Source organism: Prionailurus bengalensis, chromosome D3 (assembly GCF_016509475.1).
Source record: "Prionailurus bengalensis isolate Pbe53 chromosome D3, Fcat_Pben_1.1_paternal_pri, whole genome shotgun sequence".
NCBI lineage: Eukaryota > Metazoa > Chordata > Mammalia > Carnivora > Felidae > Prionailurus > Prionailurus bengalensis.
Genome location: NC_057356.1, coordinates 30,929,929 through 31,057,758, shown reverse-complemented (window position 1 = coordinate 31,057,758; position 127,830 = coordinate 30,929,929). Strand labels below are relative to the sequence as shown.

The window sequence follows — 127,830 nt, the reverse complement described above, 5'->3', positions numbered from 1 at the left end:
ACTCAGGTATCACCTCACGCCAGAGTGGCCAAAATGAACAAATCAGGAGACTATAGATGCTGGAGAGGATGCGGAGAAACGGGAACCCTCTTGCACTGTTGGTGGGAATGCAAATTGGTGCAGCCGCTCTGGAAAGCAGTGTGGAGGTTCCTCAGAAAATTAAAAATAGACCTACCCTATGACCCAGCAATAGCACTGCTAGGAATTTATCCAAGGGATACAGGAGTACTGAAGCATAGGGGCACTTGTACCCCAATGTTCATAGCAGCACTCTCAACAATAGCCAAATTATGGAAAGAGCCTAAATGTCCATCAACTGATGAATGGATAAAGAAATTGTGGTTTATATACACAATGGAATACTACATAGCAATGAGAAAAAATGAAATATGGCCTTTTGTAGCAACGTGGATGGAAGTGGAGAGTGTGATGCTGTGTAAAATAAGCCATACAGAGAAAGACAGATACCATATGGTTTCACTCTTATGTGGATTCTGAGAAACTTAACAGAAACCCATAGGGGAGAGGGAGGAAAAAAGAAAAGAAAAAAAAAAAAAGAGGTTAGAGTGGGAGAGAGCCAAAGCATAAGAGACTATTAAAAACTGAGAACACACTGAGGGTTGATGGGGGGTGGGAGGGAGGAGAGGGTGGGTGATGGGTATTGAGGAGGGCACCTTTTGGGATGAGCACTGGGTGTTGTATGGAAACCAATTTGACAATAAATTTCATATATTTAAAAAAATAATAAATAAATAAATAAATAAATAAACGAAACTTAAATAAATAAATAAATAAATAAATAAATAAACCAAGAGTCAGATGCTTAACCAACTGAGCCACCCAGATGCCCCTAACGATGAACTTTCTGCTACCAATAATGAACTTTCTGAAAAAACAATGAAGAAACTGATACCATTTATAATAGCATCAAAAACAATAAAATACTTAGGAATAAATTTAACCAAGTAGGTAAAAGATCTCTACTCTGAAAACTACAAGACACTGGTAAATTTAAGAAGACACAAATAAATAGAATAGCATCCCATGTTCACAGACTGGAAGAATTATTATTAGTAAAGTGTCAATACTACCAAAAGCCATCTATAGATTTAATGCAACCTTTATAAAATTTCCAATGGCATTTTTTATAGAAATAGAAAAAAAACCCTCCTAAAATCTAGATGGAACCACAAAAACAAAAACAAAAACAAAAACAAAAACCCAAATACCCAAAAGAAATCCTGGGAAAGAAAGAACAAAGCAGGAGGCACCACATCTGATTTCAAGCCACACCATAAAGTTATAGCCATTAAAACAGTATGGTGCTGACATAAAAACAGACCAATACACCAATGAACAGAATCAAGAGCCCAGAAATAAACCCAAGCATATATGGTCAACTAATATTTGACAAGGGAGTCAAAGACACACAATGGAGAAAAGATAGACACCATGGTAAATGGTGCTGGGAAAACTGGATATTCACACGTGAAAGGATAAAACTTGACCTCTATCTTATGCCACTCACAAAAATTAATTCTAAATAGATTAAAGGCTTACAATCTAAAACCATGAAATTCTTAGAAGACACAAGATAAAAGCTCATTGGCAGAGGACTTTGTAATGATTTTTTGGAAGTCACACCTAAAATGTAAGCAACAACATAAGATACAAACAAGTGAAACTAAAACTAAAAAGCTTCTGCACAGCAAAAGAAAACCATCAACAAAATGAAAAGCCAACCTACTGAATTGGAGAAAATATTTACAAACCATATAGCCGGTAAGAGGTTAATATGCAAAATATATAAAGAACTCCTACAACTCCATAACAAAACAACCCAATTAGAAAATGGGCAAAGAACTCCAACATTTCTCCAAAGAAGATATATGAAAGCTCAACAGGTACATGAAAAAATGCTCAATATCACTAGTCATTAGGGAAATGCAAATTAACATCACAATGAGATATCATGTCACACCTGTTAGAATGGCCATCATCAAAAGGACAAGAGACAATTAGTACTGGCAAGGATGTGGAGAAAAGGGAACCCTCATGCACTGCTGGTGGAACTGTGAATTGGAGCAAGCCACTATGGAAAACTGTATGGAGGATCCTCAAAAAATTTTTATTTAAAAAAATTTTTTTAACATTTATTCATTATTGAGAGATAGAGACTGAGCATGAGCAGGGGAGGGGCACAGAGAGGGGGAGACACAGAATCCGAAGCAGGCTCCAGGCTCCAGGCTCCGAGCCGTTAGCACAGAGCCCGATGCGGGGCTCAAACTCAAACCGTGAGATCATGACCTGAGCTGAAGTCGGACGCCCAACCGACTGAGCCACCCAGGCGCCCCTGGATCCTCAAAAAATTAAAAATAGAACTAGCATATGATCTAGTAATCCCACTTCTGGGAATATATCCAAAGGAATATATGAAAACATTAACTCAAAGATATATGCACCCCTATGATCCTAGCAGAATTATTTACAATAGGCAAGACATGGAAACGACCTAAGTGTCCATCAATGGATGAATGAATAAAAATGGTGGGGGGGTGGCGGTGGTGCTAATGTATGCATGCACACACAGTGAATATTATTCAGCCATTTAAAAAAAAAAAAGGAAATCCTATCACATGCAACAACATGGATGGATCTTGAAGGTATTTTGCTAATTGAAATAGGTCATAGAAAAACAAACTATATGACCTTACTTATATGTGGAATGTTAAAAAGCAACCAACCAACAAAACCCTACCAAAGTGATAGAAAAAGAGATCAGGTTTATAGGTTATTGGGGGGGAAGGTAGAGTATAGGGAGGGGAATTAGAGGAAGCTCGTTCAAAAGGTACAAACTTTCAGTTATTAGATAAATTAGGCACTAGGATGTACTACACAACCTGATGACTGCAGCTAACTCCGCCCTATGATAAGTTTTTAAGAGTGTTGTCTCTCATCACTTTGTTTTTTCTTTTTATTCTGTCCATATGAGATGATGAATGTTAACTAAACCTATTGTGGGGAGCATTTCACAATATATACAAATCAAACCATCATGCAGTACACCTTATAGAGTGATGCATATCAATTATTTCTCAATAAAACTGGAGAAAAATAGTCACTGATTTTAATGCTCTGGCAACTAGCACAATGTAGGTTTGAAGTATCCAATGTCAAGATAAAAACTAAATCACCAGCCCTAAAATTTCCTTCCCATAGGTTTTATGTAAAACACATGTTTCTCCCTACATTATTATAGACATATACAGATTTTCTGGTTAATGAACCACATTGCAGGGCAGGGAACAGGGTGTGTGTGTCTCTTATAGTCTTAGAAACAAAATGTGGAAGCCCCAGGAAAGAATAGTTTGGTGCTCTCCATTTCTCACTCTGATGTTTCTTTCTCCATGGGCTAGTCTCTGCCTGCCAGTGTTTCAGCCAAACACAGCAACAGAGGCAGTGAGGCCAGATGTGGCAACCTGCCCAGTGCTCTGCATTCTGACAGAGGGGCTGCTGCCCATGAACAAGAGCATATCTGGTTCTCAACACCTTTGCTGTTCAGCTGTGAAGGACGCATGTGTGCTATGTGAGTGATGGAAGGACACAAGGCAAATGCAGCACAGCAAGTTTTAGACTATCAGGTCCACTAATGTCTGAACACGTCTCTCTGCACAGAAAGTATATAACCAGACAACACTGTGAAGAATACAGCTTTTCTCTGCAACACCATACTGCATAACCGCTCACTGGTGTATGATGTGCCAGGGTTTAAATTTGGTCATTTTCCTGGGACTCAGTAAAGCCAACCTCTGTCCTTTGGTGAAATCTGTTCTTCATGAGGGATATACTGAACTTATCAGTGCTAAAAATTTCCACAAATGCCAGCTTATGATCGCTTCAGATATTCCAGTGATAGGCACCCAAGTAAATGGAAAATTCCAATCTGAGCTGGCTCTAAGTATGCAACAGATACAGGCTCAGACATCATGACCACTAACGCAACCCTCCACACAAGAACAAAAGGAAAAAGCAAACTCCCTTTTACCGAGGGGATAATGTGGGATTTCCTAAGGTCAAATCCTCTTTGGATATATGAAATATTAAATGTGCAGATGTATAAAGACTAGATCTAATTACCGAAGTTTTGATTACTTGCTCTCCAGTATGGATTTAGGTGTTTGAAATTAGCTACTAACTGCTTTGCCAAAGTCAACCTGGATAGCAATAAGATGCCAGCATTGCCTGGCCCTGGGCAAATCTTCCTGTGTCACATGCTGAGGGAAATGAAGCTGGAGCACAAGAAAAGAAGCAATGTTTCTTTTCTGTAACCAAATATGAAATAATGGAATAGCTACTCTTTCCCCTTCCTGCCACTTTAAAGAGAGAAGGATGAAAATCGTAGACTGAAAGAATTAAAGAAAAATTATAAAGTTAAAAGCCAAAAGAAGATGGAAGGCATCAGCAGAAGAGAGGGTAAAGAATGTTAATAAATGAGCTTTAGCTTCAAAAATACAAAAAATTTCAGAAGACCCAAAGCATGGACTTGCTTTATTTTCATGCCTGGCACAAAACTAAATAAACTGAAAGTTGGGATCTGAATTCCAGACCCAGCTCTCCTGTGCCTTTCTTCAATTAAAAAATACTGGTTTCAGGGTGCCTGGGTGGCTCAGTTCGTTGGGCGGCTAACTGGCTCAGGTCATGATCTGACAGTCCATGAGTCCGTGGGTTTGAGCCCTGCATCGGGCTCTGTGCTGACAGCTGAAAGCCTGGAGCCTGCTTTGAGTCCTGTGTCTCCGTCTCTCTCTGCACCTCCCCCACTCTCTCTCTCTCTCTCTCTCAAAAATAAACATTAAAAAACTAAAAAAATACTGTTTTCAGTTCTAAAATGACCCACTAAAAGCAAAATTCTAATAAACTTCGCTGCAAGCCTTGGTTACATGACTCGAAAAACTCCTATTAATCTAAAATGCTTCCAAAAGAGTTAATGATCTAGATTTCTCAATGAAAGCTGCATTAGGTTTTGTGGACAAAAGTGTTTGGTGATATTTCAACTTTTTTGGGACACTATTAAACTTGTCCCTTATTTCTGAACCAAAAGAAGTAACTTTAATTATGACACACCATATCCTGCATCCTCTTTAACGGCGGAATAAAAAAGTGCGTGTTGATGGAACACCATGGCAACCAAGCCCTGTAATTCTATCTCCAGAGGTAACTGAAGGGCAGTCAGAGCCATGGGTATTTGAAGACTTCACAGACCTCGCTTTTAGCACCCTTTGCATAAGGGAGAACAAAAGCAGCCACTATTCTTAGGAAAGTAAAAGCAATGATGACAATTAAGTCACCACATTAAGCATCCAAAGAAAATACTGACTCATATTCAATAAAACGCAAATTAATTAAAACATGCTTCAATCATTATAGAATTTCAAATCTACTTAGAGGTTCATAAAAAGTAATAGCTAAAATATTTGTGTACATTGAGAAAATGCTATATGATTCTTTAAAAAATGTAATTTAAGGAGCTAAAACATCTAATTGGCAAAAGGGAAGATAGAGATTTGCCATAATTTCCTATGTCACATGCTTAGAGTAACATTTAAGGAATTATCAAAATAGAGTAAAAGGCTTTCACCATGTATTTGATTAAAAAGTCAGGGAACTGGAAGTTTACTGTCCCACTCTTCCTGAAGCCTGGGCCATGTGGACCTGCCCACTAGAGACACACAGGGAAAACTGGCCTTCACCGCATGGAAAATCAGGCAAGATCATGTGCACACTTGCTGTTTCCTTTTTCACTTCAAAGAGAGTGTTCTAACATTTAAACTGATCAAAACTCAAAACATAAAAAGCTGGACAGAGGGAGAGGGAAGGAAAGAAGAAAGCAAGCTCTACGCAATCCACACTTTCAGGAAGAATGAAGATACATTCTGGCAGCATGTGGAACATCTTTTAACAGTCCTGTAACTTCTGCCCTCATAGACCACGCTGTTCCAGAGAAAACACAATGTGAAAAGCGCTCTTTTGTCTTATTCTCCGTGAGTACTCCCATCTGTGAAGAGAAACTACATGCTCTGAGAATGACTCTTTGGCTGCCTGTACACTTCCCCATCATGGCTGTCCAATCAAGCCATCAGAATAAAGATCAGGCTCAACATTATATTCTGCCCTGAAGGTTTCTGAAATCAAGATGCATTCTTTCTACTAAGAAGATCATACTTATCAAAATAGCCAGATAATTGCCACGAGATAATTATGATCTGTAATTATTATTGTTGGTGATTGTCAATGATGCATAGGGAAGAATACAGCTTGATTTTCAAAGCCTAACCCTGAAGAAGCATGACAATCAAAAACTTGTTTTGACTAGTTAAAATGAACCAACGTGACACAGAAGTCACAAAAGAAAAATCTCACAGAGGGAAAAATATATCCAATTGGCCTGACTCAGCTTTTCTCAAATATAAGTTACAAGTTCAAACTGTAGGAGGATCTTTCAAGAATCAAAAGGCTAGGCCAAAACTCATGGCTGAAGATAGGTTCTGGAAAGGAGTGGGACCCCTAGGCCATTCAAGTCTCTAAGGGAGAAGGATGAAGTCTGGACTCTGCTGTACCTTTAGGTACGTGTGGCAGAATCTTGTGGAATTTCATTGAATGCTATCTTAATACTACATGACATACAGATGGACAATAGAGACTGGACAAAGGTCATATTTGCAGTGAATAATTAAAAGTATCCACCTCTAGTTCTATAGATTTCTGGTTCAAGTTGTTCAATTCCAAGGCAGCAGAGAGGCTCATACTCTATTTGAAAGCTCCTGTGCTACTTCAGCGCTAGGCCAATATGATTTGATGCATTTTGACTGTGGCATGGATAAAGTCAATGTAGTAAGCTTTTAATACAGCAAAATATTTCAAACTAACTTTGGTAACATTTAATCTGTTTTACCTTAGGCCCTATAGAGACCCAATTTTGAAAATCTCAAATAAATGAAGATTCCCATTTCAAAAGATGAACTGTAGCCAACAGAAGAAATGTGTCTACATTACCATGAAAAAAAGTATTTTTCAGAAATGTGTATCTCACAAATACATTTTACAAAAATGAGATTTCAAAAATATCAGGCAAGATGCACTCGCTTTTTCTGCCTCATTTGTTAAAATCACTTCCTGTCCATTTCATCATCATCCCCATATTCTACCATACAGTGGCCTTGTTTATAATGCCTGAATGGATTAAGAAATCCTGAGGCTTGGCCTGAACCCAGTGGAAAGAAGACAGGATAAAGCTAGATGTGTCTAATACTTGCTTCTTTCCTCCCAAGACACCTTCAGCCCAAACTATTAAGATCTTTCAAATTCCTGCAATTACCTTCTAAGATCACTGAAGTAGGACAGCCTATAGCTCCATTTCATCCTGCAGCATAAAGACTACAGTGGGGTCTTTTATTTGTAAATAAATGGGGGTATATTCTGTAACAAAAAAATAAATCAAAGATTACATTTGAAGGCATAATTTTATTACGTTCACTACTGGGAGAAAGGTAATCTCAATATATGCATTCTTTCTCTACTTCATTGAAATCTAAACAGTACACTGTTGTATGCAAAAGGTTGTTTCAGTAAAAGATATTTTTGGTACTTTAAAAGGCTGGTTTTGCTATTATTCTTGAAAAAACTAAGTCTCTTGCCTGACCTATTTTTCATGTCCTTTGTTAATTTGCTGAGCAAACCCTTTTCATCCACTTTATATATAAAGTATGTAAGTTAAATCTCAGTCATAGCTCCCTCTTTATCCTGTCAACATATCTTAAAGACAGATATGCATATCAGACTTGGGGTGCTGCTCTGCCTCACTGCTCACAGAAAGTAGGGGCAAATTAATCCAAAGTACAAAGTTGACTGTAAATGAAATGGAGTTTACTATGTATAACAAACTGTATACATTTATTGTGTATGCACACACACACACACACACACACATATATGTGTGTGTGTGTGTATATATATATATATATATATATATATATATAGGTAATTTATTTAACTTGATGCACATTACTATATTCTGTTACCGTGCTATTAATATTCCAAACATTTACAAGTATCCCCTTTTAAGCTATTTGTAGCTTCCCTTAAAGACTAGGTTAGCAATATGGTAGCAACAGCATTTGATACGATACAAATATTCCTGATGATAAATAATGACAAAAAAACTCATATTTCATATAATGTTTTACGAAACAATTTCAAAGTACTCATCAGTATCTCACTTTCTATAACTGGATAAACACAATAATGAAACTGGAGGGCAACAAAATTCAAATGGATTGAACAAAAAGTGGATAGTCAGGAAAAGCCAATCTTAGTCTCAGGATTATTGACTTCTAAGAACCCCAAATTTACCCCTATTGGAAAATATGCCCTGTGCAATGTGAAAAATAAAAGTAATTTGTTTTAGAAAAGTTTCATATAAGATTTTAAAACACAGGCATAGTCTCAAGTGGTTAAAAAAAATAAGAAATTTGTTAATAGCATTTAATATCTTCAAAATATGATTAATTAGCAAGCTAAAACATGTAAACTGTGTTTAGATTTGAATATGTGCTGTCAATCTGAAATCATGGGTTCCATTGTGTATCAGGAGACCAAACTGTTCTGCGAATAAGTGTGTGTGGTAGAGCAACAGTGGCCCCCTCGCTGCTCCACCCTGCCTCCCCCGCAAAAAAGGAAAGATTCTAAACACAGCATATTAACTTACAAAATGTTCCAATACAATGATTAGATGTATCATATGTAAGCCTTTTTTCCTTTAACTTATTCTCCAAATTTGGCCAAACTAAATATTTAATACATAAATCCTGCCCCATAGCAGTGATCCCCACAGGATTGTTTCTTGTAATCCCTTTGACATTCTCTTGCCTTAGCTTATCACTCAAAACAATGATGGTCTAGAAAGAGGTTCTGAATATCAACTCAAGGGTTAGAGTTTAAGTAAAAGCAGTTAGAGCAAAAGGAAACAGACACACACATCCTCAAATGCACTCAATCAGGGCAACTCTCCTGACAATGGCTGAATTTCATTCCAAACAGATTAATTTAATGATAGCTTTGCTATTAAAACAATTTTCAAGTAAAACATTCAAGCATATTTCAATATAAGGAAAAAAGGATATTTCACTAAAAGGGAAAAAGCAGCTACAATTTAAAAATTTACTCCACAATGAAATGAACAAGAACTCTGAAACAAAGACACGGAGAGAGTGTTGGCCTGTGGAGACAAAGGCCTGCCACATGGCAGGGGGAGTGACTCAGCTCTGGGACAACCTAATGGCACTTTCCTTCCTCCCACACCTGTATCTGCTTGAGAACCACAAACTTGAGTCATGGCTTAAGAATATTTGATTTCAACAATAAACTTAAGGTAGTATTATTTTCACTTTTCCTCTGAAAGGTAAGTTGAGAGAGAACACAAATGACTCACAGTCGAGATTTATGCTCTAGGTGTGTATATGGCCATATATATTTGTTTTAAAAAATTTGATTATGACAAGCTTCAGGTAAAAATCATTTTCAAAGGTTCAATTTTTCATTTACATATAACCAATACATCTTATTTACACATGTATGACTCCATTTTTATTCAACTTCCTTCATATTAAGTGTATATTTTAACTGGTGTGTAACTGTTATATACTGTGTTTACAGAAACACTAAACATCCTCTTATTCACTAGCAGTTTTGATAATAGTTTTGTCTCCACATTGAGAAATGAATATAGTTAAAAGCTCAATGTATAACATAAAGATGAAAACCCAGTGTTAACATCCTGTCTAGGGCCACATCAGGTATTCAAGGAGTCAACTGCCCCAATTGCATATATTATAGTTGCAACAAAACACAAAGCAAATATGATTCTGAAGACCCTGAAAAAGAGATCTAACTTATTAGACATTAACCACTGCTTAATGGTATTGATGTTCATTCTAACCTGGGTTCATTTTTTTTTTCCCAAAAGAACACTGATTTTTTTTTTGTAATATTTAACCTTAAAAAGGTATCTTAGGTCTTTAACCCTCAGAGAACTGGTATATTTTGGCAGCTAATCAAAAAAATAATCAGGAACATGTATCTTTGCGCAGTCTCCAAAGGGTTAAAGTGCAGAAATTGTCTGTCACTTGTTATATAAGGCACCCTATTCCACTTTTTTCTTAAAAGAAACTTTTTCTTTGGTTTCCTGTAATTTTTCAGTGAGTCTATCCTTTGTTTCTTCCATTTTCTCTGTGAGAAGCTCCTTGGTCTCTTCCATCCTGTCCTGCAGATACTCCTTAACAGGAGGTGGTGTTGACATGTAGCCCCGACTACGCAAATACTTCACAGTAAAGGAGGTTCCTCCCAAAGTCACGGTATATCGGGCAGGTGTTGCGATCTGAGGAGAAAATACAGGCAGACCAATAGCCAATCATGATTATCGTCTTAAGCAAAAACAATTTGAAATTAAAATTCTTAGTAATAGCCAAACAGCATAAATTACTTTATTGCTTGATCAGGCCAACATAGTTACAGCCCACATGGTTTACCCTCCTAACAAGGGATGCTTCTTCTGTAAATGCATTTCACAAATATCTGTCACTTAGGCACTGACCCAAAGATTAAGAATATTTTTTTTAATGTTTATTTTTTTAATTTTTGATAGACAGAGTATGAGCAGGTAAGGGGCAGAGAAAGAGAGGGAAACACAGAATCTGAAGCAGGCTCCAGGCTCTGAGCTGTCAGCAGAGCCTGACACAAGGTTCAAGCCCACGAACCACAAGATCATGACCTGAGCCAAAGTCAGACACTTAACCAACTGAGCCACCCAGGCGCCCCAAGGATTACAGAGTATTTGCAATAGAAGCACTGGGGCCTATAACCATGTGCTAGTGAACGTGGGGACATGCTCATTGGGAAATGAGAAAGATGGCTCAGGACCACTACGAACAACAAACATGCAAATGCTTCTGTTCCTTAAAAACCCTGCCAATCTATAGACTGTGCATCTAGAACTAAACCAGAACCAAACTACTTCAAATGGGCGAGAGGCAAACATGACCAAATGTTTATTCTTTACTGAATTTAGTTTAGTTTCACTTCCAAATCCCTTTGACTTTTCCAGGCCTTATGCTACTTTCTCATTACAACCCACCCTGGGTCTGGAATCCCAATTGGGAACTTCCAGGAAGCCAAAAAAAGTAGTTGGTACATATGTTGCAGACACACACAGGTTTAACTCTGACCAGAGATTTAAGGACTAAAGCTAAAAAGCAGACAAACTGGTCAAAGAGCAACACAAAAGTGGAGAGAGTCTATATCACATTCTGAGGCTTCCGTGTCAAAATTCAGTACCAAAACTCTTTGAAGGAGCCACGTCTGTTCTCTACCTCCAACTTCCCTCTTCATTCTCTCTTGAACTTACTCTAACCGAGCATTCACCCTCCACCTCTCATCATAGTCACTGTAGAGGCCTGTGAACCATTAGAGCCAATGGAGATAGCCCCCTGCCCCCATCTACTCCTTGGAGCATGCCCTCAACTGGCTGCCATGCCCTCACTTCCCTGGTTTCCTTCAGCTTCAGAGGCTGCCACTTTCCAGTCCTACCTGTCCATTCCTCCTCCTGTTGCCTACCTCTGAGCACTATGGGGCAGCATTCAGTCCCTGCACTCCTTTTCTCTGCCTGGCTCACTCCCTTGGCAGTCTTTTCCAGTTTCATGTCTGTAGTGCCATCTATACATTAATGATTCTTAGATTTCCAGACCAAGCCTTTTCCCTAAATTCCAGTATATACAACCTCCTACTCATTTCTGCCTGCACGTCTAATAGGATCTCAAAATATCATTTATTCAAAACTGATCTCATGGTGTTCAATGGTCCCACCCCAAACCTGCTCCTCTTAAAGCTGTCTGCATCTCAGGAAATGGCAACTCTATTCTTACGTTGCTCAGGCCAAACATCTGTAAGACAGCTTCGACTCCTTTCTCTTGCATAATTTACATTCAACCATTAAAAAATTCCATCAGCTCCACCTTCAAAACATATCTAGAATCCACCTACTACTTAGTGCCTCTTCTGCTACCACCTGGGTCCTAGCCTCTATCAGCTCTTGCAGACACCACTGCAATAAACCCTCCTTTGCTAGGTCTCTGGGCTTCTGCACTTGCCCTGCTATATATACAGACAATACAGCAGCCAAAATGATTTTGTTAAAACACAAGTCAGATGCTCAAAATTGCCCAGTGACTTCCCATCTCCTCTGAGTAAAAGCCAGAGTGGCCTGTAAGGCCTCTGTTGCCTCTCTACTGTTCACTCATCCCAGACACACTGGCTTCCTCCCTGTTCCCTCAAATACGCCAGGTATCCTGCAGCCTCAGGACTTTGCACTTGGCTTTCTCCTCCTTGAATGCTCTTCTCCCATACAGCTGCCTGATTAACTCCCTCACCTTCTGGCAACCATCCCTCTGAAAAAAACAAAAACAAAACCAAAAACCAGAAACAAACCCCGAACACAAACACATCCTCTCTTGCTGGTTTGCTCTCTCTTCTGAACATTTACCATCATCTAAACACCGTGTGTGCGTGTGTGTGTGTGTGTGTGTGAACTTTACTTTCTTTGCTTAACCGCCACCCACTATTAGAATGTAAGTTCCATGAGGGCATGTACTTTGTGCCATTTTATCGAATTAGTTATTCCCAGTACCTAGAATGGCACTTGACACACAGTAGGGGCTCAACAAATTTTTGTCAATTCAAACAAAGGTGCACTTTCAGGACAGTGCTAGCGGGCTGAGGAGTGTGTCACAGTCAGTACCAGAAGGTCACACACAGGTTGTTTTTCTCCTCTTTGCCACACCTCTTTTTGAAAGGGGCTTTGCCTTATTGAAGCAATAAATCTCAGTCTTTGTTACTCCACCTGAGAAACTGTGGGTTACAGAAAATACCCAGGAGAATCCCCTGCACGTTTCCCACCTCAGAGGGACAGTGAGAGGGAAGAAACACTGCTGATACTAACCTAACTACATGTACAAGTTCATGTTTCAAATCCCAACCTACAAACACGTACTGAGCACTAATGTGCCAACAAAGCACAATACCAGGCATAGCGAAAACAAAGAGAAAGAAGAAATGACTCTGAATTCCCATTCTAGGCTCTTAAAATCAAATAGAGAAACCAAACAATAAAAAAACAAAAACAAAAAAACCCTAACACCAGACCACGATATGAACACACATAATATGGGAGCACAGGATAAGGAGCTATTATAATTAAGGAAATAATAATCATACCCATTATAACTAGAAACTTGATAATTTATGAATTTAATAAGTTTCAATGTTGAAAAACTCAGCAACTAAATGTTAGACCTCTGGTCAAAATTACAATAAAAAAGGAAATCTCCCAAGATTTCAGAGGATTTTAATGAAGATGACAGAACAAAACAATGATACTTATACTACTATAAAACCATAATTCTAAGCATTTTTATACAACAGAATTAAAGTAACATCTAGTTTCCAAATGTTTTCTACTTGTTTTCTTTCTTAGAATGAAGACATATAGAACTTCTTAACTGTCAACTGAGAAAAATTAGATTAATATGGCTAATTTCCACAATTCACAATGAATCTCCTTTTCTAAAATAAAGACCAATAGATATAGAAACTCTATTTATAAAGATGTCATTGTCTCAAATCCAGAGAACAGGTATTAAAAACTATAAACTTCTAAAATGAAATATATGTAATGCTACTAAGTCTAGGTTTATCCCATAAAACAATTTGAACTAAACTTTATTATTTTACTTATTAAGAAGAACTATTATAAACTGTAAAAATAAATGCTAAATATCACTAAAAATCAGGTGGCATGTGGATCTCTGAATAAGGAAAATTAATATACTGTAAGTGGGAGAAATGTCAAAAAGATGACTTCTGGAAATTTGTTTCACATTTTGTGATCACAACAGGTTAGGAATGATCTACCTATTTTCAAGGCACTTCTTCCTAAACCATCATTTTATATATACTTAAATTTTTTATTTTTAATTAAAAAAAATTTTTTTAATCTTTATTTATTTTTGAGAGAGACAGATAGCATGTGAGCAGAAGAGCAGAGAAAGAGGTAGACACAGAATCTGAAGCAGGCTCCAGACTCTGAGCTGTCAGCACAGAGCCTGCCGCAGCGCTTGAACTCACAAACTGTGAGATCATGACCTGAGCTGGTCAGACACTCAACTGACTGAGCCACCCAGGCGCCCCATACTTAAAATTTTGAAACTTAAAAAACATTTTAAACTGTAGCCATTAGACATACATGAAATTTGGTATTTTAAGTTACAAAAGAACTAATATGGAGTTTTATGAGGAACTGAGCAGGTCATTGGTTAAGTGTGAAGAGCAACTGATTTACAACTGTACTTACCTTAAACAAGGCATATGCTGTTAGGGCATTTCCACTCTGGGAATTTTTCAGAATGTTTACTACACTGTCAGGTAACCCAATGAGTTCTAGAAAAGGAACGACATTCACTCCTCTAAGAAAGAAACAAAGTAATTTAGATATATGTACACACAAACTTAAAGGGATAAATATTTTCAAAAAATTTTCTGAAAACACCAAAACCAAATTTTGTTTAAAAGTCACTTCTGCATTATCAAGCACTGTGATTTCACTCTATAAGAACATGTACAGAACATCGGTGTTGTACTGTATCTGTTTGCGGCTTCTGCTTTGCTTCTGCACATGGTCATCCCTAATTACCACATTAAAAAAAAAAATAGAAGGATCTAGCTGAGTTAAATTAATTGCTTTATGTGATCTAAAAGGAAATAAAGGACCAGAATTATTTACCTGGTCTTAGTTTCCTCAATCAAATACCACTTTCTCAGAAAGCTCCAATTCAAACTTCAAGACCTAAGCTTTTCACCTCTAAAATTTTATGTCAGGTTATACTATTATTGTAAAAGCAATACTACAGTATCACTTGTGTTATTATGCAAAGAAGAAATAATTCTATGGGTATTCTAAAAGGATGCCTCTATTCTATTAGCAGGCTTAAAAGGCAGGTGAAGAAGCAATTACCATAAATTGCAACACATTTTTGGAGGGAGGGACAGAAGGCAAAGTCTCTAATATGAACTGTTAAGCTCTAATTTATTTTTAGTTTCCCTGATTATCAACATTTCGCATACTGGTGTGTGCTCTTTCACACTCTTGCTCTATCACTGTGTGTTGTTTTGCAGACATTGTGACCCTTGACTCCTAAATCAGAACAAGGTTCTTGTTCTGTGCTTTCCTACATGCACATAGTTATCACATTCAGGAAATGTAACATATAACATGAGTATATAATGATACACAATATATTATTTAATATTAAAATTTCCTGAATTGTCCCAGCATGTCCTTTAAATCACTATCTTGTCATTTCTCTCTGGTCTCCTTTTCTCTAGAAGTACTCCCCAGAACTTTTTGTTGAAGACAGCAGGATAGTTTTTGACACTGAGATTTTTGAAGCATCCAGGCCTGTTGTATGGGAGAATATCCCTCAATTTGGATTTGTCTGATTTTTTCCTCTTGATCAGGTTCAGGTTAAACATTTTTCAACAGGAAAACTGCACAGTTAATTCTGTCTGTCTCAGTGCATCATAACAGAAGCCACATGATGTCACTTTGTCCCATCGCTGGTATTGTGACTCTTGGTTAAGGTAGGCTCCACAGTGTGTTCCACTGTATAGATATCCTTTCTTTTTGTAATTAAGAAAGGGAATTGCCTAGATCCATTATTATCATGGATAGCTGTATCCTGTATAATATATAATAGCTAGCAAAATCCTAATTTATTCTTAATATTAAAAAAATAATTTGGGGGCACCTGGATGGCTCAGTCGGTTAAGTGTCCAACTTCAGCTCAGGTCATGATCTCATGGTTTGTGGGTTTGAGCCCCGCATTGGGCTCTGTGCTGACAGCTCAGAGCCTGGAGCCTGCTTTGGATTCTGTGCTTCCTCTCTCTCTCTCTGCTCCTCCCCTGCTCGCATTCTGTCTCTCTGGCTCTCAAAAATGAATAAATGTTAAAAAAAATTTTTTTTAAATAATAATAATTTGGGGCATCTGGGGGTTCAGTTGGTTAAGCATCCAACTTTGGCTCAGGTCATGATCTCGAAGTTCCTGAATTTGAGGCCCACATCAGGCTGTCTGCTGTCCGCACAGAGCCCGCTTCAGATCTTCTGTCTCCCACTTTCTCTGCCCCTTTGTTTGCACTCTCTCTCAAAAATAAATATTTAAAAAGATTAATTAATTGGGGGAAAGTTGTTATCCCTCTATGACTTCACTATAATACTACAAAATCAGGGACTACTCTCAAGAACATATGGCTGACCATCAAGGAAAATTACCTATCATCTATAAGAGGAAAGCAGATAACTGAAGGAATCTTTAAAAAGTTTTATGAAGTCGACTCTAAGTCCAATCTGGTTTCTTCTTTCTCCACCATCAGTTCCTTTTCAAATCTCTTTCTTAGATAATGACAGAATCCCATTTAAAGCAAGACTTAGTACTACAAGGACTTAGCTAGTCTGTGGATCGAATCAGGACACAATGCACCAGAATATGCTAATTATATATTCTAGAACCAATACAATTATAAAATTATTTAATTAATCATTTCCTAGCCCAGTATGTACAATCTCCCTATTTAATAGCAACCATGAAGGGGGAAAAAAGACAAAGATTTGGCCAAAAATCAGACAAAATTGAGTGATGAAAAAAAAAAAAAACCTATCATAAAGATCAAACAATAATTACCTCAGACACCTTGCACAAGTATCTTTTATAAAATTAAGAAGTAAATACTTGGTTCTATTTAATTCTAAAATATTGATTTGATGATTTCATTATTTTAAGAAAAATAACTCTCATTTTCTTTGGAACTGCTGTATACGAAATACTAATGAGGGACTGATTTAAATAGTAATATCTACTTGTCACTTTTTACTTGAAAGTTTCCATGGTCTGACAGAAATCTGTGCTTCACAAACTGCCAGCTTTATGGATGTTTCAATTGATGAAGAAATACGCAAGGGCATAAACGCATTCACAGTACATATAAAATGCAGTAAAAATTAGGCAGGATTTTGCCTCAGAATGGATCTGTAACTTTAGAGACTTAAGGCCTAAAACACGAGGCACCTCACTATGATGCCCTACGGACAAAACCATCCTCACAAAGCTACATTTGATCAGAGAGCATTTCTGGTTGGAAGATGTAAGATCTCTGCAAGGTTTGCCAGATAGAACACACAACAAAGCTTAAAGTAAAATCTATTAACATATACAATTTAGATCTCCCTGAAATAAAATGTTTCAGAAGTCTAAGATCTTTATCACTGAGTTAACTAAATACAGAATGGCATTTCGTTCTCTGATGTCTAGAAAAGCGGTAATAATTCTAGTTGTCAGAGTGACTAAAACAAACACTGGTCAGTAACACAGTGTGATGTCAAATGCCCATCTTCCAAGTTACAAACTATTTTTTCCCTTTCTTTTACTAGTTAAGTAGGTAATAAGCAAATAACAGAGAATTTGCCCAGCTACAACAAAAAAAATAAAGCCAATCTCGTCAGTTGAATTGAAAACCTATATTTAATACAATCAACTTCAATCTAGTAATAAAACCACATCGCAGTGAAAGATACACTGCCATTAGAACATATCCTCAATCCTTATTTTGTAAGTATTACCTGTGATAAGATCGTTACTTAGAAGAAATCAACTTTCTGAAGGCATAGGATTTAATAAAAACATTAGGAACTGTTCTGGGAAGCAACACATCCTACAAAATTGAAATTAACTGTGTGATGGTAGAACAGAACTGGACCAGTGCAGTGGTGGTGGGTCTGGCAACCACAGTCCCATGCTGACAAACAGCCAAAAGGCAAATTGTGATGGATAAAGGGACATGACTTTAAAGTGGATATTCTTACCACCACGTTTATATACAAACCATTCTGCAGAAAAAGAGGGAGAAGATAATGCACACACAGGGAATAACAGAATGTCACCACAACCACCTGAGTGCCAGACAACATTGAAAAAGTCTTAAGCATAATTATTCACATCACTAGGTTACTTGGGGTCTGCTTTTTCAGTTATAGAACTCTTTTACTTAAGAAGGTAAGGAAAAGGAAAAGGAACAAAAGTGCTCCTTTTAACAGTCCAAATGAGACCTCATATTCAATTAATTAAAAACATAAATTGCTCCCTCCAAGGCCTCCTGGCCAAATGCTTACAAAGGGCAACCTACGGTGGACAGAACTATCACTCATATCATTTTCCAGAGCACTGCATCAGGAAACCCTCAATAGTTCAAAAAAGAACATTTGATATGTACACATTAATTAAATACAGCTAAATCCTATAATAATTTTTATTCAAAATGGTACATGATTTAAACCAAGGGCAGTTTTGAAGACTTCCATAAATATTACACACGTTCATAAAAATGTCATTAATGAGAAAGATAATTCCATTAAGTATACATATAAGTATCTTCTATAAAGGATAATAATACATGATGAAGAAGGATATAATTGAATATTAGGAAGATAATGGAGAGAAAGATGTAAAGAGAATCAGAACAGCATCAACTACACAAGGTAAAAAACCCTTTTAGAACTTTTGTAAAGAAACACCTCTAATCCTGTGTTTTCCAAAAGTAGTCTTCATTATCTTTTAGTTTGTAAAAAATAACTTTGTCCCCAAAATGACATATTTTATTAATACCTTAATATCAAACCATTAAATAAAACCAAATATTGAATATTAGTGGACTTTTAGAAAGAATAAAATAATTCTAGAGCCATAGGAGATTTTACTAAAATGTCAAAGTAGTGTACAACATCGGGCCATTTCATTGCCTTCAGGATGGTGAGCTCCTTCAGCTCTTATAGCCCAGGCCACTACAAGAAAAGCCCACACAGTACGTTCAAAGAACAGGCACACACGCATCAAAATGCTTTGGTTACTAGTGGCAAAAACAAACTGGAAATCATTGAGATCTGTTTCAATGTGTGCTCCTGCTCCTAAAACACCATAAATAACTTACCTTAAAAGAAAGGAAGAATATTTAACAAGAAAAGCACATTTAGAAATTTTGTGTTTTACAATACCTACAGGCTAGGCCCACCAAATTAACTATTTTTAAAAGTTTATTTTAGTGGTGGTAAGAACACCTAACACAAGATCTACACTCTTAGGTTTAAGTATACAACAAATTAACTTCTGATTAAAACAAAAGACTTACCTTGACATTTATCAGATGTGGGTAACACTAAAACATAAGTCTGCAATTTGTTTATTTTTGTATCTGCAACAGGTATTAGCCAGGTTTTGGCAAAAATATCATATTAACTTCCCACCAAAATCATACATAAGGCAAAATAATAGGTAATTTTTTACATTCATGAAAACTTCAAGAAATACAGAAGTATAGAACTCATGGTGCTGCCAAATTTCTGAACTCTCTTACATTGACAGATGAGCATAAGAGCACGGGCTCTGAAATAAGCCACCAAAATATTTTGGGAAAAGCTAAGTTATTTTGACTTATTTTGCTTAATTTCATTAATAAAATGGGAATAATTACACTACCTGCTTCATATAGTTATGAGAATTAAATGAGATGATACCGTTTAAAATGTTAGTATAATGCCTGTTATACACACAAAGCAAATTTAGCTAAGAAAATATCAAAAACAGCTATGACAAACAGTCATCAGTTAAAGACATTAAAGCATTAAAACTATTTGAGGCTTTCATTAGTACAATTAAGAAGATTAACATTCTGATAAAACAGGGAAAGGTGCTCAACCAAGCAAAAACTTACTTTATGGCTGCATAATAAAATGTTCCAAACCAAACACCAGAAGTTATTAGATGTACTGGAATCAAAACTTTTCCATATTGCCTAAATGTTTTCTTAAATCGCTGATAAAGACTAATAGATTTGTCTTGTAAAGGATCAGGCTCTTCCTTTCTTTCCGAAGGAGTTCCTGGGGATGTGGCATTGGATGATATAACCCTCTTGGATAAAATATCTTGCTTCCACTGTTGATGGTGAAGGACCCCCGGTTGGGGTGGATGAGCAGTAAATGGCTTCTTTTCCTTTGCAACACATTGGACAGCTGATAAGTGCAGCCATTGTTTTTGAGGGCCCTGTACCAAAACTACTCTGGATTCAGCTTTATACAAAAGTAATTGTCCCTTTATGTTTGGACAGTGTGGTTCCATGCATGTCCTATGTGCCAGTCGGAATATAGACCTTGATACATTCCATTGCATTTTGAAGAACGGTGATTAGTGGATTTCGGCTTCTACAGAGACCAGATAAAAAAAATTAAGACTATACATAGATTTCCATTTTAAACCAATCCACTTAAAAATAAATTAACTATTAGGAAATAAAGGACAGACACTGCTACCAAATCCACAGAAATTAATGTTAAGGTATGTAGTTCTAACATATCACAATTTTAAAACATTACTAAAATACATCATTTAAATAGGATATAGTAAACTAGTCCAGCAGACATCACAGAGGATAATGTTTTGAGGTTATCTTATTGCTACAAAAGGGATGTTTGTAGGACTTCTGTTTTTCTACAAAGAAGCTGTGTAGTATAATGGAAAAATCATAAGATCTAGAAACAAAAATCTGGGCCCTCATGTTGTGGGGACATAATTCTATACAATCGCGTTTGACATTTTAAGTCTAAATTCACTAGTAAAATGAGGATTACTTCACAGGGTTGTTATAGAAATTACATGAAATTTCTGATGTAAAAGTGCTTTTGTAAGTGAACAAGCATCATGTAAGTTATTACAACTGTTAAGGTCTGATAAATAGTTGATACAAGTACCATTTATTCTATAATCCCTTTGGACTAAATTAATTGCTTTCGCCGATGAGGAGATAGTTTCCAGATGTCTAAAACTTTTTGTCAGAAAGACAGTATAATGTAATTTTAAAAGAATATAGACTTTGGAATATGATAGACACAACTGAGTTAACAGTATTATTATTTTGAGCAAATTACTTAGCTTCTCTAGACATAGGTTCTCCCACTGGTTAAACAAAATTACAATATGCATTACTATATAGCAAATTAGTTCCCTTCCCTTAATATCAGGGAGTGTCACCTGACCACTAATCTCCACCCTGACCCCACACCAGCAATCTTACTACTTCTAACTACATTGTGAATAACTGATCTTATTTTTTAAACTGTACACTAAATAAGTCAACAGTATTTGAGTTAGCATTCCAATAAATACAGATACTCCATTTCACATGAATATCTGTTATCTGGGGTACAAAGCTGTCTATCATTATATAAAAATATCCACTAATGAATTGTCCCCATATAATCTCCTGACTCATCCCTAATTAAAAATTAACATCAGCTTCTATTAGGATCTCGCTGATAATCCAACAACATAATGTAAATAAATTATGAAATGAAACTGCATATCTGAAAATAGGTGCCCAGGAAACCTTTAAAGGGGATACTGAAGATTACTGCAATGAAAAGCAAAGTCAATGACAAGTAACAATCTGAAGAATCAGACCAGTTAACAACAAAAAACTACAGATGATAATAGGTGCTTCAAATAATGACTTAAATATTAAATGACTAAGAAAGACCACAGAGAAAAATGATTAAGTCCTTAATTACTTTTATGAAATTGACTTATTATTTGTTGTGAAAGTCAAGCATTAAGGATGTCTTATTGTGCTTTCTTATAGTCTATGTCCTAAGTTGTTTTGTTTTCTATAAATCTATGCTATGCCTATTCCAAAGGTGAAAAGCATCAACTGATCATTTAGTCTAAGAATTAGCTCAGGTGGAATTATAACCTAAAATTTGTCAAATATATGTATGGCTTCATTTTTCACACACAAAAAAATTCCTTTTGAATATTTTACTATGTTTTTTTGGTCTTTATTTTTGTTGGATTTGAGGATTTTCTCCAGCACCATTATCTTTGAATCATTCCTGTCTGTGGCTTTAGTGGTGTTTTCTGAACTCAAAGACTTTGTTTTGCTTTTAAATCTACTTCCTTTACAAGGCTGTTTTCCAGGAGTTCAAGTTCCCAGACTAACTTTCAGATAATCAGATTATTGTGTGTTTGTGAATAAAAGAAAAAAAGATTAAAACAATTTTTTTATAAAGTAGTTTTATTTTTTAAGTTTTATTTTATTTTATTTGAGAGAGACAGAGACAGAGTGGAGGAAGGGCAGAGAATCTCAAGCAGGCTCCATGCTGCCAGCACAGAGCCCAGTGCAGGGCTGAAACTCACGAAACCATGAGATCATGACCTGAGCTGAAACCAAGAGCCAGATGCTTAACCGACTGAGCCACCCAGGCACCCCTAAATTTTTTTTAGTGTTTATTTATTTTTGAAAGAGAGAGAGAGAGAGAGACAGAGAGAGAGAGAGAGAAGCACGAGTGGGGGAGGAGCAGAGAGAGAGGGAGACACAGAATCCGACAGGCTCCAGGCTCTGGGCTGATGGCATGGGCTGTCAGCACAGAGCCCAACGCAGGACTGGACCTACAAACTGCAAGATCATGACCTGAGACAAACTCAAAGCTTAACCGACTGAGCCACCCAGGAGCCCCAAAGAAAAAAATATTTTTAAAAAGCCTCTTTCCAAGCTTCCAGTTTGTACCTTTTTCCCTGGTTTCCCTAACTACTCCCTCCTAAAGAATATTTTTTTCCTATCCCACTTCTTATTGCCCATTAAAAAAAAATCTTTATTGAGATACAATTCTCATGCTCATTTAAGGTGTAGAATTCAAGAAATTTTAGTATATTCACAATTGTGAAACCATCCTCACAATCCCAGTTTAGAACATTTTCATCACCCCAAAAAGAAACCCCATACCCACGAACAGTCACTCACCATTTCCTCCCCATCCCAGCCCCTGCAACTATTAATCTATTTTCTGTCTCTCTATATTTGTGTATTCTGGAAATTTCATATAAATGGAATTATATTATGTGGTCTCTTGTGACTGGCTTCTTTCACTTAGCATCACATTTTTAAGAGTCACCCCTGTATTGTTCCCTTAGAAGCCAACCTTTTGGCTAGTGGTTTCTAAAACTGGCTACATATTAGAATCATGGCAGGGTGGGGATAGTGAAGGAAAGGAGAGGTAATCTGAAAAACCAGATTCCTGGTCTCCATCTAGACCTAACAAATCAGAATCTCCTACTGCCAGTTCACACCTGACAGTATGAATTTGGGGATCATTTCTCTAGGCCCAGCAAATGGCTTCAGTGACAGAGGCAACATGGTGGCAAAGGTATCATCCATTATTGTTGCCGTCATCATCATCATCATCATCAAGATATTTTTGAGCCCCTAATATGTGGTAGGAGTTTTATAAACACTTCACATGTATTAACTCAGATTATCCTCATAATAATCCTATGAAGGAGGGACTATTGTCATCTTTTCATATTTGAGGACACTAAAGCACAGAGGAAATATCATTCAACTGGTGAGTGGAGGAGCTGGGATTCAAACTTAGTCACTAAGCTATATGGCCACTTCCAGAAGAAAGAAACAGTGCCAATTTTCAGTAAACTAAGACATGTAAGACACATGATAAAAGTGCCCTAAGGAAATATATGGCCCAAGAAATTGACCTTTTTAAAAAAGTTTATTTATTTTTGAAAGAGAGCAGGGGAGGGGCAGAGAGACAAGGGAAGAGGGAGAGAATCCCAAGTAGGGTCCGCACTGTCAGTGCAGAGCCCAAAGTGGGGCTCAAAACCACAAACTGCAAGACTAGGATCTGAACCTAAATCAAGAGTCAGACACCTAACTGAGCCACCCAGGTGCCCCCCAAGAAGTTAACTTTTACCTTAAAATTAACTTTTAAATTAAAAACAAAAATTAAAATTAATTTAAATTAAATGGCAACATATGGGTAATAGCTACCATATTTGACAGTACAGCTCTAGACTTCCAAAGTGATCACAATACTGACGACATACACAGTAAGACTCATTAGATTTCAAGGAACAAACCTACTTCAGATGAATGCAAGTAAAAGTAGAGGGCAAGTACAGACTGAGTAGTATCATACATATCCTGGAATGAACAGGCTTCAGGAACAATAAAACCAAAGCAAGGTAGGAGTTATCTTGTCTCACAGCAAGCACCTGTGTATAATGGCCTCAGCCCACTGGCAGTTTCCATTTCTGGATTTTATTAGTCTGTTCATCTTTTCAATTAAAGATAAAAGTTTTCGGTTATCGGTCAATGATGGAAGTGCTACTCCTCATAAACACTACTCAGTTCAAATCAGTTATATCTGGACAAGTGGATCAGTGGCCTGAAGAAGCTGTGAACTAACAAGACTCTATTTCAGATATAAATGCAGAACCTGCAGTGATGAACAACTTAAATTTGAATTTCTTCCAATGAAATACAGTAATTTCAGTAATACATTTTTTTAAATGAGACTTAGCATATAACAAAAGCTGCCTGTTATTTCCTACCCCTAGATATGAAATTCTCACATCTATAGATGAGGAAGTGTTCTAAACTGCTTATGCTTCAGTTATAGAAATAAATGATGAAATGCATTATAGGACCCAAGAAAAGTGACACGATTACACTGCTTGTTATGACTATCCTTTTCCACCTTAGAATTATGTCATTAAGCTGTTAACACTACAAGTGAATGGCATATGATTACTGGTGCCTAATTCTCAGTATACAATCCTACCCTGTATGGTAGCGATACTGATTCTGTCATGACTTAATTTTTGTGAGCAGGCAGTAGAGTTTAACAACTGAGAGTATCCAAGAGGTCAGACTGCCCAAGTTCACATCCTGAAAACACTATAACTATAAACTATCTACTAATAAACAAGTTAATTAGCCCCCTTGTGCCCTGGTTTCCAATTTGTAACATGGGGTTAATAATAGCACCTTCTTCATAAGGTTATGAGATGAAAATAAATGTAAAAATGTTCAGAAAATGACTAGCATGTAGCAAGTGCTCATAAAATGTTACAAGTTATTATTATAAGTAAACAAGATAGTCTGTTGTCCTTATTCACAGTGAAAACAGCCTAAGGATCAGTGCCTGAGCTGAACAGGGATTATACAGGATAAATGAAAACAGTTGCCTAGGATGGCTCTGGCACAAAACTTGAAAAACTATATGAAACTGTACTAATCAAACCAATAATATCCAGTCTCTTAGGGATAGGCTCAAGACCAGGCATGAAGCAGCAGTAATATACATGTCTGAAAGTCCGGTCTCTCATGTAGCAATTCTGAGGCAAAGAGAAGATGAAGACATAGTGGTAAAGAGTAAAGCTTCCAGTTTCAGGATGAATAAGTCATGGGAATAAAAGACACAGCATAAGGAATACAGTCAATGATACATTAATAGTGTTGTACGGTGACAGATGGTAGCTACACTTACGGGAGCCCAGCATAATGTATAGAATTGTCAAATCACTACTTTGTACACCTGAAACTAATGTAACATTGTATGTCAACCATGCTCAAGAAAGAAAGAACAAAAGAAAGAAAGAAAAAGAGAGAGAAAGAGAGAAAAAGAGAAAGAAAGAAAGAAAGAAAGAAAGAAAGAAAGAAAGAAAGAAAAAGAAAGGAGTAAAAGTATAAGGAAGCAGTGGGAACCAAAAAAAGAGAAGCCAAGTTAAAGGAATGACAGAGAAGAAAGAATGGATTGGAACAAATGCCATTGAGAAAGCACAAATGTTAGAATGCTGTTGAAATTCTAGAGAAGCTATATCCTCAAATTCCAGTTCCATGAGGCAAATGAATTAGTTCATGAGATTCCTTTACTCCCTCTGTATCCTAACCAAACCCACACTGCTTAAGATTATATGAACATGTTTCTGTTCCTCACAACCTGGAACACTAAAACATTCAAACAGCACTAGAAATACAACTGAGTGCAAAAGGAATTAAGTAATTTATATTCCATTTTTATATACCAAATAACACGCTAACTAAAAAGACAGTTGAAAAAAATTCCAATAGCAAGATTTAGTTTTCTACTGTGTGAATTCAAAAAACTCTTGTCAAACAAAATCTTACTTGGAAGTTCAATAAAAATAAATAAATCAAAGCAAAGTTGCTCAGGTTAAAGCAGGAGTGGGAGGAATAGTCTTCTGGCTTGTTTCAAGTCCTCCAGCCCACAGGGCACTGTCACAGATGCCTTATGAAAACAAAATCACAAAGTAGACAAATCCTCTATAAAGAATGGTTCTACTTTGGGGCACGTGGGTGGCTCAGTTAGGCATCCAACTTCAGCTCAGGTCATGATCTCATGGTTCACTGGTTCGAGCCCCGTATCGGGCTCTGTGCTGACAGCTGAGCCTGGATCCTGCTTTGGATTCTGTTTCTCTCTCTGCCCCTCCCCTGCTCACACTCTGTCTCTCTCAAAAATAAATAAACATTAAAAAAAATGGTTTACTTCTTCTAACTACCATTTTCCTGCAAGTCACAGCACAGCACTAATTCCTTCTGAAGTCCCTGAACCCCACAAACTACACAGAAAATTGCACTGAAAATGTAGATATTGGAATCTTCTTTTTCTCTGTGGACTTTAAGTTCCTGGAGGGTGAGGAGTTTGTCTTGATTCCCAGTAGTGAGAGGGACTAGTGCAAAACCTGGCATCCAGTGGGTGTTCAACTAATTCAATTCCATGAATGTCAACAATCTGTCAGTTTTTAAAAGACTCAATTTATCTCTAATAAATGACTTCTAAAATCAATGTAGCATCTTCAATTTGGACAGTTTTGAGCAGTTAATAACTATAATATGTTAAGAGCTTGAATGGGAAAAGTAAACAACATACAATGTAAGCGAAGTGGAAATTCAAAGCATCAAAAGGAAATGTTACAAAACAAATACACTGTAACAGAAATGAAGAATGCCTTTAATGAATTCCTGGTGGATTTATAATCCACATACCCAAGGAAAGAATCAGTGAACCTGAAGGGATGTCAATAGAAACTTGCTAAACTGAAATGCAAAGAGGAAAAAAAAAAAATGCACCCTTTTCCCCATACCAAGACACATACAAAAATACCAGAACAAAACATCCAAGCATATGGGACAACTTCAGAAGTTGTAACATACACATGGTAGGAATGCCAGAAGAACAAAGAAAGAAGTAAAAGAAATATCTGAAGTAATAATACATAAGAATTGTCCAAAATTACTAACAAACACCAAACCACAGGTCCAGGAAGCTCTGAGAATCAAGTAGGATAAATATCTAAAATCCCTATCTGGGCATATCATATTCCAGTTGCAGAAAATTAAAGACAAAGAGAAAATCTTGAAAGAATTGGGGGTGGGGGGTGGACCTTACCTAGAGGGGAGCAGGAATAAAGTTAGAGCCAACATCTCATCAGAAACCAGGCACAAAAGAGAGTAAAGTGAATATTTAAAGTGCATTCAGAAAAATTATCAAAGTAGAATTCTGTATGCAGCAAAATTATCCATCAAAATGGAAAAGAAATCAATTATTTTATCAAATAAAAAAAACGGAGGGAATTCATCGCCAATACACTTGACCTTCAAGAAGGAAACAACATGGAAATTTGGATCTACATAAAAAAAAGATTGACTGAGAAGGAATCAACAAAGCCAAAATCTTTTTTATTATTAATTGATGTAGAAGATAACTGTTTAAAGTCATACTACTAATATGTTAGGTGATTAATAGCACATAAGTGAAATGAAAGATAGTGTTGTCACAAGGAATTGAGAATACCCTATGATAACACTCCACAGTAAGGCACATGTAACTACACATGAAGTATTATAGTATCATTTGAATATGGACTTAGATGAGATAAAAGTGTATTATGAACTCTAGAGGAAGAAAAATACTAGGTGATCTCACTTATGTGTAGAATCTTAAAAGAAAAAAGAAGAAATCTGAACTCATATAGAGAACAAATTAGTGGTTGCCAGAGCCTGGGAAGGAAGACATATATGGCAATGGATGTTAAACAGACTTAGTGTGGTACTCATTTTGCAATATATACAAATATTGAGTCATTATGTTGTACAACTAAAATTAATATCTTATATGCCAATTGTATGCCAATTAAAAAATAGATGTTCAACATCATTTGTCACTAGGAAGTTGCAAATTAAAACAGTAATGAGATACTACTACACACCTATTAGAATAACTAGTATTCAAAACACTAACAAACACCAAATGTTTGTGAGAATGTGGAGGGAATGTGCTGGTGGGAATGCAAAATGGCATAGGCATTTTGGAAAACAGTTTGGCAGCTTCAAAGAAAGCTAAACATAGGCTTACCGTATGATCCAGCAATAGCACTCCTAGGTACTTACCCAAATAAGTTGAGAAGTTATGTCTACAGTAAAACCTCCCACACAAACATTAATAGCAGCTTTATCAATAATTGCCCCAAACTGGAAACAACCAAGAAGTCTTTGATTAGGTGAATGGATAAGCATGCTGAGTACCTCCAAACAACAGACTATTATTTACTGATAAAAAGAAATGAGCTATGAAGCTGTGAAGCCATTAAACGACATGGAGGAATCATGTTGCCTAGTGAAAGAAGTCAATCTGAAAGGCTATATACTATATGATTCCAACTCTAACACATTCTGGAAAAGACAAAACTACAGAGACAGTAAGAACAGCAGTGGTTTCAGGGGCACCTGGGTGGCTCAGTTGGTTAAGAGTCCGACTCTTGGTTTTGGCTCAGGTTGAAACCCGTGTTTTGTTGCTGACAGCACAGAGCTTGCTTGGGATTCTCTCTCTCCCTCTCTCTGCCCCTCCCCCAACCACTCTGTCTCTCTCAAAAATAAATAAAACTTAAAAAAAAATTAAACAAAAAAAGAACAGCAGTGGTTTCAGAGGCTGCACAGTGCGAGAGGGAAAAGATAATTAGGTGGAGCATAGGGCCCTTTTAGGTAGCAAAATATTCTATATGACCCCGTAGTGGTGGATAAATGTCATTATACATTTGTCAAAACTTACATAAATAATTGTACAACAAAGAGTGAACCCTAATGCAAACTGTGGACTTCAGTTAGTACTTCAATTCTAACAAATGTGCCACACTACTACAAGATATAGGGGAAACTGTGGGGGTAGGGTTAGATAATATGGGAATTCTCTGTTATTATCTGTGTTCCATGTTTCTATAAACCTAAACTTCTCTAAAAAATAAAACCCATTAACTTTTTTTTTTTTTTAAGTACACTATGTGGCCTTGTCAGATACAACTCATATTTAGTACAGCTTTAACCTGAAGAATAGGTATGAGGAAGGGATCAATTGTAGAACTCATCAAGCTGAAACATAACAAAAGGGATAGGAAAAGAATTGTCTCTAGTTATACAAACCCTCTCAATTACTATCAAACAGGAGGACACTCAAATTTGCTTCTTTCAATAGATTAATATTCTAATTTGTTCATTTCAATCTCTTGTCTTAATCACACCTTGACTGATGCTTAGAAAAAGTAAAAGCATGCAAGTTTATTTGTAGTATTTTCTGGGCTGTTACTCTCCTCCTCCTTAATGCATTTAATGCCTTCAATTTAATTTATATTATAAAATCCACCTCCTTCAACCTATTCTGCTTTTGAGCTTTCTAATACAAGAACTGAGTGACATATACAAGCTGTGGTAATGATGGAGCCATTGTTAAATTCTTAACCTTCAAGAAAAGTTAAATCATGCCGCCTAGTGAATTCGTAACGAATTTCATTAATAATTGATTTCCAGAGCAGTCTTAAATGTGAAATGTATCATTTGTATAGAAAATCAGTGATTTTTTCCAAAATTACCATGTAAATATATTCATTTACATAAAATGTTTATATCTTTATGTCTTTACAGAGGATCTAAATTTCACAAGGCAAACCATGGTGATCTGTAATCCTAACACTGGTCCAGAATCCACATGGTTCCACTTCTACTCCCTTCTTTTCTGGGCTGGCAGGTGTTATCCCATTGCAATGGGAAAAAAGTAGGCTTTGCAATCAGAAAGATCTGAGTTCCAGCTTTTCTGGCATTACTTTACTTAGTTTTTTTTCCTTATCCCTAAAATGGGGTTAATTACACTTTTATCATATGATATTTATGACAATGAAATGAGATACAATATGTTAAGCATCTAGCATTTAGCATGCTGTAACAATAATTAATTCTAGTTTTCCTTCTTTACCTTCTCATCTGTCAACCCAGCCAAATCAAGTTTGTATTCTTCCTTCATCTAAACTTTTACCATTACTCCATTTGGACGACCCATGCAAAATCCCAGCTTCTTTAGCAATGCATTCCACCTTGAAATTATCTGATATTGCCCCACAACTGAAATCCTGAAACTACACTATCCCACCCTCTGCAGCCTCTACTTTGAGCGTTCACTCCCTTACCTTCTGGATTCTAGTTCCAAGGCCTTACCCCACCCTACCTCCTTTTTTCTTTCAAATGTAACAGCTCCTCCAGGTTTCACTCAGAAGTCTTTATCCAGCTTCAATTCTATAGTGCATTACTTGAATTACTACTCTGTCAATCTGTAATACCAGCCCACAAAATCTAATCTGGAACTAGTCCAACTATCTGTTCTTCCTACAACTACATCTCAATAGCTGAGCACTAACATAAATCACGCAACTGAGTAGATTAGTACCAGCATACACTGAGGGTAAATTACCTGATCTCAGAGAAAGCCTCTGAATGTTGTGTGACAATCCACAATAGTTCCTGATCCAATCAGCTTCCCTTTCCCTTTCCTCTCAGTGACCATTCCACACCTTTCCCAATCTCTTCAAGCCTCTTATACTTTATTTTCAGCCTCATAACATAGAAAAGATACAATCATCTCTCCTATTAAATTAAATTAAAATTCTACAATTTCTCTTACAATAAGGGCATAAGTACTTTTGCCTCACATAATCTCCTTCCCTTCCCTCTCTGAATGCATCACCCACTCTGTCTTCTCACTCTGCTCCAGCCACGGTGGCCACCCTTACAGCTCTTCCAACACGTTAAAAAGAGTATTGTAAGAATTTTGCATTAGCTGTTCCTTCTGCTTGGAATAGTCTTTCTCCAGATGTCTGCATGGCTAATTCCTTCACTTCTACAAGTCATTCTTTCTTTTTTTAATGTTTACTTATTTTTGAGAGACAAAACCTGCTTGCACACGAGAGAGAGAGAGAGAGAGAGAGAGAGAGAGAGAGAGAGAGAGAAAATCCCAAGCAGGATCCACACTGTCAGTGCAGAGCCAGGTGCTTAAATTCACAAACTGTGAGATGATGACCTGAGTCAGATGCTTAACCAACTGGGCCACCCAGGTGCGCCAGTACAAGACTCTCTTCAAATGGTATCCACTTAATGAAGTCTAACCATCCTATTTAAAATTGCAACACCACTTCCAATCTTCCCCTCCTTCCCAACGTCCCAATCTTCCTTATCTTGCTCTATTTGTTTCTTTTCTCACAGCACTTACCTTCTAACATCCTATATAATTTACTTATTTATTGTGTTTACTACCTAATGGTCCCACAAGAAAGACAAAACTATCCCACCTTCCCTTTAAAAACAAGCCAAAGTTATTAGGAATGAATTTTCTCAACTTCAGCCTTCCCCCTTTTAAAGTTAACTACATCAACACCCAACTCAGAATCCATTAACTTCCTCAGAAAAGGAACTATCTCAGCTCTCTACCATGTTCCAAATCTAACTTCTTCCTGTCTTTTCCAGGACTCCACTCAACCACATTTTCTTTATATTTTTTTACTGCTATTCTCCTTCCTATGTACTTCAACTGCCCTCTCCTCTGGCTTCTTTCCTTCAACATATAGATATGCCATTAAGAAAATAGGTCTCTCAGGGCACCTGGGTGGCTCAGTCAGTTGAGCGTCCGACTTCAGCTCAGGTCATGATCTCACGGTGAGTTCGAGCCCCACATCAGGCTCTGTGCTGACAGCTTGGAGCCTGGAGCCTGCTTTGGATTCTGGTCTCCCTCTCTCTCTGCCCCTCCCTGTTCGCGCGTGCGCTCGCTCTCTCTCTCTCTCTCTCTCTCTCAAAAATAAACATTAAAAAAAATTTTTAAAGAAAGAAAATAGGTCTCTCTGTAATATCTGCCCAATTTCCAATTATCCTCACTGTATTTAAGGATCCCTAGTTCATTGGCAGCAGTTTCTGCTAGAATTCTTGACCCACAGAGAGGAGCAATCCCACAGTTCTTCATGAATGCTGGGGTTCTCCTCACCAATTTATTTCTCACTTTCATGGTGAAAGGTATCTCCTCTAGACCCTCCCAGAGCGGGTGAGTTGTTCTTACATGATTAAGACACCTTACTATTCCAATCTCCCTAGGCCTCTGGATCCATTTCTCTGTAATATAGCAAGGCAGGTCTGGTATTTTAACTTCATTGCGGGGGGGGGGGGGGAGTCACCTTTTGTCCATGCTTCAGCCAACCAACCAAACCCCTAAGGCTACAACAGTGAATCCAGAATCTTTGCTTAGTGGTCCCTATTATCAATAAATTTGGCCTTGTCCAACTTTATGTTCCTTCCACCATTATCCCCCACCTTTAATATCCATTCCCACAAAAATCCCCCAGATTTCTACATGTATAAGTCAAAATAAATCATGTGGGTTTTAGAGTGCAGCACACCTCGTTCTGGGACACACTTTGTAGCTTCCCCTTGAGGGCCTGCGGGGACTTGGGAGTCTACTTATAGGTCTAGAAACAAAGAAGGGTGGTAGGGGTAGTTCCTGAGGAGAATCAGTTGTCTTGCAGGGCAATTACCTCAGGGAAGGTACCATTACAGGGACTTCCCACAAAGCAAGGTTAAATTCTTCAAAGAGGAGTGGAAGGACTGCTTCTCCGGGCAAAGACAATGGATTAAAATCAGGCGTTCAGTACCCTATTCCAAATTTAAGGATTACATTCCTTCTCAATCAATGCCCTCATTTTAATAGCAGATACTCTGCTATACATTGTAATTCAGCCACTTTGCAGGATGAGACTTTGGGTTTGGTTTTCAGCAATCTCAGCTCTGCAATTACAGGAGATAAGTTTCTTTAAGGCAGATATAAAAAATTTCAGGTTATTTATGTAGAGTTTGAGCTGGGAATCTGAAGACCTGAGTTCATCCTTTTCTTTTCCCTTTCCCCAGCACAGTTAGTAGCCAGCAGTCAGCAACCAGTCTCATTGTACTTGTTAATTTGACAAAAATGTTTTAAGTCATGAAATATGTGATCATCCCATCCTTATCTTGTATAAATACTTGCAAAGGATGGTGATGTTCTGGGTTTTGCATATTTCTGTTGTCACATCACACTATGGGCTATCAGTGCCCTTTTCACTTATTAGTGCCTTTAAATCTAATTAGATTAGAAATGTCATTCCAGGAACATCATAACCAACTCAGAAAACTCATCTTCAAGAATCTGCTTCTCTAGAACCACTCTCAGCACCAAAATTTGAATCAGGCAAGTTTCTCCAGAGATACAGAACCAAGAGAAAAAATTTATACAGACATCTCTATCTATTTTTAGATTTATCTGTATTTAGATAGACATTTCTATTAGAAATCTATTATTATTTATCTAAATACATATTTATTTTAAGATTGGCTCACAAAATTGTGGGGGCTAACAACTCTAAAATGTGTTGGGTAGATTGGCAGGTTGGAAATTGGCAGAAATCAATACTGTAGTCTTGAGGAAGAATTTTTTCTTCTTGAGACACTTCAGTTTAAAATTCAGGTCTTTGGGGCGCCTCGGTGGCTCAGTCGGTTAAGTGTCCGACTTCAGCTCAGGTCATGATCTCATGGTTTGTGGGTTCAGACACTGTGTCAGGCTCTGTGCTGATAGCTTAGAGCCTGCAGCCTGCTTCAGATTCTGTGTCTCCCTCTCTCTCTGACCCTCCCCCACTCATTTTCCCTCTCTCTCTCTCTCTCTTTCTTCTCTCAAAAATAAATAAACATTAAAAAAAAAGTCAGGTCTTCAACTGATTGGATGAGGCCCATCCACATTATTGAGGGTAATCTCCTTTATTTAAAGTAAATTGATTGCAGATGTTAACCAGATCTTTAAAATACCATCATAATAACACACAGATTAGTGCTTGATTAAATAACTAGGTGGTATAGCCTAGTCAAGTTGACATATAAAATTAACATCACACATAATAAACTTACATTTTTCAACCAAATCTTACTTTCAACTATACCAAAAATCTTTTGAACAAGAATATCTTATGTGCTCCAAAAATGCAGTAAAATTTCAGCAGGAACGCTTTGGCAAGTGTACTGGAGGAACAGTCCTTCCCCCAAGACTGGAGAAACAAAACTTCCATAAACCAATTCTCTCCCACCTCAAAGAATACCATCATCTTTAGGAAGCTATAAGATTGTATCAACATTTACAATTTTTTTATGTTTCAAAAATGTGATCTTCAACTACACAACAGAAATCACACTTTAAAATTATACTTCTGAGAGCTGTCATTTTGGAAACTAATGACTTAAAAAGAGGGATGGTATCTACTGAATCTGTTGCTTACCTTTACTTTGACCAGAAAACTTGCAAGTTACTAGTCCATTTCCTTTCACTGACAAAAGTATAATCCAAACCAGGAGAAATCCAAAGCAGGCTGGATGACTAATGAGCCAAATAATCAAAACAGTGCATAAAGAAGTCTTATAAATGAATTGAAATAAATCTTGTATGTCCTTTAAAAAAAAAAGGATTTTTACAAAACTTTTCTTGGTAATTCACTCATTCAATCATCACCCAAGTATGCCAGGCACTGTTCAAGGCACTTAGGTTAAATCACTGAACAAAATGATGATCCTTGCCTTGTTGGGAGCTCACATTTTAGCAAGTAATGTCTTTATCGAGTTATTTTCTCTCTGAATATAATAACCCAAGCATTGGGAAGAATCAAGAAATTTTCTGAAAATCCATTATGTGCCAGCCAACTTCTAGTTCTGAGCCTGGCCTTCTAGCAGGCAGGGTTTCATTGTTAGCACAGCTTCTGGTCTCTGGAACCAGCTTGCCTGGGTCCAAATCCTAGTTTATTACTTCCTAGCTTCATGACCTTGGCCAAGTTACTTAACCCTCATCTATAAAAAAAATAAATAAATAAAATAAATCATAGCAACTACCCCACTGGATTATGTAAGAATTAAATGAGTTCAAATATGTAAAGCACTTACTCTGGCACACAGAAAATACCAAAATATTTGCTATTATTAATTCAAATTTCAGAAAATCAGACATTACTCAGGCAATAATGGGGGAAAATAACAACAATAGTAACTTTTAAAACATTTTTGTCTGGGCCATTCGCTCCTTCCACTACAATTACATTCAAGCGTTCTTCCTCTATTCTCAATTTACTGACTTTCAGTTAAGTTTTATAAAATTTACAAAATGTGATCTCTATATATCTCACGCATGACATCAATTCATGGTGGAGTTTGCATGCACACATATTTAAGAGGTTTTTAATCTAATGAAAAAATTTCTTAAAAAGTCAAAATTAGATTCATTTTCCCTAAAATTACAACAGCAATTATCTCAAGAAATTTTAGCACCAGAACCAGTAAATATGGCCATATGATCGCCTAGTTTTAATGCATGGATATGTACATAGTACATTCAATCCCTAGGACCTATACCTTTGCAGTTCTCAACACTCAGGAACTGAAGTTAATTCTCAAAACAGCTCACTCCATACAATTAAAAATACAAGCACAGTCATCTGAAATTGAAGGCTCATTCTCATTTGTTAAAAATAGGCCTCATTCTTGGTCCAAAGTTTATACAGGGTCAACAACCTCAAAAAAGGTTAATGCTCACAATTTAGAAGTGACTGGATTGGAAAGTACATGCTGCAAATGTTGCCACCCTCAATGTAACTACCTACTGACAAGGCAGGCCAGTAAAATACGTTTTCAAAGTTGCTTTTAAAGGGATCAATTTTGGCAAAGAATTCAAGATGAACTGTAAATCTAATCACGTTTTTATACCCCTAAGATGAGAGTTCTGAGGCACAACAACGTTAAAATGTGCACGCCATCAGTAACTTTAGTTCAAAGATACAGTTTTGTCCCTAAGTCCCTGGTTGAAAGACCTGAACTATGGAAATCCCAAGTTTCAGTACACTGACTGGGTGCCTTGGGCTCTCCAGTGGAAGCGTGAGGGGATGGCCAAAGTGAGTTTTCTCCCCCAACTATCCCATACCAAAGTCCAACCAACACAGCATAATACCACAATGTTTCTCAAGAATAGGGATGGGCTGCCCCCGCTCCAGAATCTGACAGATGAGAATGGCCTCCTCAGCGGGAGGTATGGCAGGTCTTCCCAAATACAGCGGTAGGGAACGACCTGCCAGTCCCTAAGACGTTGCTCATTTTTAAATTAACTCCAAGAGCGGCGGCTCCCAGGCCCCTCCCTCAGCCGTCTTCTGACGAAGGGAAGAACAGAGGGCAAAGGGTTAACAAAGCACAAAGCTGAAAAACTATCCCCAAACCGGATTTGCCGAGCCAGGGGCCTAACAGAGAAGGGCGGGGGTGATCTCTTTCGGCCGCCAGGGCTTGTGGGCAGGAGAGTGTGCAGGACCCTGGCCCTGCAGGCGGTTTCCCGGCACGGCCCGAGGAGCGGTGGGCGCCGGGCTGGTGTTGGAGTCACGCCCAGGTCTTTTCCCTAACATGCACCGAATTGAAGGTGCCCTCTCGACCCCTCCCGCAGTTCCTTTCAGGTCTTGGGCCCGGGCTACCTCTTAGGACGTTGCGGCCACCGCGTTTCCCGCCGCACAGGCCGAAAGACAGCTCCTCTGACGCCACGGCGGTGTCACTCAGGAGAGTGACCTGACCAAACGTGGGTCAAGATGCTGGAACCCACCCGGGTCAGGCAGACTCTCGCCGCTCCCGCCCCGCCGCACCCCCCCGGGGCCCGCCAGCCGCGCCCACTAACAACGTGCTCGCCACTACCCGAGCCGCTCCGCGCGTCCCACAGCTGACCCCCACGCGCTGCACGACGGGACTCGTAGTTCCGGCGCAAAGGTCGTACGACGCTCCACTCTCCGCGGAGAGCGACGTCACGTGATCCGTCCACTCCCCGGAAATGGCGTAACAACAACGCGTGGCGCCGACGGTCGCTTCCGCAAACAGAATCGTGGATGGATGTGTAGGTGAGTGTGGCGGCTGGGACGCTGGCTCTTCTTTGAGTTTAGGCCCTCTGCTGCCTTCGTTCTTGAAGGAGGACTCCAACTCTTGACACGCGCTCGCTTCGCGTTAGCCCTGTTCCTTCAGTACTAGTAGCGAGGGATTTATCGTGCACTCAGCCAGGAGCTAAGTGGGCAGTACTTGTAGGAGTTGGCGGGCTCTGTTGCTTCTCCAGACCGAGCGAGCCGGGATCTGGAGAAGCCAGAATTGGAGCCTCAGGCCGCACCTCAGTGGTGCCGAGAAGGCGGGTTGGGGAGGGGTTGTCAGATCCTAAGAAGCGTCTGTAATGAGCGGCGGTTTGGAAATACGGACCCGAGGTTTAGTAAGAGCTAGGCCGCGCCAATGACGGAAGAGGGTGAACTTGTCTGAAGATTTCCCTTCTCGCCTCTGTTGCGTCCTCCTAGGCCCCCGAGTTGACCCGCATCTAGCTGGCGGGTCGGGGCGGAACACTTACCTGCTTGAGGTTAAGCCAGGTGGCCCTGGCGCCCTACTCGGTCGTTCTTTGGGAAACTGAAATGACGAAGACATGGCCTGCCTCAGAGGTGTGACTGGAAAGCCAGGTCGAAATGCCTATTTGGATATTTAATAAACTTCCATCTCTATGTCAGTTTACTCAGTACCCTAAGCTCCTTCCTTGAGGATTCTGAGGGGCAGCTTTCTTTAGTTTGGAGTTTATTCATGATTGCACTTTGATGCTCAGTTTCTACTCTTACCTTACCCACCTCTGTGGGTAATTTTATGTTGTTTGAAATTTTGAAATTTTATGTTGTTTATTCTGACCTATTCGATTTTTTTTTTTTTACATCCCTTTCGTAGATATAGAGTTGCCTATAAAATACAATCCACTCTTACTCCTAATACTAATTTTAGGCGCTGATTGCAGCCAGCGATGTTAAATCACATTGGTTTATTGGAATTTAAACCAATTTTTGTTTCCTTAATAGGAAATAAGTGGCAGGGTGGAAAAGATAGGCGTTTGATAATTTTGTGGCCAGTATTGCTACATAATGATTTTAAGTGGTTATTCTGAAAATTACATTTCTGGGTGATTTTTTTTTTCTTTTATTCAGTTCTTCCTAGTTTGGCACGTCTTGGTATTTTGTTACCTACCCCTTGGTTATTGAAAGCTAATATCCCTTGAAACTTTTCCTGGTTTATAGTGACTTGTTTTTACCTATTCCCTTAAGCAACCTCATTTCTTACTCTATTTCTTTACTCAAAAGACCTTTTCCCCCTTCTTCATAATTTTCAGGTTCTGAATTTGCTGAATTTCATGGATTTTTTGACTGTTGCTCTCCCTTATCCATTTGGTTTGAATAATACAGCCTGGCATTTTAAAAGTGGTATTTAGGCTGTAAGCTTCTTGAAGACTAACCAAATAGTGCCTTATTGAGATCCTTGTAGTAGGAGTATAGTGAAATTGTCAGATGACTCAATAAATTTCTGTCCCAGGGGCGCCTGGGTGGCTCAGTCGGTTAAGTGTCTGACTTTGGCTCAGGTCATGATCTCACTGCTCATGGGTTTCAGCCCCGAGTGTGGCTCTGTGCTAACAACTCAGAGCCTGGAGCCTGCTTTAGATTCTGTGTCTCTGTCTCTCTCTGCCCCTCCCCTGCTCACACTCTGTCTCTCTCTCTCTCTCTCTCTCTCTCTCTCTCAAAAATAAATAAACATTAAAAAAACCCTCAAAAAAAAATAAATTTCTGTCCTATAGTTCACTTATTTCTGTCCCCCTTCCATTTTACACATCGGTCTGTGAACATTTGAAACGGACTTAATAGTCATTAAGTTGCAGGCTGGGTCATGAAACTTCTTGTCCAAAGCTATTTATACTGTCTTTCCTTTCCAATTCTGACACCCATTATGAAATAAGGATTTCAGAAGTTAACTGTAGGTTCCCAGACTTTTCCTGTTCTTGGTGCCCTTAATATCTCTGATTATTTTTCTTAGTTAACCATGAAGGATTACTAATGGGATGTATACACCTGTTAGGTACTCTCAAGCTTTGAAGTCAGATTTGACATTGCCAACTTCATTTCCTGATTCACATTGATTTCCTGTGGTACCACCACAACCTCAGCTTCACAAAGTTCTGATGTCATTGAAAGGAATGTAGTGCAATCTATTCATTTGAAACCTCTATTTGAAGCTGTATTTGTGATATCTTCCAGATGTCAGATATCATGGTTTCTCTTAAAATTTTAAAATACCCTGCTGTACCTGTACAAGTTTGCTATAGTGTCCAGCTCACAATTTGGGAACCAAGGCTATAAAGTAAAGATCAGAGTAGAAATGAAACTAGTGCTTGTATAATACCCCCACTTCATCTGTCAGTTTCAATGGCAGTAATGACTTTTATGGATAAGATTGTATAAAGTGTTTGGGGATTATAGTTAGTAATTGCATATTAGCATATTCAGAGATTCATTTGTAATGTAGACTAGTTAATATTTTCAATATTCTGTCTATAATGAGATTTTTTAACTCGTAGTTGATAACAGATTAAATGGCTAGCTTCTGGTTAAAATTGTTTTAAAGTTTCAGCCTTGATGTTTACAAGTAATATCAAACTTTTGCCATTCCAGTGTTAGTTCATGAAGTTTTACCATCTAAGTAATCAAAAATGGAAAATTCTGTAAAAGCAGAGTGTGAAAAGATCTCTCTTGAAGAGGCAAAAGCATCAACAGATTCGGAAACAGAGTCTTCATTCAGTATTAATGAAAACACAACCACTCCTGGGACTGGGCCCTCTGAAAAGGCTCCTATCTGTGGACACGTAGACACACCAAAAAAGAGAAAAATGGAATTTGAAGATGATATTGTAAAGGAAAGTTCTAGTTGTGGGGAAGACACTCCAACCAAGAAAAGAAAACTTGATGCTGAAATTGTTCCAGAGGAAAAAGGTTCTGGTGATGATGAAGGCATTTCAAGGAAAAGAAGAATGGAAACTGATGATTTTCCAAAAGATGAACCTTCTACTGGAGATGGCACACAGAAAAAGAGAAAAATAGAACTTGAGGATGTTCCTGAAAAGCAAAAAAGTATGTTGAATGTGTTTTCTTTTACTCATAATGGAATATGTCACATTGGAATGTGGAGAAGCTGTGAGATAATACTGTTTTTTACATAATCTTAAACCTTAAGAATATAAGTTTGTAATTATTTTTTATCTATTTGTAATAGATAATGTCTCAAAAGATAGAGTAGGTTTTTAACTCTGTAATTTAGTTGCTTTTATTTAGATGAAACTTCTAATTGAGATAATTTTTGTTATTTAAGAACTCTTATTTGACTAGAAACTTGAAAACCAGTTTTTATAGTTTGCTTTTTCTCAGTGTTTTAAAAAACCAGTTGATACATTTTTTTCCTTTTTTGTTAGGTATTCATCACTTTCTTGTGTCCTAAACAGTAGAGATTATGACTTAAGATGATAAATTTCAGTATTACACCCAGCTTTACATTCCTTTCTTTAAAAACATTTCTTTTTAATGTGTTTATTTATTTTTGAGATAGAGAGAGACAGAGCATGAACAGGGGAGGGGGCAGAGAGAGAGGGAGACACAGAATCTGAAGCAGGCTCCAGGCTCTGAGCTGTCAGCACAGAGCCCAACGCGGGGCTTGAACCCACGGATTGTGAGATCATGACCTGAGCTGAAGTTGGACGCTCAACCGACTGAGCCACCCAGGCACCCCTACATTCCTTTCTTAATGTGATTCTTTAAATGATATTGTTTCTAACTTCTCATTGGTGTAGTACATGCAATTTTAAGGCTGATATTTAGCATGGATATTCTAGAACAAGGAACAGCAAGTTATTTTCATCTGGGAATACCATATTATGAAGGAATCTGAGGCAGAATCTGGATTTGAATAGAAAGAGTACTTCAGTGAATGAGTAAAAATTCTGCCATCAGTCTTGAAAAGTAAGGTGTCAGATAGGCCAGGCATTTGTCGTTGGTGGAGTGTGAATTCTTGTTAACAGAGGGGAGCTTGTATTATAACCACAGTTTTCAAACTTTATTAGCAGCAGAACCTTTTTTTCAAGTGGAAATCTTAAACCTGATATGTAAGATAGGTAAAAGATGAAGCACTTTGGTTGAATGGGGAAATGTGGGAATTTGAAGCCCTTTACCTACCATAGCATTTTTGCAAAATGCTTAGTATCAGGTAAGGAGCACAAACTGAAACTTTGGAGTTAGATGAAGAGAAAAAAAAACAAAAAACAAAAAACCCACAAAAACAAAACCATTGACATGAATACAGCTTATTGAGTTCTAATTCCTTTGTATTATTTAATGCTTATGTGAGTTTTAGGATAATATAACTTATTCCTATTTTATTCTCTTATAGGAACCCCATCCACTGATGGACATTTATTGAATTGAATAAATCAGAACTCTGGAAGAGTACTGGTTTTATTAAGACATTGACACCAAAATTATACAGATGAAAGATCAAGATGAAAATTTTAAACCAAGAGATGTTTTTAAATACAGGAAACAGGGGAGAACAAATCTTACGTATGATTATAATTAGTAGGATTATGTGGTCAATGTCATTGCTTTTTGAAGTTTACCAATTTTATTAGTATTTTATCCTTATATAGGTCAGATGCTCTTTTAAGGCTTATTTTTGCCATGTTCTGATCCTTAATTTTATTCCATTCTCTTATTTTCAGAACTTAGAAGAGGGACACAGTTCAGCAGTGGCTGCCCACTACAATGAACTTCAGGAAGTTGGTTTGGAGAAGCGTAGCCAAAGTCGTATTTTTTACCTCAGAAACTTTAATAATTGGATGAAAAGCGTCCTCATTGGTATATATGATTGATTTTTTATTTATATTTTGGAATTTTTTATTTTAGCTTATGTCTCGGTTTTGTTTTTTTTTTTTTCTTTCCAAATGGTTATACATTAAACTACTTGGTCTTTCATTCCTATTCATTTAATTATCCAACCTTGACTTGGTAAAATTGGAGCAAAAATGAAAACTAGGCCTTTAAGATACATTTTTTCATATTTACTTTTGGAGTAAATAAGATATTGCTGAGTGTTTAATTGATATTAAGTTCATAAGTTAACCAGGCTTTCAAAAGGCAGTATGCTCCTTTTATACTAAGAATTAAGGTTACCTAGTGCTATTAAGTAATTATTCTATGTTACTCTAATAGTTTTGGGGCAGTGACTCATTGTTGGATTAAGCATTCAGCTTCTATTAAGTCAAGAAAATGGGCATTGTCATGATTTTTCATCTCTAGGCCTTTAATGAGTTGGTAAAGATGGTGGTATCACCACATATGTGGTAATTTTTTATTGAACTTACACAGTGTCTGGGGAAAAGTAAAGTTTACTTTGAGGCTTGATAAAGACATCCAACTTTTTGGAGCCAGCCAGCATTTTATTTATGGAAACTCATCTTTAAAATTAAAATGTGGGGTGCCTGGGTGGCTCAGTCGGTTAAGTGTCCGACTCTTGATTTTGGCTGAGGTCGTAATCTCGAAGTTCATGGGATCCAGCTCTACACCTGCTTGGGATTCTCTCTCTCTGTCTTTCTGCCCCTCCCCTGCTCATGTGCATGCTCTCTCAAAATAAAAAAAAAATTAAAAAAAATTAAAATGCAAATCATTGGAGAAATATGATTCAGAACATATTTATTGCTCTATATATTTAACATATTAAGTAGATTCTTAGGTGAGTTTAGAGAATTTTTAAAAGCCAGTGTGTTTTGAAGTTTTTCACAGTAAGATTTTGGTGGTTTTTTTTATTTATTTAAAAGCCAGCCTCAGGAAAAGTGAGAATGCTTTTGTGATGACACTGGAAAGAATGAAGTGCTAATTATGGAGACTTTTTAGTAGTTTTGATGATAATTTACTAATTTTTATTTTACTTATTTTAAAGATTTTATTGTTTTAGTAATCTCTAAATCCAGTGTGGGGCTTGAACTCACAACCCTTAGGTCAAAAGTCACATGCTTTACTGACCGAGTCAGCAAGGCATCCTAGTAATTTACTAATTTTTAAAGATACCTTATTCATTCTGAATAGTTATTAGGAGTGGGAACTAGGCTCATTATTTCGAACACATATTAATATTTTCTATCTCACTTTTGTTTTTCATACTCATATTATTACAGAAATATGACTTATTTGTCTCTGCTAGTTTTCAGCTAGGGTAATTAAATGTTGCCTCCCAATTCCTCCCTGCCCCACCCCCCTTTTTAAGGTTAGTATTATGGCATTTTTAGTCTATACTTTTAAGGTAATCTTTGAACCCTAATTCTCATTTCTTTTCAGTTTTTCTTTTCCATTCCTCATCATCATCAGTAACATAGATAGCTTCTTGGGTATTTTTTCTGATGTGTCATTTGTTCTTGTATTATTCATTGAATAAATATTTTTAAGTTCATCTGTATTTTTTACATTGTTGTATTATTTTTATAATCAGGGAAGTAGGTCATTTTCAAAAAGTCATAAGTCAGATTTAACAAATTTTTTCTCCCTGCATATTCATGCTATTCTTTCTTCCTTCAGCAACTCTCTCATTGGGTGCTTGGCTATCTGCACCTGTCTTTCTGATTCTTTTGCAACAGTGTGGTCTGTGCCAAGTTCTGTCTGGCTTTTTCTTTCTCTTTTCAAACACCCATTCTTTGTCATTCATTTATTATGCTATTTAAGTTTTCTAGGAGAAAATTAAATATAGAACACTGTGCTTCTGTCAAAGTTACTTTAACATCCTATGGACAGTGAAAGGCAGAAATATTTACACAGAGTATTTTAGCAGTCACAGTAGTACACACATGAAATAGGAACTGTTAAACTCAGAATAATAAGGACAAGAAGAGTAGATCTAGGATTCAGCATTGTATCAGGTTGTTGAATTGCTGAATACTTCAGTTTTTTAAGAATATTAATAGGCCTTTAACTGATATTTGAACCATTTGGCTATTGATACATTGGACCATACTGATACTATTTGTTGGTTATTAATGTGATTTGGTGGATTGGGATGAAAGATTTTTTAGAGTGGTTTAAGAATTCTGATGATACTGGGGCACTGGGGTGGCTCAATTGGTTAAGTGTCCGACTTCAGCTCAGGTCATCACCTCACAGTTCGTGAGTTCGAGTCCTGTGTTGGGCTCTGCTGACAGCTTGAAGCCTGGAGCCTGCTTCAGATTCTGTGTCTCCCTCTGTCTCTCCTCCGCTTGCACCCTGTCTCTCTCTTTCTCTCTCAAAAGTAAATTAAAACGTTTAAAAAAAATTAAAAAAAAAGAACTCTGATAGTAAAGTTAAGAGGTATGTATAGTTTTTGGACTTATATTTGTTATATTTGTTTTGGTGGTAAGCCTGACACCTTTTTTGAAAATCAAGCATTCTATGACCCCATAATTACTTTGATTTACATAGGTATATTATAAGCTAAACATTTAGCTTTTGGAAAGAGAAAACTATAAAAATTACGAGTAGGTTTTTTCCTTATCATGAGCAAGTGTTGGATTTTCTTGTATTAATTAGAATTTAAAATGTCTGCTATTCAGTGTTGAATCAAGTTCTAAGAGTAACCTTCAAAAACCTGTCTTAACTTTCTAAAATACCAGACACATACTCTTTTATCTTTAATGCTAGAAGATGAACTTAACTAACTCTTAGTCATATTTTGAAACGTTTACCAAAAGTTACGAATTATATAAATGAATGTTTAATAGTTTATAGTAAATGTCAGGCAGAAGTTAGTAGGTTTTTAGGGGTTGCAGTTGATGCTGTAGTAAAAATGGAGGAAAGATCATTTCTTATGACTTATTTCTTTTAGGGGAATTTTTAGAAAAGGTACGACAGAAAAAAAAACCGTGATATCACTGTTTTGGACCTGGGATGTGGCAAAGGTGGAGATTTGCTCAAGTGGAAAAAGGGAAGAATTAATAAGCTAGTTTGTACAGGTAAGGTAAATAATGATGTGGGGAAGAATAATTCGTGATCAGTCAGGTAAATGGAAAATGAGCAGGATCTCATTATCACATGATACTAAAAGATCTTATAAGAAGATATCTGAGGCTGTGTGTGAGATGGGTGTTTTTTAAAAATGAATTATGAGACTTTACTGATGGTATTATGCAGTATAGTTAATGAGCCTGGTATAACTTGTCCTCCCTAAAAGGAAGGAAGTAATCAAAGAGTCATGTCTAAAACACAAACATGAAAAGACTTCCACTGGCCAAAGATAGGACAATTTCATCATCAAAAAGAATAGTGATTACAGTAGATTGAAACACCAAATAAAGAGGGAAACCCCCCCCCCCCCAAACCCTCAGTATTCACCCTTCGAGGTTGCTATAGGAAACTTACTCATCATTCTGAAATTCATAAATTAAGGGGTGGGGGCTGAGTATGTATCTTCCTTACCTTATGTGAACTGTATTTCAAAGTAACCAAATGGTTGACAAAGAAGATTCCTCTTAACTAAAAACTCCTAATGAATAAATGCAGGAGGAATGATGAAAATCACTATTTTCCACCCTCAATGAAATAATAGATCTAAGCAACAATCATTGAAGTTGCTAAATCTATTAGGTGAAAAGTTGATAGGAATTTAATAACTGAATGAATAAAGCTCCTGAACCCACTGGTCAGTCTTAACACTGAAGTAGGACAAGCAGATGTTATGTTCTTCCAGTGCAATGAAATGTACAGCACCATCTATATAAAGTTACCTATTTTGACACTTCCCAAATTTTTGGTTTTATGAGTGCCATACACCTTTATTTTTAAGATTGAGGATGAGAAAACTTTTGTGTATGTGCCTATATCTATTGATTATAGAAATTAAAACTGAGAATTTAAAGAATATTTTTCATCAATAAAAAATAAAGTTTAGTGACAAGACTAAAAATATTTTAGTCTTTAAAAATATTTTTCCAAATCCCTTTAGAGTATGGAAAAATAGGAGACAACTAGATTTTCATACCTGTTTCTGCATTCATTGTGTTTTGATGTGTTATTTTATTTGATGAATAGTTGTAGTGAAGGAGTATTTTAACACTTTTCAGATAATTGAGCATATTCATCTTTGATATTATATCAAAACTCAACAGATAGGGGCTCCTGGGTGGCTCAGCCGGTTAAGCGTCCGACTTCAGCTCAGGTCACGATCTTGCAGTCCGTGAGTTTGAGCCCTGCGTTGGGCTCTGTGCTGACAGCTCAGAGCCTGGAGCCTGTTTCAGATTCTGTGTCTCCCTCTCTCTGACCCTCCTCTGTTCATGCTCCGTCTCTCTCTGTCTCAAAAATAAACAAAAACGTTAAAAAACAAAAACAAAAAAAAACCTCAAGAGATAGTAGTTCCTTACAGATAGTTATAATGTGGCATCTGAATCTGTATCAATGAACTTTTTATGTTCTGTTACATTTAAATCCATTGGTCTGTCTTGCGCTTTGAATGGATCTTTTCCCTGTAAGATTTTGTAATATTTGGAAAATAATGTTCACTAAAGTTATGCAGATCTTCTAAATGTTGACATCAAGAAATCACATTTTTTTTAATGTTACCATCAATCAGAAAAGTTTAAGTATTGGGAAGATGCCCAGCCTGTGGTGGTAGATAGAAGTGTTTCAGATTGTAATTTTCACTTGAAATCTCAAGTTTTATCATGGTAACAAATACTGTCCTTTGTTTTCCTTGCAGTGGAGGTTCACTTTGTTCATTTTCAAAAAATGTCTGCCAAATCACCAAGTCTAAATAACCGGTTTATCTGTCACTGGTTCTTTCAAGTGAAAACAATTTTCTATGAAAAAAGTGTCCAGTACAGCTCACAACACAGTCACACTGGTCCTGTTCAAACTTTGTTAGGTAGCACAGATATTCTGTTACTTTCCATTTCATCACACAGAATATTGAAAAAGAGCTGAGCTTTATCAAGAGCATTCTTAAATGAAATTAGGTTTTGGGGTTTTTTTGTCCATGCTAGTTTGTAGTGGTGAAGAAGATATTAAGTATTACGTGTACCATTTGGTGCTGCTACCTTGTGTTCATGATAAGGTGCCAGCATTTTACTTTTCATTGCTTTTGCACCATCAGTGCAAATCTCAACATGGAAAAAGCAAATAACATTCTATTAAAAAAAGCAAACTTGATATTTTCTGAGCTGGGCACGTAGTTTAGGTTTTATAATTCAAATTGGAGTCTAAATTTTCTACTTTTAACTTGGAATAAGCATTTAAAAATAATGACGGGACGTTTCTGTTGTCAGTATCTATTGAGAAAGCTTTTAATCCTTTTAAAAAGTAATAGGATATTTGCATTTGAACAGAGACTTTCTTTTGTTTTGAAGAAAATAGAACCTCCTTGCTTTTACTAAGGTTCAGTTTGGATTAATGTGTAGATTTGTTCCATCTTTGCATTTACATTTTATTTCTTTAGGTCTTTGCCAGTTACTAATGTCTGTCCCTTTCTGCCTTGCAGATATCGCTGATGTTTCTGTCAAACAGTGTCAGCAGCGTTATGAGGACATGAAAAATCGTTGTCGTGACAATGAATATATTTTCAACGCAGAATTTATAACTGCTGATTGTTCAAAGGTACAGAATTTTTTTAATTTGTCTATTTTATTTATTTATTTTTAGAGGTGGGGGTAGTGGCAGAGGTGGAGATTCTGTGTCTCCCTTCTCTCTCTGCCCCTCCCCTGCTCATGCTCTGTTTCTGTCTCAAAAATAAAAAATAAACATTAAAAAAATTAAAAAAAAAAAAGGACCCCAATTCTACAAATTATGTTACTAAAAATTTTTTATGTTGCAGTTAACTTCAAAATCTTGACCCATTGTATTTTATTTATTTTTTAATATATTTTTTTTAATGTTTATTCACTTTTTGAGAGACAGAAACAGAGTGTGAGCAGGGTAGGGGCAGGGAGAGAGAGGGAGACATAGAATCCGAAGCAGGCCCTAGGCTCTGAGCTGTCAGCACAGAGCTCAACACGGGGCTTGAACTCACGAACTGTAAGATCATGACCTGAGACGAAGTCAGATGCTTAGCCAATTGAGCCACCCAGGTGCCCTGTTGACCTGTTTTAATTTTTAATTTGTTTCAGGAACTTCTAATTGACAAATTTCGTGACCCAGAAATGTGCTTTGATATCTGCAGTTGTCAGTTTGTCTGTCACTACTCATTTGAGTCCTATGAGCAGGCTGACATGATGCTCAGAAATGCTTGTGAGAGACTGAACCCTGGAGGCTATTTTATTGGTACCACTCCCAATAGCTTTGAACTGATGTAAGTACTTTTGATACATGGCTTATAAGCTACTCAGAGTTAAGGTTTTTTTTTCCCTTAAGTTTATTTATTTTGAGAGAGGGGGGGAGAGAGAGAGAGAGAATGTGTGCACAAATGGGGAGGGGCAGAGAGAGAGAAGGAGAGCCCTACCAGGGGTCAATCTCATGAACTGTGATAAGGGCTGAGCACTTTGATAATGTATTTGAGTAGATACTCAACATTTAAGGTCAAAAGATAGATATACAGATGGATCTTTAAAACATTTTTATGTATAAATTGGAGACCAATGCTATATCCAGCCAGAGGTTATAGTGCTAGACAAACTCCGGATCAGATAAACAAAGACTTACCCAGGAGTCATGAGTGGTGAAACCAATTTCTAGCCTAATTTTATGAGTGAAATTGTTCATTATCTTTTACTTTATTGCTTCTTAAGAGTAGCTGAAATCCAATTAAAAATCCGGTAGTTTTTTCATATGCATAATCTGATCAAAATAAGTCTAAGCTAATAACTTTAATCTTTTTATTTTGTTTTGGGGATAACCTTTAACAGAAGACGCCTTGAAGTTTCAGAAACAGAATCATTTGGAAATGAGATATATACTGTGAAATTTCAGAAGAAAGGAGATTATCCTTTATTTGGCTGCAAATATGACTTCAACTTGGAAGGTGTTGTGGATGTCCCTGAATTCTTGGTCTATTTTCCATTGCTAAATGAGTAAGAATGTCATTAATCTGTTATTCTTCTCTTTTTGCCTTAAGAGTGAAAAAAAGGGGGAAAAAATCAGTCTTTCCATTCATTCCTTATTTTACATAGAACCCAAAGAAAAAGTATAGCCTTGTAAAGAAAAAGAAAAAAAAAAATAACGTCATATCCAGTTTTGTGCCATAGGTCTCTAATAGCCTTGCTTATTTAGTTTTCTTTCATCCTTAGAATTACTTTATCCTGTAGGTAAGAAAGGAACCTGTTGCCTTCAACTTGTGGCAGAAAATACCTTACATTGCAAATAGAGAAAGATTTTTTAAAAAAAACTATTAGTAACTTTGGTAATATAAAATGATCCTCTTTTGACAAGGATAGGTATTAAAAGTTGTTTTACATTTCACTATAGCTTTGAAATTGCCTGTGTTTCACAGGCAGTGTTGATAATAATATCCTGATTCAGGAATGTATTCACTCGTGCACCTGGACCTAAGAGTCTTGGCAAACTACAGACATAGGGAAACTTGGGCTATCCAGGCTTCAAGGCCTTATGAGACCCCTGGGTCTTGGAGGTTTCCCTGAGACGGAAAGTGGAAAAGTCAACTTAAATCTAAGGCCGTGTCACAGTTGACCAAACCTAAGTTGATTTTGTACTTTTAAAGACAAAAGTCTTTTATTGATGAAAAAGCTTTATTTGCTACTTATTTTGAGTTGGTGATTACTTGAGTTGTGCCTCAGTCAGCTTATAAAATTATAGATACAAGATTTTTAGGATTCTACAATATATAAAAATTTTATACAATAGTATGAGAAAATCAAATAGCATGGGACTGAACATGAGAAAAATGTTATGTACAATTTATATAAGCTGTAAAATTTAAAACTTTAAATCACTTTTTCCCCCCTTAACATTAGTAAACTCTTGTGAAATCTTTCTGCTCTTTCTAAAAGAAGAAATTAAATTTTTTTAGTATGTCATTTCATATGTTTAGTATGTTAGCTTGGTGTTTTTGGTTAACAAAGTTGGTGATTTGAGTAGAACCAAAAAGATAAAGGCTATAATGAAACTTTTTTTAAATGCTAAGGAAGCACTAGCAGTCTTTTGTACTTAAATTGCTTAATGGTGATGCATGTGTAAAGTGTCAAGTCATCTCTATAATATCTAAAGTTTTAAAAAATTAATTACTAAAACAGCTATACATTCAGTGGGACAATCTGAAAATGCACAGGATTTTGAGATGCCCTTCTGCCATTTTGTTAAGAAACTGATCAAAAATATAATTAGCTTTTTATATGGCAAACCCATTCAGATTGGTCAAACTGAGTCTCAGTTCTTTGTAATTATGGTATTTCTCAGGCATTAAGCTTGGTTTTATTTCTAAAGCCTTATTTTGTAGATTTATGCGTTTCATGAACTGCCAAAAATAGAAGAGACTCTTTTCTTTGCTCATGTTGTCTTTCCAAGGAAGGCTAATTCAAATTATGGGGAGGCCTTACAGATGCCTCTTACATACAAATCCAGTGGCTCTCAAATGTTTCCATTCTCACTGTTCCCTCAACTGTCATCTCGCAAATCTTCTCATGGACTCTTTCAGAATTATTTTCCCTTCATCTCCTCCTTTACCTGCTGCCTGAGATCGTATATGAATTTTGATATATATATAAATTACATGTATGTATATATATGTATATATGTACATATATATACATATATATACATATATATACACACACACACACATATATAAGTTTTAACAAGTGCAGTGAGGAAAAAAACGAGTATAACAGGGAGACCTAATGTAATTGAGGATTTTAGAGTCCACCTAGGAAGAAGTGATGTTTAAGTCAACATCTAAAGGATGAATAGAAGTTGGCCAGTTGAAGACTGGAAGGGAGAATGTACCAGGTATAAGTGACAATATGTATGAAGGCCCTGAAATGGGAAAGGGCTTGGCTCTTTCAAGGAGCTAAAGGAAGGCCATTGTGTGGTCATAAGGAATGAGGGCCCAAGTGGCTCAAGATAAGGAGCATTTTCCTTTTTTTTTTTTTTTTTAAAGTAAGCTCTACACTCAGTATGGGGCTCGAGCTCACAACCCCAAGATCAAGAGTTGTATGCTGTACCAACTGGGCCAGCCAGATGCCCTAAAGCAGCATTCCTTTATAGATGAGTGACTTAAAGGCCATGCTGAAGCCTTTTGAATTGTGTGGTGGAGATCCAGTGAAGGGCGTAAAGGGGGAAAGTGACATGTGTGTATTTTTGAAAACTCAATCTGGTTGCAGTTGAAATATTCATTGAGGGAGAGTAAGAATAGAAGCATGGAACCTAGCGAAGTAGTACGGCTGAGTGGTGGTGGTGGTGGTTAAAGCAAGATGGTAGCCAATGAAGGGGTAAGAAGACCTATTTGAAGTATATTTTATAGGTAAACAGAGGATGTAGTGGTGTGTTGAACACAGCAGGCATTGGAGAGAAGAGGCATGGAGAACTCTGAAGTTTCTGGCACGAATCATTAGATGGATTTACTGAAATAAAGATTGGCAGAATGGGCTAGTGGGATTCAGCCTTGGATTTGTAAAGTTAGAGAATTCCTGTGACACATCCTGGTGGAGATTTCTAGGAAGCAGTGGAATAAATGAGTGACGAGAGAGCTGAACTACAGATAGCTGTTGGCATGCTGTGTAAAGTCAGGAAGGAGAAAATGAGTAAGGCTGTGGGCCAAACTCTTCAGAACATTAAAATTTACAAGTTGGGTAAAAGGCATTTGTAAAACAAACTGTGAAGAAGCAGCTACAGGTGTATTATAAAAATTAATAGTGTCTTTTGCTAGAGAATCCAAGAGATGAAAGAATATTTTAAAAAGGAATGGCAGCTGTTTTCAATGCCACTGTAAGGGATTAAGTTAAATAAATGAAATTGATAGAAAAATGTTCCTTACAGCTTTCATCCCTGTCTCACAGCCTTTCCTTTTACTTTCATGACCCATTTATTACAGTAATAGAGTTACCTGTGGCCTATTGAGATTGAGAATGCATGTTTTCTTATAGATGTAATTATTGGTATGTTGCTCTTCACTCATTTTGTATCATCCTATTGTGAATTTATAATGATAGTTTTTTTAGTGATGCCCAGAAGTTGTCACTGTTGTGTGAAAGTAAACTATTGAGGAATTATAAATAATGTGGAAGTGTTTTAATTAAGTAACCTATTTTGGACAGAATGGCAAAGAAGTACAATATGAAACTAGTCTACAAAAAAACATTTCTGGAATTCTATGAAGAAAAGGTTAAGAACAGTGAAAATAAAATGCTGTTAAAACGAATGCAGGCCCTGGAGGTAAGTATTTAGAAATTCTAGGTCATGATAAACTTGTTTGACTGTTTCTGAGATTCCTTTCAAGACCATATAGATGCTCAATATTTATATAAATCACACAGATTATTCTTAACTGCTCTAGACCCTTCAGCACCCAGGACAGAGCTCATTACAGAAACTTTCCTTCATGGCTGCTCAGGAAATACTGGAATGAATAAATGAATGTCACTGTCATCAAATTCTGTTTTCTAGATAGACTGTTTTAAGATAGGATTTCTTAACCTCAGGATTGTTGGCATTTTGGACTGGGTAATTTCTTTGTTGTGAAGGGCTGTTCTAGTCACAGGAAATTGAACATCATCTCTGGCATCTATGCACTAGATGTCAGTAGTACTCCTGCCCCCAGTTGTGAGCCAAAAATGACTCCAGATGTTACCAAATATCCCCTGGGGTGCAAAATTACATTACTTCTTCACAATAATTCCCTTTGGTTACATTAGTAATTTAAAATCTTCCTGGCCAGGATCTAAGATGAGCTCATACCATGCCTAGTTTTGTTCTTTGGTGACTATCTAGCAAGATTCTGGTCTTTTAGACTATATTGCTGCTGAGACCTGTTTTAATTCCTGGATTCCTCTCTGCTTTCCCAAATTGCAGCAATGGCAGCTTCTATACAAGCATTTCAGTATTTAATGAGATCTGAAATAGTGAACATTTTTGTTATTATCAACAGGATCATATTAATCAAATGGTTATTAAACTTCTTTAGAGAGTTCATTCAATTGAGAATATTTTTTAAAGTACTGCAAGCATACTCACTTATTTTGCTAATTACCCCCATGAAGTAGGCAAAACAGTCCCCTTCCACAGTTTAAAATGGGCCATCTTAGGTTCAGAGAGGATACATGAGTTTTTCAAGGCCACAAAGTTGTAAACCTAAGATATTCTTTAGTTTTTATAGGTGGTTTTCAAACAAATCTCCTGCTGCAATTGCATCCATACAGCTTTCCCAATTTTGAGTGGAAAGATCCTCTTTAAATCCTAAGTTATCTTTTGAAACTACTAACCACTAAAATGTTACATTCTTCATTGGTTATATTTTCTGTATTTTAGAATTAAGAATATTTGTATTTGCTTTATGTTAGCAGGAGAGGTTTGTTTTTGTTTTGAGAGAGAAAAGAAAACTAGAAAAAGTGTGTGTACACAAATCACCACACACACATGCCTGTAGTTTATCATCCTTAACTTGGTGGTGCTTTGCATGTACGATGATCAGTTATTTATATTTTTCTCTTAGCATATATGTAATGACTTGATATGTGTAATTTTTTCAAAATTGTATGTGGAGAGTGGGATATGGGATAGCAGGGTCCCCTTTCTTCAAGGATCTTATGGTATGTTGAGGAGATAAACATTCAAGCCAGTTATTCAGTACAATATGAGAATTGCAGTAATGAAATACTCAACGTGCAGTGCTTATCTGAAAGGGTCTTTTGTGAAAATAGTAAACTAAGAGTGAAGGCAGAGAAGCATGGAAGAGTAGGGGATGTTTGAAGAAGTAGGAAAAACTTTCTTTAGCAAAGTGGTTCTCCAGTCTTCCTTTTCCCCCAGTGTTGCCTTTGAGGATATGACTTATCCCTCTGGGAACATACATGAATGTAATAGCATGTAATTAAAAAAGTCCTTTGGTTTTTCCTGCTTCTTCACCAAGTTACTTCTGCAAGTCTATAAAGGACTTTGAGCAGGAGACAACATGTCCCACGAGTGGGAACATGACTCAGATGGTAGTATAGAGGATGGTTTGGAGGGGTGTGAAGACCAGAGACACAGTCAGAATGCTAATTGTTTTAGTCTGTGTTAGAGTTTTAAATGGATCTGTTTTCTGATGTTTGCTATTAAAAAAAAAATCTTTTCCTAAAGCCATCAGCCTTGAGCTGACCCAGAGATTCAGCAATAGAACCAATAACTTTGCTCTCCTAGAGCACTGTAGCAGAGGGAAGGAAGAATGAAAAGACTCAAGGCACTATGGTTATAAAATCCTGACACCTGTTTTCTTTTCTTTCACCTGTTTTCAAAAGAATAATCAGTTTTGCAGCTTGATAGTCATATGTTGTTTGGTCTTTTAAAGTGATTGAGAGGGGAGAGAGATAGATGTCTAGTGAGAGGCAGATAATCACATGGAGGAATCTTATACTTACTGATACTTTGAAGAGCATATTTACAACAGAATAGTTTGCAGTCATTCACATTGAAGTTTTGAAGCTTTATAATAGGATGAAACCATAAGATGTGGGATTAAAGTTTCAAAAACACTTAAAAGTGGTGTTTCTTATATCCCTTGTTAAGATACCATAAAAGGTAAAGTTGCTGATTATAGCAATATGGGACTCCAAAAAGCTAAGTACTTTTTAAATAGTAAACAACCAAATTTCTAATGTCTGAGCTTACTGTGGGATACGTTTAAAGAAGGGAAAAAGGAAGATAGCAAAGTAGACATTCCTAGATCATTTTCTTTCTTTCTTTCTTTCTTTCTTTCTTTCTTTCTTTCTTTCTTTCTCTCTCTCTCTCTCTCTTTCCTTCCTTCCTTCCTTCCTTCTTTCCTTCCTTCCTTCCTTCCTTCCTTCTTCCTTCCTTCCTCTTTCTTTCTTTCTTTCTTTCTTTCTTTCTTTCTTTCTTTCTTTCTTTCTTTCTTTCTTTCTTTCTTTTTTAATGTTTATTTAGTTTTGAGAGGGAGAGAGAGCTCATGTTTGCCAGAACTGGGGAGGGGCAGAGAGAGAGAGACAGAGGATCTGAAGCAGGCTCTGTGCTGACGGCAGAGAGCCAGATGTGGCATTTGAATTCATGAACCTTGAGATCATGACCTGAGCCGAAGTCAGATGCTTAACTGACTGAGCCATCCAGGTGCCCCTGAAACATTTTCTTAAAAATTTACTAGGAAGATCTAGGTCTGAAGTGATTCTTTGCTGGCTGGTTTGTTGTAAAAAGACAAAGGAATTAGAATATATAACCTTTGTAGAGTAGATGGTTGTTAAATATTAAGTATTCTATGTAGTTCATTATGGTTTCATTTACATATATTACAAAGCAATACACTTCATAGTATAAAGGGATGTTACTTGAGATGGATTAAAAATAGCACTTGAAGTAATTTGAATAAACATTTGGCCAGCATAGCCTTAAAACAGCATTTTTGTGTATGTGTAGCGCTTCTTCAAATTCTTAAAGAAATATGGAGACTGCCTCTATTTTGGAAGCTGGATTATTTTCCTTACCTTCTTGAACTCACAGGGTTCTCTGTTGATTCATTTTTCATATGTATTTTTAATTTTTTATTTTAATTACCTGGTGCTCATCAGGACAAGTGGACTCCTTAATCCCCATACCCTATTTCACCCATCTCACCCCCCCTCCCCCACCACCAACTGCCCTCTGGTAACCATCAGTTTGTTCCCTGTATTCAGTCTTTTTCTTGTTTTACTTCTTCCTTACCAATTTGGATGCCTTTTATTTCTTTCTGTTGTCTGATTGCTGTGGGTAGGACTTCTAGTACTATGCTGAATAAAAATGATGAGAGTGGACATCCTATCTTGTTCCTTGGTTTTTAGGGGAAAGGCTTTCAGTTTTCCCCATTAAGAATGATGTTAACTGGGTTTTTCATATATGGCCTTTACTATGTTGAGGTATGTTCCCTCTAAACCTACTTTGTTGAGGGTTTTTATCATGCATGGATGTTATACTTTGTCAAATACTTTTCTGTGTCTGTTGAAATGATCATATGTTTTTTATCCTTTCTCTTATTGATGTGATATATCACAATTGATTCATGAATATTGAACCACCCTTGCAACCCATTAATAAATCCTACTTGATTCTGGTGAATGATTTTTTTATATGTACTGTTGGACTTGGTTTACTAGTTATTTTGTTGAGGATTTTTGCATCTATGTTCATCAAAGATATTGGCCTATAGTTCTCTTCTTTTGTGATGTCTTTATCTGATGTTGGTATCAGGGCAGTGTTGGCCTCACAGAATGAATTTTGAAGTTTTCTTTTCCATTTTTTTTTTTTTTTGGAATAGTTTGAAAAGAATAGATTTTAACTCTTCTTTAAATGTCCTGCACTTTTGTTTTTTGGGAGTTTTTTGATTACTGATTCAATTTCTTTGCAGATTATCAGTCTGTTCACATATTCTATTTCTTCCTGTTTCAGTTTTTGTAATTTATATGTTTCTGGAAATTTATCCATTTCTTCTAGGTTGTCACAATTTGTTTGCCTATAGTTTTCCATAAGATTCTCTTATATTTTATGTTTGTATTTCTGTGGTGTTGGTTGTTATTTCTCCTCTCTCATTTGTGTTTCTATTATTTGGGCCCTTTCCCTTTTTTTCTTGTTGAGTCTGGCTAGAGGTTTATCAATTTCAATTATCATTTTTTTTCAAAGAACCAGCTCCTGGTTTAATTGATCTATTGTTTTTTTGTTTGTTTTTTGTTTTTTGGGTTTTTTTAGTTTCTATATCATTTATTTCTGCTCTAATTTTTATTACTTCCTTCCTTCTGCTGATTTTAGGTTTTATTTGTTGTTCTTTTCCTAGGTCCTTTAGATGTAAGGTTAGGTTGTGTATTTGAGATTTTTCTTCCTTCTTGAGGTAGGCCTGTATTGCTATAAACTTCCCTGTTAGAACTGCCTTATTGCATCCCAGAAGTTTTGGATTGTTGTGTGTTAATTTTCATTTGTTTCCATGTACTGTTTAAATTTATTCTTTTATTTACTGGTTGACCCATTTATTGTTTAGTAGCGTATTGTTTAACCTCCATGTATTTGTGGTCTTTCCAGATTTTTTCTTGTGCTTGACTTCTGGTTTCATAGTGTTGTGTTCAGAAAAGGTACATGGTGTGATTTCTATCTTTTTGAATTTGTTAAGCTTTGTTTTGTGGCCTAATTGTGATCTATTTTAAAAGAATATTCCATGTGTACCTGAAAAGAATGTGCATTCTGCTGTTTTAGGATGGAATGTCCTGAATATATCTGTTAAATCCATCTGGTCCAGTGTGTCATTCAAAGCCATTGTTTTCTTGTTGATTTTCTGTTTAGATGATCTGTCCATTGATATAGGTGGGATGTTAAAGTCCCCGACTATTATTGTATTATCATCAGTTCCTTTATATTTCTTATTGTTTTATATTTCTTATTGTTTATATTTCTTACTGCTTATATTATATTTCTTATTAATATTCTTAATATTCTTATTGTTTCTTATTGTTCATATATTCTTATTGTTTTACCCAAGTACTTGGGTGCTTTCATATTGGGGCCATAAATATTTACAATCATTCTATCTTCTTGATGGATTGTCCCTTTTATTATCTAGTGTCCTTCTTGGCCTTTTGTCACAGTTTTTGTTTTAAAGTATATTTTATGTGTTGTAAGTATTGCTACCCAGCAGTCTTTTGACATCTATTTGCATGATGAATGTTTCTCCATCCCCTCGCTCTCAATCTTAGTTCTAAAATGAGTCTCTTGTTGTTGTTGTTTATTTTAGAGAGCGCAAGCAGGGTAGGGACAAAGGGTGAGAGAGAGAATCTCAAGCAGGCTCTCCACTCAGCATGGAGCCTGATGGTGAGGCTCAATCCCGTGACTTTGGGATCATGACTTGAAACAAAATCAGGAGTTGGACACTCAACTGACTGAGCCACCCAGGCGCTCTGGGTCTTGTTTTTTATCCATTCTCTCACCCTGTGTCTTTTGATTGGAGTGTTTAGTCCATTTACAAATGGAGTGTTTAGTCCACTTACATTCAAAGTAATTATTGATAGGTATATATTTATTGCCATTTTATTATTTGTTTTGTGGTTGTTTCTGGAGATTTTCCCTGATCTTTTCTTGTCTTTCTCTCTTTCATGGTTTACTGGTTTCCTTTAGTGATATATTTGGATTTATTTGTCTTTATTCTTTGCTTATTTATTAGTGGTTTTGGATTTGTGGTTACCATTAGGTTTTTATAGAACATCTTCTGTATGCAGCAGTCTGTATTAACTTGATGGTCATTTGAGTTTGAACCCATTCTTTATTTTTCTCCTCTCCACGTTTTAGGTATATATCTGTACATCTTTTTATTTTGTGAATTCTTTGAGTTTTTATAGAAATACTCATTTTTACTGCTTTTGTGTTTCCTACCTTCATACTGTCATTTTTGGTCTTTCCACTTAGGACAGTCCTCTTCAATATCTCTTGCAGAGCCGGTTTAGTGGTCATAGAGTCCTTTAGTTTTTGTTTGTCTGGGACACTTTTTATCTCTCCTTCTATTCTGAATGATAGCTTTGCTGGATAGAGTATTCTTGGCTGTGTATTTTTCCCATTCAGCACTTTCAGTATGTCATCCTACTCCCTTCTGGCTTGCACAGTTTCTTTTGAAAAATCTCTTGCTAGCCTCATGGGTTTTCCCTTGTAAGTTAATGACTTCTTTTGCCTTGCTGCCTTTAATGTTTTTTCTTTATCACTATATTTTGCCATTTTAATAACAGCATGTTTTGATGTGGATCTGCTTTTGTTGATTTTCATGGGGGTTCTCTGCTTCCTGGATCTGGATATTCACTTTCTTCCTCAGAGTAGGGAAGTTTTCAGCTAATATTTCTTCAAATAAATTATCTGCCCCTTTTTCTCTTTCTTCTTCTGGGACTCCTGTAATACGAATGTTACTGCATTTGATGGAGTCACTGAGTTCCCTAAGTTTACTCTCGTTTTGCATAATTCTTTTTTCTCTCTTTTGTTCAGCTTGATTACTTTCCATTACTCTGTTTTCCAGGTCATTAATTTGTTCCTCTGCTTCTTCCACCCTGCCGCTGCTCATTCCATTGGGTGTGTTTCTCATTTCATTTATTGAGCCCTTTATCTCTGCTGTGTTATTCCTTATCTGCATTAATGGCCTCACTGATGATGTCCTTCATTTTTTCCTCAAGTCCAGTGGGTATCTGTATGATCATTGCTCTAAATTCTCCATCAGGCATATACTTCTATGTATTTCACTTAGGTCTCTGATCGTGGCCTTGTAGTGTTCTTCATTTGGGACAAATTCCTCTGTCTTCTCATTTTGTCTAAGTCTCTGTGTATTAGGAAAGTCAACTATATTTCCTGTTCTTGAGCATAATGACTTTATGAAGAACAAGTCCCATAGTACTGCGCTGTGCAGTGTTCCTTGGCCCCCAGGGCCTGGCACTTCTAGGAGTATCTCCGTTGTGTGCTGTGTATGCTCTACTAATGTGTCCTGGTCTTTTTATCCTTCACGCCAGTCGTTTGCAGAGGTTTTTTGTTTTTGTTTTTTTTTTGCCTGTTGTGAGCAGGATTTGTTCCCTGACCTGAATGTGGGACATTTTACCTAGGTGTGCTGTGGTCTGCTTGTGAAATGGGACCTCTTGCCACTGCCCCTGGAACCAAGGCCCTGTAAAACACCGGCTAGGGAGATGAATTGTGGGCAGGGGGTTGGGCTGGTCTTCTGCTAAAGGGGGCCCATCTCGCTGGGACTGAGGCAAGCATGACTGGGAAGGGCGGTTCCACTAGAGTATAGGCAGGGCAAGGCTTGGTGTAAGAAGTTAGGTAGTGAGTGTTGGAGTGCATTGGTTCCTGCACATGGCTCTATGTTTATGCTGAGGGGTGGGGGAAGGAAATGGTGCCAGCCAGTTCCCTTGTTCCCTTAGGGGTCTCTTTGTGAACATAGTCTCTCTGGGACACATTTAACCTCCCCGCTGTGTGGTCCAGGCAATTTTCAGATGACTGTTTCCACACTGTATGTCTGCAGGCTGTTTGCCCTGCCTTTTCTCCAATAGCAGGTTCAATGCCCTCTGAGCTCTCCCAGAGCCAAGCATGCTGACCTTTAAAACTCCAGGCTTTAAGCCCCACTGGTTGCAGGAACTCATAAAATTCAGGCCTTCTCTATTTCCAAGCCAATGGCTATGGGAATTTGTTCTCCCTGTGCATTCCCCTATGTGTTGGTCTGTCTCTTGCCCTTTTCTGCGACTGCAGCTTTCTCCCCACCAGAGTGGCCACTATTGGTTTCTGTCCCGAACCATGTCTCTGCCTTTCTTACCTTCACTGTGACCTTTTCTCTACTTTTAAGTTGTGGAGTTTGTTTTGCCAGTCTTCAGATCAATTTCTGGGGTATTTAGGATGATTTGATAGTTACTTAGTTGTATTCATGGGACAAGGCAAGCCTAGGGGCCTATCTCCCCACCAGCATCGTTCCTCTCGGCATTTCAAGTTTTTCATCTGTATTCTAATTTCTGTTCATGCTTCTGATGGCTATTATATCACCATAATGTTTAAATTAATATTTAGCTCTTTTTTAAAAATTTTTTTAATGTTTTTATTTATCTGAGAGACAGAGCATGGAGCAGGGGAGGGGCAGAGAGAGAGGGAGACACAGAATCCGAAGCAGGCTCCAGGCTCTGAGCTGGCAGCACAGAGCCCAACGCGGGGCTCGAACTCATGGACCGTGAGATCATCACCCGAGCTGAAGTTGGACTATTAACCGACTGAGCCACCCAGGCGCCCCAATATTTAGCTCTTTTGATAACAACTTCCTTCAGTTTTGTGTTATAACAGAAAAACTTTCACTGGGAGTCAGGGAGATGCAAATGTTTGCTGCTAAGTGGACCAGTTTTGTCCAACTGTAAATATCCTATGATTATCGTCAAAGTTGACGATAACAACTGCTTTGTTAGGAGAGGATTCTCTTCACCCATTTTTTTCACGTTTCAAAAGTATGTGTAGTTTGTATTCCTGAAATAATACTTAAGGATTTTCTTAAGTATTTTATTTTTGTGATTTAGTATTTTTAATTCTGAACTGTAAGTTTCATTTAATTGCCTAACTAGGAATTTCCCTTGTTTCCCTAGCCATATCCTGCAAACGAGAATTCCAAACTTGCTTCTGAGAAGGTGGATGACTATGAACATGCAGCAGATTACATGAAAAACAGTCAAGTAAGGTTACCTTTGGTAAGTTTTCATTTGTAGCATGTTTTATAGAAAATGAAAAAAAAAAAGCATATAGTATATGGAGACTTACGAAATTATTTCACTGGTTTACAAATCAGATACATGTTAGTCTGTTTCCCCTTTTTATAGGCATAGAATATAAAATAAAATGTATTTCAGTACTGAGAACTGAGTCCTATTTCTGAGGCAGTAAGGATGGGGAGAAAGTTGTAAGCTTGGTTGGAGAGTTCCTTACTATATCATTATATCTTAACCTGGGCACTGCTGACTCACTGTGTTCCCGAGGTAAAATTCAGGGGCTCATGAACATTGATGGAGAAAAATTACATCTCCATTTTCAATGACTTCTGCATGCAAGCTCACATTTCTTTAATTAAGAATGTAACAGTACCACAGTGGTATTAGATATAGCTGTGATTGTCATCAATAGAAATTACAGATATTTTCATAACACGTTTCTGCTGAAATCTTAGACTGTTGTTTACATTTATCACTTCTTCAAAATCACATTAATTACTGGAATGGCTACTCTATCTTGTTAGTCTAAGGACATGGACAAAGTAGCACATATATTACTATATCAATGTGTTTTTTAGTATTTTAGTAACTAAAATGTAATTTATTTCTTTTGTATGATATGTATGTTGTGATTCCTTTGTAAAAACACAAAAATCTTATTTCTTCCTACAATGCTATTGGATGTTCAAGAGAAGCTTTTTAATGTTTTCATTTTCCACGTTAAAAATATAAAATTGATGCTTTTTCCAATTATACACACACACGAATACCCTCTTTACACAGATTCACCCTTTGGTTGAGAATCAGTAGTTTAGAGAATTAGGCAGGAGAGCACAATTGAGAGGATAACATTAAAGTCTCATTGACTTTTTTGATATATTTAGATCACAGTAATATTAACAGTAAATTATGTATACAGTTGACCCTTGAACAATGTGAAGGTTGGGTTGCTGACTCCCCATGCAGTCAGAAGTAAGCCTATAACTTTTGATTCCCCAAAATGTAACTAACAATAGCCCAACTGTTGACCAGAAGCCTTACCAGTAACATGATCAGTTAATACGTATTTTGTATATGTATTGTATACTATATTCTTATAGTAATGTAAGCTAGAGAAAAAATGTTATTTAAAAATCATAAGGAAAACATGTTTACAGTATGGCATTTATTGAAAAAATCCACATATAAGTATATCTGCACAGTTCAAGCTTGTGTCGTTCAAGGGTCAACTTATATTTATAGCGAACTAGGGTTGTTTGGGCACTTCTGTCCATTGTTGAAAAATATGTGTTTATGTACTTCCATATTCAATCTAAAATGTTCTTTCTTTTTATTTTTTTTTATTTTTTTTTATTTTAGGGAACCTTAAGTAAGTCAGAGTGGGAAGCCACAAGTGAGTATATCGTCAGTGTAGATTTACAAAGATTGTTTCAGAGTGATTGTTAAAATTTGAAAACTTTGGAATTTTTTTTTTTTTAATTTTTTTTTTCAACGTTTATTTATTTTTGGGACAGAGAGAGACAGAGCATGAACGGGGGAGGGGCAGAGAGAGAGGGAGACACAGAATCGGAAACAGGCTCCAGGCTCTGAGCCATCAACCCAGAGCCCGACGCGGGGCTCGAACTCACGGACCGCGAGATCGTGACCTGGCTGAAGTCGGACGCCTAACCGACTGCGCCACCCAGGCGCCCCAAAAAAACTTTGGAATTTTTTGATATATGTTAGTATGTGTGTGTGTTTTATGTTTACACAGAATCCCTATATGTGTCTAACTCACTTTTTCTTGCACAGCTATTTAGTGCCAAGAGAAAATATATGCAGGGCGTTCCTTAACATAAACTTTCATGAGCATTATTTTTTTTTTTTAAGTTTATTTTATTTATTATGAGAGAGACAGCATGAGTGAGGAAGGGGCAGAGAAAGAGGAGAGAGAGAATCGCAATGAGGCTGTGTGCTGAAAGCCTGGTGCAGCGCTCCAACCTGCAAAGCCATGAGATCATGACCTGAACTAAAACCAAGAGTCAGTCGCTTAACCGACTGACCACCCAGGCACCCTTAACATTCTTAAACATTTTCATTACCTAATTGTTACTACATAGGCATCTGTATTTGCTGTTTTTACCTCAGATTTCTTTGGAAATTTTGGCTTATGGAACACTTCCATGTATTTTGTTTCTAGCCACTCTGATGTTGACTACAAAGGCATAATTAATAAGTACTAGAACATTTAGTGAAGCAGCAATGAGCAGGATATTTTAGAGGGATGTGTGATTGGGAAGGGCCTGGTACAAAGACATTCTGAAGTGAGATACCTGTCTTTGGAAGAGAAGTCAGAGGCCTGGCAAATCTGTGAAGTCCGTGGTTCTTCAGCAAATGGATGCTGAGAAAGCATCACCCAGGGCCTCTGTGTTAAGATGATAATACCCTAATGTGGCTGCCCTGAGGACATAAAAGGTAGTTCCCACTGTTCATTTAAGTATTTGTTGATTATGTTGAAGGCATAAGTGGTAATCGGAGACAATCTATTTGATAAATGTTGAGTATTAACTTACATAAAGTTCTGTGAAAGGGCTTTGGGGGATAAACAAAGTAAACAGTTGCAGTCTCTACTTCCCAGATGTTTACAATCTAATGGAAGAAACAGACACAAATAAATGCAGTGCTAGGCAAACTGTTTTAAGTGCTGAAGTTTCTATAATAGGGAAAATAGCTGTAGGAGAGCCTAAGGAAAAGTAGTAAAATCTGGGAAGTAATAATAGTTGGTATAATTGAATATTTAACATGTGCTCAAGCATGACTGGAGCCTTTTCATATGTTGTAACTTTTTTAATCCTCATAACTTTAAGGGTAAACTAGTCTCACTAATATCTCCTTTTCACAGATAAGAAAGCACTTAAATAACTTACCTGAGGTCACAGAGCTAACCCAACTGATTCATACTTGTACCCATGGCCTCATGGAAGCCTGTGTGAAGGGATTTTTCTTAGGACTTGCTGAATTGGAGAGAGAGGAAAAGGAAAAAATACAAATAGAGCCAACATGTTGAGCCTGTTTGTCCCAGAATATTGGTGCCCTTAGTGGAAATGGGATTAGAGGACCATCAGACTGAGAAATGTGTGCCTAAACCTGTACATTTCATTACTTTTCCCAAAGTGGAGACTTAGGTATCTTAGACATCCTGCCAGTCCTAAAGTATGATGTAAGGAAAACTTTGGTCAAATGTCGTGATGGTGGTACTAGGTATAGTTTAGAACTGTGTTTCTGTACCTCAATGTGGACTTTAGTGATAGCATGCAGATGAAGAATTAGATGCCCCAGACAGTGGAGGGAGAGATAGGTTAGAGATGTGAAGAGCAGTAGGAAAGGAGCAGTGGCCACATTGCAGCCAAACTCTAGCATGTCAGGATCAGTGTGGTCTTTCATGAATTACACTATTCTAAACTGGAGGATTTGTGGGCTGGAGTCACAGTCTGATAAGTAGAAGCTGTACTTCAAACTCCTACTCATCTAATTAAACTCCTATTACCAGAACCTGTTGCTTCTCTAGAAGATTCTTTAAATGTGAAAATAAAGAAGAGAATTGTTGCTTAATTGCTTTTATAAGTGGTTCAGGATTTATTTCTTTAAATTCCAAGTGAAATGCCTACACAGAAGGCGTTTTAGAGAGGAAAGAAAGTTATTAATTGTCGATCTGAAGTCAGACACTGCATCTGAGTGATTTTAAATGACCTTAGATTTAGGGAAGGTCAGGATTGCTGGGTTGTCTCCCGTAGGTACCAGTGTGTTTGGGGTGGGTAGGACTGGAGACAGATCACTTGGAGTGTGGGACAAGCTAAATAACACTGCCTGCTCCTAAGTCCTGTGATGTACTTACAGATATCTTAGACTGCTTTGCTTCCTTGTCTTCTGGAGGAATCTGATGTGTTGCTATGACCCTGACTATTCTCTGTCTGTCTATATACTGTGTTGCCAGCAGTATTTAATTTCTTTCTAAGTTTGTTTATTTTGAAAGAGAGAATGAGCAGAGGAGGGGCAGGGAGCGGGGGACAGAGGATCCAAAGTGGGCTCTGTGTTGATAGCCGATGTGGAGCTTGAATTCACAAGCCGTGAGATGATGACCTGGGCTGAAGTCAGATGCTTAACTGACTGAGCCACCCAGGTGCCCCAATATTTCATTTCTCCTAAAAGAAATTAGGAACTAGTAGGTAAGAAACAGAGAATAGTATTGCCAAAGTAGCACTTGGAAGGACTGGTGTGGTACTCCTGGACAGCTTGAGTAAAAAGCTAGAGGATCAGGAGGTTTTTACATGGTCTGTAGTCATTCATCTGTACCCTGTTCAGAAGTTAACTCATGAAGGGAAGACACCAAGGTACATGGCCTACTATCTTGACTTGCTGGCTGAGTGTCCCAGTGTATGCCCTGAGCATCCTTGTGATGTTTTGAGGATTTTTATTCTTTTAGATGTTTGCTCACCATAAAATCTACTGGTATCTTAGAAGATATAACAGATTTGAACTTCACTGTGATCCAGAATGAGGAACCGTAGATGCACTTAGGTGTCTTTGAGTAAACACGTGCCAAAGCAGGAAACCATATTTAGAGGAGAGTATTCTTGGGGCTGGAATATCACTGTTGGGCCAGATAAATATCTCTAAGCATCAGTTATCAATATCTTAATTATCAGTTATGTAGCAAAAGCTACATAGCTTTTGGCTCACTTTCCTTATCAGGCCCTACAACACAATAATTGGGTAGGTGGATGAATTTTAACATGCACGTCATGCATGTTCCTTATAGTATGTTCCTTATAATTCTTACTAGTGTTTTTTTTTGAATAGAAAACCTAGAGAGTCACTGCCAGAAGTCCTCGAGGTAGTGCAGCTATCCTACCCATCTCGTTCCAGATAGAAAGAATTAAGTTATAAGATTTTTTAATTTTAATTTTCTTGGTTTTATACTTTTAATTTTTCTTATCTCAAACTGTTTTTAGAGGTGTTTAGAACTGTTGAATTGGTTTTCTCAAGAGATATAATGTCACTATTATAGTAAGTGGATATATGTTTTCAGGTAAACAGATGTAATCCCATAGCTACTTACATATGACTCAAAATAATTGAGGACCCTTAGAAATAATGGGATTTTTCCCTTCAGAAGCTTGAGAATTTTCCCCAAATTATGAACAGGACTAAAATTGTACTGTTTAGCATGACGATATGAGAAACCAAACTCTAATTTCTATTACTTTCTTTTTAGGTATTTACTTGGTCTTTGCATTTGAGAAGCAACAGTGAGCACATATACAGTAGCCCCAGGACAGCTGTGGCCTGTCTTGTACAGATTTGCGTGATCCATCCTAGATTTGACAACTTCCTGTTTGTTTGTTTTAATTAGTCTAAATGTGCAGGACGCTGCCGGAAACTCCAGTGTATAAATTCAACATTTGCTGTCTGTGACAGATGAACTTTTGTGTGTGTATATAAGAATGAGTCGGGACCTTTGTCTTTAAAAGTCTATTTTTAAGTAATGTTCTAAGAATTCCATTTGCCTCTCTACTCTCTTAGCGCATAAAAATTATAATATGACTTGTTAAAGCTGCTGGACCCTTTCCACAGTGCTCTGATTTGTTTAATGTTTGTTTATAGTATTAAATTTATTGTAGTTGTAGAATTGATGAGGGAGCATACTGGTTTGCCGGGAGTGTGTGCTCATTTCTGTTTTGATGTATAGTGTTTTTCAAGATTAAATGGATTGTGTTCTGTACAACTGAATATGTTCAGTATACATCGCTAAAGTTACAAGTTTAAAACAAAATTGTAGATGCTCATAAAGTTATTTACCTAGAATTGTACCCAGTTATTACATTTCACTGTAAATACTAACTGTTTGCTAATACGATCTAATTTTGGAACTGGTTGGAACGTTTTAGATGCCAGCATAAAATTGTTTTGGACTTTAGGGGCTTTATCTTAAGAATTTCCTTCCATAACAATTAATGCTTCTTGTTATCAAGAATGTATTTAGACACATTTCCCTTTCTTCATTTAACAAAAATGCCATAGCTGTTTTTCTCAAAATTTAATGAACCTGTCCCATGTGAACCTGTTGCACATTTTCCTCAGACTTACGTATGAAACTGCAATAGGAGGATGTGACTAAAGGGAACTGACAAGCAGACTTCAGATTAATTCTCCCTGATGTCAGAGAGGATACTGGCACTGTGTGCTGTATAGATTTGTTACTCCCCTTCAGCCCAGAGAGAAGCAGTACCGGTTCTTCTATTACAACGTTGTACTTTGAACAGTAGGGTCCAGCATCTCATCACCATTCAGAATTTGCATTTGCCATTTCAGAACTGTTACTATTTTCAGCCCTGGCTTCTTGCTTGACTCCTCTTCCAACAGACACCTAGGTGAACTGTTGTCTTTACTTTACATCACTGTTTAAAAAACTTGCCAGTGTTTAGATGTAGTGAAAAACTTAAAGAGAACAAAGCAGAGCAATTGTGTATTCTTTTAAAAATCATTTATTTAATGCATAGGTCTAAAGACATTACTTTCTATAACTATCCAGAGTACTTGTTTAAAAGGTAAAGTTTCTTAATTTGTTTATATATGTAGATTATTCATGGTGTTGGAGTAACAGACCTTTTAACAAGAGAACATGGGTTACCTAATTTCTGTTCTTGTGCAATCTGTCAACCTCCAAACTGTTACCGGTTTACAAAAATGAAGTCTTTTTGCCTTATGTGGTGGTTTGCCATAAGTCATTTGGAGAAATAAATAATAGTACTTCTGACTGTGGTGGCTGCCATTAACTAACAAAGTTTTGGTAATGGTGCTGGGGAGGTAGGGATGGTGAGCTCTTAGTGTACATATCCAGGTTCATTTTAATTCTGGGGCAGGTACCAGAAAATGTTTTGATAGTTTGATAGAGGATGTAAAGCTTTTTTATCATTTCCTATCATCATTTTCATTTAATGGTCTTAGTTAATTCTAAGCAAGTAATAAGACATTTTTAGCCTCCTGCTCTTTAGGATCCCACTGAAGGATGGAGTGTTTGATGGTGATACAAAGCAGAAAAGGAAGGTGGAGTCCCTGGAGCCTTCACTGAAGGGGTAGAAAGGAGCAAAGAAAACACGAGCGTATTGAGCAGATCTCTTCAGTCTGAGCAAGTAAGCTGTTGTGTGTGCAGGAGGCTTGCAGAGCCATACCAGGAGGATGCAGAGTTCTAGTGTTTCCCTTGCCCCTGAGCTCTGTTGGTCTCATGGCTACGTCTGCTCTTCCCCCCATTCCCTGATGCGTTCCTGCTGCAGCTAAGTGTCTGGGCAGTGACTCAGGGATAACTGTTAAGAAAAGGTGGATCCTGCCCATCATCTCCCATCACCACGGTAAAAGCTGGGAGGACTTAGCACCCCTCCCCCCCACCCCCACATACCCACAGTCTGAAAGTTTGGGGATTTTCCATTCAAGACTTGTAACTTATGAAGAGGACATGGCTCTTCACTGTCAGGTCAGTGATGTGTGAGTAGTTGTGGGAGTGACTACAGGCACTCCAATTTGTCCTCCAAGGATGAAAGTGAAATGATCAAACCAGCCATTTGTGAGAGGACACAACCTAAGGATTGGGAGGATTGGTCAGGGAACATGGCTGGATTTTGGCATAACAAGAATACTCAGGTTGAAGTCTTTGGGCCTAGAATACACTAAAGGAGAGGTACTGTGTAGCCACAGTATTCAGGGAGACAAACCGACCATTTCCAGCTGCATCCAACGTGAAGGGGTCCTAACCTGTACACTATAGCCATCTGCGGGTAATGATTGCTCTTCCAGTTCCCACCAAGCCTCTGGTTCCAGTGTTACTCCCCAAAGAAATTTGACTTCTGTTAAGTAGTATGCATGATGACTCTGAAAGGTAGATTACCAGTACAGAGTTTCCTAGCCTCCCTGGTCCCCAAACTTGGAAATTGAGGAAATGTGATTGCTATTTAAATTATGATAGCATTGATAGGCATCAGAGCAGAGGTGTACCAAGTGACGGGCTATGAGACGGTGCAATGTTGGTCAGCAGTGGAGATGCAGAAAAAGCATTGTCCACTATCGGAGGTCCAGATTTCCAGTCTCATTAGTTCTTCTGGGGATGTGTTCTTTGGCCTGTTTATTGCAACTAAGTTATTTTTTGGTAGATCTTCAAGTATCTTTCTACTGAAGATTTGGCTTCTTCTGTAGGTCTGCCTAAGAGGAAATGCCAGTGTGAATATTCTACCGACTGATTATTATTTTGCATTGTGATAAACTGACTTTTTGTTGTCTACCTCAGGCTTTGTATGCATTGTGAGCCAGTCACTGCCAACACTTCTGCATCTTCAAAGTAAAGGCCAGATCCAGAACCCAGGGCCCTAAATAAAAGTTGTACTAAAATGCCTGTGGTGTTTACTGGCCCTTTAGTCAAATAGGAAGTATAGGTATATGGAATCACCACCTCCCTAGATGCTGTTAGGTCAGAACTACACACCTCATTTCTCACCCTCTGACAGAGCAACATTCCTGATTCCTTGAAGGCAGTCAGTGCAGAAGCTCCTACACTTATTTATTTATAGATATACGTGACTAGGCTGGGGGGACAGCCAGCTCTTCACCTTCTCAATTTCTCCTCTGCTCCCATGTGGCCCTGAAGCATGGGTACCTGCTCCTCACTGCAGTACTAAGCAAGTGTGGGATGCCCAAGGAATGCCCTCCTCAGTTTGGGGAGATTTTTGGGTTAACCCCAAAGCCCTCATCTCTAGATTCATCCCAAGCCATGCTTGGGGACAGCATACCTTGGATAAAGCCAGGTTGACAACCAACATTTATTGGGTCAGTTATTTTTCTAAATCTTTTATATGTGTTAATTCATTTTGATTCTAATAATGATTTGAAGTAAGCACTAATCCCTATTTTAATAATGAAACTGAGGCACAGAGAAGGTACAAATTTGCCCAAGGGAGAGCCAAGATTTGAGCACCCATATTCCTCAAGTCCAGCCTGCACCCCAATCTCCAGGGGTGTTAACAAAGACCCAGATGACTTCTCACCTGTGCACTACCCACAACTTGAAATGTTAACTGGTTGGTGCTCCAACCTTTTGGTTCAAACCTTTGATATTTAAGTGTTCCCTGAGAGGAGCATTTATCTGAGTAAGAGGATTTGGGGCAGAGAGAGCAGAAGAGCATTTGAGTGTCCTAGGGGAGGAGGGTAAAAAGTGAATAATCAACAGGCAGGAGGGCAAAGATCAACTTGGACTTCATATTTTGGTAGACTTGCTCCTTTAGCAACCAGCTCTGTAGCAAATCTAGTTTAGTCTGCATGTTAGGGAATGGGGGATGGTTCTTTTCCCACCCTCATCATTTGGAAGTGGCAGGAGGTGGTAGCATAAGTGTGAGAGAGTGTAGCCAAAGGGAGAGGTCAAGAGAAAGAATCACTTCAGTCTGAGTTGATTAAGCAGAGGCAAATCATTTTGTTTTAAAATTTTTAAGTGAAATGTAACATATACCAGTCGATTTTTCACAAATGGAACACAAATACAGTCATCACTTAAATCAACAAACTGTTACCACCAACCCAGATGGCCCCTCATGTTCCCTTCCAGGTACTACCTCCCCAAGCATAACCACTATCTGACTTCTAAGAACATAGAGTAGATTCGTCTGTTTTTGGACATCATATAAATGGAATCAAATAGTATGTATTCTCTTATATCTGGCTTATTTGCTCTACATTATGTTTGTAAGATTTTTGTTGCATGTATTTATATGTGGTTCCTTCTGTCTGTATAGTACTCCATTGTGTAAATAAACCACATATTTATCCAATGGATGTTTGGTTCATTCCCAGGTTCGGAACTATTATAGATAGTACTGCCTCAAATATTCTAGTACATGAATTTTGGTACACATAGGTACTCATTTCTGCCTAGCATTGTAATTACAGGGTCCCATTATGTACATTATATTCAGTTTACTGGATACTGCCAAACAGATTTCAAAAGTTCCAATTGCCCCACACTTGGTAGTGTCAATCTTTGTCATTTTATTCTGGCAGGCATGTGGTGGTATCTCACTGTGGCTTTAGTTTTCACTGATTATTAATCAGATTTCATTTCACTTTTCATATAATTCTTGCCTTTTGATTATCCTCTTGTTAAATATCTGTTCAGGTTCTTGCCCACTTTTCTGTTCGATGGACTATCTTTTGTATTGTCTTGTGTTTTTCAAAAATATATCAATTTTGGATACATGTCATTTGTTGAATGTATTATGTTGTGAGACTATATGAAATATACATATAATACATATGAAAATAAGTTGTTAATTTTAATACAGTATACCAGTGTTCTCTTTCATAGTTGGCATATTTTGCTTAAGAAATATTTGTCTATTCTGAGATCATGAATGTGTCCTATGTTTTCTTCAAAATCTTTTTTGTTTTACCTTTTAAATCTGAATCATACTGATTTTTTTTGTTAATAATGTGAGGTAGGGTTTAAGGTAGAAGTTTTCCTTTATGGATTTTTAGCTCTCCCAGCACCACTTCTTGATAAAAACCATCTTGTTTCCCCTATACCACTGTTTTTTTTACCTTTTCGATGTATAAGGTGATCATACATATGTGGGTTTGTTTCTGAACTCTGTTCTGTTCCATAGGTCAGCTTATTTATCCATGCACCAATATCACACTATCTTAATTATGTCTTTGTAATAGGTCTTGATATCAATAAAAGGATACAAAGGTAGTTTTAGCTTGTTAATTAAGTTGAGCAAAGTGAAGAGTGTTACATGATGAATACATAGAGATAGGCAAGGGTGGAAAGAAACCTAGATACTCTAAAATCAGTGGAAAGCCACAAGAGGATTATATCAGTGTGACAATCTTTTAAAAGATAGCCCTGATCAATAAAGATAGAAAAAGATTTAAACAACCTTATCAATGTCATATATATTATATTATTATATATTATATTAATATAAATTAATATATTAATATAAATGTCATATTATATAAATGTCATCTATAGAACACTTAAACAATAACAAAATAGACATTGTTTTTAGGCATAAATGAAATATTATTCAGGGTAGACCATAGAACAAATGTCCATAAAATTAAAAGGATTAAAATCATACAAAACATTTTTCCTACCACAATAGAATTAGAAATCAAAGGCAGAAGGAAATTTGAGAAATCTACAAATACTTGGAATTAAACCAAAGGACTTTCTAAATAGCCCATGGGTCAAAAAAGAAATGACAAGGAAAATCAAAATATTTTGAGCTAAATGAAAATAAAAACACATCAGGATGTGTGGGATGAAGCAAAAGCAGTACTTAGAGGGAAATGTATAGCTATAAAAACCTATATTGGGAAAGAAAAAATAAAAAGGAGATCTCTAGTCAATAACCTAAGATTCCACTTAAGAAGCTAGAGGGGCATAGGCACTGGGGAAGAATAAGCATATTAAACCCAAAGCAAAAAGAAAGAAGAAAATAAGAATGAAAAAGAAATAGAAGACAGAAACAATAGAGAAAATCAAAATAAAAAATTGATTATTTGAAAAGATCAACAAAATTGACAAACTGTTAGCTAGATGATGAAAAAAAGATAACTTAGCAAAATGAATGAAAGATGAACTCACTATCCAAAAAAAAAAAAAAAAGGATTGTAAAGGAATAATACGAACAATTTTCTGTTAAGGAACAATTTGTATTCAGACAAAAAGGACCCAAAATACTGAAACTGACTTAAAAAAAATAGGGAATCTGAATAGTAAAAAAAAATCGAATAAGTACTTAAAAATCTGTCCACAAAGAGAAACTCAGGCCCAGATGGCTTTACTGGTGATTTCTGTGAAAAATATTTAAGGAAGAAACAATACCAATCCTTCATAAACTCTTCTACAAAGTAGAGAAGGAGGGAGTATTTCCCATCTCCTTCTATGAGACTGATACCAAAGCCAGGAAAAGACATCACAAGTAAAGAAAACCAGTATCTCATGAATATAATTCCAAAAATCTACAACAAAACACTAGCCAACAGAATCCAGCAGCATATAAAAAAGATTATATACCACAATTAGGTAGGATTTATTCCAGTAATGCAAAGGTGGTTTAACATCTGAAAATAAAATTAATACCACTCACCATATTAATAAAAGGAAAAAACACATGATCACTGCAATAGACAAAGTGTTTTATAAAAATCTGACATCTCTCATGATAAAACTCAACAAACCTGGAATAGAAGGGAACCTCTTCAGCCTGATCAAAGGCATCTGCAAAAACCAACAGCTAACATCATACTTAATAAAGACAGATAAAATCAGGAATAAGACAAAGATATTCACTCTCACCACTTCTATTTAATGTTATAATGGAGGTTGTAACCAGTGTAATCAAGCAAGGAAAAGAAGAGAAAGACACCCACATTGAAAAAGAATGAGTGAAACAGTCTTTTATTTGCACACAACTATATATAGAAAATTCTAAAATATTCACACCCATAAAAATTGTAGGTTCAGCAGTTACATGATACAAGATCAATATACAAAAAGTTGGTTGTCTTCCTATGTACTATCAATGAACAATTCAAAAATGGGATTAAGAAAAAATTCAGGGGGCGCCTGGGTGGCGCAGTCGGTTAAGCGTCCGACTTCAGCCAGGTCACTATCTCGTCGTCCGTGAGTTCGAGCCCCGCGTCAGGCTCTGGGCTGATGGCTCAGAGCCTGGAGCCTGTTTCAGATTCTGTGTCTCCCTCTCTCTCTCTGCCCCTCCCCCGTTCATGCTCTGTCTCTCTCTGTCCCAAAAATAAAAAACGTTGAGAAAAAAAAAAAAGAAAAAAAATTCAGTTCACAAAATACTTAGGAATAAGTTTAGCAAACAAAAACCCTAAGGTTTGTACATTGAAAATTTCAAGATATTGCTGAGAAAAAGACCTAAGGAAAGAGGCATTTCAAGTTCATATATTGAGATACTCAATATTGTTAGGATCACAACTTACCCCCAAATGGTCTATAGATTCAATGCAATCCCCATAGAAATTTCAGTAAGCTTTCTTCGCAGAAATTGACAAACTGATCCTAAAATTTATATATTACTGCAAAGGACCCAGCAGCAAATTTTTAAAAGAACAAAGTGAGAGGACTTAACACTTCTTGATTTCAAAATTTGCTATAAATATATAGTAATTAACACAGTGTGGCATGAGCATAGACATACAGATCAATGGGAGAGAATGTAGAGTACAAAAATAAACTCATATTTAAGTCCATTGATTTTCAAGAGAGATGCCACAATATATAGGGAAAGGGTAGTCTTCTTGACAAATGGTGATGGTGCAATTTTGACCCTTATCTTACACCATATGCAAAAATTAACTCAAAATGGATTCAAGACCTAATTTAAGAACTGAAACTATAACACTTTTAGAAGAAAACATAGGGAAAAGTCCTCATGACCCTGGATTAGTCAAAGATTTCTTAGATATGATACCAAACTCATTCATCCAGTAAAACATGATTGATAAATTGGACTTTATCAAAATTTAAAATTTTGTGCATTAAAAGACACTGGTTAAAGAAATTAATAGTCTACAAAATGGGAAAAATATTTGCAAATCATATTTGTGGCAAATGACGTGTATCCAGAATATACAAAGAACTCTTAAAACTCAATGAGGCAAACAATCCAGTTTACAAATCGGCAAAGTATTTGAACAGAGGTTTACAAAAGAAGACATACAAATGGCTAAAAAGCACAGGAAAAAAATCATCATTAGTCATTCGGAAATCCAGTTTAAAACCATAACACAGTACCACTTTTCATCCTCTAGAATGGCATAACCAAAATGAACAGACAAGTGTTGGGGAGGACATGGTGAAGAGAGAGCCCTCATATGTTGCTCCTGAGAATGCAAAGCAGCATAGCCACTTTGGAAAGCAGCTTGACATTTTCGTAAAATGTTAGACATAAATTTACCATATGACCCATAAAATCTACTCCTAAGGGTCTACCCAAGAAAAATGAAAACATATGTCCACACATAAGACTTGTATGTGAGTGTTCACAGCATTATTCATAGCAGCTCAAATGTGGAAGCAATCCACATATCTATCAACTGTGAACAGATAAACAAAATGTGGTGTATCCTTACAATGGAATATTCAGCAATAAAAAGGAATGAACTTCTTATACATGATACAATATGAATGAACCTCAAAAACTGTATGCTGAATGAAAGAGGTCAGATTCAGAAGAGTATATATTGTGTGATTCTATGCATATGAAATGGCCTTTGAAAAGGCAAGTGCATGGACAGAGGTCAGCAAAAATTTTCTGTAAAGGGCAATGCAGTAAATATTTTAGGCTTTGTCGGCCATACAGTCTCTCTTTTAACGAAGCTCTGCAGTTGTTGGGAGAAAGCTGTGGTATACTGTAATGTAAATGAATGGGCACGGTTTGTGTTTCCAAGAAACTATTTACAAAAACAGGCCACAGGCTAGATCTGGCCCATGATAGTAGTTTGTAGACCCCTACTATGGAGGCAGGAAGTAGATTAATGTTTGTTTGGGGCTGGGAGATGAAATCTGTGAGTAACTGAAAAGGGGCAAGAGGGGTATTTGGGATAAGATAGGGATCTGCAAACTACTGTTAAAAATTTTTAAAGGAATATGCAGCACAGACCGTATGGGCCCATAAAGCCTAAAATATTTACAACAGCCTGGACAATGTGGAGTGATTGGTTGTATGACTAGATTACTCTGGAAGTAAAAGACTTGGTTCGTGTTAATAAGAAGTTTATAATGTGTACTAGAAAATGTAAAAAAAAAATATGAAGGTAAAATTTCCGGAAATCTAGAAGTATACCTCTAACCACAGAGATTTGAGTGGATAAGGTTGTATATTGTTCTGACATCAAACCTAGAAGATGACCAACAAAGTCATTTTTGTGAGAGTTCTTTGCAAACACTGCTAGAACAGAAAGCACTCCTATTCTTCTCTGCCTCACCTTTACTCCAACTGCTCTATGAAAACAACCAATCCACACAAAACTGAAGTTGCTCTTCCTGCTTGTGAGATTGAGGAAGATAAAAGTACATTTTAATGACTTTTAACAGTGATTTCCTACCACAGATTGTTGCAATTTCTTTAATTATCCAGGGCTAAACTGGCATGCTAACAGGAGATATTTCCTATAACATTTACCTTTGTGTTATTAATGCAACAAATAGTCTTCGTTAGCAATTGTCTGAAGCTTTAAATTTCCTTATATTTCATCCATAAACGTTGGCAGTGAATCCCCACACTTAAAATGAACAGAAGCATTAGCAAGAGACCGAAACCCCTTCTCTTTGGGTTTCTAGTGGCTGAGGTTCCTTAGCTGGGAATTCCTTCCACTTCTCCAGCAGGGTATAATCCAGACTTCTCTACACCCTATGGGTGCCCAATAAGTAATGTAGACATGTAAACTTATTGTATCCTGTGGCAGCCTTTTCCTGCATCTTCCTCCTCATCCTGCACTCCATTTACTTGTCTTCCTTCCAACAAAAAACTACTTTTGGGACATCCCTTTCAAGGAGATACAGAGAAAAATTTTGTGGTTTAGCGGATAACTATGCATTGTCTATATTAGCACACTCTTCTAGGTTATTAGATCCTAACTCCATTCATTGTAACTCTATAAATGATGGTAACTGAAGGATATGCACATTATGCCTTGTTTGGTGAAGACCACCTTTCTGCTCCCTTTCCCCCCACCTCACACATACAGTGTAAAAACCATTTTTGGTCCCTACCTGCAGATTGGATTGGATCATGTCACCTTGTCCAAATTGTTAATCATTATCCAGTTTTTAATTCTTCCAGTTTCTGTAAGTATCTGGCTACAACCCTCCAAACAAATCATTGGTTCCAACTTTCCTCCTTCCCTCCTGACTCTGACTGCCCAGCTCCTAGGCCACCTCATAATCCTTATGCCAGGATCTGGGGGCCCCTGTGAGCTTAAGGAATGCAAAATTCTGTGACAATAGGCAGCTGAGATGAGAGGCAACAGTGAGAAGTAAACCCTGAGAGGCTGAACATACAATGGACAGCAGACCATAGATGACCACAGAACTCTAACCCACTCCCTCTGCAGTAGCCAGCCCTTTAAGCCATGACCTCTACAGCCATGGCTCAGAACATCCAGGACTTGGTCAGTGACTCTCAGCTTCCCCTATCTTTGTTCCTACCTCCATTTATGACCAACCGGAGAAAGCCAAATATGCTCCCCCAACCAATCATGATTGGCCTGCTTCCAACAGGCTGCTCCAGCTTCCTAACACCACCAACTTCCAAACTGGATTATCCTTTTTTTTTTTTTTAACTTTCTCCCTCCTCTGGCTGCTCATGAGTGTGTCAGAGGCCCGTAGTAGTGCTGACTCCCTTGCTCCAGCAAGTTCTGAGTAGATAGCTTCTACTTATTCTTGTGACGGGGGCTTTCATTTATTTCCATAGATCCCAGAGAACAACTATGAACTGGAAGGGAAGTTACTAACTTCACACATTATTTGAGATGTCTCTTGAACCATACTTGTTCAAAGGCTGAAGAAAAGGTTTCAGCTCCAACGTGTGAAGAACTTGGACCCTCCTGCTTTCCTCTTTAAGAACTTTTGTGATTATATAGAGCCCACTGGATAATAAGGATAATCTTCCCACTTCCAGATCCTTAATCACATCTGCCAAGCACCTTGCCACAGGTTCTGGAGATGAGGATGTAGACATCTTTGGGGGCAGGTGGCATTAGTTATTCTGTCCACCACAGACATGTGACCCAATGCTGGTTGATGAAATACAGGGGAGTCTATTTAGGGGTTTCTGAGAAAGGTTTTAGTCCCTAATAAAAAGTCATAAGACTGTCCCTTGTCTCTGACATTTTGGAACAAACTGATGTGATACCCATCTTGCAACCATGAGGGAACAAGCCTAAGCACAAAAACAGAAGACAAAAGGAGCCTGGATCCATGAAAACAATTTTGAGTAGCTCAGTTAACCTTGACTGGAACCAGCTACCACAGGACATCTTGTTTTATGAGTTCTCTTATGGGATGGGGACAAGATTGAAATTTTATATAGGAGTAGACACTATTAATATATATTGAGTCTTAATATACATGGAGTCAAGATATATCCCTCTTTAAATATAAAAAAGGGCAGTGAGAAAGTTTTTAAATTTGGTGTGAGGTATGGGTCAGTGAAAGAGCCTAAAATTAAGAGAGATTAAGACCCAGGGCAAGATAGAGACCTATTGAGAGGTCTATTTGCCAGACTGGATTTACAGAGGAGTTGTTCAAGAAGACCAGTATGTCTCCTAATTTAACTCGTGATCTGGGACCTATTAGGAACATGAAAGTTCTAGTGAAGGCCTTTTCAAAGAGCACAGCATTGTTTTTGAGAAGTGAAATGTGTGTCTTGGTTACTATTAGTAATGTCTGTAACTCTGAAAGGAATAAGGAGTATCCTGGCAAAGCTTAGTATTGTGGCCTTAGTACATGTAAAGACATATGCCATTTTGATTTATAATTTTGTGTATCTGTGAGGTAAGAGATTCCCAGGTTCTTTACCCTGAAGGGGACAAATTTTAGGTAATGACCCAGCAGTTTATAATAAATGTGAAGATGGGGACACTTGTTGGCTGGGGCATCTGGTACTAAGATGACTGCCTGAAGTTTGGTCTAGTGTGTTGTTTTGGAGTCCTGTCCTTATTATGGACATCCTGGCTGAGGGGAACGTAGCACATTCTGCTGGTGGTTAGCACTGTCACTTGTATGGTTCATGAACTCCCATTGCTGTTCACTCAGTTAATCCCAAGGGATGCCCTAGGTAGCTGAGGAGTCTGGGGAATGGGTGACTCCTCTAGAAAGACACTGAGGACAAGGAAGACCACCCCCTCCTGCACATGGAATATGCCATAGGGGCCATGTTTAGCTCCATCCTATCTCAAGGAGACCTCAGTTGCTGTGCTGTTTCCATGACCCAAAGCACAATGGGCAACAAAATGGAGAGTCACAGGCTCAGGGTCTATGAGAGTCCCTATTTTCAGGAAAGTCCAGTATGTAGATATTTGTAGTTTTAAGGGTAGAACATGAGGTCAAGAGGGGCAGTTTCTTGAATTAAATGCCCTTGGACAATTTTGGCCATTTAAGTGAACTTGAGACTCCAGGAGACTGGAAAAGAAGTTGCCAGAGCCTCAAGAGTGAAGGGTTTTGAGGGCACTAATAGGAGTGTCTTTTGATTTTAATTTGAAGTAAAATTTGTAAATGAGGAAGTGTTGCCACCAGAACCCCAAAGAATGAATGAATATTAGAGTTGTGCAACTGTAATGAGTGTGTCAAATGGTCTTGGAGGAGGAAGTCCTCAATGTAATGTCATAACTGTGGTCTTGGAGAAAGGCGCATGCAATGAATACCTTGTCTGCGAAGGTTGTGTGCAGTGGTGGAGACACCATGGGTAGAGAAAGGTGTATTGTATCCCTTCAGAGACAAAGACAAATTGCAGCTAAGAGGCTGTTGAAACAGGTATTGAACACAATATATTAACCAAATCCATAAGAGCAAAATATTGATAGGTTGTTGATTGGACAAAATCAGTAATTTTAATAATATTGGCTATTGGGAATCGGGCTTTAAGAACTGGGAACCACAGCATTCAGGTTGTAGTTGTCCCATGAGCCACAATTTATTTTTTTCTAGGTTTAACAATAGGCACAGGGTGCCTGGGTGGCTCAGTCAGTTAAGCCTTCAACTTTTGATTTCCACACAGGTCACGATCTCACAAGATTGTGAGAGAGAGCCCTCATTGGGCTTTGCGCTGACAGCTCAGAGACTGCTTGGGTTCTCTCCCTGTCTCTATGCCCCTCCCCTTCTCATGCTTTCTCTCTCAAAATGAATAAATAAACATTTAAAACAAACCAAAAGAAAAAAAAAACAACAGGCACAATTGGGCTGTCACACAGAGAAGTGGTGGAGATGATCACCCCTTTATTAATGATTAAGGATCAAGGATTAAATGTTAGTATTTGAAGGCTTTGTTTTCTCAAACAATTCCTTTACGTTGGGTCATATTAACTATTTTAACTTAAGGGGAGCAGTAATCCATTCTATAAATGTGGGAAATTTAGGCAAGGCTGTTAAGTGAGGTATACCTATTTTTTCTCTATTTTGCATTGGCTACTTTCCTAAGATTATATGTGATACAAAATTTAAATTTTGTGGGATTCACAGGTGTAATTTGAGCCCCAGGATTGATTGAGTTTGTGAGGTTATGTCAACTGGTGCACTGTAGCAAATGCTAAATTTAATTTAGAACCTATGTTGTAGAGGCACAATCAGTGCCTTTTAATCTTTTGTGTAAATTATTTTAGTATACAAATTCTAGATTTCAGTTGAGTCAAATTATGCATCTTTGTTTTAATCATTTTATTGTATTTGTATTTATATATAATTTATTTAATTCGCTCTTCCCTGCCATATTTAGGATTTGTGTGTGTGTGTGTTTTAGGATGTTAGCCACCTGAAGCCTCAGGTTCTGTCTGTCTCTGGCTGTCTCTAGCTGATAGGAAGAAAAGGGGTTGTCTCTAGGCAGCAGGCTCTCCCCAGGAGAGAGAGGTCCCTGTCTTAGAATAATTATTTCATTCTCTTTAGCCCTTCTCCTTCCTTCTAATCAAATCTTTTAGAATGGTTTATTCTAAGTGGTAAAAATTTTCCTTTTCTTCCCTTTATTTTTTGCCTCCTGTCTGTCCCTAAACATTTCATCTCCTTTTCTTCCTTTTTGGTGTTTATAGGATGAGCTCCTGGTGGTCCCGAGTGACCTCTTTTGTGAGCAGCAACTTCCATTTTTAGGGCGTCTCACTCAACCTGGGCTTTATCCAAGATAGCAGTGGTGGTGTAAGCTTTAGCATTCAAATATTTTGTTTTGAACATGAGACCATTTGCTATTGATAAGCAGCAGCTCTCAAGAGAGCCCATTACACTGATTTAGGTGTTTTGCAATCTTTTATTAATTGGACTACCTCTCCGGGGGCTTTTTGAAGAGCTGGATCCTGATACTCTTTTCCCTTTCCCTTTCTCATTAAACATTGAGCCACTGGTCTTCACGGGTGAGACCTCTTGTATCCCACTGGATCAGGGAAGAAATCTCCATGGCAGCAGGCAAACAATAGCAGAGAAGTTTGTGACCTGAACGAACATTTGTAGGGCGTCATGAGGAGGCCTCACACTGACCCCATGGGTGTCTAAGACACATGAATGAGCATTCAGGTGAGCACTCTCCCACTATTCTGCAAATAGGTCAAATTTATGGCTCAGCAAACTCAGAGGGAAAGATGGAAGTGGTTTATTGAGTGCCCCTAGATATGTCAACATAAAATGTCTTGGATACTAGAGAGTCTCATCTGAATGACTCAGATGCCTCACTGCTCATCAGTGCTCTGTCAGCAGATCAGACTTGTCCCGTGGCACTAGGGGAGTAGTTACTCTTCATCCCCTTTAGACAAACTATTTCAGAAATGGATGTTGCCAATTACCTTATACACACCAGATGGACCCTGAGTGCTCTACCAACACGGAGAAAAATGGAGAAATGTGTTGAGTGACCCCTGAGTACTCAGTCCCAGATACCTGACACTCCAGCTTGTGTGACAGCTAGAGGAGGATTCAACTTTTGGAACTCCTCAATTTAGGATCAGGAATTTATGGCAAATCTGAAAATAAACCCCAGTACAATGCAGTGGGTGTTTTTTCAGGTACATGGATGTTTATGAGTGTTTGTGCATGTTTTTTAACACTGGTTTTAACAAATTTGCAACGTTTTCTTGTTTCTTATTCTTGGAGTTCATTGAGCCTCTTGTGTGTGTAAGTTTATTATCTTACCAAATTTAGAAAGCTTTCATCTATTATTTCTTCGAAAGGTTTTTCAGTCTCCCCAGTCTCATCCCCTTTGGAGGCTCAAAATATACATATGACCTGATATTGTCCTATAGTTCACTGAAGTTCTGTTCATTGATTTTCACTCTTTTCTTTTTCTTCATTCCATTTTGGATAGTTTATATAGCTATATCTTCAAGTTTACTAATTTCTATTCTGTAATGCCTAATTTGCCATTAATTTCATCTAGTACATACTTCAGCGATTCTGTGGGTTCAGATCCAGACTACTGCAATAAATAAATAAATAAATAAATAGTGAATATCACAATGAAGTGAGTCAAATGAATTATTTGGTTTCCCTGTATTTAAAAAATTATACATACATTGTACACTACAGTATAGTATAGTAAGTGTACGGTAGCATTATGTCTAGAAAAACAATATACATACCCCAATTAAAAAATACTTTATCGATAAAAGTGCTAACCATCATGTGAGCTTTCAGCAAGCCTAACCCTTTTGCTGCTGGAGGGTCTTGCCTCAATGTTGATGGTGGCTGACTTATCAGGGTGGTGGTTGCTGAAGGTCAGGGTGGCTGTGGCAATTTCTTAAGACAACCAAGAAGATTGCCTCATTGAGCAACTCCTTTCACAGCTGATTTCTCTGTAGCATGTAATGCTGTATGATAGCATTTTACCCACAGTAGAACTTTTTTCCAAATTGAAGTCAGTTTTCTCAAATCCCATCAATACCTTATCAACTAAGCTTATGGAATATTCTAAATCCTTTGCTGTTGTTCCAACAATCTTCACCAGGAATAGACTCCATCTCAAGAAACCACTTTCTTTGCTCATCCATAAGAAGCAACTCCTCATCTGTTCAAGTTTGATCATGGGATCACAGCAATTCAGTCATATCTTAGTCTACTTTCCTTTCCATATAAATTTGGGACCTCTTTTTCATATACTGCTATGCCACATCTCTGAGGCCTGGCCAGAATACTGATAGATAAAATATTGTGACTGGGTTTTTCCCTTCCACCTGTCTCATGATGGGGTCCTGACCCACTTACCTAAGGAGCTGCACATGGTTCAGAGATTTTTCGAGAACCAAGCTGCTAGCTATTTCAGACTCATGTCTTACAAACTGATGAAATACCATTAATACACATTTTCAAAACATGTCTTCTATTTGCTTTTCCTACAATCTAGTCTTTGGTCTTCTAGCAAAGAGCTCATGGCTCCCTCCCTCCCTCCCTCACTGGATACTCTAGCCTGAACCTGAAATGTCTTTCTTTCTTTTTTCTTTTTTTTTTTTAAAGTTTGATGCTATTATATTTTAAGTTTATTTATTTATTTAGAGAGAGAGATGCAGAGAGAGGGAAAAAAGAGAGAATCTCAAGAAGGCTCTGCACCATCAGTGCAGAGCCCAATGTGGGGCTTGAACTCAACTGAGTCGTGAGATCAATACCTAAGCTGAAACCAAGAGTCGGACACTTAATGGACTGAGCAACCCAGGAGCCCCTGAAAGGTATTTCTTAAGTGGGAAGACTTGAAAAAGCCAAAATTACTCCTTGATCCATGAGCTGCAGAATGGATGTGTGTTTGCAGGCATAGAAATGACATTAATCTTGTTCATCTCCATCAGAGCTCTTGAATGACCAGGTGCATCGTCAATGAGCAGTAATATTTTGAAATAAATCTTTTTTTTTCGTGAACAGTAGGTCGCAGTAGTGGGCTCAAAATATTCAGTCAACCATGTTGTAAACAGATGTGCTATCATTTCAGCTCTGTTTTTCCATTTATAGAGCACAGGCAGAGTAGATTTAGCATAATTCTTAAGGGCCCTAGGATTTTCAGAATGGCAAATGAGCACTGGCTTCAATTTAAAATCACCAACTGCATCAGTTCTAACATGGAAAGTCAGCCTAAACTTTGAAGCTTTGAAGTCAGGCATTGACTTCTCTCTAGCTCTGAAAGTCCAAAATAGCATCTTCATCCAATAAAAGGCTCTCCTTTCATCTATACTGAAAATCTGTTGTTTTGTATAGCCATCTTCATGAATTATCTTAACTAGATTTTCTGGATAAATTGCTGCAGCATCCATATCAGCACTTGCTCCTTCACCTTTTACTTTTACGTTATGAAGATGGCTTCTTTCCTTAAACCTCACAAACCAGCCTCCGCTTGTTTCAAACTTGTTTTCTGCAGCTTCTTCACCTCTCTCAGCTTCATAAAATTGAAGCGAGTAAGGGCTTTGCTCTGGATTAGATTCAGTTTGCTAATATTTTGTTTAGGATTTTTGCATCTTTGTTCATGCATGAGATTGATTTGTAATTTTCCTTTCTTATGACACCTATCAGGTTTGGTATCAAGGTTATACTGGCCTTAAAAAGCTCACAGAGAAGTTTTCTTTCTCTTTATATTTGGTAGAAGGTTTTGTGAGAGATTGGCATTATATATTCTTTAAATGTGTGACAGAATTTGCTGGAAGCCATCTAGGCTTGGGATGTGTGTGTGTGTGTGTGTGTGTGTGTGTGTGCATGCATCTGTGTGTGTGCACGTGTGCCTGCATGTGTAAGTACATGCACATTTTGAATTGTTATATATTTTCCATGAATTGAAAGTTTATAAAATAAATAACTCTAATAATAATTTTTGCCTTAAATTATTCTTTGTTTGAAATGAAATATAGTTACTGTAGACAAGCTCTTTTAGTTTGTGTTTACATGGTATAATTTGTTTCTTTCTTTTACTTTCAACCTTCCTGTGTCCTTACATTTAGGATATGTCTCTTCTAAGCAGTATATCATATTTTTAAAATCTTGTCTGACAATCTTAGCTTTTAACTGGAGCATTTGCTCTATTTACATTTAACATATTTCCTGTGTAAGTCTATGTCTGATAACTCCACTACTGGATCCAATCTGACTGTGTCTATTATGTGCTGATTATTTGTGATTGAGTGCTGGACATTTTGTATGAAAATTATAGAGATATTTCAAGGCACCTGCCGATGTTACCTTCCTCCAAGGGGGATTTATTTTTACTTCTGGTAGTCTGTTTCACTAGAGGCAGTAAGTATTCAAAATCATCCTTATTTGATTAGGATTTGAGATAATTCAGGTCTGAGTTTAAGATCCTGTTGGTGGCACAAAAACAGACACATAGACCAATGGAATAGAATAGAAACCCCAGAACTAGACCCACAAACGTATGGCCAACTCATCTTTGACAAAGCAGGAAAGAACATCCAATGGAAAAAAGACAGTCTCTTTAACAAATGGTGCTGGGAGAACTGGACAGCAACATGCAGAATGTTGAAACTAGACCACTTTCTCACACCATTCACAAAAATAAACTCAAAATGGATAAAGGACCTAAATGTGAGACAGGAAACCATCAAAACCTTAGAGGAGAAAGCAGGAAAAGACCTCTCTGACCTCAGCTGTAGCAATCTCTTACTCGACACATCCCCAAAGGCAAGGGAATTAAAAGCAAAAGTGAATTACTGGGACCTTATGAAGATAAAAAGCTTCTGCACAGCAAAGGAAACAACCAACAAAACGAAAAGGCAACCAACGGAATGGGAAAAGATATTCACAAATGACATATCGGACAAAGGGCTAGTATCCAAAATCTATAAAGAGCTCACCAAACTCCACACCTGAAAAACAAATAACCCAGTGAAGAAATGGGCAGAAAAGATGAATAGACACTTCTCTAAAGAAGACATCCGGATGGCCAACAGGCACATGAAAAGATGTTCAGCGTCGCTCCTTATCAGGGAAATACAAATCAAAACCACACTCAGGTATCACCTCACGCCAGTCAGAGTGGCCAAAATGAACAAATCAGGAGACTATAGATGCTGGAGAGGATGTGGAGAATGGGAACCCTCTTGCACTGTTGGTGGGAATGCAAATTGGTGCAGCCGCTCTGGAAAGCAGTGTGGAAGTTCCTCAGAAAATTAAAAATAGACCTACCATATGACCCAGCAATAGCACTGCTAGGAATTTATCCAAGGGATACAGGAGTACTGATGCATAGGGGCACTTGTACCCCAATGTTCATAGCAGCACTCTCAACAGTAGCCAAATTATGGAAAGAGCCTAAATGTCCATCAACTGATGAATGGATAAAGAAATTGTGGTTTATATACACAATGGAATACTACGTGGCAATGAGAAAAAATGAAATATGGCCTTTTGTAGCAACGTGGATGGAACTGGAGAGTGTGATGCTAAGTGAAATAAGCCATACAGAGAAAGACAGATACCATATGGTTTCACTCTTAGGTGGATCCTGAGAAACTTAACAGGAACCCATGGGGGAGGGGAAGGGAAAAAAAAAAAAAGAGGTTAGAGTGGGAGAGAGCCAAAGCATAAGAGACTGTTAAAGACTGAGAACACACTGAGGGCTGATGGGGGGTGGGAGGGAGGAGAGGGTGGGTGATGGGTATTGAGGAGGGCACCTTTTGGGATGAGCACTGGGTGTTGTATGGAAACCAATTTGACAATAAATTTCATATATATAAAAAAAATAAAATAAATGATAACCTTAAAAAAAAACTTAAATGTCAAAAGCAAACCTTAGCCTTTAGAAAAAAATATTAAGTGAAAATCTTTCTGATCTTAAGATTGGGAAGAGTTTTCTAAACAAGATACAAAAATACACTAATATAAAATGTGTTATTTACAAATTCAGAGACATTAAAATGCATCATCAAAACATGTCATCAACATACTGTAAAGAAACTAAAACTTACAAGTGGGAGAAGTTATGACAACACAAAGAATTAGCATGCGGAATGTATAAAGATTCCTACCAACAAATAAACAGAAAAGTAACCTAATAGAAAACTGTGCCAAAGATTCAAACAGGTCTTTTACAGAAGAGGAAATAGATACAGCTAATTAATATAAAACACAGCTCAACCTCATTATTGGAAAAATGTAAATCAAAACCACACAGAGATATTGTACAACTATTAATAAAAGTGACAAAGTCTGGCAACATCAAGTTTGAAGGGAGTGTGAATCAATGTGATCACATTGCTGGTAGAGGTGTAAATTAATATAACAACTTTGAAAAAAAAAAAATAAGATCCTGTTGGTCTATTTCTTTCTAGTTTACCCTTATTCCTAGGATATACCTCTTCAGGATCCTAATACAAGTGGAGAGTAATTGGTTACCTAACCCTCATTTTTGGCTAGCCCTAAACTCCAGTTTCCTCCAAGCCCTGTGACACTTTGAAAGTTCTACTCACATTTACAGCCTCTCAGTAGCCTATTCCAGAATCACCAAGTGCTCTGGGGTAAAAGCTATTCCAAATGCAGGGTTTACTTCTCAGAGTTTTTTTCTTCTCTCAGGTTTTGGACCCATAACTTTCCTATGACTTCATAAAAAATATTTTGTCTAGCTTTTCTAGTTCTCTGTAGGTAAATTGTTCTGAATCTCTTAGTCTAGCATGGTATACATAGTGAGATAACAAATCCCTTATTGTTTATATTTCTTTGGCTTGTCTGTTATTTGCTACCAAACACATCCCAGTAAGTACCAATGCCCTGTGAAGAAAGTATTTTCAGTCTAGTAAGTCTGAAAAACACCATGTAGTAAATTCTCCACTTAGAAATTCATAGTATACATCACATTAAATATCAATGAAATATTACATAAAGAAAATTTGTTTAATCTTCTGCCTAAAGACATTACATGAAGAAACAATCCTTTTAAATAAAATCACCTATTAAACCCTATGGAATTAGGATTGTCTTCTGTTGGCTTCTCAACTACCTTTTTTTTTTTTTTCTGAGCATAAAAGTTAACTCTTCTTGGGGAATTAATCTGACTTCCCATTCAGAGACTAAACTCCATCTTAGTACTCCTGAAACTACATATAATTTTTTGTGTTTGTGTTTGTGTTTTGTGTTTGTTTGTTTACTTGTTTGTCTTTCTCATTAGACTGTGTACCCTTGAGGTAGATGGTGGGGTGCACCTTTATTTAGTGTGACTCCAGTGCCTGGCATTTTAATTTGACATTTAATAATTCTTTTTTTTTAAGTTTATTTATTTATTTTTAATGTTTATTTATTTTTGAGAGAGAGACAGAGTGTGAGTGGATGAGGGAAAGAGAGAGAGAGGGGGACAGAGGAACCAAAGCAGGGCTTTGGGGCTCAAACTCATGAACCATGAGATCATGATCTGAGCTGAAGTTGAACGCTCAACCAACTGAGCCACCCAGGCACTCCTAAGTCTCTTTCTTTCTTTATTTTGAGAGAGAGAGAGAGAGAGAGAGAGAGAGGAAGAGAGAGCACTAGAAAGGGAGGGGTAGAGAGAGAGGAAGAGACAGAATTCAAAGCAAGCTCCATGCTTAGCATGAAGCCCCAGACAGGGCTCAATCCCACAAACTGTGGGATCATGACCTGAGCCAAAATCAAGAGTCAGGCGCTTCACTGACTGAGCCACCCATAACTATTCTTATTCAATCATTTGTCAAGAATTATTAAATGTTAGAGTGCCTGGGTGGCTTAGTCAGTTAAGCACTAACTCTTGATTTTGGCTTAAGTCATGATCCCACAATTCATGGAATCGAGTCCTGCCTCAGGCTCTGCACTGACAGTTTGGGATTCTTTCTCTCTCTCTGTCTCAAAATAAATAAATAAACATTAAAAAAAAGAACAGTTATGGGACACAATAGCTCTTTGGACAGATGAACTACAAGGAAATGTTTGGGGTCAATACAAAAGAGAGGTTCTTTTTTTTTAAACCAGAAACAAATTTTTATTACCCAAGTGTTATCATGTAATTGAATATTTCTCTACTTTGTACACAATTATTGTTATTTTCCACAGAAAGGCTGTTTCTTAGCTTCTCATCTGATGATGGCAAGTATTAAAATCCTGATTTTAACAGGATAGTTAAATGTGGTAAAAATGCCTCAGTGATTTAAGCTGAAAGCAGTACATTGGAACACAGCTCTTGTACTCAGTTATCAGGAATGTACAAATGTCTTTTTATTAGTGATTTTCTTAAACATCAGCCATCTTTTTCTTTGGTCATTTCCTTCAATTGACTTCTCTGAAGTTATCGTTGAGGAGCACTATCTTGAGCTTCACTACTTCATTACTAATGGTAAAGCACTATTCTAGGAATTAGAACATTCCACCTGCCATTCCACCCATTCTGCCTATTACAGAATCCTTCTCTTCCAAAGAGAGTTTCTTAACCTGTGAATCCATGGAGAAGCTTCCCCATAGTCTGTGAGCCTCGTCAAATTGCAAGCAGAATTTCTTGTGAATAGGCTAATTGGTCTGCAGGACTCTTAGTCTTCCACATGGCTTTTCCTTACTTTTTTCATTCAGACTTCTATAAAGTGGAACCTACCTCCACTCTCCAGCCCCATTATCCTGCTCCTGCTTCAGCTTTTTTCCTGAGATTTATCACCATATGGCATTGATAATGGTCTTCTCACCAGCATGAGAGTTTCACAGGGATGGAAACTCTTATTTATTTTACTGCTATGCCTATAACAATGTCCTGAATGTTCTAGTGCTTAGAACAATACCTATGCGGTCAACACATTTGATGTGTATAATCATACACTATTTTCTCCCCAAAGGAGAGGCCTGCCTGGATCTGACCTTATGCTGAATTTACTATGCAGACCTGAACAGATAGTAGAAATGAATTAGTCTGTAAAATGACAGGTGGGTGTGGGGAGAGAAGTGTGCTTTTCTATGTCAAATTTTTAACCAATTCTATGGAGACTTCTAAGCTGTATAAGTCTATTTATTTCCATTTTGAACGTAAAAAGATGTTTAGAATGTTTGAACAGAGAAGACTTGCTACACACATGTTTTAAAAAAATTTTTTTTTCAACGTTTATTTTTGGGACAGAGAGAGACAGAGCATGAACGGGGGAGGGTCAGAAAGAGGGAGACACAGAATCGGAAACAGGCTCCAGGCCATCAGCCCAGAGCCTGACGCAGGGCTTGAACTCACGGAGTGCGAGATCATGACCTGGCTGAAGTCGGACGCTTAACTGACTGCGCCACCCAGGCGCCCCAATACACACATGTTTTTAAAGGACTTTTGGAAATTTCTGCCTACAACAGAAGAGGTAAGTATTTTATATGTAGTCAAATGAAAAATAAATATGAACTATCCAGGTGTCTCTTTCCTGCCCAAGTTTTCTCTGACCTTCACTGAATACTCTAGTCAGCATGCAGCTTATTGAGTCTTTGGAGGGCAGGAAATACTCTACATATTTAAGCCATTACACATGTCCAAAAGGAGGGGAATGGGGGAATATTTACATCAGTTACTTGGATACAGTCCAATTAACTAGCAGAAACTGCATTTTGAAGCATTATTCCCTTGAAGCTGCATAAATGTGTTTTTAATAATATAGAGAGGCAAGCAGACAGTATCAGAGTTGCAGATAGGAGAATTTTAGTCTTTTTGCAGTGATTTATTTTGAAAGAGTCAGGGGACCACAAAGGACAGGGAAGATATTTCCCCACACAGGAAAGGGGGTTCTATCAGCACATCAGACAATGGCCAGAGATGAGGAACCTGTCCTTTTCCAATCACAAAACACACATACTCTTATGGAAGCAGAGCTATAATCTGGGGCCAATGAAGCAGGGGGAAAAGTGTGAGTGATACAAACCCAGGATTCTTGAGTCCACAGGGGATTCACCAAGGAGCTCTGGAAATAGACAGGCACAGCAAGGGGTCACAAAAGTATTTAGCTAAAAATGCTCTGAGAGCATTGCACCCATAAGGGGGCTCTTTGGTGGCAAAAGGTGTTTTATTCATTGGTAGCATGATTCATCTTATTTTCAGGAAAAAGAAAGTCATTTACACCAGGCTGGTAGAATACCCACCTAGCATTTGTTATTTTCCCAAATAGGTTTTAGTAGGTAAGGGTGTCAACCTTAATTCCTCAAGTCTCCTCCACCCCAAAACAATGAGCCCAAACATACAATCTCTTGTCACTGTGCCCTCACTGCAGCAATTCATCTAGGCCACACATATCTACCTTGCTCCCACTCAGTTGCTTTCCTTTATCACCAAGGTTGTTGGATAGACCTATGCTGCATGAATAAAATAAGGGTTCTGATAATAAAGAAGAAACAAAAAGCAAGTGTGGAATTTGGCGACTTTCAGGGTCTGCCATACTTCTGTCCACTTCTCAGCCACAGCAATATGGCTTCCACCACACATGACACAGAGACTTCTCTGTCAAACCTACCAGTGCTTTCTTTGTTGCATCTCGCTTAACTTTTTTTGGGCACTGGTCTATTGGAGCCTTTCCTCCTCCATTACACCTCCTTTTCCCTTGGCTATTGTGGGGCCACTTTCTCCTAATTTCTCTTTTCTGTTTCCTCCACACACACAGTAAGTTTCAGCATTCCTTAGGTGCTGGCCTAAGGTTTCTGCTCTTCCTCAGGATACCTCTTCCATGTTACTTCATCCAAGCCTTTGGCTTTAAGGGCCTCCTGCTGATACTCTCCCTCCATCCTTCATCTCTTTGTTCAGACCTCTATGCCCAGTGCCCTTCTGGACATCCCCACAGTAATGGCTCACAAGCACCTCAGACTTAACACATACAAAACAAGTTCCTCACTTTTTATGGTAAGCTTGCAATTCCATCTATGGTTCTTCTTTGAGAAATGGATCCATCATCTCACACATTTCCCAGGTAGGAAACCAGGGCACCATTCCTTTCACTTAACCTCACATCCACTGTAAGAGATGCTATTATGCCCGCACTATGGGGCTGGCACACCTGTTAATCAGCTGCTTGCTGCAGCGATTGATTGCTGGTGATCCCCACACTTTCACTCTTTTCTGGAGGACAACTCTTGGCTGAGCTGTCAACTGTAAGGTTCCTAGGGGATTACATTTCCTCACCCCTGCATGGCCTGAAGCCAATACTGACTGAGGTAGAAGGTATGGCAGCCCAGCCCTCTCACCCCTGGACAGGACAACCTCTGGTGGAACTTAACTCCACATCTACTCTGAGAGCAGGCTGAAACCAGACTTACCATGAAACCACATTTGTGCCCAGGTTCTTCTGCCCTCACTTGCTTTCCTCACTTCTGCATGGATTGTTCTGAGACTCCCCCATAAATTGATTGTGTAAGGATCCCCATCTCAGGTTCTGCCTGAGGTACCCTGGCCAAAGGTCTCAGATTCCATTTCCAGGTTCCGTACATCTGTGCACCTGTCATCTGCCACTATCTTAGTCATACTGCACTGGTTTCCACCTAGCCCAATGCCACCAATAGAAACAGAAAGCGAGCCAATGCAGCATTTAACTTTTTCTAGCAACCACATTAAAAAAGAAGAGTGGGGTGAATTTAATTTTGGAAATATATTTTATTGAAACCAGTATACCCAAATTAGTATCATTTTAACATGTAATCAATGTAAACATTAAATAAAAATTATTAATGAAGTAGTTCAAACTCTTTTATTTATCGAAGTTTTCAAAATCTAGCATATGTTTTACTCTTACAAGCACAATTCATATGCTAAATTTTCAAAGAAAATACTTAATCTTTAGATTTAATAAAATTCAGCTGGAAAAAGATTCACATACCCAAATTGTTTTCAAGCATATATCAGTCTTCCAATCACTGAGTTGTGTATCAATTTTAAAAACTTAAGTTAATTAAGATGAGACGATATTAAGAATTCAAGTGCTAAGTAGCCAGTGGCTACTGTATGGGGCAGCACAGGCCTGGACCTTCAAACTTGCATTCCTTAACTTCCTTGCTCCGGATACCAATCTGTCTTCTACAGTCACTGTGCTATTTTAACTATGCAACTTACAAAGGAAAGATCAGTAGCACTTATCCTGCCTTTATTCAAATATTGATAATTTATTCATAGTGTACTTTTGGCATTAATTTTGATTTTTTAAAATAGTGCATTACCATATTAAGTTATCTTGATTACAAGGGTTTGGCACTCAAATTTTGTGTCTGAGTGAATGCCTCATTTGCCGCTCTCTAGACCTGGCCTTGCATAATGTGATTCCTGCTTATGTCCTTTCAAAGTCTCCCCATGGAGACTTTCTGGATCAAGTCCATGATGGACAAAATATCTCCTGTGGGGCCTTCCTTCCTGCTCCCTTACAGACACTTTTCACTAATGGTGGGTGAAAACTGATCTGGAGCATGTCACCTTCCTACCATCATTCACCCTGTTTACTTTTCTCAGAGACTCACTTTTCTGTTTTCTTTATCTAATTCCTACTCAGTCTTCAAACCTCCTCCCTGGGAGCAGGTTGGGGACTATGCTGCAGTAAATTCCCCCACAGTCTCCACCTTCTAGGCTGCACTGGGTAGTCTACACATGCCTGCCCTCACAGATCCCTCTTCCTGGAGGAACTCCTGGGAAGGAGCTGGCAGGAGTTGAGATGGGAAGAGAGAGTGGCTGCCTGGATCCCAGCTCTCTCCCTGGGTTCTGACAGAGACCACACCCAGCCCCATCTCCTGCTGGCCTGGGTGCTTGCCTCTCCATGGGCTCAGATCACCCTCCCCTGCCCCACAGACCCTCATGGCCTCCCCCCTGTAAGTGGTCCCTCCTGACTGTCACCCACCCTAGTCTAACCATCTTCACAGACTCCAGATTCTGCTGGGATTTTGCTAAGACCTTAGACACATGCCTGTTTCCCCCCACCCCTCAACTCCTATAATTGTTAGTTCTTCTGATTTTCCCTGTCCTCCTCCTTTTTTTCCCCCTCTTCCTCCTTTTCCTCTCCTTCTCCTTCTTTCCTCCTTTCTTTCTTCTTCTCCTTTCTCCTTCTCGTTCTCCTCCTCCTTTTTCTTCATTCTTCCTCCTTCTGCCTTCCCCCTTTTTCCTTCTTCCCTCTCCTTTTTTCTTCCTTCTTACATCCTGGGTTATATAATCATCACTCCAGACTTATCTCTTTCTGCTTCACTTGAGTATAACCTCCCTGAGCATGAAACGGGACTTCCTGATCCTGATGTCGCTCATGAAATCCAGCACTGAGCCATTTGGCAGAGGCTCTGGCCTTCGTAAAGAAAGGGCAAACATTGAGTTGTTTAATTCATAGATGTTTGTATTTTTAAATAGATCGTCCATGAGACCAATACTCAAATTATTCTCAAAAGGGTTTTAATATGAGACAATGCTTTCTGAATATTACTTCTTTTTTATTTTGTCTGGAAATAGCCTCTTCTTGATATATATTTTCTGAAAATAGAAATTCATGTCAAGATACTATATTACTCAACTGATCTATCATTTCATTCCATAAAAGCCTTGTAACTTCAATTGGAGATAGGCATGCCATTTGAACTCCTGTCCACATGGATTAGAACCTGTTTATACATGGATATGGCTGCTGTTGCTTCTTAGAGTCATACAGTGTTTCATTTAAAAACAGATCGTTCCAGGCAACATAAAATGAAAAAAATGAATGGTGAAAAGGAAAGTGTTTTTAGAGTTCCAACTCATCCCTTTTAATTTTTCTTTATTAGAAATTTGTTTTTACATAAGCCACATTGGAGTTAGACTTGTAAAATCCTAGTGCTACAATTTTCTAACAGTGTGGCCTTGAGCATATTAATCATATTGAACTTCAGCTTCAGTATCTGTAAAATGAAGATAGCCCCTTCTTTGTATATGTACAAATGTATGTATATGATGCATATGCCATATACCATATACACAATATAGTTATTCTCAAATTTTACTGTGTCTAAGATAAGGAGCTACTTAAAGCCACAGAATCTTAGGCAAGTCTCCCAGAGTTTCTGATTCAGAGGCCTGAAAGATCCTCTGAAATCTGTATTTGTAATAAGCTTCTCAGGTAAATCTAATGCAGATGGTTCATGGTCTGCACTTTAAGAAATGCTGCCATAGATCCTAAGTTCCTTGGATGATAAACATATTTCTAGGAGTTTTGTACTTCCCATGACCTGCTCATGACATGCGTGCTGTAATACAGCCTTGTGACATCAAAGGTCATGCTCATCCTTTCCATGCTGCTTTGTGATCTAGCTACCTTGACATTCATGCCTCTCTGGGCTGTACAAGCATGGTTGGCAGCTGAACACTAGGACTCCAGGTCCGTCTAGACTCCAGTCAGATTCAAAGCCCTAGAGAGAGAATCCATTGGCCATCTTATGTCATGACCTGACCTCCATGAAGAGAAGGAAGGTCTGGATTGCAGGTGGGAATTTCTTCTCTTTTCACTCATATAAATTTGCTTATTCTTCACATTCTCCATTATGAAAATAAAACCTTGGGCAGTAGAGCACCAATTCAGGGAATTGGAAGGAAGGGTAGAGCCCGTGTCTCACAGGTAATGGAAACCTTAGAAAATACATTCTCAACACCTTATGTTTGGCATATTGTTACTCTCCAAATCTCCAACCCCTTTTCTTCCTTAGTTGGCCAACTTTTCTGCCCACTTCCTTCACCACATCGTATTTCTAAGGATTATTTCTTTATATATAATGTTTTTTTTTCCATTTCCCTCCCTATACCCTAAACTAGATTCTATGAGTTTAGAAAGGGGTAAAGAAGAAATGTCAGGGTGGTGTCTCCAGTATTTAGATTATAAAGAGGAGGAAGATTTGACTTCTTGCAGTTGGCAGTTGAAATTGGATACAGTTATGCCTGATTTTCTCAAACTCTTGAGTTTTCTGAGAAAGGATTTACAGTATGGCTAAAATTTCTATGAATCATTTAAAAAATTCATTTTTTTTAATGTGTGACTGAGCTGGAATATGGAGTACCCATGGCCTAGAGGGTCTTAATTGCCCAGGTACTTTCATCTAACTGCTCATCTCATACCCAAACACACATATAGAAGGAGAGAGAAAATCTTGATTATTTCTCTTCTCCCTACCAAGTGACCAGTAGGTAAGTCAATTTTGGAAAGAATGTTTTGATAGTTGTCTCTGAGGTATTGGCAACCAGGAAAGATAGTCAATTGTTAATAGACTCTCAACAAGACTTTTCTTTCTCCTCCCCCCCCCCCCCAAGATTACACAGAATGGAATATTGAAAGAACTGACTTTGGTTTCCAGTTCAACATGCAAAACTTTAGAAGTTGTCACTCTCATCCTTACAACAAGAAAAAAGCTGAATAACACCAATTCATGATAAAAACTATCAGAAAACTAGGAATAGATCATGTTATGCTATATGTTAGCTAATTAAAATTTAAATAAAAATTGAAAAAAGAGAAAACTAGGAATGGAGGGCAACTTCTTCAGTTTGATAAAGAACATCTACAAAAAACTTACTGCTTACATTATATATAATGGTGAGAGACTGGATACTTTTCTGTTAAGATTGGGAGAAAGACAAGGATATTCCTTCTCATCACTCTTATTAAACAACATACTGAAAGTCGTAGCTGATGAAATAAGACAGAAAAGGAAATATAAGGTATAGAGATTGGGAAGGAAGAAATAAAACTATCCTTTTCCTCAAGTGACATGATTGTCTGTGTAGAAAATCCCAAAGATTTGACAAAAATACTCCTGGAACTGATAAACAATTGTAGTAAAATAATGTGAGGTTAATATACAAAAATAAATCACTTTCCTATATACTAGCAATGAACAACTGGAATTTGAAATGAGAAACACAATGCCATTTACATTAGCACCAGGGAAAAGCACAAATCTAACAAAATATGTATACTATGAATTGAGTTATATCTTCCCAAAATTCATGTTGAAGCCCTACCCCCTCAATGTGACTGTATTTGGAGATAGGTCTTCAGGAGCTAATTAAGGTTAAAAAAGATCATAAAGATGGGGCTCTAATGCACAAAGGATAGGACTGTGGCCTTAAAGAAGAGGAAGAGAGAAATATCTGTGTCTCACCACTGTGTAAGGACACAGCAAGAAGGTAACTGTCTACAAGGCACGAAGAGGATTCTCACCAGAAACCAAATCAGCCAGAACCTTGACCTTGGACTTCTAGCCTTCAGAACTTTAAGAAATAAATTTTGTGTTGTCTAAGCCACTCAGAGTGTCATATTTTGTTATTGCAACCTGAGCAGACTAGGACAATGTACAAGATGAATATGAGGAAAACTACAGAACTTTGATGATGGAAGTCAAAGATGATTTAGATAAGTTGGAGAGATGTTCTATTTTCATTAATATTGTTTAGATGCCAGGTCTTCCCAATTTGATCTATAGATTTAACACAATTCCAATCAACATCTTAACAACTTATTTTGTAGATCTCACCAAATTGATTCTAAAGTCTTTACAGAAAGGTAATATGCCCAGAATAGCCAACACACTACTGAAGAAGAACAAAGTCAGAAGACTGATTTTACCTGACCTCAAAGCTTAACTTTATAGTTAAGTGATCACATTGTGGTGTTGGTGAAAGAATAGATGTATTTGTCAGGGTTCTCCAAAGAAACAGAACCAAGAAATAAACCTACAGAAAATATACTCAACTGATCTTTGACAACAGAGGAAAGGCAGGTCAATGGAGAAAGGATCATCTTTTCTTTAAAAAAAATTTTTTAATGTTTTATTTATTTTTGAGACAGAGACAGAGCATGAGCAGGGGACGGTCAGAGAGAGAGGGAGACACAGAGTCCGAAGCAGGCTCCAGGCTCTGAGCTGTCAGCACAGAGCCCAATGTGGGGCTTAACTCACGAACTGTGAGATCATGACCTGAGCTGAAGTCGGACGCTTAACTGACTGAGCCACCCAGGCACCCCAGGATCATCTTTGCAACTTTTCAAAGGATAGTGCTGGAACAACTGGATATCCATATGCAAAAAAATGAATCAATATATATATATTCATATAAAATGAATATATATATAAAACTATATATAACTATATATATAGTTAATTTATCATATATATAGATGGTTATAAGTATATATATACAGTTATGTATATATAATACATATATTATATATATATGGTTTTGTTTATACAGATATAGATATTATGGAGGATGAGAAATCCCATGATCTACCATTTTCAAAGAGGTGGCTCAGGGAAGCCAGGGTGCAGTTGCACTCCAAACCCAAGAACCTGAGAACCAGGGGAGCCAAGGTGTAAATCCTAATCTGAGTCTGAAGGCCCAAGAACTAAGAGTGTTGATGTTCAAGGGTAGGAGGAAATTGATGTTCCAATTCATAGAAAGCAAACACACCCTTCCTCTGCATTTTTTGTTTTGTTCAGGGCCTCAGTGAATGGATGATGCCCACCAGCATTGGTGAGAGTGGATTTTCTTTACTTAGTCTAGGATTCAATGCTAATCTCTTACACATCCAGAAATAATGTTATACCAGCTATCTTGGCATCACTTAAATTGACACATAAAATTAATCATCACAGTAGACAAATAGATCAATGTATTCAATGTATTCAATCACAGAGAAAAGGGCCAGAAATAAACCCACACAATATATACTCAACTGATCTTTGACAACAGAGGAAGGACAAGTCAATGTAGAAAGGATTATCTTTTCAACTTTCAAAGGACATCCATATGCAAAAAAAAAAAAAAATCAAGATATTGAGTCTACACCTTTAAAAATCAACTCTAAAAGTATAGGTTCAAAGGTAAAATGATACAACTTATAGGAGATAATATAGGAGATGATCTAGATGACTTGGGGTTAGCAATAAGTTTATAGATATATACCAAAAGCATGACCCATGAAGGAAAAAAATTGATAAGCTGATCTTCATTAAAATTAAAAACTTCTGCTCTGCAAATGACACTGTTAAAGAATAAAAAGACAAGCCACAGGCTGGTAGGAAACATTTGCAAAACTTGTATCTGATAAAGGACTTGTATCCGAAGTATCTGAAATATACAAAGAACTTTGCATAAAAAATATACAAAGAACTCTCAAATTTCAACAGTAAAACAAACATCCCAACTACACAATGGGCAAAATGTCTGAACAGACATTTTACCAAAGAAGATATACAGATATCAAAGTATATAAAAAAGATGCTCAACATTATATTTTATGACATATGCAATTAGGGAATTACAAATTAAGACAACAATAAGATGCTACTACATACCTATTAGAGTGACTAAAATCCAAAATACCAACAACAAATGCTGATGAGGATGCGAAGCAACAGGAGCTCTCATTTATTTCTGGTGGTAATGCAAAATAGTGCACCCACTTTAGAAGACAGTTTGATGGTTTCTTACAAAATTAAGCATACTCTTACAATAGAATCCATCGATAACACTCCTAGGTGTTTACCCAAATGAATGGAAAACTTATTTCCACACAAAAACCTGCACAAACCACACAAAAACAAATGTTTTTTTTAAAGTTTTTATTTAAATTCTAGTTAACATACCATGTAATATTAGTTTCAGGTGTACAATATAGTGATTCAACACTTCCATACAACACCAGATGCTCATCACAACAACGCACATAAATGTTTATAACAGCTTTATTCAGAGTTGACAAAATCTGGAAGCAACCAAGATGTCCTGCAATAGGTGAATGGATAAACAATTGTGGCATATCTATACAATGAAATATTATTTAGTGATAAAAAAGAAATGAGCTATTAAGCCATGAAGAGACATGGAGGAAACAAATGCATATTCCTAAGTGAAAGGAGCCAATCTGAAAAGGCTCTGTACTGTATGATTACAACTCTATGACATTCTGGAAAAAGCAAAAGTATAGAGATAATAAAAAGATCGGTAGTTACTAGAGGTGTAGGAGTGGGGAATGAGGAATACGTGGAACACAGGACATTTATAAGGCAGTAAAACTATTCTGTATGGTACTGTAATGGAGGGTAAATGGCATCTTACATTTGTCAAAACTCACAGAATGTACAACATCAAGAGTTAGGCAGTGGTGGGAGCCCAATAAGTTCTCTGTTCCTCTAGAGGGCCCCTTTTAAGGCATTGACAACAAATAAGTAAATGAATTTCTGCTAGTTTTAGAGGGTGCACATCCATAGTTCTGTGCTTCAAAGACACGCTTGGATGAGCAAGTCATTGACACATGAGCTATCTGCCACCTGGGATTTGGATCACATAGGCCTTGGGACTTCAATTGCAATAGCAGGAACCTATGTGGGTTCAGTTCCATAATACTTAATAATGACATTTTTTTTTTGTCACGAACGATTAAGCAGCAGGTGCTATTAGACCAGTGTCTAGAATTTGTTAATGTGTGTTGGACATTCAATCAAAAAATGTCTGATGAGTAATATGTAGAAACAATATCTATTTGTACTTGGCACATCAAACTTGGTTCTGTCCCAACCTGAGCTCTTCTAAAAGAAATAAACTTTTGGGGCGCCTGGGTGGCGCAGTCGGTTAAGCGTCCGACTTCAGCCAGGTCACGATCTCGCGGTCCGTGAGTTCGAGCCCCGCGTCGGGCTCTGGGCTGATGGCTCAGAGCCTGGAGCCTGTTTCTGATTCTGTGACTCCCTCTCTCTGCCCCTCCCTCGTTCATGCTCTGTCTCTCTCTGTCCCAAAAATAAATAAACGTTGAAAAAAAAAAAAAAAATTTAAAAAAAAAAAAAAAAAAAAAAAAAGAAATAAACTTTTTCCAATTCCTCCAATAAAAAGAACCCAAAGAAGCTCTATCTGGTACCATGTTCCTGCATTTGCCAAATTGCCACTCCCTTTATCAATTTGGCATCCCACCCATTTTCTAGCCAGGAGGACCTAAGGTCAATTGTTGGACTTTTCCTGGATTCCTGGTTTTTGAATGCTTGTGCTAAATATTCAATTACTTGACATACTTTAGACAATTTCTTGTAACAAAAAACAGCTTATCAGAGAGCATCTATGACAAACATTACATCGCACAAGGACCCAGTCAAGAAAGTAGATGGGAGTTGAAGTCAGTCTGCTTCTCAAGCTGTCCATCAGTGTTGGTAGGGGTGAGGGGCTATCTTCCTGGAAGGAGGGATGGCTTTTTCTGATTTCCACAAAGCCATTGTTCAATAACCAGCTATGTGTCAGTGTGGCTGTCTTCCCAGAGGAGACCCCTTTTCCTAATTTGTATCACACCATCATATAAACTAGCTATGATTTGGTGACATATTTAAGGATGGGAAATTTGATATGGTACCCTGTTCAATATATTACAAAATTCTGACTCAGTATGTATCTTTATTAGATTGCACTATCTTTTCAGCTTTTGTTTGAAAATATCAGGCTATGAAGGTGCTAGCTCAGGGAAATAAGTCTTCCCCCAAGTTCTTCAATGGGATGAAAGAGAAAGAAAACCATTATTAGAAGCTGCAATGGTTAATCTCTGAACTGAAAATGACTGACATAGATGTAGTTCGAGTAGGATTGGACCCAGGAGTGTTGTTGAGCCATATACTCAGAAATTTATCCCTCTGAAGCAGTCTTGTATTTCAGAGACTTCAGAAGATTCCAGAAGTTGGAGCAGTTTCCTGGGATTTTTAATGGCTCCTACCACAGATATCTGCAGAGGATGCTTTTTCCTAGCTTTATAGGTAAGCGCAAACTTTGAAGCACTGAACAAAAGTAACAGCCTATGGGTGCTGTGGATGCTAAGATAGTAGGAATCAGCTCTTCCCAGGGGCTTTTTTGCATGGCAGCTTTTTTGTGAATGATTGTCTTTGCTCATTCACAACATAGTCATGCACTGCCACAATGGTAAAAATCATGCACATCTTGAAGAACACAGGAACATTAGCAACTTGGGAAGAGAGCTATGCCATTTACAATGAATTCCACTGCAAGCCAAAGGAACCTTGGCTCAGGCTAGCTTAAGAAAAAGAAATTAATGATCTCCTATACAAGTTGTCCAGTAGTGGAATGGGTTTAGAGTTGGTTGACTCAGAGGCTAATCAAATTCCCAGGTTGTTTCTTTCTCTCTCTTCTACCATACACAACGAAGGCCTCACCTTCATGCTTACTAGAAGTTGCTTCAGCAGTCCCAGAGTTTCATGCACACTTGATGTTGCCTCCCAAAGAAAGAAGAACCCTGTTTTGTTTTGTTGCTGTTGTTGTTTTGTAGCTCTCTTAGAAGCCATTCAGCAGATTCTTCTCCTATTTTATTGACTAGAATTAGCAAAACCATGAGGCCCACTCCTGGGACTGGGTATGGTAGGGAGACAGCTTCCTCTGAGGAATGTGGTAGGCAGTGGGTGGGGGGAATGGATCCCTGAACACAGTCCAGAATCTATAGGGAAGGATAAAGGATGAAAACCCCCAAACTCCTAAGCAAGAAAATTTAAGTGCTGCTGTGGAAGATTCCTATACCAAAGCTAATGCATCAGTGGATTTGATTTCCATCTCATTCTCTAGCCTTTAAGAACCACACTGGAAAAGACTGGACAAGATAGTGCCTGTGAGAGCTTAAGATCTCCTAGTGTCACACATTCAGAGTTTTAAAAATAGTTCCTGAGCTTTACTTTCAGTAGAATCTGCACTTAACATTCTTACATCTGCAGATAGACTTCAAGTATTTAGATTTCAGGGTTAGGACAGAGACTATGAAATCCATACCTGATTCAATTTGTGAAATTTAACTCTTAGAACAATTATTGGGTCCTGAAAGTTGCACTTCCACTAATCCCTAAAGTTCTGAATGTACCAGTCTTAGGTGAAATAGTGATGAATAATAATTTTATTAGGGAAAATTAGACTCCCAACTTTCCAGGAATGCAACATGCTTTTTGTTCAGCTACTTTGTTATCTCCTTTGTTTAAGATAGAATAGAAGGTTCTCAGAAAATGAATGCTAGAACTCTTCTTCCTAACTTCCAGGTTTTGTCTGAATATTTGGGAGATTTAGACTTTCATGGGGCTGCCTAAGTAGTGCCATCTGTGATCAGGAGAGGGCAGCAAAGAGTCATCTGAGTCAGGCCTCTGAGGGCCAGTCTGCCAGTCTGCCCAGGAATCAACTAAGGAACCAAGGGAAAATCCCAGCCTCAGTTGATACCAGCAGAAATCAGGGAAGATTTAGAGCTAAAGCAGAGTCCAAAGCAATGTGTATTGCAACAGGGTTGAGGTTAAATGGTGCTAGAATCCAGAAGGAATAATCGCATCAGGAGGGGCTTATATTTCCAAAACAAAAACTGGTGTTAGCAAAGTGAAAACTGGCAAATTTGAGTCAGATAGAAGTCAGGCCAGAGGGATTGGGTTGGATCAGAGAGTTATAAAAGGTTAATTACATTGATGGTTTGAGGTGAGATGCAACATTTTTATTTTAAAAATACTGGGGTGCCTGGATGACCCAGTGGGTTAAGGGTCTGACTCTTAAATTTGGCTCAAGTCATGATCCCAGGGTTGTGGGACCCAGCTCCACGTTGGGCTCTGCATTGAGCATGGAGCCTGCTTAAGATTCTCTCTCTCCTCCCCTCTGCCCCATTCCCCTGCTCACACACTCACTCTCTCTCTAAAATAAAAAAATAAATAAAAATAACATTTGTAGTTTATAATTACAAATATAAAATACCTTCACTATAGAAAATCTGGAAACTAGAGAAAAAGACACAGAAGAAAATAAAACTCATTTGGAATTGTTAACTCATCAGAGATAACAGTGTTGGTATATATTCAATCAGTTAATCATGTATTTGCCCAAATAAAATTGAGATCATGCATTTAACCATATACTATCAACATTTCTCTTTGCTATTAAATATTTTTCCAAATCATTTTAAAAACTGTCTTCATAACATTCCACCATATGGATGTGTCATGAAGCGTTTAGTATGTGCTGTCTAGTCTTCTGCAGGTCATCCTGGAACTGCTTTGCACTGATTGATGTCAAACCTCATCAGATGCTCCAGATCAGGCATGATAAAATCAATACATTCAAAGCTTGGGAAATTAAGAAAAAAACAAATCATTGCTGAGCCCAGTACCCTAGTCCATTTTTATTTTTGTATATTTCCTCCTAGTCTTTGTCCAAATGCATAAATATTTTAACATGATTACAATCATTATGTACCTTTGAATCTTATTATATCATAAACATTTTAAAGCTGATTAATGATTTTCTAAATTTTTAATGATGGGGTAATATTTCTGTCAGTAGACACACAATGATTCAATTAGTCATTATCCTATTGCTTCTTTTTGGTATTATGAATAATTCTTCAATGAACATCTTTATGATATTGCCCTTATCTTTTATTATTTGGAACATACCTTAAGCAAAGTCTTTCAAGGGGGTGATAGAGTCTGCTTAAACTCTAGTAGTAATGTAAAATTTCTTGACTTAGACATTGAGAGTGGATCAAAAAAGGTTTTTGACAGTGGATTTGGATTGATTTTGTTACTCAATTATTTTTTAAATTGATTTCATTTTTATTCCTAGAAAACATGTCAATTGGATAGAGGCACAATTTAGAAAAGAAAAAAGCTGATTTTAAGTGAGATGAGACAGTGATTGATTTTTACAGAGGTATTTTTGAGTAGATGCTCTTATCCTTCCATATGCAGCCATAGAGACTTGAGAGGACTAAGACACACTCACAAAAAATAACTAACAATATACTTGGCAAAGTCTTTTCACATTAGGTTTTCCTTATGTGTAAATTTTTATTTTTATTTATTTTTACTTTTTAATGTTTATTTATTTTTGAGAGAGAGAGGAAGGGAGAGAGAGAGAGTGGGGGAGGGCCAGAGAGAGAGACAGAGACACAGAATCCCAAGCAGGCTTCAGTATCTGAGCTGTCAGTACAGAGCCTCACGTGGGGCCCAAACCCATGAGCCGTGAGATCATGACCTGAACCAAAGTCGGACGCTTAACTGACTGAGCCACCCAGGCGCCCCTCCCTTATGTGTAAATTTTTAAATTTATGTGTCAGTTTTTAAAGGCCAAGACTAGTTTTATGTGTGTACTAGATTATGTGTGATAAATAAGGAAATTCAAGAAGTAAATGGAAAACTATGAAAACTCTTCCTTAGTTTTATATATCTCTCCTTGGACTAATTTATGTTCAGTACAGTATTTAGTAAATGATGTTTGATAGGATGGGTCCAAAAGCTAAGATCCTAACAAACTTTTTTCTGTAAAAATTCCCACAAAAATGGAAAGCACAAGCCACAGAATGGATCCAGAATGCTTTCGGCTCATTGTCATTGCTCACATTATCTATTGCAATAGCAATTGTAAGAGAGTTCATGGCTAAAACTTATCAAATTAATAAACATTGTTTCTAAAAACTTGTAAAATATATAACAACAAAAACCAACAGGTAAAATACATATTTTTAAATTTTAATTTATTTTGAGAGAGAGCATATGTGAATGGAGGAGTGGCAGAGGGAGAGGGAGAGAAAGAATCCCAAGCAGACTCCATGCCCAGTATAGAGCCCTATGTGAGATAATGACCTTAGCTGAAATCAAGAGTTTGATACCTAATTGGTTGAGCCACCCAGGTGCCCCACTGAGAAGTAAAATCTTAATAACAATGACCACCTTGCTGTAAAAACTGAGGAAAGATATTCTTAGCATCACATCCTGATTTTTCTCTCTCTTATCACTTACCTCCTCTTCACATCTTTCCATGCTCAGAGGAGGAAAGCTGATGTTAAATTTGTCCTATATTTTTAGATTTATATTAATTTTCTATTATTTATTCATGAAACCATTGATTTCTTAGAAATTAAACATATTTTCAAACATAATTCTTTCAACTGTTCTCCAGGTTACAGCCAAAGTAATACTGCCACACGCACTGAAACTTCAATGTGTGGCTTTCAAAGGTCAAGACCTTTCCCTCCTTTTCAGATGTGACCAAAAGTGTGAATGAAACGCTTCATGGCCATTGCCCAGAGTATATCCTCTTTCTGAGTACTGCATGCCCCCTCCAGTCCTAGTGGGAAGTTGTGGGGCCCTACTGCCAAGCTTGTATCAAGGGAAGACCTACCTGGCCAAGGCTGATTGGCCCATAGCTAGACCAATGATCTATGTGCTGGGCCAGTCTTATAAGGTTTTGAATTTGAGTACAGAGACTAGTTATGACATTCTACATCACTGTTCAGCAAATATTCACTCCATTTCTCTCTCCCCTACATTCTGATACTGAGCGTGACCATGCAATTTGCTTTGGCAAATGGAATATTAGCAGATGGGTTACAATCATAGGCATTAATTATGTTTGCATGTCTTGACTTGTTAATGTTTGCATGTTTTAACTTGTTTCTTACACTCTCTGGTGGTAGGAGGCCATGCCCAGGTTGCCACTGTGCCTTCATCTTGACCTCAGGATGAGGTAGGGAGATACTCATGGTAGCCAGTGGAGCAAGAACTGAGCAGAACTGAAAAACCCTCTAGTCTGAAGTCTTGGAGCCTGATGTCTGGTGTAGCCTGGTGGGGTTGCAATTGAAGTGAGCATGAGAATAGGTTATTTTTATTTTAAGCCTCTGTATTTTAGTGTGCTTTATTATGTAGCATTATTGAGACAATAACTGACTCATAAACTAGGAATTATTTTATTGTGTTTCTTGGAGATGACATGTCATTCAGCCTGGGCTTGAAGTGGCCATTTTGGGACACTGTAAGCTAGTGAACAAGTAGAGAGAACTGCAGCTATCTCTTGTTCCTTTCTCCATTGGAATGTATTCCTTGTTTCTTGGGGACTGATTTTTAAGTGGTAGAGAAATAGAACTGACTCTTAGTCAAATGTATGATGTGCATTTTCCCCCAATGTCTTTTAGACATTATTTTTCCATCAGACTGGAATTTTGTAATGCAGAAGACCAGTATCTTGAGTACACTTTGTTGGTAAATGTAGGGAAGGACTATATAGTGATTTAATGGAAAGTGGTACTGGATTTAAATGTTCATAATAAATTCAAATTGGTTTCCTTTCAAAGTAGTCACAATGTAAAATGAGAACAAAGTGAAAGCTATTCAACTTGAAAGCTGTTGAAGTTGTTAAATGCTCAGAGAATATTGTAAAAAATGCACTTTCCTGCTTGCAGATGTACAAAAGGACTTCCTGGAGATTCATGAAAACATAACAGTCTACATTGATCAGTGGGCTTATTGGTTAGTTGAAAACATAGTCAATGAGCTAGATGGAATCCCAGTCTTCTTGATGTGAGAAAAAGATTTTTTCCATAAATGAGTTTGTATCACTGTATTTATGAAACTATCAATGTACTTATACCTTTTATAAAATGTCAAAACAGAAAAATCCTTGAGTTGCTATGTAAGAATTCAGATGTTCTGTGCTACTGTAGGATAGTCAAGACAAAAGAGAGTGTGCAATAGAATTTTAAGGATGGTAGGATCCTTTTAGTTGCAAATGTAAGAAAGCCAAATCAAATTTATCTAAATAATGAACATAATGTATTAACTCATGTAACTGAAAGTCCTGAAAATGTTGGTCTTGAAGAAGGGCTGGACCTGGTCAGTCAACATCAATCAGATCCTGTTTTGGCTCCTACCATTAGGCTCAGTCCTAAGGCTGGCTGTCCTTGGGTTGGCTGTCCTATTAGTTAACTATTAATAGGACTACATAGGGCTTTAAATCATACTTAGCAGGGGAGATAGAGTGCACCTTTTGTGGTAGCTGCCACCAATAGAAAATAAAATTCCTTCTCAGAAGTCCCTGAGAAATGTCTGCTTTCCTCTTGTTTTCCTGAATTGGGTCACATGGTTAGTCTCCGAAGAATCCTGTGGCTAATGGTTAATCAAGGCCACACTGAGTTCACCTGAATGGGAAGAAGAAGGGGAAATGTCAAGCTAATGCTGATTATGGGGCCACGGAGGAGAGTCCTGCAACCAGGAAGTCTATAGTCTGCTAGGGAAGATGTCAGACAGATAATTATAATACAGGGAGATCAGAAGGGGGCAGCCACTTGCATTGTAAGGATATCTTTGCAAAGACTCTCAGCAGGAGGTACTGGTCTGGATCTAAAAGAATGAATAAGAATTTAGTGGACAAAGGAGGAGAGAAAGAAAGAATTTTGGGTAGAGGGAGCATCATGTTATAAAACAAAACAAAACAAAACAGTTTTATTGGGAAGCCTGAAGTATAGAAGAAACTTCTTGAATAAAAATTGGCAAGGTAGCCACAAGAACAGTAGGAAAATATTTAAAAAGTGGCAGAGGCCTTCCTCTCAGATCTTGTGGCTAACTTCCTAATGATTATCTGAATGTTGACCTAAGAAATCTCTATATGCCCCTCCAGTGAGCAATACAGTATCTTACACACACATTGAGTGAGTTGTTTGTTCATTAGGATTTATATGCTTCTAAAAGGGGAGAACTTCTCCATTCAGTTTTTTCTCTAAGATCCTTAGCTTTATACCGAATACAAAGATGGTTATTAAATCTGGTTTAAGGTTGAGACGTACATAGGATTTTAAAACTTACCCTCCTCAAGGACTTACAGAATCTTGACTTACATAGCTTGATGTGACATGGCATTACAGAAACCATGTCTTTCTGGTGGTCAGAACAAAACAAACTTGAAAACAGTAAAAACAAACAAATAAAATTTAAAAGCCCCAAACTCCATGTCCTCCCTTTCTTACCTGAGAAGGAACGTGGTAGTGTTGGTGTGATAAGCATTGTACTGTCCAGTGTCTCTTTGTTCAGGGCCATCTTTGGTTTTCAGTCTTGGTGTGCAGGTGGGTCTACAGGATGACTTTATAATTTTGCTGCTACTGCAAAGAGTTTGGTCCAAGCAGAATCAGCCCAATCACAGGATACTGGGTGGATATAGAGACACAGCCCAGGGACCTATCTGTCTTATTGTGAGGCATTGCCACTGACTTGCAACCTTCTTCACTCTTGAGCTCCTCTGGTTCCATCTTATGACTGTATTGATGTGCTTAGGACTTTGCAAGGCTTCCTGTTGCTCTTAGAATGAGGTCCTAAGCTTTCACCACAACCTACAAAATAATGCATGGTCTGGTTCTGCTTCCTCCCCAGCACCTCAGGCTCCAGTCACCTGGAATTCCCCCCAATCCTCAAAGAAATCAACTCCTCCAATCTCAGTGCATTCATGCCCCCTGAAGTGCTTCCTTGCACACTATGCTCCCACCTATGGCTGTCCTTACCTACCTACCTCTGCCCATTTGCCTCTCACCCACTTTGCTCAAGTCCTCCCTCTTCTCTTCTCTGGCTGGCTTCTGGAGTCCTGAATTTCCTACTCTATAGCATGTGACTGAGTCACAAGATTGAAGACACTAGACTCTGTGTTAAGCATAGTTGTGGTTAAAAACTGGATTCAGGTCCTGATTTTATCATCAGTTGAAGAGTCAGTCACACAACTGCTCTGAGCTTCAGTTTCCTCATCTGTAAGATGGTGCTAAGTATATTGACTCCCAGGTTTCTGGGAGAATTTGCTGAGATTCTGGACATGCAGAACATGGTAGGCTTTCAATAAATGTTTCAATAAATGTAGGAAATGTGGTGCATATTTAGGACTCCACTGTCTATTGTTCATACATGAACAGGGGAATGTGTGTATATGCAGGCATGAGCTTGGGAGCAAGAAGACCTGGCCTCGACAGCTGGTACCACCACTTATTAGCCATGTGATGTCAGAAAATTCATTTAGCTTTTCTGAACCCCAAATTCCCCAACTATGGAAATGGCAATAACATTAATAACTCCCAGGGTTGCTATGAGGATCAAGCGAGTTAATACAGGAAAATGTTTTATAAACCTTGAAGTTAAAAATACTGTAATCTACATATCTGTAATTATTCTTTGTTCTATCAGTGTTTAATCAGGTAAGTTTTGTCTCTGTAGCAGGACTCTAAGCCCCATTGGCTGGACCCATGATGGCATTTAACATGGACCTCAGCACAGCGATCATATACAATAAGAGTTTGCTGAAAATCTAACCCACAATGAGATATCATCTTATGCCTGTTAGGATGACTATTGCCAAAAAGACAAGAGGTAGTAAGTGTCAGCAAGGATGTGGAGAAAAGGGACCCCTTGTGCACTGTTGGTGGGAATGTAAATTGGTGCAGCCCCTCTGGAAAACAGTGGGAAAAACTAGTTTATTTAACAAAGCCAAGGTAACATAAATAGCAAAATCTGATAAAGATAGGAAAAAGAAAAAAAACCTGCAAAGCAAATCCAACAGCATTTTAAAAGATAAAGCCTGGAGAGGGGCCAACATGGAGAAGTAGGGGGATCCATACTTCCAGTGTCTCTCAAACAAAGAAGGGCTGAAGCCAAAGGACTTTGAATCTCAAGAGTCTGGGAGGAAAAGAGACAGAGTCTACCAGGGAGAAACTGGGACAACCTGATGGGCCAGAGGTGGGTGATTGTGAACTGGGGGGGGGGGGGGGATAAAATGGACTGCATAGGCACAGAGGGGAGGGATCCCCTTCTGCGGAGAGACAAAGGGAAGAAAAGAGTGGCTGGGGAAGCTTAGGACTATATCTGGACAAGAGAAAAAAAATCTCAGACTGGGACAGAGAGGGATCCCATCTCTTACTGCAGGGCTTTCTTTGGACTGAGGCCAGCTGCCCTATTCACACACCTGGGGATGAGGGGAGCCACCTCTGGGTTTGGTGGTAGGTCAGTGGTGCAGTCCACAGAAGAAACAAGTCTCCTCCCCTGAAGTGTTGTGGTACAGAACAAAACCAGCTAGGACCACATATCCAATAGCATCAAGAGGCACTTCCCCAGTACTGGGGCGCACAGAGCAGGAGTCTAAGTCCCAGCCAACGCTGGGGCACAGGAGTCTCGTCTGCTCCCGAGGCACAGTGATGATGGCTCCAAAGGAGTGATTTGGGACACTGGGTTGTGGAGAAGAGACTGGGGGGGTTGCCATTTTTCTCCCCATCACCACCAAGGCGGGGCCTCAGAGATCAGTCCGATGGACCCACAATGGAGGCAGGACCAGCCCGCATCAAACCACACCCCTCCATGCCAGTGTATCTAATGGAACAGGATAGACGCTGTGGAACCAGATGGACCCCTCTTCCAGACCAGCGCTGCTGCATTGCCTGGATCAATTCTGGAACAATTCTTCTTATATAGATATAATCTCCTTTCCATTTCTCCTTCTTATCTCTTTCCTCCTCTAGGCTGGGTACTCTGGTTATTGGTTTGTTTAAACAGACACATTTAATCCATTCTCTTGATACATGTTCCACTCCTCCTTCTTTACTTTTCTTTCTCTCTCTGGAATAATCAAGCCATATAGTTTGTCTGGGTAACTTTATCTCCCCCTCCTCCTTCCTTATTTTCCTTTCTCTCTCTCTGAATTAACCTTTTTAGTCTCTCTGCATGGTTAATGTTTATTTTTTCTTTTTCCCTGCCCCTGTCATTTCTCTCTTTGTATGTCCTCTTCCATCAGCACTGCCTCCACCCTGTTCTTGTAGCTGTTGTTTCTGGTTTTTTGCTTTAGTTTTTAGTTTTTTAATTTTTGTTCCTTTTATTTGTTTGTGTGTTTGTTTGTTTATTTGTAGTGTGTTTTTGTTTCCTGTTTGTCTGTCTGTTTGTTTTCCTTTCCAGGGCTACTTCAAGGAACAAATCAAAGCATACCTTGTGAAGGGTCCAAAACATCACTACGAGCAGGGAAATAAAAAACTAAAGTCACAACAACAGAGAGCAAGTAACACTCTCCAAAAAACACCTCCTGAAAGGCTAGGCCCTGGACAGTGTATGAACACCCTTTAATATGGCAGTACTTGCAAGTGAAGAACATAGAACAAGCTTTTAAAACTCATAAGGGACAGAAAACTAGCCAAAATGACAAAACAGAAGAATTCTCCTTAAAAGAAATTCAAGGAAGAAGTGACGGCTAAAGAATTGATCAAAACAGGTATAAACAACATAACTTAACAAGAATTTAGAATAATAGCCATAAAATTAATTGCTGGGTGTTGTAGACTCTAAGTCTAAAGTTCTCTTTTGGCAGCAAAAGAGTGGACATAGGATTAAAGCAAGACATGGCTAATGTCTGGGAAAAGACAAGAGTCCCAAATAAGAGTCCTTTGCCCGTATTTATTAAGATCAGAAGGCTTACAAATGTGATGAATGTGTACAAAGAGACAAAGAAACTGGGAACATTAACTTGGGGACATGAAGGAAAAGGGGAGTTTTGAAGATGTACGGTGTTTGGGGTTTGGGTCAATGTAAAACAAAATCCTGGCGCCGGGCAGATGGGCAGATGGCTATTAATGGCAGACAGGAGGCGCTGTGTCTATTTAACTTAGCTATCCTAGGGGATGAGGCAGATAGGGGGAATAAACTCAGGGTTAACAAGACACCTTTTCTTTTGTTAACCATTTCTGCTCTGGGCTGCTTCACATCCAGTGCAGTGGTCTATAGTCCAATTCACCAGTTTATGTAACTTGGCACTTTCCTCCTGTGAGAGCAGATTTTCTGCTATAGTACTAAATTGGGGGGCATTTTCGGCCTGCATGCCTGATCTTGCTTACCTCAATATATCCTTGTATTGGGAGCCTTTGCTCCCATTCCTATTTTGGGCCTTTGCCCCTCCCTTTCTATCCTGGGGTCTCTGCAACCCCTTTATATGTTGGAGTGCCAATCAGGTTTACCCAAACCTGGGTGTGAGCATTCTATGGCTTTGTATTTCTTTATGCCTTGTTAACCCATTGTTTTATGCCCAGGGGATTACTAAGCTTATCACCAACAGTTGGGCTTGAAAAAAGCCTAGAAGATAGAAGAGAATCTATTGTTGTAGAGATAAAGGGACTAAAAAATCATCAAGATGAATTTAAAAATGCTATAAATGAGGTGCAAAATAAAATGGAGGCAGCAACAGCGCAGATTGAAGAGGCAGAAGGAAGAATAGGTGAATTAGAAGATAAAATTATGGAAAAACATGAAGCTGAGAAAAATAGAGATAAAAAAATCCAGGATCATGAGGGGAGAATTAGAGAACTAAGTGATTCAATCAAACAGAACAATATCCGTATCATAGGAATTCCAGAAGAAGAAGAAGAGAAAGGGGGTGAAGGTGTACTTCATAGCTGAGAACTCCAATCTGGGAGGAAACAGACATTGAAATCCAAGAGGCACAGAGAGCTCCCTTCAGACAAAACTTGAATCCATCTTCTGCAAGACATATCGTAGTGAAACTGGCAAAATACAAAGATAAAGAGGAAAATCTGAAAGCAGCTAGGGATAAACAGGCTCTAACTTACAAAGGCAGACACATAAGAGTAGCAGCAGACCTATCTACTGAAACTTGGCAGCCCATAAAGGAATGGCAGGAAATCTTCAATGTGATGAACAGAAAAAAATTTACAGCCAAGAATCCTTTATCCAGCAAACCTGTCATTAAGAATAGAAGGAGAGATAAAGGTTTTCCCAAACAGACAAAAACTGAAGGAATTCATCACCACTAAACCAGCCCTACAAGAGATCCTAAGGGGGACCCTGTGAGTGAAATGTTTCAAGGACCACACAGTACCAGAGACATCACTACAAGCATGAAACCTATAGATAACACAATGACTCTAAACCCATATCTTTCCATAATAACACTGTAAATGGACTAAATGCTCCAATCAAAAGACACACGGTATCAGAATGGATAAAAAAAAGAGACCCATCTATTTGCTGTCTATAAGAGATCCATTTTAGACCTGAGGACACCTTCAGATTGAAAGGAGGGGATGGAGAAATACCTACCATGCTACTGGAAATCAAAAGAAAGCTGCAGTAGCCATACTCATATCAGACAAACTAGACTTTAAATTAAAGGCTGTAACAAGAGATGAAGAAGGGCATTATATAATAATTACATGGTCTATGCATCAGGAGGAGCTAACAATTATAAATGTCTATGCGCCAAATACAGGAGCCCCCAAATATATAAAACAATTAATTGCAAATATAAGCAATCTTATTGGTAAGAATGTGGTAATTGCAGCGGACTTTAATACTCCACTTACAACAATGGAAAGATCATCTAGACAGAAAATCAGTAAAGAAACAATGGCCCTGAATGATACACTGGACCAGATGGGCTTGACAGATATTTAGAACTCTACACCCCAAAGCAGCAGAATACACTTTCTTCTCGAGTGCACATGAAACATTCTCCAAGATAGATCACATACTGGGTCACAAAACAGCCCTCAATAAATATAAAAGAATCGGGATCATACCATGCACATTTTCAGATCACAATGCTATGAAACTTGTAATTAACCACAGGAAAAATTCTGGAAAACCTCCAAAAGCATGGGGGTTAAAGAACATCCTAAAGAATGAATGGGTAAACCAAGCAATTAGAGAAGAAATTTTTAAAAAATATGCAAACAAATGAAAATGAAAATACATTGCAATCAAGACCTAACTCAAGAAACAAGAAAAATACCAAAAACAAAATCTAACAGCACACCTAAAGGAACTAGAAGCAGAATAGCAAAGAAACCCCAAACCCAGCAGAAGAAGAGAAATAATAAAGATCAGAGCAGAAATAAACAACACGTAATCCAAACAAACAGTAGCACAGATCAATGAAACCAGGAGTTGGTTTTTTGAAAAAATAACTAAAATGTAGAAACCTCTAGCCAGGCTTCTCAAAAAGAAAAGAGAGAGGACCAAAGTGATAAAATCATGAATGTAAATGGATTTATTACAACCAATCCCTCAGAAATATAAGCAAGGAGTAATTATAAGAATTATCAGAAATATTATCAAGGAGTACTATGAAAAATTGTATTCCAAACAATATCCAAGCTGGATAACCTGGACGAAATGGACAAGTTCCTAAACACCCACACACTACCAAAACTCAAATGGGAAGAAATAGAAAATTTGAACATTCCCATAACTAGTGAAGAAATAGAATCAGTTATCAAAAATCTCCCAACAATAAGAGTCCAGGACCAGATGGCAACCATGGGGAATTCTACCAGACATTTAAAGCAGAGTTAATACCTATCCTTCTCAAGCTGTTCCAAAAAATAGAAAGGGGAGGAAAACTTCTGGACTCATTCTATGAAGCCAGCATAACTTTGATTCCCAAACCAGACAGAGACCCAGAAAAAAAAAGGGAACTACAGGCCAATATCCCTGATGAATATGGACGCAAAAATTCTCAATAAGATACTAGCGAATTGAATTCAACAGCATATAAAAAGAATTATTCACCATGATCAAGTGGGATTCATTCCTGGACTGAAGGGTTGGTTCAATGTTTGCAAATCAATCAATGTGATAGATCACATTAAAAAAAGAAAAGATGAGAACCTTATGATCCTGTCAATAGATGCAGAAAAATACAACATTGACAAAATACAGCATCCTTTCTTAATAAAAACCCTCAAGAAAGTCGCAATAGAAGGAACATAACTAAACATCATAAAATCCATTTATGAAAAGCCCACAGCTAATATCATCCTCAATAGGGAAAACCTGAGAGCTTTCCTTCTGAGATCAGGAACACGACAGGGATGTCCACTCTCACCACTGTTGTTAAACATAGTGTTGGAAGTCCTAGCATCAGCAATCAGACAACAAAATGAAATAAAAGACATCAAAATTAGCAAAGATAAAGTCACACTTTCACTTTTCGCAGAGGACAGGATACTCTACATGGGAAAACTGAAAGACTCCACTGAAAGGCTGCTAGAACTGATACATGAATTCAGCAAAGTTGCAGGGTATAAAATCAACGTACAGAAATCAGGTGCATTCCTATAGACCAATAATGAAGCAACAGAAAGGGAAATGAAGAAACTGATCCTATTCACAATTGCACTAAGAACCATAAAATACCTAAGAATTAACTTAACCAAATATATAAAAGATCGGTATGCTGAAAACTATAGAAAGCTTATGAAGGAAATTGAAGAAGACACAACGAAAGGGAAAAACATCCCATGCCCATGGATTGGAAGAATAAATATTGCTAAAATGTCAATACTACCCAAAGCAATCTACACATTTAATGCAACCCAATCAAAATTGCACCAGCATTCTTCTCAAAGCTAGAACAAACAATCCTGAAATTTTTATGGCACCACAGAAAACCCAAATAGGCAAAGTAATATTGAAGATGAAAATCAAAGCAGGAGGCATCACAATCCCAGACTTTAGCCTCTACTATGAACTGTAATCATCAAGGCCGTATGGTACTGGCACAAAGACAGACACATAGACCAATGGAATAGAATAGAGACCCCAGAATTGGACCCACAAATGTATGGCCAACTAATCTTTGACAAAGCAGGAAAGAGTATCCAATGGAAAAAAAGACAGTCTCTTTAACAAATGGTGCTGGGAGAACTAGACAGCAACATGCAGAAGAATGAAACTAGGCCACTTTCTTACACCATACACAAAAATAAACTCAAATGGATGAAGGACCTGAAGGACCTGAAGGACCTGAATGTGAGACAGGAAACCATCAAAACCCTAGAGGAGAAAGCAGGCCTCAGCCACAGCAATTTCTTAGTTGACACACCTCCAAAAGCAAGGGAATTAAAAGCAAAAATGAACTATTGGGACCTCATCAAGATACAAAGCTTCTGCACTGCAAAGGAAACAATCAACAAAACTAAAAGGCAATCGACAGAATGGGGAAAGATATTTGCAAATGACATATTGGATAAAGGACTAGTATCCAAAAATCTATAAAGAACTCACCAAACTCCACACCAGAAAAACAAATAATCCAGTGAAGAAATGGGCAGAAGACATGAATAGACACTTTTCCAAAGAAGACATCCAGATGGCCAATAGGCACATGAAAATATGCTCAGCGTCACTCATCATCAGGGAAATACAAATCAAAACCACACTCAGATACCACCTCAAGCTGGTCAGAGTGGCTAACAGAATAAATCAGGAAACTATAGAGGCTGGCAAGGATGTGAAGAAACGGGAACCCTCTTGCACTGCTGGTGGGAATGCAAACTGGTGTAGCCGCTCTGGAGAACAGTGTGGAGTTTCCTCAAAAAATTAAAAATAGAACTACCCTATGACCCAGCAATAGCACTGCTAGGAATTTACCCAAGGGATACAGGAGTGCTGATACATAGGGGCACTTGTACCCCAATGTTTATAGCAGCACTTTCAACAATGGCCAAATTATGGAAAAAGCCTAACTTTCCATCAACTGATGAATGGATAAAGAGATGTGGTTTATACATAAATGGAATACTACTTGGTAATGAAAAGAATGAAATCTGGCCATTTGCAGCAATGTGGATGGAAGTGGATGGTATTATGCTAATGGAAATAAGCCAGGCAGAGAAAGACAGATACCATATGTTTTCACTCACATGTGGATCTTGAGAAACTTAACAGAAGACCATGAGGGAGGGAAAGGGGGAAAGAAGTTACAGGGAGGGAGGGTGGCAAACCATAAGAGACTCTTAAATACTGAGAACAAACTGAGGATTGGTGGGGGGTGAGAGAGAGGGGAAAGTGAGTGATGGGCATGGAGGAGGGCTCTTGTTGGGATGAGCACTGGGTGTTGTATGGAAACCAATTTGGCAATAAATTATATTTCAAAAAATAAAAAATATAAAAAATAGTAGTTGAACAACACACAGAAAAACTTGTTTACAATAAAAAGTTTTTTCCACAAAAAAAAATAAATAAAAATAAAAGATTAAGTCTGGTAATAACCGGGGTTCCTTGCACTGGGCATCAAGCTGGGGAATTGCTTGGACTCTGGACTCAGACTGCCAGGGTTCTTGCCTAACTGTGCTTCCTGCCAGTGTCAGGAACTTGAGTTTGCCATGTCACCTCTCTATGCATTGTGAAACAAGACTGGTAATAGGACCGACTTCCTAGTAAAGATTAAGGTAATTCATGTACTGAGTATCTGCGCATAGGCTTAGAGATACCATATGACCATCATCAAAGACAGCCATGCCATGTAGTCCAGACAATTATCTTTAATAGAAACCTCTAGTTGTACTATTTTGTTGGGAAACCAGGATCTTTTGAACAGCCTTCTATGATCTAGAATATGAGGGACAAATAGAGAATGCTTGAATCTTATGTTTTGTCATCCATTCCCTTTGTGGAAACAAGCACTACTATTCTCAGCAAAAGAAATCTCTTCCCAAAATTCCATCCTATGGCTCTCAAAATGGCACTAAGACACTAGTGTCACTGGACCACTTAGTTTGTGGCCTTGTGTTCCCTGTTGGAAAGGTTATCTGATCAAGTGTGAAGCTCTAGTCACATTTCTGGTAGTAAAGCAGCCCTGAACATTTCAGCCCTGGGCTTGTCCTGGCAGTACTTGTGCATCTTTCTCTTGGGTTGTGTGATAAAGATCCTTTTGAGAGAAGAGGTCAGTGTTTTAGGTAGCAGAGATCTTGAAACCATTGCCAAAAGCCAGGATATTTGGCCAGAGGAATGTCTATTTTCTTCTTTTTCTAGTGGCAGACAGTCTTGAGCCAACAAAGGGGTGTGTAATCAGAGTCACAACTGAGGGCTTCCTAGACTCTGGTTTCTCAGTGGTAAGGGAGCCTCAGGTCGGCTGAGGACAAAGTGCAAGCTAGGGCAACCTCCTCCCACCCCCTGCTGCTAGGTGAGATGTCTGTGATATTCCTCAGGCACTCTTGGTTGCCCAAGGCCAAAGAAAGGAAAGAAAACAAATGGCGAACTGACAGAGATCACAGTCACACAGGACATGGGTCTCCATCAGTTTACAAATATCTTAGTAAATTACAAGAAAAAGGCAATCTTATCAATCGCTTAATCTCCAGAAACCTATAAACTCAGTTTCCTGGAGTCCCAACATCACCCCTCCATGATATGGGGAACAAAGGCAAGAAGGAAATGACAGGTAAAATTAAGTTTCCTCATAACCTGCAGCCCATTGGTAGATACTTGAGGCTGGCAGAGTAAAAAGTTTCTCCAGGAACTCCCTACTGTCTTAATTTAATGTTTTGCTACAGGGAAAAACAACCTTAGCTTGACAATAGCTAGGACTCCAGTATCTTGTGAATCTTCCTTAGCATATGAAAATCCCATTGAAAATTTCCCCTTGACTTTACCTCCCCCAACTCCCAAATATATAACCACAGGGTCCGATGCAGCTCTTTCTGCCCGCAGGTCCTGTCCCATGCCTTAATAAAATACATTTTTGCACCAAAGACGTCTTCAAGTATTCTTTCTTGGTCCATTGGCTCCTGATCCCCCACTATCACTGCAAAAATCTCATCACCCGGGACTGGCTGTCCTGGATAGAAGGACTTAACAGGGATGGGAGAAGCTGAGCTGTCACACTTTCTGACAGCATTTGCATCAGTGCATAAGAGAAAAATAAAAAGAAGCAATGTCAAAAAGATCAACTAGCTAGAAAATACATCTGAACACACTTTTGGGGAAAGATTATCCACAAATAGGAGAACACTGTTCTATGCAAGTGTCACCAGAGCTCCAAAGGCCAATGGCCAGACCTACCAGGAGGCGCATGCTCTGTCTCTTACCACTAGGTGGTAGCTCAGCTCCTGACTGAGAAGAGAGAAGGCACAGACTCCCATCTAGAGGAGGCGGCGACAGAGAGGCGGGCCTGCTAGGCTGCATAAAGGCAAGGGAACTGTGACTGAGGCTCAAGCTGCCTTAGCACTTTGTTCAGAAGATCCTATCCTAGGGTGATGGCATCTAGCCTGTGGATGCCAGGTACCCAGGCTGAGCTAGCGTCCCCAGTGAAGAGCCCAAGGGCTGCTGTGCAAGAGAAGAAGCACGAGAGAGCACTGGTAAATAGCCAAACTTTCTATTAAAATTGCCTTGAAAGGAATGCAAAATCATGTCTAACCTACATGTAGGAGGCAGGTAACTGGTTATTTAAACAATCTGATATGATGTTTAACATAATAATACAATTGGTCATTATCTCTGAGATAGAATTAGACATAAATAACAAATGATTACTGTTCAAAGCCTACTTTGTATCGATGATGAGAATGAGAATGCTGACAGAAATTCTCTCTCCCTAGATGTGGTCTGAGTTTGGAGGACAAAGGCATTTGTGAATATAAATCATGGGAGAGAAACTGAGCAATAAGAGTGAAGTATCTTGCTCTAGGATTTGGCAAATTTAAATCCCTTGTTTCTTTGTACTGTGTTTCTGGGAATTTTAAATCTGTTAATCACACTTTGTGGAATTTCAAATGCAGAAGTCAGGGAAAATATTTATAAAGTTAAAAACAGCATTCTATGAGCTCCAATTTTAACACATGTGCAATCTAAATTTACGTATTGAAGACAGTAACTTTTTACATGTAATTATGCTCAGATTAACAGATCACAGTAGTTAGTCTTAGTTACAACCAGGGAGACTGAGTCCTAGCAGGTTTTAGAAGTGTGTGAGGACAAACGTTGACAAGACACCTGTCTTTTCTCTCTTAAGAGAACGTGGGCCTGTATATCATTTAGAAATCTGTGCTCGCTTGAGAAAAATGCAGTCCATAGCCTCAGAAATGTAAAAATCAGACTGGAAGGGACTTTGTAGGTTATGAGTTTGGTACACTTTTAAGAGCAAACTTGGGTGCCAGGACAACAAGCATAAAAAGTGAAACCATTCTGGGCACACTGAGATGTCTGGTCATTCCAGTAAGAGGTATGTGAAAGAATGGAAACTCAAAGGCAGAGGAGGATGTGAAAATTCTAAGCCTGTGTGCATGTTGGAGAGACACTATTCCAGGGTTCCAGGCAGACTGGGACACACTAGCCTCATGCTAATGTGTTGAGCCTATTCAACCTCATTCTTAGGTTGTGCTAGCTTTTGGCATGCTGTTGTACTTCTTTGGTAGACTATTGACCTCTCAGAATCATGGATTAAAACCCATTTTACAGGGGCACCTGTGGCTCAGTCGGTTAAGTGTCCGACTTCTGCTCAGGTCATGATCTCGCAGTGAGTTGGAGCCCTGAGTCAGGCTCTGTGCTGACAGTTCAGAGCCTGGAGCCTGCTTGATTCTGTGTCTCCCTCTCTTTCTTCCCCTCCCCCACTTACTCTCTGTCTCTCAAAAATGAATAAATGTTAAAAAATTTTAAAAAAACCTGTTTTACAGTAAATTTGTTGCCAAGAAGAGGAGCAATGAATTCCTCATTTCACGTGCTTTTCTTGGATCTCAACCTGAATGCCACAGAAGGCAACTTTTCAGGACCAAATGTCAAGAACAAATCTTCCCCATGTGAAGAGATGGGCATCGCTGTGGAAGTGTTTCTGACTCTGGGTCTCATCAGCCTCTTGGAGAACATCTTGGTCATAGGTGCCATAGTGAAGAACAAGAACTTGCACTCCCCCATGTATTTCTTTGTGTGCAGTTTAGCAGTAGCTGACATGCTGGTGAGCATGTCTAACACCTGGGAGACCATTACCATATATTTAATAAATAATAAGCACCTGGTGATAGCAGATGCCTTTGTGCGTCACATTGACAATGTGTTTGACTCCATGATCTGCATTTCTGTGGTGGCCTCCATGTGCAGTTTGCTGGCCATTGCAGTGGATAGGTATGTCACCATCTTCTATGCTCTGCGCTACCACCACATCATGACAGTGAAGCGTTCTGGGGTAATTATTGCGTGTATCTGGACCTTTTGCACAGGCTGTGGCATTGTTTTCATCATTTACTATGAATCCACTTATGTCATCATTTGCCTCATCTCCATGTTCTTTACCATGTTGTTCCTCATGGCGTCTCTATATATACACATGTTCCTCCTGGCAAGGGCTCATGTCAAGCGGATAGCAGCTCTCCGTGGATACAGCTCCGTGCGGCAAATGACCAGCATGAAAGGAGCTGTCACCCTGACCATGCTGCTGGGCATTTTTATTGTGTGCTGGGCTCCGTTCTTTCTCCACCTTATTTTGATGATTTCTTGCCCCCAGAACCTCTACTGTTCTTGCTTTATGTCTTACTTTAATATGTACCTTATACTCATCATGTGTAATTCTGTGATTGATCCTCTGATATATGCCTTCCGTAGCCAGGAGATGAGGAAGTCCTTTAAAGAGATTATTTGTTGCCATACCTTCAGAATACCCTGTAGGTTCCTTGGCAGGTATTAAACAAAAAGTTTTTCTCCCTGTGGCTCTCTTTTATCCTTCATTTACTTTATGACAAAATCAGTTGGTACAGCCAAGGAGTAAGCCAGAAAACTAGAAATCAAAAATGTGTAGAACTGTTTCTCTTTTTTCTGTTGAATTTGTGCTTCACTTTTTCCTCCTGTGGCAGTTGTTAGGTCAGACATGCATATGTTGCTTTTAAAATTTGGGAATGGGGTGTGACAATTTTTTACTGTCCTGTTTTCCTCTTACTTTTTCTTCTGCTCCCACCCATTTCTGGTAGTCCAATCTATCCTCCATCTAGTAAGTGTGTGCTCAGGGAAGATAAAACATCCTGGGTGCAGGTCTCAGTGTGAGGAATAGCTATAACTGAAACTATAATTATAACTGAAAGAAAGGCTGTGTGATTGCTTTCTTTCCATGGAAGCAGTTTCATAATTTTGCTTGATGCTTGTGGGAGTCATGCATGCTTTTCAAGGCAGAATTGAGTGGTCAGATTCTTTGCATTTGAAATTTCCATTTCCATTTCCATTTCATTTGTTATAGGATGACTCTACAGCTCTCTTTTTCTGAACTTTTGATTTTATGGCTTATGTTCATAATTGTCCAAGAATGGAATTTCCTTACCTACACTCTGTCAATCATGTTTTTGCACTTACCTGGACATAAACCTTCATGCTACAAACCTTGCTTCGTGTAATGTGAAAGTCTCTGTGACCCTTTCTTAATTGTCTTATTCTGATTCACTCCAGGGTTTCCAAATGAGTGTTTTTGGGTCATGTCAGGGACTCTAGGTGCCCCCATGCTGCATGTAGCACATGCCCATAGCCAAGTTATCTTTGAACTTCTCAGAATCTGTCATGGAGTCTGAAACCCCCTCACCATATTCTTTTCACATTGCAATCTAACTCCAGCAGCCGGAGGTCAGGTGCCTATCTTTAACACAGGGAGTCTTGTTTTTTCCAATGTAGAATGGAGGGAGAAAATTTGAGTTCAGGTCTTAACTTTGCCACCAACCAGCAATGTTACCATAATCATCTCATTTCAGATTCCACATCTGTGCTGACCTCATAGGATGGTCATGAGAACTGTATGGAAAAAATGTGAGAACACTTTGAAAACTTGTGAAGCACCATAAAGATTGATTATTTATTTTAAAGAAATGTTGCACATAGAATAAATACTAGGGAAAGATGCACCAGTCAGTGGTTGGAGGAATGGCCCAGAAACCAGGAGGCCTGCTTTGCCATAGAGCAGTTCTGTTACGTTGGGCAAGTCTCTGACCACTGGGTCGCAATGTTCTTATCTGAAGTGAAGAGCTTGGTCCTTACAGCTCTCATATTTTTGGTATTAATACCTTCTCTTTTGTTTTGGATATCCATGTCTAGACTGTTCCCAATAAAGGAAATAGTATAAATAAAGCTATGGTCCATTAGGGTCACATAATGATGAACTGTCAACAGCTCAGGGGCAGAGGAACTTCTTGGGTATGGCTCACATAAATAACTTATAGACATGATCCCCACCCTTGACAGCTCAGAGTCTAGGAAAACAGAACAAAACAAAACAAAACAAAACAGTGCTGGTACAAGCAGGAAAGTGCATAAAACATCCAATGCTTTGGAAAATAGCAAATTAGCAGGTTGTTGACAACTGAGGTGTGAAGGGACAGCTAGCTCTTCAAATGTTTCTGGTCCTTTTAACTGAACAATCTTGTGTGTATCCATTAATGTAAGTGATCAGTATGCAATTATGATGGGAAACCACAGTCCATGTTTTACATGGGACATCTCAGGAACCTAGGTTCTGTGAAAGCTGGCTCCTCAGCCTATATGCTCATCTCTGTGGTCCTGTTGTCTGCAGCAGTTTCTGGTACAGAGTAGGCACTCAGGTGATGTTTGTTATTGTTGCTAAACAAATGTGTACTTAATCTGCTGCTCAATAGCAGATTGCCTGGTAGCATTCACTGAATGCTAATTGAGGTCACTAGGTCTCTGATCCTTGGGTATAGTCAAACTTTGGCTCTAGAGGTTTACATTGACTTCACCTGGGAACCCAGTACTTGTTAGGCTCACTCTCTGCTCTGGTGCTTCAGGGTTTCAAACAAGGTCTGACCTTTTCTATAAGGAAATGCTCAAATGTCTTAATATCTATATGAATGAGACAGAAATAACCAGTATTGAATGTGTCTTCAGTTGGAAGGAATACATGTATATAGTGACATGGTAAATATCTGTAAACAAGCCAATCCCTAGAATCCCAACACAAAGTCCCACTGCCCCCTCCCCCCCCCCCCCGCCCAAAATAATCTGTGTAACTGTTGTATGGTACTATATATTAACTTTTGTTGCTTATGCAGGGACTTTATATGATGTAAAAATATGTGTTCAAAGAAATGGTTAATAAAATGGAAGGACCAGACCACTCATTTTAACTGGTCATTCTGATGTGTGATATTCAGAGTATTTTTGGTCTTCCTGCCAAATTGTCAGTAACTGCTGCAAAATGAGAAGGTACATTCATTGGTGATGAAGTGTCCTTGACAGTATTTATCATCTGTAGGATGGCCAATTTCTCAATTCCAAATGATTTAACTCCTGAAAATAAAACAAAATTGTAAACTTGACATTATATACTGTCCCCAAATCTGTTTTTTTAGTAAACAAATAAGCATTTTGGGGGATATCAACTATTAGTACTCAGTATGGGGCTAAAACCAGTGGCCATTAGATAATGTCCACCTCTGCTTATGAGGCATAAATTATTTCAAAGTGTGAATATTTCAAGATACATAGAAACATTGTCCATAGTTCAAGATGCTGCACATAAGTGTGAATTTATGAGGCCTTGTCTCTTCTAGGTTGTAATGGCAATTTTCGTTGGTGGAATGTGGGGTGCACATCAGAGTTTTGGGGTGCAGGAATAACTTTGAAAAGGTAAAAAATGTCTCTACATCAGGTCCAGATGTGGCTCCTCTTGATCTGGAGACCAATAACCAAAAGGACAATTTATGTGATACCTTCCCTCAAGCCAGTGAATAATGGTGGAATAGGGGACCACACAGATACTCCCATTCAAGAATGAGAAGAATAGGAAACAGGCATTATACTTTCAGGGCTCACAAGCACCCTGTGGCCACTGCCACCATATTGGACAGTTCAGATCTAGACCTATTTCTTAGGTTTGTTGTATATTTCTCCTTTTACCTCATGACTTGTTCTTTCTTTCTTTCTTTCTTTCTTTCTTTCTTTCTTTCTTTCTTCCTTCTTTCTTTTTATTCATGTATTCTTTGAGTCTAACAGGCTTTGGGGGAGACTCATGCATTTAGTCTATTTTCCTTAGATATTTTGTCCAGCTAAAGTCCCTGACTCTGGATTTTCTTGAATCCTTTCTTTTTCTTTTTTCTTTTTTTTTAAGATTGTTTCTTTGTTTGTTTTTTGAGAGAGAGAGACAGAGAGACAGAGAGAGAGAGAGATGAACAAGGGAGGGACAGAGAGAGAGAGAATCTCCAGCATGGAGCCTGAGGTGGGGCTCGAACTCATGACCGTGAGATCATGACCTGAGTGGAAACTACCAGTTGGACACTCAACCAAGTGAGCTACCCTGGTGCTCCAAATCCTTTTTTTCCTTAATGATGGGTTCAAATGTGTCACTAAAGAATCTTATTTATTTCTAACTTTGTGATAAAATACATATAACATAAAATTTGCCATTTTAATTTTTAAGTCTACAGTTCAGTGGCATTAGTGCATTCACATTGTTGTGTTGTCCTTTTGAATCCTTTTTATTCGTGCTTGTATTCAGTCACTTCTTTCTGTAGCTCATCTCTTTCTTGTAGTATCTCATTAAATCCAGCCAACAGTAACAAGCACACACTACTGGTGTCCTGTTTTCCAATCTTTCCCTGTATAATTATATGTTTTCCATCAGTCAAGCTCTCCTTTTTTTCCACCACATAGCATGCACTGCCATCCTTCCTTGCTCTCTGTGTACCATTTTAAGTTTTGATTCAGCCACTTTTAAGTTACAATTTCTGTACTTGTCAAGATAGTCTAGGCCAGTTTTTCTCAAACTTCAATAACCATATGAAACATGAGGAAAGTTTTTAGAATCAAATACAGATCTAGTGGGTCTTAGGTAGGAAATGAGATTTTCCATTTTGAACAAGCTTCCAGGTGCTGTTTGTCCAAAGGCCACACTTTGGGAAGCAAGGATATCCTGTAGAAACAAACAGATCCCAAGTGTCAGTGACTTAACATAGCAAAAGTTTGTATTTCCATCATGTTACATGCTTACTGCAAATTAGCAGGAGTCTCGTAGTTACTCAGGGACCCAGGATGATGGAAGCCCCACCCTGACATATGAGTTTCTATTTCCACTCACATTTCCATTGTTAAAATAAGTTCCATGATCTAACATCCAAGTGAGCTGGATAAATCAATCCTACTCTGTACCTGGAAGGTACATAGACATTGGTGAATAGCACCTATCATAATGCCAGGAGTGTGGCCATTCAGTGTTTTTGTCCTCAAGTATCAAACAGGCCAAGGCCAATTATAATAGGCATATGTATATGAAAGTACATTCCAAGTAATTAAAAATGAACTAGTATGGCATAGTGTGATATTGTGATGTATAATAAAAGTATATATATTTGGTCTGTATCCCTATTCCTGGTACAGAGCTCTTCAAACCTTTGGAATTTCCTAAGCAATGAGAGCAATAAAGTTGTTTTTTGTTATGTCAATAATGTGGCTTTTAGAATGCCCCTAAAGGATTTGTAATCACCTAGAGCTGTCATCAGAGGAACTGACCATGTGATTAGAAGGTCAGAATCTTCAGTCCCACCCCCACTATCACCCCACTCCCTGACCTCCAGGAAGTGGGGGTTGCTGGATATTGAGTTCAATTGCCACTGGTCAATGATTTTATCAGTCAGGCTTATGTAATGAAGCCTCTATAAATACCCAAAAGGATAAGCTTTGGAGAATTTCCAGGTTAATGAACATAAGGAGATTTGGGGAGAGCAGTTTGCCAAAAGAGCATGGAGGCTCCACACCCCTTTCTCTGTATGTTGTCCTGTGCATCTCTTCCAACAGGCTGTTCCTGATTTTTTATAATAAACCAATAATCTAGTAAGTAAAATGTTTTTTCTGAGTTCTGTGAGCCTTTCTAGCAAATCAATCAAACTGAAGGAGGAAGTTGTGGCAATCTCTTATCTATAGCCAGTGGGTCAGAAGCACAGGTGATAACTGGACTTGCCATTGGTGTCTGAAGTGAGGTGGAGGCAGTCTTGTAGGAACTCAGCTCTTGCCT

General features: G+C 38.0%; 3 protein-coding genes across 8 annotated transcripts; 2 read left to right on the top strand and 1 right to left on the bottom strand.

Moving 5' to 3' along the window:
- Positions 1 to 8,217: 8,217 nt before the first annotated feature.
- FAM210A (family with sequence similarity 210 member A) lies at positions 8,218 to 37,144 on the bottom strand. Of its 6 annotated transcripts, none has more exons than XM_043559406.1 (6): positions 36,891 to 37,099; positions 34,671 to 34,839; positions 32,910 to 32,985; positions 19,918 to 20,404; positions 14,456 to 14,567; positions 8,218 to 10,429 (listed from the first exon to the last, which is right to left on the bottom strand). In XM_043559406.1, exons 4-6 carry the CDS (start codon positions 20,370 to 20,372, stop codon positions 10,196 to 10,198), a joined length of 801 nt encoding a protein of 266 aa, XP_043415341.1. In that variant the 5' UTR covers positions 20,373 to 20,404; positions 32,910 to 32,985; positions 34,671 to 34,839; positions 36,891 to 37,099; the 3' UTR covers positions 8,218 to 10,195. The 6 variants fall into 6 exon arrangements, with proteins under 6 accessions (XP_043415341.1, XP_043415342.1, XP_043415344.1 ...); XM_043559407.1 differs by having other exon boundaries at positions 34,671 to 34,768; XM_043559409.1 differs by lacking the exon at positions 32,910 to 32,985 and having other exon boundaries at positions 34,671 to 34,768; positions 36,891 to 37,120.
- Positions 37,145 to 37,221: 77 nt separating this feature from the next.
- On the top strand, positions 37,222 to 71,457 carry RNMT (RNA guanine-7 methyltransferase). The gene is given in 12 exon segments (XM_043559404.1): positions 37,222 to 37,304; positions 39,921 to 40,375; positions 42,014 to 42,149; positions 45,139 to 45,173; positions 45,175 to 45,265; positions 47,782 to 47,897; positions 48,407 to 48,588; positions 49,142 to 49,306; positions 52,505 to 52,622; positions 61,490 to 61,591; positions 62,969 to 63,002; positions 66,864 to 71,457. Coding segments are annotated over 11 exon segments (1,434 nt in total). The 5' UTR covers positions 37,222 to 37,304; positions 39,921 to 39,958; the 3' UTR covers positions 66,902 to 71,457.
- A 48,617-nt stretch (positions 71,458 to 120,074) lies between these two features.
- Positions 120,075 to 124,799, top strand: MC5R (melanocortin 5 receptor). Its single transcript, XM_043559403.1, has 2 exons — positions 120,075 to 120,199; positions 121,514 to 124,799. The coding sequence occupies exon 2, from the start codon at positions 121,540 to 121,542 to the stop codon at positions 122,515 to 122,517; it is 978 nt and encodes a 325-aa protein (XP_043415338.1). The 5' UTR covers positions 120,075 to 120,199; positions 121,514 to 121,539; the 3' UTR covers positions 122,518 to 124,799.
- The last annotated feature ends 3,031 nt before the right edge of the window (positions 124,800 to 127,830 follow it).

Bases quoted from the DNA above. Each gene is read 5' to 3' on its own strand.
- MC5R (XM_043559403.1), top strand. From the start codon at position 121,540: ATGAATTCCTCATTTCACGTGCTTTTCTTGGATCTCAACCTGAATGCC.
- FAM210A (XM_043559411.1), bottom strand. From the start codon at position 20,372: ATGCAATGGAATGTATCAAGGTCTATATTCCGACTGGCACATAGGACA. The intron at 14,568-19,917 runs GTAAGTTTTTGC...TTTCTTTCTTAG, and splicing joins TTTTATTATGCAGCCATAAA to AGGAGTGAATGTCGTTCCTT. The intron at 10,430-14,455 runs GTAAGTACAGTT...TTTTCTCCTCAG, and splicing joins CAGCATATGCCTTGTTTAAG to ATCGCAACACCTGCCCGATA.